The sequence below is a fragment of the Salvia miltiorrhiza genome, chromosome 7, assembly GCF_028751815.1.
Source record: "Salvia miltiorrhiza cultivar Shanhuang (shh) chromosome 7, IMPLAD_Smil_shh, whole genome shotgun sequence".
Classification (NCBI taxonomy): domain Eukaryota; kingdom Viridiplantae; phylum Streptophyta; class Magnoliopsida; order Lamiales; family Lamiaceae; genus Salvia; species Salvia miltiorrhiza.
This window is the reverse complement of record NC_080393.1, coordinates 14,887,269-15,011,029: the sequence shown is the minus strand read 5'-3', so window position 1 is coordinate 15,011,029 and position 123,761 is coordinate 14,887,269. Positions and strand designations below refer to the sequence as shown.

Sequence of the window (123,761 nt, the reverse complement as noted above, 5' to 3'; positions counted from 1 at the left end):
AGCACACCTTATTTAATGCAAATTCAGAATACTTGTGAATTATTGGCCGGCTATTGCCAGGGACCATGGAAGAATTCCACCGCCCACGTATTTGCAAACTAGATGTCAACTACTTAGGGTGCAAGTGTTCCATTTTGCCTTTTGAATTAAGTAATTTAATTTTTCATAACAAAGGATTAGTTACTTTTGGGGGCATAATTATGGTTATTTAACTTATTTTTATATTGTTATGCTTAAGCTGATTGAGTGCACTTCGCTATTTCAATCATGCGAAATTGGTGCTTTATATCATCCTTGTATTTTGAAATTTCCATGGCAGTTTGTGGTTTCGTAATTATTTTACAACATTCTCATTACCATATAACTAATAACTAATTTCATAATAGGAAAAACATCTTTAGATGATATACAAGTAATGTCAAATTTCTAATAAATTGATCAAAATGTTCAAAGTTATCTACATGTATTTAACATTTCATATTCATGTAATCGTCATGCATTACATCTTTTGAGTATTATTTTATAAATATTTGAATATGTAAGTTCTTTTAAATTCTGACATGTGAGACGATTTTTATATAATTTTATATTATTTATATATGTTGTGTGAATTAGTAACTGTAATATTGGGTTAATGACGCCTAAATTACTAAATTATAACCGAATTCTGGTTTAGGTACCAAACTTTAAAGTGTGTCATGGAAATTACTACACTATCAATTTAATCTGATTTAGGTACCCCGCTCATTTTTCGGCGATAAATTTGACGACATGGACAACTGGAAATCCTACGTGGATACGCCGGACTTAATTCAAAGCACAATCGTTTTAGTAAGTAACAAACAACGTCGTTTGTATCTAATTTTGCACTAAACCTTATTCCAATATATATAAAATCACAAGAGTGCGTGCTTGACCGCGAGGCGGCGATGGTACGGTTGTTCGTCCGTAAAAGGGCGAAAGTCGGCGGCTGCAATTGCTGATGTGTGTGGTGGTAGCAATGGTTGTCGGCTTCGAGGAAAGAGAGAGCGCGGTGGTGATTGATTGGGGATATAGGGCTCGGCGGCGGCTCTGTCATCGTTTTATCTAGAGCAGGGTAGAGATGATACAGAGGGAGAGAAAGAGAGAGAGAGGTGGAGGCGGTGGTCGCAGCTCGTTGTGGTCGCCGGAAACCAGAGAAAGGCGGCGGCTTGGGGCGTGGGTCGTGAGTGTGTTGAACTTGGTCGGGTTGAGTGTTGCTGTTAGTTGAGTAGTCGAGTCACATGAGGGTGCTTGGCCGCGAGGCGACGATGGTACGATTGTTCGTCCGTAGAAGGGCGAAGTCGGCGGCCGCAATTGCTGATGTGCGTGGTGGTAGCAGTGCTCATCAGCTTCGAGGAAAGAGAGAGGGCGGTGGTGATTGATTGGGGATCTAGGGCTCGGCGGCGGCTTTGTCGTCGTTTCATCTGGAGCAGGGGAGAGATGATACAGAGGAAGAGAGAAAGAGAGGTGGAGGCGACAGTAGCAGCTCATTGTGGTCGTCGGATTACAGAGGAAGGCGGCGACTTGGGGCGTGTGTCGTGAGTGTGTCTCTGTGTGTGCGTGTTTTGTTGAGTTGAAGATGGGAGGTCAGAGGGAGATCCGGCGACGGCCGGCGTCGTATACTGCCGCCGGATGAGAAGGGAGATAGAGGGGTGTTGTGTGTGAGTGTGTGTAATGTTTAAGAAGAAATGTGATATTTTAAAATAGTTTTATATTTGGGCCTTTGTTTATTGTTTATGTTTTAATTCTTGGACGACATGTGGATGCCAACGCAACATTAATTTGACGTGCATGCAAAATCTCCAAATTACCCTCGCCGGAAATTGGCCGAAATCCCTAAATCAGATTAAATTGATAGTGTAGTAATTTTTATGACACACTTTGAAATTTGGTACCCAAACCAAAATTAGGTTATAATTTGATAATTTAGGTGCCATTAACCCTATACTATTTATCAATTAATGAACAAGGTCCAATTTGTCTCATATAATTTTAGGATGCACCCTTTGCACACAAATCTAACTTTCTCCCATCAAACCTTCTGAAACCATAATAATCGGGCCAATTGACCTGTTTTGTTTACAATTTTACCTATGACGTTAAAAGTTTAAGGCCGAATGATCAATAATTGGATAGCTCGATAATTTGATAGAGTTTATTCAAAATTGAATAAATTGATCCGATCGATTTACATCCCTGGCTTTGGCTTTAATTAAAACAATTTAATTTGAAATTCATGCTATATATATATATATATATATATATCTTGGCTTCGTGGTTCACTCATTTTGTTTATTTCTACAAAACACAATATGCATTATTCAAAATTGTTTTACTCAATTAATTAATGTACGTACCATAAGTCATTTACAATCTTGGACATAACTCTTCGAACTTGTCTTTTATCACCTAGGCAATATCGGAGTCGATGTATGCAATTCTCACGTCCATATCAGTTTCAATTTCGATCGCAAGGTAATTCCAAACAGAAAAATCATTTATCAAGAGTGTTTTTTTTTTTTTTTTTGTGAGGCGATCAAGCCACAAGTTTTAAAAGTTATGTATAAAAAAGGGTGGGGCTAAGTCAACGTAGGTCATGTGTGAATTCCTAAATTTGCCTCAATTCATATAAATTAAAAATATTTAATTATATAACGTATATTTTTTGTCAAATTATTTAATGAATATATGAAAAATAGGTCATACACTTGAAAGGTGTTTATAAAATAGAAGCTAAAAGAGAAATTTTAAATTATAAAAGAGAAGCATTCGGAGGTGCGCCAAATATATAATTGCATAGTTATCTAGCTATTTTTTTCCGATGAGCATTCATTTGTTGAAAACGATTGACAACCTCATCATTAGAAATTTGTAGAAACATAATATTTTTCAATGAATCTGACTAAACAATCATTCAAAAATTGATCTATAATGTACAAATATACAATTAAAACTAAAAATCAAAAATTTGCAATTGCATCCAGCCAATCAAATTCACCAATTTACAAATATTATTTTATTTTGTGTTATGTTAGGCTTGAATTTGTAGGTGTTGGATTATATATTTTATGTTATGTTTGACTTGAATTTATAGGTGCTGGGTTTTATTTTGTTATATTGTGTTACAATAAATTAGATATATTGTTAATATATATATATATATATAGGGTGTGGTTCTAGAGAGAACTACATTATTTGTGAGAACGAGAGAATCATCAAATCTAATGCATTCACTGTAAAAATTAATGCATCCGCTGTTAAAATTAATGCACTCAAAAAAATAAAAAAAAATGCTCCCTTCAGGATTCGAACCCAGGATCTGCATTCATCCAACAAGATGATGCATCCACCGTAGATCTTGATGATCGAATGACTGAAAATGGTTCTCCGGTCTTCTTTTATTTATGGTTCTTTCCTGAACCTCTCCTTATATATATATATATATATATATATATATATATATATATATATATAGGGAAGGGATCAAAAAAGAAAGCTAAATGTAAAGAGAATGAAGAATGAATCTTGAGCATTAAAATAAATCAATCTAACGGATCATGTTTTTTTGGATATTAAGTTATTTTTTAATTGAAAAAGGTTAATATAGTAATCCTCCTTTATTGTAACCGATTATGTCTATATTTAAGTCATACATAATCTATTTATTTTTGGGAAGATATGGTACATATCTATCTTTAAGGTAATACAATAAATATTAATATTTTTGTTCCTGAATTGACGTGTTACTGCAATTTTAGAATGATTAATTTTCTATTTTTTTTTCTTTTTTGGCTGGGTTCATTTGTTCGTAGTATTTATTTTTGTATTTCAAAAATTATTTTTTAAATGCAGTGAACATATCTTGCAATTGTAGACAAATATAATTAAGAAATCAAATATTTTATTTAAATGTTCATTAATTTTATTTCTTTTTTAGATTAAATAATGTGCAATTACGATATTATTTCAACAAATAATTAGATATGTAATGAATTTTTGTATTTATTCATTATATTTGTATTATTTAACTAATGTGCAATCACGACATTTTTTAGTAATTCATGTAGCATTTTATTTTTTTCATTATTTCAAAACATGTACATATTAATTTGGTTCTTTGTGTGATAATAAATAATTATATTGTATTTGAATATTGTTCAAAACGTACCAAATAAGAATTATATTTTTGTGAATAAGGATACTAATTTGATGAATAACGTGACTGTTACTCATAAATTATGAATAAGAAAAATATTAGTTGAATATATCGTTTTTGAATAAAAACCTTATGTATCTGAATAAGGATAATAGCTTGCTGAATAATTTATATGATACTCATAAATTATGAATAAGGAAACTATTTTGTTGAATAAAGTAGCATTTTTCATGAATAATCGTATCTTAATTTTGTTCAAGATTTATCGAATAAAAATCATATTTATGTGAATAAGGAATAAAGTTTGCTGAATAATTTATATGATACTCATAAATTGTGAATAAGGAAACTATATTGTTGAATAAAGTAGCATTTTTCATGAATAATCGTATCTGAATTTTGTCATTTTGGTCAATAATTCGGTGAATATGGTCATTTTGATCACTATATTATTATGTGTATAATTTTAAAATATGATTCGATATCCGAATGAAATAGGCAACATTAATGAATAATATCAATAATTCAATGAATAAAATAAGAATTAGTTTCAATGTGTAAGCTAATATGTGATTCATATTTCATATTTAATGAATATGTCATTATAAAATGTCGAATAATAATACAAATATTCTAAATAAAAACAATTTTTTTATACAAATATACAATAATTTAAAGCAATTCACTATTCATATTAAACAAATATGTCACTATAAGATGTCGAATAACAATACAATTTTTCTGAACAAACATAAATGACATAGAAATCCAACACTTCATCTTAATTCTATTGAGCTGTATTTTTTTCCCTCTCTTAATGCTCTTCATCCAAGAGTAAATCCAATTCTTGCTTGGTGACCTCTGTGATGTCTGCTTCTCCCTGGATTCCTTAATCACCTCCACAATTGTATAGCGGGAGCTTCAAGTCAAATTTAACATTCTGAATACGATACACTTATTGTGAATAAGCTAGTATTATATTTGAATAATTTAATTTTACAACCAAATAACATTTAAATAAAAAATAATTATTTAATCATAGATGGTTTTACAATTTCGTCAATATTTAATTCACAATCATATTAAAATAAGAAATAATTTCTGCACCAAGAGTCTAAAATGGCACAAACAGTAAAATCAATAAGAGTAAAATATATCTACAGTAAGAGCAACTCGCAATCAAATTCTAAAATACAGCAAACATATGAATAATATACCACCACATAATGAATAACCATAATTTTTAAATGAATAAACTTGTTGGGAACATCAATTAATTCGTTTATTTTATCCAAGCATATTGAGAATAAATAATGTAAAATAAAGTAGCGAAAGATGTGTTTTGTTTCTTCATAAAGTTACAGCAAACTCCACATTTATGTTAGCAAAACTTCAGCAGTTCCCAATCAAAATATCAGTAAAACCAAAATTTTACAATTCCCATTTTATATATATAAGATTTAGCAGAAAATTCAAAAGAGAGAAGATATGAATAGCAGAAGACATATATTCATTCAAAAAATAAAATATTCAGTAAAACATTCTTAAGAATCGCAGACTTACTAAAGAGAACGTCTTTGTGGATACACCTCTACTCGCTAATCTTCGACTAACTATAGATTCGTCAGACGGAGAAGATATCGGTGACCAGAGCGACGGTCCGATCTACTGGGTTGCACTGCACCGACGAGAGAGTGGCGGACGCTGCCATTCACCGCTGTTATCGACGGCGAGAGGGGATGCGGCAAGTTGTGGCAGACCCGCCGAACAGGGAGAAGGAATTGGGGAGGCGGCGCGGTGGCGATTGTAAAACTTGCTGATGAATCGGCGTATCACTTTCGCCGGCCAAACCATATAAAATAAACTATAAAACTTACGTTGTATTGTCGCCGGAAAATGGCCAAATTCGACGCTGCAATTAGAGTTGAATCGCCGCCTGGTGTAGGGTTTTCTGAAGAGCCAAGTGGTTGTGCGGAAGACGTGGGTTGAGGGGGAGTAATTTCAATTTTTACTAGCGTTAATTTAGGAATGACAGTTCACCAAATAGAGAAATTGACTACTCTACCCCTACACGATTTTTTTATTGCTGTTTTGGTTATTCAGAAGAAAAAAAAGGGGAGATTAATAATTAATTACCTTCAATCTTGACCATTAATCTGTTCAGATTCAATGGTTAAGATTAATTCCTTATTCTCTATACTAAGGGAATTCCTTGTGGATCCCTACCCTATATATATATATATATATATATATATATATATATATAGGGATGGGTTATAATAGAAACCAACCCTTATGTGTTAACTAGGAACCATTTTAGATCATTGATCTTCATTAATTGAACGGTACAGATTAAATAGTAAATGGCTTGGATTTTTTGTTTTTTAATTGTTAAAAATCGGTCAACAATAAGGATTTGATTTTAGCAAATCAAATCTTTCAAATTTAGCCATGAGATTTTATATAGGATTCACGTAAATTATTTAATATTCAATACAAACTAATCCTTGCATGATTTTAACATGCAATATATACGAATTCAACATGATTTAGTATAATTAAGCATTTCATTTGCTGTTACAAATTAATACTTCCCAAATACAAATACATTCATTTGGTTATTGCTAATTACCTTATTTCTATTTGCTTATTTCCTCACAATTCAATACTAAATAAGTTCTAATTATCTTGATTTTAATTAATAACATTTGTAAATTTATAATATCTTATTTATGTAAATCAAATATGTTCTTCTATGGTTATGCAGGCATTTCTGCACTCTATCTCTCAAGAATGAGCAGATTTTTTTTAATTCATTAAATAGGGAAAATAATAATGATAATGCTAATTAAGGCAACCCCCATTTGTTGTCTACAATATTCACGCACTTGGGACTTTATTAAAATGTTGGTATTGCATGTGTAAATATTTGGATAAAATTAAAGTAGTGAATTTTAAGATCACATTTTTAAGTTAGTGATGATCAACAAAATAATTTTATTTGTTATACGTAATGAATTTTTAAGTTGGTATTTGTCGAAATATTTTAAGTTGGTTATTGCTAGCATCTAATATAAGTGCTAATTGCCTTAATTTTAATTGCTAATTACATCAAAATTAAGTGCTAAATATTTTCGTCTTCTGTTGATTTTAATTATTAACCTTTTTAATTAATTACAAGAGTTTAATTAATTAGCACATGACCACAATCAAAATATACTTAAATAAGCACTTTATTATGTTAAAATAAGCACCTAACTAACCATAAAAAGCATTTTAACCAAATTTATTAAAAGTCAATCTCGTCCAAAATGTTAACTCTCTAATATTTTGAAAATAAAAATAATAAATATAGAGAGAGAGAGAAAAAATTTTAATTGCTAATTACATCAAAATTAAGTGCTAAATATTTTCGTCTTCTGTTGATCTTAATTATTAACCTTTTTTTATTAATTACAAGAGTTTAATTAATTAGCACATGACCACAATCAGAATACACTTAAATAAGCACTTAATTATGTTAAAATAAGCACCTAACTAACCATAAAAAGCATTTTAACCAAATTTATTAAAAGTCAATCTCGTCCAAAATATAATACCGACAACTCTCTAATATTTTGAAAATAAAAATAATAAATATAGAGAGAGAGAGAGAGAAATAGATAAATATTAAAATAATTTTACACAATTAAAACTAAAATGATCCCACTAAATAAGGGACGCGGTTAATTGATTTTAAAGATCCCACAAAAAATGCGTAGGAAACATTTAATTAGATATTAAGTCTTAAACATTAATTATTATCAATTAATCTTCTCCATAGATTTTTTAAAATGAAGGGCTCAGATTGGTTCCTAGTTAACACATAAATGAATGTTTTCATTTGATCTCTCCTCTATATATATATATATATATATATATATATATATATATATATATATATATATATATAAGGTGTGGTTCTAGAGAGAACTACATTATTTGTGAGAACGTGAGAACAATCAAATCTAATGCATTCACTGTAAAAGTTAATGCATTCGCTGTTAAAATTAATGCACTCAAAAAATAAAAAAAAATTGCTCCCTTCAGGATTCGAACCCAGGATCTGCATTCATCTAACAAGATAATACATCCGCCGTAGATCTTGATGATCGAATAGCTGAAAATGGTTCTCTGTTCTTTTTTATTTATGGTTCTTTCTTGAACATCTCCCTATATATATATATATATATATATATTATATATATAATACTATATATTTATTTTTTTTGGGTGCAGCTGCACCCCCTTGTTCCCATATGGATCAGCCAGTGTTTGAGGCGTTTGGTTTGGTGTGATACATAAAAAACTTGTTTTCGATAATAAACGAGCCGAGCTCAAGCCTGATTTAAAGCTCGATAATTTTATAGTATATAGTATCATTTTTAATTAATTTAAGAAATAGACAATATTATATTGAGTATCATTTACTGTGAGTAAAATTGTCATTTGCGTGCATTAAAAATGTCATTTTTAATATATCATTTATTTTTATACAAAATATATCATTTGATTTTATGAAAAAATTATTTACAAAGTATCATTTGCATATATACATTAAAAGTATCATTTGCTAGCATTAAAAATGCCATTTATAATACACAAAAATATATTTATTGTTAATTAAATTAAGAAATAAGTTAATATTAGTGTTAGTAAAAGTGTATTTACATGTAAGACTAATATCTTTTGACATTTGAACAATTGCTCAAATTAGAAATTGCTCAAATTAGAAATATCAATTAGAAATTGTTCCCCAACCTGAAAGAGCTGGCAAATGAATTAATTAAGGTGGGGTACTGGAGCTCATGGCCAAAGGAGCGCACCAAAGTTTTTATAATACTAACAGCAATGTACAGTAATTATTAATTAACGACTCCCTTCTGGAATCATCCAAATTAAATAACTATCACGTAGTTATAGACATTGACAACATCTCCATTTTCGACGACATATGTATTGGAAACTTATGGAATCAAATGTACGTCTACATGCAAGTTGGATGGTTACATATGTCCATGTACTCAGAGACATAAATACCAACCATTTAATTCATGCCAATATATTAAATGTCTTCATCTCCTAAAAGAGAGATGGATGGACTAACAACGTGTACCAGAATCCATCCACCAACAAAAAAAATAGGCAACCATGCGTACCTATTAATTAAAACAAAATTTTGCATACATTAAAACAAAAGCATGCATGTTTCTCATATTTACTCACATCTCTCCCTCTTTTTCTTATTCTCACATATCTCTAGCTCACCCCTTCTTACTCAAAATTCAACTAAATCAATTTCATATGTTGATCCTTTGCTTTCTTTGTTGATATATTATTTTCTTTCGAACCAGGAAGCTGCAAGGAAGCAATCTAAACAAGAGAATAGAATCTGGAACAACCAATTTCATATGCATACTTATGCAGAAATGTATGCAGATTTATGTTACATGCATATTTATGCCAATATGCATGTTTTTTTCGTATCAATAACAAATTGTATTGCAATTATATACTTATTACAGTAAAATAAGTTTAAAACGTACGAAAAAATCTAGACCATAGGATTAGGAGCAATGATATGGATGAATGAGAACACAATACCTAAAACTTAAGTACCATATGATCTCTCCCCTATATATATATATAGTTGCAACTGATGCCCCTCTCACCACTGTCGACCTTCTGACTTAAGCACATTTTTCGCATATGGAAAAATATATCATGTAAAAGATTTTTTGAATTTGATTTTTATTGAAGTTTTGGCATAAATTGAATGGGTGGTAGATTAATTTATTCATTTTATTGAATATATATGTGGTTGATTAGTCTTGTTAGTTATTATAATTAAGTACGTACTTATAATAGTTATGTGTAGAAAAAAAACGTGAGCGGTAGAGAAGGTTGAGCAGAAACTCTAGTCTAGTATTTATGAATCGAATGACCCCATTATTAGAGCTATGTCTCGTAGAAAAAGACATGAGCGGTATTTTTGTTAAGCAATACGAGCAACATTCCTCTAAGTGGGTTCCATTATTCCATAACCCTGCAGAAATGTTGACTCCTCACTGGATACATGACAACTCATTAGGATCCTCCCTGGAAACAGCTAAACAAATTCTGACCCGTTAATTGTCCGTTTGTTTCATCATTCTTTCCTATTGGACACCTTGAGGGATTATTGACAAACACTACATACGGTTCAAAATATGGTGGAGGTGATTGAAGTTTTTTTTTTTTTTTTGATAAATTAAATAAATAAATAAATTTAAAAGCTGCGCGATGGAGGAATACTCAAACCTAACCTTTTACCACTAGGTCAACACATACACATAGTGATTGAAGTTTTTGTTTCCGACTGTGGTGAATTAGGTATAAATGAAGGCAAATTATTTTATATACTTACTTAATTGTTAGAAAAGTCTTATTTAAGGCAATGAGATTGAGAGAAAATACTCTCTCTCTATATATATATATATATGGTCGCATTCTACAGAAATAGAGCTTATACAGAAAAATTAGAAATATTGAACATGGCAGTTAATGTTGTTGAAAGTACAAATAATTTGTTGAATTTTTGGGGGCTAGGGGGTTCGATGACTGTTCATGTTCAACAAAATTTCGCGTTGAACGTTGAACGAACGAACGCTGACCGTTAGATAAGATCAACGGCTGAGATTCCGTCTCCTTTATCTGCCTATATTTGCGTTTTTATAGAACTTTGCATATATCATAGTACTTTGATATTGTATTTATATTCATGCTTGATATATATTTATTTTTATTTTTGATGAATGGACAATTGATTTTAAAGTTCGCGTGAAGATAAATCCAAATATAATATTTTTACGTTTGGTATTAACCATTCTATTATTACATTAACATATGGCTTTTGCTTATGGATTTTCACGCTCCTTTCTTGTTTGGACTTTCGACAAACAGTTGGTGGCCGAACCAGGCTGCCTTTGGTTGCTCTTGGTCGTGCTGCCATTTCTTGTTTTTCTGTCGAACAGTTGGTGGGTGTGCTTGGCGTGGTTGCTCCGTTGCACTACAGGGGCTGAATTAATCATGTTGTTGGGTTGTTTTGTTGGGTTTTAATTAGGAAGTTGGGTTTTATCTTCATCAATCTCCACAGTGGCTTTTCTATATGGCTTGGATTTGGCTGTTCGTTTCTGCGAGTTTTGTTATTTTTTCGGTTTTTTGGAGTTTTTCTTGGCTTTTGCTGTTTTCTGTTAACGAGCCGGGGTTATTTAGGGGCGATGGTTCGGCCGGAGTTTCTAAAATAGCCTCAACTCAGCTCGTTAACATTGTTCTTTAGACGATTACTCTTTTTTCCTAGCTAAGGCTTTTCCCGGGTTTTCCTTAGTGAGGTTTTAATGAGGCTCGGCCCTTAGTCAACTTTTCATGCTTTCAAGGGTTTTTTTAGTTTTCTTTTTTAATAAAATTTTATTTTAATTATTACATTAACATACGCCCACACTTTATATTTATTTTTTACTTAAAAAAGTGACAAATTAAGTACAACAAATTAAAGATGGCTTGTGGAATTGGGTCCACTTACAATTAATCCAAGACCACAACAACCCTATATTTTTATGGTGAAATGAAGTGCCAAATATACTAAAACTCCAGCATCCTCAAAATTAGATTCTCACTCTTATTCGCGCACTTTTATTGTAACATAATGATCGATCACCCTATTAATATATATAACCAAAACCTTGTCTTATTTTCACCACACAACTTGTCTGTTCACCTTAGTTCTCACATTTGATCCAAATTCTCTCTCGTTTTCATATTTTGAAAGCAGAGACGTCTTTGGATTATATACCAACAGACACCTCTTGACTTGTTTCTTCTCCAACATATATTAACGCACACAAATATACATCAGTTGTAACATGCAAGTGAGTTGGCTTTTTGCAATTTCTTATATATCATACTAATTTGAAACATATATGAACTTTATATATATTTGTAGTTCGATTTATGTGTTATACTTTCACACGTTACATCTGCTGGTATACCAATATGCAATATAGTCATGCTTAATGCTATATATATGGTATTTAATACTGTGCATGCATCAATAAAAGTGAAGCATGCAATATATATCTAACCAAAATATATACTCCCACGCTCTCACCATAAAACTAGCTAGAATACTTATAATTAATTAACTACATATATACTTTTTACTATGTGTGACAGATCCTTCAGTGGCTGTTGAAGATAGCAGAACAAGAACCACCAAGAATAATAGCACCAAATTCAACTCCCATCACTAAAAAGCAATGCCATCATGAGGGTGAGATAAACAATCTCGGATCAAATTTCTTGCATTATATATATTTATATATTTGATGATGATGAAACTGAAATTGAATTCCTTGTTTTTGACTATATATATTTTCCAGAAGAAAAAAACATGCGGAAAGATTTGGTGATATTGATGAGCAATGATAGGGGGCGGAGAAAACATGCGCCAAAGAGCAAAGTGAGCTGCGAAAACTTGATGCTTCTCCGTTACTTCTACCAAACACTTAACCTCAAGGGACTAGGATGCTTCGAGGGATGCCGGAATCCGTTGCGGATGAATAAGAAGAAGAAGACATCCGAAAATAAGGTTTTACCTTTATCTCAGTCTTCATCAAGAAACGACAACAATCAGCTCACTGCAGATTCCGACAACAATCCTAAGACGACAAAGAAGAGCAAAAAGAAAGTAAATTCGAGGATGAAGGAGTTGCTCAAATGGACTGCCACTGCAAAGGTAGATTAATTCTGCTAGCTAGCTATAATTAAGTTTTCAAGGCATAAATTAATTAATATTTGTTGCTGTGCAGGTGTTGAAAGGTTCAAAGGCGGCGGTGGATGATCATGCTGATGAATCTCCCAAGATCAGCTTTAGATTAGAGATGGATAATGAGATGTGTGCAGCTGGAATAGGAAACTGGATCACCACAGATTCTGAATGTATGGCCCTTCACTTACACTACTGTTTACATTTATGACCATATATATGTATATATATTACTATGATTTATCTCATGTTTCATTTTGGTTTAATATGGCTAGTTGTTGTGCTCGAATTGTGAAGAATTCAACGTGCGGTCTGGATCACGGACGCCAATGCCAATTTTAGACAACAATCTAAACCGTACACCTTTCTGTTAACATGTACTACCTTTGTCCATCAAGAGTATATAATTTTCGATGGACACAAATTTTAGAAAAATATTTAGTAGATATGTGGTTGTGGTTAATTGAATGTGTGGCTATAGAAAGAATTAGTTGTAGTTAAAAAGAGAAAGTTGAGTCATGTCTAAAAAAAGTGCTAGTATACTTTTTGTGGACATCAATTGTTGTATATTTTGATGTAGCGAGGTAATATTATGTATGTAGAGAAGATTTTCACTGCTTCATATCCTACTTTTGTATTATTAATACGTACGCACATCATATGTCTTTGAGAACCGACGAATGTAACTTTTTTTTTATATTAGGATTGAGGGATGTAACGTTGACTTAAATGTTGAAAATTGAGGGATTATATTAGATAAGATTTTTTTTTGGAGAATGTTATGTTTCAATTCTATGATATTGAATAAGTGAGCCTTAATTAATATTATTTCCGTCAATTAATAATAGTCCTAAAGGTGAACGATACTAGTTTTAATAAAAATTATTAAAATTATTTTGAGTGGAGAAATGGTCCCACATAAAATGTAATAATAATAATAATAATAATAATAATAATAATAATAATAATAATAATAATAATAATAATAATAATAATAATAATAATAATAATAATTAATTGTATTGTGAGTGAAATTTAGGTCCATCATGTGATAGAAATTTTTCAAAAGTAGAAATGGATTAACTTGTGTAGACGTCCTAAAATGATTTAAAAAAAAGGATATTTTTTTGTGAACGGAGGGAGTAATTGTAAAATTAAAGTAAATCACAACATATTGAAATTGAAGAAAATAAAAATCTAGTCCAACTCTTCGTCCCCACAATGGCTCATCATCCATTTCCACTATCAATTTCACTATTCTAATAAAATATATTTTTGACAAAATACAATTTATTATTATATACAAATTTGAAATTTACAACAATATATACTCCAATTTTAGAATAATCAATCCAAATATTTTTTTTAACTAGAAAAATGCAAATTAAATACAAAAGAATAATTACAAATTCCAAATAGATTAATGAATCCTAATAACTGATATATATTTTTTATACTGGAAGAGTAAATTAAGTTGGAATAGAAGAGTGAAAATTCCTTCAAAATTAAATCATTATTACAAGAAAAGGACTGGAGCGATCAAGAATGAACCAAGTATTGTCACGCATGTGTTGCCACAAATGAGTTTTCAATTAAGAGGCAAAAACGATGAAGTCTGGGGCAGGCCAGGATTTTCCTTAAATGATAGTCGATACTTGATACTTATATATAGGGGTGGGACGGTACGGTATACCTTATTAAATCGATCATACCTTATACCTTACCTTTACCTCCGGTATGGAGAAAATTCATACATTTACCTACGGTATACCTTAGTTTGGTATACCTTAATTAAGAATATACAAAACATTTACCGTACCTTTATTTCGGTATACCTTACCGAATTTCGGTATACCGTACTTTCACGGTATACCGCACTTTAACGGTATACCAAAATAATCGGTATTATCGAACTCGAAAAAATTCAATACGGTAAAAAATTGATAACTTATTTATTTAAAACATGTTTAGATAATGAATAATATTTAACAGATATAACAATGACATAATAATTAAAATATATCACAAATAAATAAAAAGTAATACATTTATTATTAATGATATCAATGTAAATTAACACCCATTGGGTGTAATTTTTATTATATTTTATATATAGAAAAAGAAAATCCTAAATTTTAGAGAATATAATATATTTAGTTCATCAAAAAAAATGAAAGACATAATGAATGAAATCAAAGACTCCAAGACAGAACATATACTTAAAACTAAAATCACTATTAATCAATCATCTCGTGCCCAAGTATTCAATACTTTCATATAATTAGTCTCATATTTAAATTATATAACTTACATACTATATTATATTTTATTCATTTTATATCATTTGATGATATTTATATTCGCATACTTGTATGCATTCATGTAATATATAGTAAATTATATAGATGTTATAAGTTACATGTAATTTATATGTTAGACGTAATATTATTTATAATATAATACTAATATTATAACTATGCTATTATATATGTATCTATTATAAGTTAGATGTATAATCTATTGTAAAACAATAATTTTAGTTATATATTATAACTATACTATAATATCAAAATAAACAATTTTATTTTATTGTATGACTTATACTATATACTACTAGTATATCTTATTTGTTTTTGTATCCTTTAATGATATTTATAAATTCATGTACAATTGTATATATTCACATAATATAGATATATACATCATTTTATAAAATTTATAGATATTTTTAAAAATATAAACATAAAAATATATATTATATATTTTAAAACTATAGATTTTGATACGATATATACCGCGATTTTCGGTATACCAATATATATGGACAAGTGCGGTATATCAGAATAAGGTATTGTACCTTATTACCGGTATATACCGAATATTAAGGTATACCAGAATAAGGTATGATACCGCATCACCGGTATATACAGTAATATTCGGTATACCAGTAATATGGTATCATACCGTGTTCCGGTATATACCTTTAATACGGTATTTATTATTTTTTTCGGTATATACCGCGGTATCGGTATACACCAGTATACCCCGGTATACCCCGTTATCTGAAAAATCCATACCTTTACCTTACCGTAAATCTTCGGTACGGTATCATACCTTACCAAAAAATCGATATATCTTAAATTCGGTATTTTACGATACGGTATGGCCGGTATACCAAGTTTTCGGTATATTTTCCCAGCCCTATACTTATACATGCGGCTCCGAAAGCATATAAAGAAAAAATATGAAGTATTCTATTTTTATTTTTTATTTATTTTATTTTATTTTATTTTATTTATAAACATTTTAATAATCCAATGTGTTTCAACAGAGTTTTTTAATCTTACTTTCTTAATTAAAAGACATCATTTTGATGTCATACCACAATTTATTTTTCTTTACTCCTCCACAAATTTGATAAAAAAATTATAATAGCTCATCTATCAAAATAAAATATTTATTTAAAATGAATTCTATATTTTTTTCATGATCAAAATATAAATTTTTACATCCTAGCAAAATAATATGTTTTTCAATTATATATAGTCAGAAATATATACAACAATCCCTAAGTTTAAAATTAACATACTTAATTGATTTCAATCACTTGAACAGAATTAATAATCTATGCACATAAACATAAATTCAACAAACTTTAAATATAAAAATTCCAACATAGCAATAAACTCTTAATTATTAAATTTTTTTAAGTGTGTGTGTGGGGGGGGGGGGGGCACTAGTCCCCTAGATCCACCTCTAGATGAAACATAACTAAGACATTTTCTTTACTATTAATAGATTGAAAGTTTGAATCATTTAGTGTATGTTTGCATAGTAACTCTCAAAAACTTAATAGGCAAAAAATATAATAATAGTTATTCAACTTGGTGAAATATAACAACCAATTGAAAAAAATTACCAGAATGAAAAAAATTACCAGAATGGCCATAGGTCTTTTTTTTTGGAGGGAAGGCCATAAGTCTACCGAAGCCCAAAAGGAATAGCCCAATTTAGGAAGTAAATAAGCCCACGGATAAGCATACCAAGTCGAAGAACAAGCCCGTAAAAACCGGGCTGAGAAGCCCAAGAAACGTCCAAATTGAGAGGTTGACGTCCCAACCCCTTAAATTCTCCCGTTTTGCATTGACTATGGTTATATACTCCGTTCCATTTCCATACATCACATCACGCCCACAACATTTCCCCGCCTCTCTGTCTCACTCTTTCTCTCTCTCTAGGGTTTTTAGGGTTTGAGGGAAAATGGATAGATACCAAAAGGTGGAGAAGCCGAAGCCTGAATCTCCTGTTAACGAGAATGAGATCCGTATCACGTCTCAAGGCCTCGTTCGTAACTACCTCAGCTACGCCACCACCCTTCTTCAGGTTTATCCTCTTACTCTCTCACTGATCTTCTCCTTTTTGTATGTTTTGCGCCTGCTGTTTGGCTGATTTATTTCATTTCCATTGTGAAATCTATGGTTGTCGTTTTGGCACTGTTATGGATCTTCCATTTCCGTTTCCTTTCTGTTGTGTTGTGTGATAGGGAGTGGTGTTTTATCTGATTTCGACTTTGTTTAGAAGGATTTTAAGAGCTTTTGTCTTCTTTTATATGGAGAACCATGACGAGTATAGATATGTGTTTATGCATGTATCCTCTTATACTTTAGTTGCTATTAAGAATGCCATTCTGAATAGATGCTTTCTGAAACTAAATGTGCACGTTTAAAAATATAATTTATGCATTCCACTTTTTGAACAGAACAAGCATGATTTCCCTATGCACTCTTTATTTTGCTGTTATTGCTCTTTTTTTGGATGTTTATTTGTGGGTTATGATGAAGTATTTTACTAGCTATAGACAGTTTATTTCTCATTTCTTATTGGATTACTTATTTAATCTGCATTTATAAGTGTGCCTATGACATTTGCCTGAGGACTGTTACATCATGATCCTCGACATGATAGCTAGGGCTTGGTCTTATTGTATTTTAGTTATTGACTTGCATACTCATAAGAATCTGTTTCTCTTGTCTTGATGAAGGTGGCTAGTTTAGTTGTGTTGATGAAGGTGGTTAGTGTAGTCTTGCTTGACGTGATGCGGAATGATGCACAATGGATTGTTAATTTATGCGAGAAAAAGTAGTTTGCCGAGGGTGTTCTTATCACTCTGTATAGACACAGCAAGGTTTTTTGGCTGGTCAGTTTGTGGCAATGACCTCTATAATAATGCATGTGTTATGGATCTTCAATGCCAGTTGTATTTCTACCTTTATCACATGAAAGGTTGGTTACTTGGGGGACCATTTACTTGATAGGAATGGCCTAAGGGATATGGATTTTCTGGATTTAGCTTGATTGCCTTCTTTGTTCTCAAATGGTGTTTGTATTGGGATTATATATCTTTAGGAGAAATTTCTCATGCATGACTTCATCGGTTTATTTTATGGATTGTTTGTTTTCCTCTATACTGCTGACATTGCCTGCTAATGATTATTCTGTTAATTGCCTTTTTTTCTCAGGAGAGACAAGTGAAAGAGATTGTCTTAAAGGCAATGGGCCAGGCTATAAACAAAACTGTGGCTATTGCAGAAATCATTAAGGTTGCTATTCGATTTCCTCTGATACTCTATCTTTCTCCCTCTTACACAATGTGAAGGACTCAGTGCTTTCCTTTGGATATAGAGAAGAGTTCCTCGACTGCATCAGGACACTGCCATCAGCTCAGTCAGCATAACTGATACATTTGAACCCATTGAAGAGGGCCTTCAGATGTGAGTTTGAAGTTTTTTGCCCTTCGACTGCAGCTTTTTAGTCCTGACGCACATCTCATTGTAGAATCTGTCTCTTTTAATGATAAATTATATGCTTATCTGCATAGATATATTCTGCTACTGGAGTCTCTGATGCAGATATTTATGTCTACAGTGTGGAGCAGACTCGCCATGTGTCCATGATTTCAATTACCTTGTCGACTAAAGAGCTTAACCAGAACTCTCCTGGGTAATTTCTGTTTGATTGTATTTTAGACCCTCTATACCAAGAATACTGTGTATTTGCTGGCTGTGTAGCCTTTCAATCTGATCCTTAGAGTTGCTGCAATGTATTTTCCCAGACATGTTATGTGATAGTGTTGCTATAGTTAGGGACATTTGTGATGCCTTCTTCCATCATTTTGTGTCTCTTTGTGTGTTTAACTAAATCTAATTCTTTTTAAATAAGGTTATTTCATTATAAGTTTATCCTTTGTCTTAGTCTCTAATATATCATCATGGATCAGGTATCAAGGTCCCTCTAATGCGGATCAAACTAAACAGCAGTATAACAACTACCAGCCGCAGCAGCAGCAACAACAACAACCACCTCCTAGACAAGCACGAGCAATTTATAATGCTGGTAATGGAGGTAAGAAAATTAACTGAATTGATTATCATTAATATTTGCATTTCCAACCATTAATTGCATGTTCTTTTGATTTTTAGATACATATGGACGAGGAAGAGGTCGTGGCAGAGGTAGGGGTCGAGGTTGGCACAGAGGTGGATATTCAAACTATCAAGGTACTTACTCTTTAACTGCTGGTCATGTGAAACTATCAACCACATTATAACTTATGCCTACTTTGTTATTGTATATGATTCTTCTTTGTCCCCTGCAGAAAATGGTGGGTATTCGGGTGGCTATTCTGGTGGCTATTCTAATTCAGGTGGCTACTCTGGTGGCTATTCTGGTGGATATTCTAATTCAGGTGGCTATTCTAATTGGGGCCGAGGTGGTGGTCGTGGTGGTTGGGGTGGGGGCTATCGTGGTATGTTCTTTTTACCTTGAAACAGTTTGGTGCCATTTTTCGAATATGTTTTCCATAGCTTGTGATTTAATACAGATAGATAATTGAAATGTGATAATATTTTGACTATTTCTGGTTTGTTTGTATACACATCATGAAGGTTAACGAGCATGTCTATTTATAAATACAGGTGCTGGATATGGAAGGGGTAGGGGTAGAGGTGGAGGTGGCAGAGGTTATGGTGGCCGCGGGCGTGGAGGGATGGGTGGCCGTGGGATTCCGAGGGGTGGCGGCAACCAAGCATAGTTGTTGGTAGCTGGTTCTTGTTTGCTTGGTCTGGAGAAGTGCTTGCCTTGGTTGTAAGTTGGTATGTTTGAAAGTGGGTTTGCAGGTGATGAAATTGTGGCTTTATTTCTCGAGGTTGGTTGGCAGCTGATGGTTATTTTGCTTAATATTTGAGTATCAAGTGGCAAGCTTTGTTTTCAGACGTTTTCTTTATGTACATGTCCAAGAGCAAGCATCCAATTCCTGACTGGCTATATAATTCTTTGGTTTCGTTTGCCATTAAGTCTTCCAACTCTCTCTCTCTCTTCTGTGCCTTCGTGTTCATTGCAATTAATAAAGCAAAGAAAAAAGAATAGCTGTTAGAGTTTTTCTTCGGAACAATGATCCTACTAATAATGATTTCAAAATTATGGCCAGTACGAAGAATGAATTCAGTATTTCTTCCGAAGAAAAAATAAATAACGAAACGAATTTACTCTATATTCAGAGCTGTTTGGCTAATTTATTTTGAACCATCTTATAAGCTTTATTATATTTTAGATATTTCATTAGTTTAAAAATTATTATGTTTTAAGAGTTTTGAGTTCACAAGTTAGATTGAGAAAATTGTAGCGAGGGGATTGTGACTCGTGAAGTAATGAAATATAATAAGGTTTTATTTGTATTGGTTGTTGTTTGTAAGTCCATAAAATATTACTTCCTCCATTCTACTAGAATAGGCTCAATTATTTTGAAGACTAAAATTTAAAAATTTACTTTTGAAGAGAAAGCCGTGGAAAAAGTGATATGGTGCACACCAATTAAATATTTTAAGTACTATATTTTTTTCACTCAAAATAAAAAATGAGCATATTTTAGTGGGACATCCCAAAATTAAAAACGAGTCTATTCTAGCGGGGCGGAGGGAATAAATTGCAATAATGATTATTTTGAGTTTACAAGTTGAAGCTTGTATTTAGGTCTTATAAGTTGTTTAAAAATTTATTTTTACAAAAGAAAAAAAAATTAAGAAATTACAAACTCTTAAATAACTTATAAAAAAAACATAAATTTTTCCAAATATAGTATATGACATGTTCTAAATATTAGAATTTTTTAGAGGGGTTCCATTTGTTTGTTAAACTGAATATATATTATAGATAGTGATTGTTGACTAATTCTTATATCACATTTGATTGGGCTTTAACCCCACATGTAATGTAAGATTTAACGGAGCTGAAATATGATTTTGAAGGCATGATGGCATTGAGAAGAGTAGCTTTCAGAGTGAGTGTTATGTCCCCTCCCTTCTACCAATCCGTTGCCGTTCGCACAAAACGAGGAACCATTAGGTTTCCTCAAGAGGCAAAATGAGATATACCGTTTTAATGGAACATAAAATATACTTGTTTTTTTAAAAATAATAAAATCTTTTCACTTAGAACATTTTTACCCTTATTTGTAATTCGCGCATTGCTCGACACTGAAGCGTCGAGGCTGTCGAGCGTCGAGCATTGAACTGTCGAGCATCGAGCATTGAGTGTCGAGCATTGAACTATTGCTCGACACCTCGAGCATCGAGTGTCGAGCATCGCATGTCGAGCAACTAAGAACTGTCTAGCGAGGCGAATGCGTCAAGCGTCGAGCATTGAACTGTCGAGCAATGGCGAGTAAGGGGATTTGTTTGATGTTTTCTTTTTATCTTAAGGGTATCTTAGTCATTTTAACCCCAAAATAAATACATTGTATACATTTCTTTTATAGTGGATATATTTTTGTTTGTCTTTTAAATAGGGGTAAAGACTACCATTAACCCTTTCTTCTATGTATATCTTCGAAGACGGCATGTAGATCGACCGAGATTTAAGAGACTTTTTGAGATTTAAGAAGGGCCAAACAAGTAGTGTAAAATTTCATGAGTTTCTAACTTTTAAAGGGGATTTTTTAAAACTATTAATACTATTATTAAATGACTTAGTTTTAAGCGAATTTTCAAATTTAAGAAGGGCCTAAAATATCAAGGTAAATTTTTTCGAGATAGTAGGGTGTTGTTCAAATTTCTAAAAAAATTATGAATTTTTAAACCATTAATAAATAACTTAATTTTTAGAACTTGCACATGACCTGTGTTAAAACCGCAGCTAACAATTGAGCTCACTATCCTAACTTATCTATAAAGAACTTCTGAAAATAATCAGCTTGACCGAATATTTTGGAATCTTAACAAAACAAATATCCCCTACATAAATTCTACGATCTAATCAAAATTTCATATCCCCAAATAGACGTTCATATACATAATACTCCATCCGTCCCAATATTCAAGTCTCGTATTCCTTTTTGGGCCGTCCCAATATTTAAGTCCCCTTTCATTTTTTGACAATAATTTGAATACAATTAATAGATTTAATTATCTCTCTCTCCTCTCACAACCCAACCCACCTGCCCCTCTCTCTCTCCTCACTTCTCTCTTCTCTCTTCGTCATCTCCCCCCTCTCTCCTCTTCTTCTTTCACCACCTCCAATCTCCAATCCCTCCACCTTCCACCGCCTTGCGCCTCGCGCCTCTGCCGCCATCCTCTTGCACCGCCTCCAACGCCACCACTGCAAACCCTAGATTTCCCTCTGCCTCTTCCTCTCTCTCTCTCTCTCTCTCTCAATCATCCCCCCTCTCTCCTCTTGTTCCACCGCCTCCGCCGACTTCACCTTCCATCCGCCTTCTTCCACCGCCTCGCACCTCCGGCGCCTCGCGCCTTCGCCACCATCCTCACGCCTCCGCCACCATCCTTCTGCGCCGCCTCCACCTTCCTCTTGCTCTGCCTCCAACGCCTCCGCCGCCTCGCACCTCCGCGGGCTCCAACGCCGCCTCTGCCGCAACAGCCGCTGCCCTCGTGCCTCCGCGGGCTCCAACGCCGCCTCTGCCCTCCGCCTCTCGCCCACCCCCTGCTCTTCCATTTTTTTGATTTCTCTGTGGTGTTTTGATGTTCCGGCTCAGAAATTGAAATTAAGGCCCAATGTTTTGGTGTTTTGGGCAGGGTTCGCCTCCGTTTTTTTAATTTCCGGTGGTGTGGTTCAGAAATTGTGGTGGTGCGGTGGTGCACAGGCGGTGGCGCGGCAGTGGCACAGGCGGTGGTGCAGCAGTGTTAATGAGCCTGAGACCCTTAATTAAAGTAACATTAACTTTTTCAAATATACCATTTAACTCTTAATTTTAGTCTCCTAAATATCCGTGCCCAAAAGAAAGGGGACTTGATTAACGGGACGGAGGGAGTCAAACTTCACATTCGTCTATACTTCGGCATCATTTATGAGTCAAAGTGTTGTAGAGCATCACATGTTCTGATGATAGCTTTGCAAAATTTCTTGAGGCATAGCAGTCCCGTAGTGTCTGCAATCTTCAAATACTCGTCAAAAGTATCCGCAGAAACACGGGTGACTAGTTGCCGGATAGGCACCATGCGTTTCTACAACGACATGAGCGAGTCTCGGCCCATAGCATCTCACCCTATGCGGAAGTAAATATCCATCCCTTGCACACCATCAGCGATGCGCAAAAACAACTCCTTCTGCATCCGAAAACCGTGTATGAAAAATGTTGGACCGTACACTGGGACGCCATTGAAATAATCTTGAAGAAGCCGTTGATGGACAACCTCATGATCACAGTACACAAAGACCATGTTGGAGATAACTCTTTGGGGTGCTTGGTTTGTGAAAAAATCTTCAACAATATCTTGCGCCTTCACAACCATTTGTGCTATTTTTTCCATCTCCTCATCTGACGAAGAAGACGAAGAAGTAGAGAACAATGAAGTCATTTTGAGAGAATGAAGTATAATTGGTGGAAGAATAGAAGAAAATGAAGAAGAATGAGTGAAGAAAGTGTAAAAAAATTGTGAAAAAAATCTGATGATTAAATAGAAGAGAAAAAAAAAATGGCAACTAGCAGTTTAAAGTCTTTGGAAATTTAAATTCTATTTTTTTTTTTAATAGTCGCGTTATAATGCACCCATCTTTTTTAAATAGAAACGAGTCTGACTTATATCATCTAATAAAGACTCAAGTCATGCACATCCGCATCGATCGACACGAGTCAACCGATGCTCTTAGAAAGATAAAAGCCTTGGTCCCCTTGGGATGGCCTAGTGATTGGGGTGGTTGCCTGTTGTCCAAGAGGTCACAGGTTCGAATACTCTCAGCCACAATAACCACTAGGTGGGGTGTGTGTAATTTGTATTATTTATAATGTAATTTCATCAAAAAAAAAAAAAGATAAAAGCCTTGCATTAGCATGAAATGGTGTTTTGAGATTTTTGAGTCGTGTACAGGATGTCGAAGGTTTTTAAGAGCAATGAAACCCATAATGTTAAAACAAACAGGAATAGATATAGCTTTTAAATTTCAGAGACGATATCCTACCCTGTCCATTTTACTTCATAGAAATGGCTTCTAGATTTCAGATAATGGCTACGAAAGTTATTGGTTAGAAAAATATAAATAAAAAACGTGCCATGCGAGATATTCAAATCGTAGAAAATTATGCAATGTATGACTATGAGATATCATGAACATTCTAACCTACTGTTCTATTATACAACGCGTAACTTATTGACTAAGCGAGTGCAGTGACAAGAAATACGGATTACTATCTATAAAGCATGAAATAGAAATAAATACTAATACTAATACTAATTCATCTAAAAATAAAATCCTGCTCTGGTAAACTATTTTCAACGTAAAAAATGCAGAGCTCGTTGCCACAACCGACTCTTCTAATATATTCAGACAATTCAAAATACAAAATATACAACAAATATTATCTCACAAAAAATACAGAATAGAGCAAAGGGCAAAACATGTCACCAAAAAATTTAGGGGAAACAGAGCTCAACGCGAAGAAGCATTATAGTGTGTTCTGTCAAGGAGCACAACCTATATATGCAAACAGGCACTTATTTATTACTGCAATTGAATCCCCCACACACTGATAGAACTATGATTAAGATCAAGGCAATGATGATGGCAAGAACTATCAGCTTTATCTTCATATTTTGCAGCCACATCTTTCTTCTCATCTTAGTTCCTTGTGTCCTAAAATCTTGAGCCTGTTCAGAGAAAGCAATAATACATCACAGATCCAATCACTCCATACCACTAATGGTACAATACCAATGAAAACTCCCAATCACGAAGATATCAAGAATTAAGGATACAAATATTAAGGTCATGCAATTGGCTATCAACCAGTATCAAGCACCCAACCAACATCAAGTACGAAGAACCAAACCAAAACACAATAAACTTAACTATATTATAGTAATAAATGGCTGCACTTTCTATACTAGCGTGGCTAGCCAACAGGGCTAGGAGGACCGTCCATCTGGATCTAGTCTTAGGTGATTACAATTAACCAAAAAATTTCAAATATATAAAAGAGTAAATGCATTACTAATTAATAGGCCATCCAAGAAGTTCATGTTATACAAGCATATATCTATACATAGATAATTAGATATAACACATTCAATAACAGACCTGGGAGCGAAGATTCTCAGTTTTATCAACAAGGAGCTCAATTTTCTCTCCACGATCAAGCACCTGGAAAAGCAAAAGAATCAATACTGAACCACACACCATTTACAAAAGACCTAAACTTAACCACATAATAAGATGAAACACACGATAATCTAAAAGGATATTAATAAAATGAGGCATCCAAATTCACTTACTTTTTCAATGTTTTCCATCATGACCCCTTTAACTTCAGAAACTTGAGCTTTCACCTTCGCAAGTTTACTGATCTCATCTGGATGATCAACACAGTACTGCATTTGCTCTTTCAATTTGGGCCTAAGTCGTCATAAAATAAAGTTACTAGTGTCCTCTATGAGAAATAATAATAAGGGTAATATAGATATGAAAGAGGGGAACTAATGAAGAAAATTACCCAAACTCTTTATTCAGGCTGTTGGCAACAGCTGTTGCAGCCTTTCCTCCACCATATTTCTTGGTAAAATCCTCCTTGATTCGCTCAAGGAATGCAATAGGAATCTGTCTTCCAATAGATTCAACAGCCACAACACAGTATGCTATCATTCACAAAAAAAAAAAAAAAAAAAAAAGTAAACATTAGTCCCAAAATGAATGAAGACCGGAAAAACACCAAAAATTACACTATAGCAAGCAAAGCAAAGATCATATACAATATTAGTAATGCAGTACACACAACAATTCATGCTTAAGTAATAAACAATCATTAATCATTCATTTTACTCAGGAAATGATCATCCAAAATCAAATAATGCAAATACTGTAGAATCAATTAGTAAACAATCTTTGTTAACTATATTCCCTTAGAACACAACTAGGGGAATCATCAAGTAGACAAAGCAAAATACTGCAGCGTCCAAACTATTCATTCAATTGCCAGATGATAAAGATTTAAAAGAAATCAAGTGCGCCAATATACTAATCTTACAGATTCAGCTAATTAGATATAACGTAAAACAAACATTACATCTCACTGAACTTTAAAACCGATCCGTAAAAACATCCGATTACTTCAGCATCTATTCAGCAAAATAAATCATCAGTCAACCGAGATCTGACTTCTTCAAACAAAATAACAATTAAATCATTACAAAAAAAATCCGAAAGTCACAGCAATCCTCTAATACTGATCATCAAACGATAAATACACATCAATCGAAATCGGACACATATATTTGAAAAGGAAAAACTTCAGTATAAGAAATGGATGAAAAAAATGAAGAAATAAACAGATCGGGGGCAGCGGCGCTTACTGAATCCATCCTCAACGAGGTAATTGAAAGTATGGCCGTCGCAGTTGTAGGTAAACTTGTTGTTGGAGGCCGGGAGTTTCTGGAGGCACTGCGCGGCAATTCCGGTGAAGTTGCCGGTGAACTCGGTGTACTCGGCCAGGATCACGGTGCCGCGCGCCACGAAGCTGTAGATCAACGACTGCTGCCCCATCTCTGCTCCTCTCTTCTCTCTCTCCCCGTTAAACCCTAGGCGAAGCTTCTATGCGCGTATGTATAACCGTAGAGATAGAGATGTAGGGGGAGATGGGGGAAAATGAGAGGAAAAACGAAGGGGAAAAAAGAATCGGTGTATTTATGTAGTGGGGGAGTCTAGAGAGAGAGAAACATTTGGGAGAAGAAAGCGGAAAGCGTGGGACGATTACTATTTGATTTTCTAGAGAGAGAAAGAGAAAGGAGCATTTATCAGTTTACACGCTTTTTCATTTTGAATGAGAACGCTTTGGTGTGAGTTGTTAAACCACACCTGCCCTTATGAAGCTTCGGAAATCACGGATATACCATCCACTCGCCTCTTGCCACGTATAGTTTTCTTTTCCTTTTTGTTTTTATCTTTATTTTTGAATTTTGAAGACACCAGCTGCTCATCTGTTGCTACTTGCTGACCTACCCCTCGGTTATTTCCAAATTTTCTTTCCATAATTGTTTTCTCGGGAAGAACATTTACATTCGTTGAATTAATTGTTGGTTAATTCATGCTCCGGTATTATTTTTGAGTTAAAATCTGCTTTAGTCTGATTCATTTTGTTGACTCATATTCATTAATCTTGATTTTTATCTTTTTTATTTAATTTAAATAATATTAATTTAAATAACATAATTATTTCAATTAAAATTGCATTAATTTAAATTCCATAAAATTTAAAAAAACATAATTTAAAAAAAGAGTGAATTTTGAAAATAGCCATTTTTATATAGTAAAAATAAATTTTACCCACTAATATAAAAACTTAAAAAGATATCCACATTTACCATTTTACCCTTACATATAAAATTTTACAAATATCCATTGTTCACTAGTTGTGAATTCAACTCGAATTCACAACTAAATTCAAGTATTGGTTGTGAATAACAAGTGTTGGTTGTGAATTCGCGTGAATTCACAACCAACATTATTTCGAGTTGTGAATTCACAACCGATAAAACTTGAATTCACAACCAACATTATTTCAAATTGTGAATTCACAACCAATGAAACTTGAATTCACAACCAACACTATTTCAATTGTGAATTCACAACCAACACTGATAATTCAGTTGTGAATTCATAAACCTGGTTGTGAATTCAAGAACATTTGTACAAAATTATGCGATTTTATCAATTTCTTCGTTATTTTTATGTTTTATCGATTACATTCAATTGAATTAGGGAGAAATTTATCCAATCTGCAGAAATTCATTCCAATCATTCTCATCGGCATCAAAATTCATCTCTAAATTCATCCCTAAATTCAAAATTCATTCTAGAACAAAGCTTCATCAAAATTCAAACTTGATCCCTAAATTCAAATGAAAAATTATCACAAAATTAAAGCTTCAAATTTGGAGAAGAGTAGAGAGGAAGAGGCGGCACCGCCTTCGCTGCTGCTACTAATAGATCAGATACCAGATGAGATAAAAAGAGAGAGAGAGAGAGAGAAGAGAAAGAGCGAGGCGGCGATGGTGAGGCTCGAGATCTGATCGATGACCTTCTCCGAAGCCTCGACCGCGGCGAGGGGGCGGACAGCGGCGGAGGTGCGTGTAGACAGAGGAAGAAGGAAAGAGAGACCGCGTGGCGGCAACGCCGAGATTGGAGATGAGGAGAGGAACGCGCGGCGGCAACGCCGATGTCGCCATCGCCGTCCTCGACCGCCACCGATGTGCTCCAGTCGATCCGCCGCCTCAATGGCCGCCCTCGGCTGCCACCGCTGTGCTCCATTCGATCCGCCGCCTCAATCGCCAGAGAGAGAGAGAGAAAGATTGAGAGAGATAGAGAGAGAGAGAAATGAGAGAATTAAATGAAATTAGGGTTTGCCCATTTATATAGAAGGGTAATTTAGTCATTTAACACAAAAAGTGGGTATTTTTTATGTTTTTATTTGAGTGGGTAAAATTTATTTTTACTATATAAAAGTGGGTACTATTATATATTAACACTTAAAATAAACACCTAATTAACTATTTCAACCCTAGAGGTCTGAAACGTGTCCAAACGTGCTCGATTAAATCTGCTTGAAGTTTTGCATGCATCTTCTTATCTTTGAGAATTGAATCTCTTTGCACGTACTCTTCGAAGATGGGTGAGGGTGATTGAGAAGCATCGGATGAGTCACTATTAGACGCCCCATGTTCTGCAACACTCCTTCCTCTTCATTCTCCACAATCATGTTGTAGAGAATGATATAAGCTATTATGATGTCTATGAGATGATCAATGTACCAAGATTGAGTCGGACCTCTGATGATTCCTCATTGAGCTTGAAGCACTCCAAAGGCACGTTTGACATCCTTTTGTGCCCGCCTCTTACATTCTGTTGAACCCCGCCTCTTTCGGGTTAGTCGTCATTGGTGGGCTCTTAACAAACGTTGGTCACTCAATATAGATGTCATCGCACAAGTAGTGTCCCATTTGATAATAACGGCGATTGATTTCAAACGTTAACTGTGATGATGTTCCTTCCTAGACGTCAACCAACATAGGCGATTGATTGGGAATGTTGATGTCGTTGTTGGATCCGGCAACACCGAAAAAAGCATGTCAAATTCACAAATCGTAGGATGCAACAGCCTCGAGAAAATTAAATTGTGTTTTTATTTTAGCACATAATATATTATATTTCCTCCGTCTACCAATTCTTGACCCATTCTATTTTTAGAAAAAAATTCACTCACAATAAGGTGGGACCCTCATTCTACTACTCACAACATATTATACCAATTATATATATATATATATATATATATATATATATATATATATATAGGGTGCGGTTATAGTGAGAACCACACTTATCGTGAGAACATAAGAACCATTAAAATCAATGCATCTACTATATAAATTAATGCATTCGCTATTAAATTTAATGCATCCGAAAATAATAAATTTTTTGCTCCCTTCAGGATTCGAACCCAGGATTTGCATTCATCCACCAAGATGATGCATCCACCGTAGATCTTGATGATCGAATGGTTTAAAATGGTTATCTGTTCTAATTTTATTTAATGGTTCTTATTTGAACCTCTCCCTATATATATATATATATATATATATATATAGGGTGTGGTTGTAGAGAGAACTACATTATTTGTGAGAACATGAGAACCATCAAATTTAATGCATCCACTGTAAAAATTAATGCATTCGCTGTTAAAATTAATGCACTCAAAAAAATAAAAAAATTGCTCCCTTCAGGATTCGAACCCATGATCTGCATTCATCCAACAAGATGATACATCTACCGTAGATCTTGATAATCGAATGGCTGAAAATGGTTCTCCGTTCTTTTTTTATTTATGGTTCTTTCTTGAACCTCTCCCTATATATATATATATATATATATATATATATATTGAATTATTAGATTGTTCTAAAAGATTTCTTCAAAAAAAAAAAGATTGAACTAAAAATTAAAAAAAGAGATGTTATTGTGAAATGTTCACAAAAATATGGCTCTTAGTACCCTGAATAATTCGATTTTATTTATATATTTTATTACATATGGTCCACTAGTTTACTCACAAATCACAATATATACACTAGAAGAAGATGTGAATCTCTTTCTTCATTCACACTACACTCAATTACACTTACTAAAATCTATGTCATGAGTTTTAGAATCTTTTTGTGGACGTGAGGTTTTTTTTTTTTTTTGCTGAAATAAGATTTTATTAAAAAGAAAAGAAACAACAACGGAAAACAAAAACCCTTGAAAGCACAAAGCTGCAGACTAAGGGCCGAGCCTCGTTAAAACCTCAAAACAGCTGAGGAAAAAGAGTACTCGTCAAGGACCAAGGTTGACAGAGCTGAGTTAGGAGGTCTCAAGGATTCCGGCCGAACCATTACCCTTAGGCCTCCCGGCTCACAACCGATCCAGAACGAAGAGAAAAAAAACCAAAAAGTCAAGCGAAACGAGTAAAATAGGGAATAGAAACATCCTCCTTGACAAAATCATTTAAACCAGTAATGGCATGAGGCCAAAAACCCTCCTCCCTAGCTTGAGAAGCCAAAAAATCCGCCGATTTGTTGCCCTCACGATAAATGTGAGAAATGCGCCATGTGAAAGTATGGAGTTTGGAGAGAGCAAGCTGCCACCGAGGTTTGAATCTCCAAGGAACCGTTTCAGAGAGCGACTGAAGAAGCTGAACCACGAAGGAAGAATCCGACTCAAACCAAACTCTCTCCCATTTGGCACGATGCACAGATTCAATCGCAATAATAATAGCAAAAAGCTCAGCTTCGAACGCAACCCCCTGGCCGCCTGAGAAATGATAACAACCAAGAACGTCATTGAAGGCATTCCTAAAGACGCCCCCCGCATGAATCCTCCCTTCACGAACCGAACCATCAGTATTAACTTTAATCCAAGACGGCGGTGGAAGGTGCCAAGCAACGTAAATATAGGAGAAAGGCTTCCTGGGTTGTCCAGCGATGGAAATATTGTTAAGAATGAGAAGATCAGAAACCGAGTTGGCCATAGTACCAAGGACAAAATTGTTGGCAGCTTCACAAAGAAAAACCCGGACCTGCTTGAGAATCAAGTGGCGCGAAGGTGCTAAATTTTTGTGAATGACGTTGTTGCGATGAGACCAGAGACTCCAGAGGAGAGAGACCACCCCAGCTTTCCACAAATTGCCAACTTGTTTGCTGTTTTTCTGGTGGATAGAGAAACGAATCATGCTACCCACGTCCAACGGCAAAGGTTGGTCAATCAAAAACCAACGAAAGACATCCGCCCAAATCGAAGCCGAGAAGGGACAGTTCAACAGAACGTGATCCATTGTCTCTTCCGCTGCCGAGCATAAAGGGCAGCGGTTAGGCCCCTGAATACCAATGAGGCGATTCATATCAAAGGTAGGGAGCTTGCCCACAATAGTGCGCCAGACAAAGAGAGATCGCCGAGCGGGGATAAAAGGGGCCCAAATCCAAGAGCCCCAGTCGACCTTAGGGAACTGAGGTCGTATGTGAGCAAAGGCTGAAGCAGCAGTAATGTTCCCGAAACCCGAGCGAATCCAGGATCTGTCGTCCGCCAATCCAGGAATGGGGGTAGATATGATGTCGAGAGAAAGGCGCGGGAAAGACTGCATAAAACTAGAAGTGAGGTGCCACTTATTATCAAAGTAGTAGTCTGAAATCTTCTGAGAGAAATAGGGTGTCATGAACTCCGGAATTTGAAGTTTGTCGATCAGCCGATACCCGAGCCAATTATCTCTCCAAAAATAAATCGTATCTCCCGTGCCAATCGTGCAGAAGGTATCCGAAACAATCTCCCGAATCGTCCTTCTAACACCAGTCCAAATCGACGAACTCGCCCATTGGGAAGCCCAATCCATGGTCTGAGTGAGATATTTCTGACGAAGCAGCCGATAGCCGAAGCTGTTCATGTTCATAATATACCAACCCAGCCGAAACATGAAACTATTATTGATGTCAGAGAAAGATTTGACTCCAATTCCGCCATGTTCCTTCAGAGCACGAGCTCTGTTCCAACTCACAGAAAAAGAAGGTTTCTTCAGAGTACTCCCAGTCCAGATGAACGATCTACAAGCTCTGTCAAGAGCATGCAGAAGTTTCGCCGGCCATTTATAAACAAGCATGCTATGAACCGCAGCACTGTTGATAACGGAAGAAACTAAGCAGAGCCTGCCCGCCATAGATAGTTGACCGCCTTGCCACCTAGGGAAATGGGCAAGAATCCGATCATAGATAGGTCGAAGCTTAGCAGAAGAAGCTCGACCCGAGAAAATAGGCACTCCCAAGTATGTGAAAGGCATGGAGCCAATGTTGAAGTCCAAAACCATTTGAAGCCGAGAACGTCGCCCAGGAGACACCCCTTTCCCGAAGTAAAGAGTAGACTTATGCTTGTTGCAATATTGCCCAGAGACCGTGGCATAGAGCTGAAGAATCGAGTCTATGATAATGCAATTACGCTTGGAGGCCTGACAGAACAGGAGGACATCGTCAGCGTAAAGCAGATGAGAAGGAAAACTCAAAGATCTCGAGAAACGCATGCCGGCGATTAAACCCCGATTAGCAGCATCCAGAAAAATACGGCTAAGAACATCTTCCGCCAAGGCAAAAAGAATTGGAGACAAAGGATCTCCTTGTCTTACCCCCCGACCGCATTCGAAATAGCCATAGAGAGCACCATTGAACCGAATAGAGATGCGAGCCGAGCTGAGAATAGTTTTGATCCAAGAGCAGAAAATATTGGGGAAGCCAAACTCTTGAAGCACGAACAGAAGAAAATCCCATCTAAGCGTATCAAAGGCCTTATGAATGTCGACTTTAAGAGCCATGTTTTTGCCGTGTAAAGACCTCTCCATGCAGTTTGCCCCTTCCGAGGCAAGAGTGATACACTCATGAATAGAACGTCCCAAAATAAAGCCAAATTGATTGTTGGAGACGATGGTGGCAGCAGCAGCATTTAGCCGGATCGCCAGAATCTTGGCAATAACTTTGAAAAAGAAATTGCCAAGAACGATTGGCCGATAATCAGAGATAACCTTGGCATCAACTTTTTTGGGAAGAAGGGTCAGAGTATTGGAATTGAGACCCGAAGGGAGATAATGATGAGTGAAGAATCTTCTGATGGCGGAAGTGAAATCATGCTCAATAATGTCCCAAGCTGAACGATAGAAAGTACCTCCAAAGCCATCCGGGCCAGGAGCGCTATCTTTGTCCATAGCAAAGACCACCGCTTTGATCTCCGTCGCAGTCGGACAAGTAACCAAAGCCGACTTCTGATTCAAATTGAGGCTACTGGTGATATAATTAGTAATCCACGAAAGATCGCCCCCAGGATTGGAATCCGCCTCAAAAAGAGATTTATAAAAGTTTTCCACATGAGACGCCAAAGTGTTATGATCTTCAACCAGGACGTCGTTAATCTCAAGATGCTTGATGGTATGGCTAGCGCGCTTCATTCTCACCATGTTGTGATAAAACTGAGTATTTCGATCTCCATCCTGGAGCCATCGAATTCTACTTTTCTGGCGAAGCAGGTTGTCTTGCCGAGAGAGCATGACCGAGATAGAGGCTTCAAGCTCAACTTCTTGGTCAAAGAGCACCTCAGAATAGCCAACATTATCGATATGTGCCTGGAGAGAAGAGAGCTTATTATAGAGCTCCTCAAGCGAAGTGTTGAAGTTCCCAAAAGTGGATTTATTCCAAATTTTGAGCTCCTTCCTCAAACGTTTCAACTTGTGCATCATACGCACCATGGGGCAGTTCGAATCAACATCAGGAGTCCAAGAACGCTGAACCATTGGAATAAAATCAGAGTGAGAACTCCACATGTTCAGGAAGCGAAAAGGACGAGCACCAGAGGTATTATGAGGAGTGGAACATTTAAGCAAAATCGGAGCATGGTCAGAGCCAAGACGAGGCAAAACCAAGCTCTCAGTAGAGTGCCATTGCGCAGCAAAATTCTCGGAGAAAAGAGTGCGGTCCAGCACAGACTCAATAGTCATAGGAAATTTTCGCCTGTCCGTCCAAGTAAAAAAAGGCCCAGAGGTGGGAGTTTGAATGAGAGTATGACGATCAATGAAAGCTTGAAAATCTCTACTGGAAACATGACTGGGAAACCGGCGTCCCCGCCGCTCATGAGCTCCAAGCACAGCGTTAAAGTCTCCAAGAATCACCATTTGAGGGATCATACAAGAAGAGATATCATCCCAAAGAATCCTGCGAGTGATATAATTACAACTCCCGTGAACAATAGCCACTCTGAAAGAATAGCTAGAAAACAAGATGTCAAAAATAACCATCTGCTCCGTGGACATAATCAACGAGCAGGAAACCCCGGTGGCGATGAGAATCCAGATGTTGGAAGCATGAGGGGTGCGATCATTTTGATGGAAATGAGTCAAATTGATGGAGTTCCAGAAGGATGCCGGAATATGAAGAAAGTTAGTCTTAGGCTCAATAATGCCCAGAATAATAGGATGATGAACATGACAGTACCTGTGAAGCAAATTACGAGCCGTTTCCGTCATACCACGAATATTCCAAGAGAGGATATTCATTGAGAAAATTGGATATTTTCGTCCTCCTCCTGAGGATCATAATCATCATCCACCAAATCACCCCATTTCCGTGAAGAAGCGGTGTCCATACTTTTACCGGCAGCAGAAGAAGTTTGAGAGATAAGGAATTCTGAAATTTGGACGCCTTTATCTACGGCTTCCTTAACCAAAGAGTTAAATTCCGTCGTGGTCCCCTGAAGTTGTTCTACCTGATCCCCAATAGGAGCAGCCTGATTATGTCGAAGACGATCTTTGATAGTCGGAGTAGCCGTGCGCACCAACTGTTCGACAGTTTGCTTAGGCGGCCTACCACGCCCCCGTTTGATTGGCACGTCTTCAATCATCTCATTTGTAGTACGAGTAATGGCACCATCTGTTCGACAGTTTGTCTCTTGTTCTGGGCTTTCACTAGCACTATCTTCCTTTTGATTTAATGTTGTTTCTAAAATCTGCACTTTCATCATGTTTCCCAAGGCCACGTCCTTATCAGCAAAAGTACCCGTCTCAGTTCTCTTGTTATTAATTTCATCTTCGGGTATATGTGGTATGATGTTCGAATCAGGAACGGGTCTGCACGCAGCTGCAAGCAAATCAGGTCCGGACAAACCTTCTTTACACTGGGGCAAATTCTGTGTCCCATTTGTCTGAAGAAATTCCTCAGCGGTAGTGTGATTAATATGTTCCGAAGCCCTGATAATGGAAGTCCTCTCCTTCTGAATAAGAGGCTCCTGGTTGACGTCCTCATCTCTGGAAAGCTCTTGAGATAAAGCATCGAAAGAATTACCGATAGGAATCTCTTTATTTTTCTGCCATTTTTTCTCCATAGTTTTGTTGTGAATTGTTTTGAGAGAAGGTTGATCCGATCTTGGAGGATTCGTGATGTCAGTGTTGTTGTCCTGCTGTTTCTTGCGGCGGCATTGAGCAATGTTGTGACCTGCAAGTTTGCAAAAGCCACAAAAATGCGGCAAATTTTCATATACGAATTCAACCTCGAACGAGCGCGTCCCCTTATCCACCGTGAGAGTTTCGGGAATAGGCTTAGAGACATCCATGTCTACAAGAACACGAGCAAAGTGACCCACTTGTCCAGAAAACGCAAAACCATCAAGTTTAATAGGAAGACCGACATATCTGGCGATGCCAATTATCACTTCCGGATGCCAGTATTCGTGAGGAAGATAATAGATTCTCAGCCAGACTTGGGAGAGAGCAGATGATTCTTTGTATGGGTCAAAATCCGGAACCCATTCCCTGATTCGAATAATACCTTTGCTCAATTTCCAAGTAGCCCTAGATTTTGCCGTAGCAAGCTCAGATTCATTCGCGAAAATTATCGAAAAGAAACCTTTCCCTAGTGGCACCACACGGATCGCATCCGAGGTTTTCCATAAAGCCATGAGTTCTTGTTTAATGTCAGAAGCAAATCTGGGGGCATCTCCCTTATTCAGCAAAAGCCTGGCGTGAACAGCGAACTCAAACTCCTTGAGTTTACTTTGATACAGGGCTTCTGGAATCCGAAGAATAGATTTGTTGCCAATGTTTACCGGGTGAAGAGCATTGAAGTCCTGGGCGAAAACATCTGCTGGTTTGGGAACTGATCGCTGGACCGTTCGCGCAAAAGAGAGTTTGTTCTTTTTCGCCTCAGCGCTAGGGCTAGATATTCCATGCAGCGTCGAGTTGACAAGAGCCTCGGAATGACTCTTGTTGTTCTCAGAAGCGGGTTTGAGAGTGGAACTCGAGGGAACATCCAAGGGCCGAGTTTGGTTCTTACCGGAAGAAGCAGGCATAGGCCTGACAAAGTTGTTGGAGATCGGAGGAAAATCGGAAACCATGGAAGCCGGCGGGTAGATCACGCGGTTATCTACACAGCGGAACCATTCGCTCCTAAACCAGCCCCAATCTGGATTATATGTTGTTTTTTCTTTGGTAAATGATTTTGGTGTTGGCGATATTAGCAATTCACGGAAATTCAAAGATAACAAATTCGAATGAAAAGATGATATACAATCACCGGGCAAAAATCTACATGTCTAGAGTTTTCGTACGCATTTCGAATAAAAGGTGATCTAATTTCACTCTTTCGTGAACGGAGAATCAGATTCACTAACCTCTCAGCAAGAGCATGGCCGAGATAGTCGGTGAAGGCGGCAGTGCTGCGGTTCTGATGAGAAGAGGGGTTGGCCGTCGTTCTCCGTGGCAGATGGATCTCAGCGCGGACGTCGTCTCCGGGTACCGGAAAGACGCGAAGATTTCTTCACCTACACGTCGGCGGTCAGCTGAACGTGACGGTAGAGGTTCACGGATGGTTGCTGGCGCAGCAAGATCTCAGGTCGGTTCCTATTACACTATTACTTTAAAAATAAATATATACTAGGGATATAATAGATCAACCAAATTTCGTAAAATAATTATTTTATCCTTTCTGTCCCGTATATATAGGCTGATTGAAATTTATACAAATATTAAGAAAAATCATTGAAAATCAAAATATATATGTAAACTTCCTAATATGCCCATAATTATTATTTAATGATGAATTAAAGTTAGAATAAATTAAATAATTATATAGTGATATAATAGTGAATGAGTAAAAAAATATTACTTTTATAAGTCAATATAAATGAGACATTCGAAAAATAAAAACAAGCCTATATATACAAAATAAAGTGAATATTATTTTTATATTATATAAAAATTACAAATCGTCGGTAAAGTGCAGCTCGAGAGTTAGGAATAATATGCTTCGCTGCAATCAATAAGTCGGAATTCGAGTTATTAACCACGAATGTACGTGAAAGCATAATTTTGGACAAGAAAAAGTATTTAATTGAACTCTACAATCTATTCTTAATTAAAGTTTGCTAGATAACTCCAAGATGAAAAAGCCTATATTGCTGCATTTTGGAGTCTATACATACCCGCGTATGCATATTTATTTTTAGGGCAAATAGCGTTAAAATACCCAAAGTTTCGCCGAATTCGCGAATTTCCCCTGACATTCAAAACATGGTATTAAAATTCTTGATCGTGGTTCCAATGCTTAATTTTCCCCTAATTACGTTTTCCGGCCACTAATGGTTTCGACGTGGCACATACGTGGAATGACTAATGTTGAGTCATAAAACAAGAGCCCACTGGAGCCATACGTCGTCGTTTAACCAATAAATAAAATAACATGGCTGTAATTAGGATTAAAAGGTAAAAACTTGAGACAAAATTATTCTCCACCATCATGCTCTGTTTCTGCAAATTGAGAACTCCTATGATGCTTCAAGGTATTGAATGCGTGCTTGTAGTATGGAGACAGCTCGGGATCAATCCAATTCCACAACCCACACGACTACATGATGAACAATCTAAGTGAATCATTCCACCATTTCCAGCGCACCAAAAACCACAGTTCAAGCATTAAAACTTACCGGCGTATGAGGGCATGTAACAAATCGCCGCTCGGGATTCTTCTCAGTGTGCGATACATGCATTGTAGCTGGGAGTCCATGGCCACAAATTACTCGACCGTCGTTGCTCGAGTTCAGACGGCTTGTAGATGACGAAGACATTGAATTTGATTGATGGCTATTAACTCATGAACCCTAAAATTGGAATGAAGAAGAAATTAGTACTCGATTTACTTTAAATCCTTCAATTCAATATAAAACTACGTCGTTTTAGGGTGATAGGCTAAACTATGTCGTTTGAGCAGCCGGAATTTTAATCCTACGTGGATTCCCGGCTGCCATGTCATCAAAAGTTTTGACGCCGATAAAAAACTGGGGAAAACTACGTCTCGGCATTAACTTCATGAATTTTAATACCATGTTTTGAATGTCAGGGGAAATTTGCGAATTCGGCGAAACTTTGGGTATTTTAACGCTATTTGCCCTTATTTTTAAAGCACAAGACACCGAAGGATTACGATAAATATACATATATGATATACTATCTCCTTTTGTGGGTAGATAAATATATCAAAATATCCCCCTCAAAAGAAAGTTATCAAAATACTTGATCATATACAAAATTCATCCACATATATACTAGTTATAGCAGTGGCGGAGCTATTCAGAGGCTAGGGTGGGCTGAAGCCCACCTTTTTTTTTTTTTTTTTGAAAATTTCAGTTTGTGGGCTATTATTAAAATTTGCTGTATATAACTTAAGGTTTGGAAGAATTGAATTTCATAAAGGAGTTTTTCGGTCAGTAGCTCTAGTTTTGAAAGAAGATTTTTTTTTTTTTTTTCCAGTTTGTGGGCTATTATTAATGAATATTATTGAATTATTATTTAGTTCGTTTGTTACTTAATGGTATGAAATAGAAACAATTAGTTCATTAAGAACATCAATAACAATAACAGATCTCTCAAAAGTAATCCTAACTCTAAATTTGAGCTAAAGTAATAAAAAGTGAGATAAAATGATTATTCAACAGATCACTTATATTAAGTTGGGCTCACAAAAAAATTTACACCCCCTCAAATTTAATCCTAAATTTACACCCACCCTCTTAAATCTAATCTTAAATTTATAAAATAGATAATGGAAAATAGGAGAGCTGGTGTGTGCAATTGTAAAATAGGGGTTAAAAATAATTTAGGGAAGACTTTAGGAGTATTTTTAGGAGTAAAATTTGGAGAGATCTGCTGTGGATGCTCTAAATAGGGCTGTAAATGAACAGAGCTACTCGCAAGCTATTCGAGATTCGACTCGAAAAAAGCTCGTTCGGAGCTCGATTCGATAATAAACGAGCCGAGCTCGAGCCCAATTTCGAGCTCGAAATTTTTATCGAGCCGAGCTCGAGCTTGACAGTGCTCGGCTCGTTGAGCTAGCGAACATGTTCGAATTCGATTGTTCGCGAACATGTTCGCGAGCCTATTCACGAACCTTCAGTCGAGCCTTCAATCGAGTTAGTACACGAGCCTTAAACGAGTCGAACTCGAACTCGTGTAACATATTAATTAAGAAGATTTTCTTAAATTTATAACAAATTTGAGCTTGAACACCATATATACGAACATCTAACGAACCGAGCTTGAGCTCAAGCTCGAATTCGATATTATCGAGCATCACCCAAGCCGAACTCGAACCGAGCCCGAGCTTAGTAAGTGGATGACAAGCCGAGCTCGATCATCAAGATAAAAGCTCGAATCGAGCTCGAGCCGAGCTCGGACACCCGAATATTTAAACGAGCCGAGCTCGAGCCTGCTAGTATTCGGCTCGGCTCGGCTCGGCTCGTTTACAGCCCTAGCTCTAAATATTTATTCCTAACTTATTTATAATGTATTGAAACTATATAATTTATGAAAATATTATTTATCATTATTGTACTTATTTTTTTATAATAAAAATGCATAAAATATACGAAATACCTGGAGAAAAAAATATACGAACCCCGTTAAAGTTCAACCACCCAATATAAATTCATGGCTCCGCCACTGGTTATAATAATAACAGCTCAACGAGTAGGTGAGGGAGGCAAACCTAAATTAGTTTAAAAGCTTTTAGTGATCTCATTAAAATCTTATAATTAAACTTACAAAAGGAAAATGCTATAGAGAACTCTACAGTCCCCTGGGACCAGAGTATAAAAGCAAAACAAAACAAAAAATAAATATTACAAACCTCACGAAGAAGAAGAAAAAACTAACGTACAATAGAGATTAGTGAGCTCCAAAATCTTTCAGATTACGGTTTACGGAGGCATGTATTTTATGAATACGATACTTTGGTCATTATTTGAATAAATATATTTTTGGAAAGGAATAATGCACATTTCGTGTTTATTATAGCATGCTTTATCATAAATTGGATTCATTGTCCCTTTGTAAACGTCGAGTACTGTCCTTTTCTTTGTATTAAGCATAATCATTGTAAGTGTAGTTTATCTATTATATATAGTAAAACATCTTCTAGCATCATAAAAATGACCTATTATAGGTGGTATTTTGAGAATTTGGAGTTTTTATTTTTCTCAATTCTCCATTTTATGTCTTCTAAATTTTAAAATTTATTTTCAACAATTATAAATCAATTAATACAGACGTTAATTAATTAAAACAAATATATAATGTATGACAATTAATTATAATAAATCTATGTAATACCTCTGATTTTCAGACTGAAATTAGCATTATTTTAGAGATATTGTAATAAGATAGGTCCCTGATCTCGATAATTAAGATATTTTTTCTTTAACAATAAAAATACTTGATGCCTAACGAGAGGAATACTTAAGATGGAGAATAAAATAGTACTCCCTCCATCCACCAAAGATATGTCACAATTTACTTTTTCGTCCATCCACAAAAAATATGCCACATCTATTTTTAGTAGTAGAGTCCACATCATTCCACTCACATTTAAAGTGAGACCCTTACTCCACTACCAACTTCACTCACATTTTATTAAAACCCGTGCCGAAAATAAAGTGACATATTTTTTGTGGACGGAGAGAGTACTAGAATTTATCATCTAAGTTGATGATAGGTCGATTATAAATTCTAGCATTTCATGAGCACAATTGTTAAGACACTTTTTTAGTGTGCTCGTGTATTGGATTGAGTGGGAGCCTAATTTGGGAAGTGAGTGGGCCGATTTTTGGTTAGAAATAGAACCCAATTTTCAGCGAACTTATTTAAATTACGGAGCCCAAATTTGTGGTGAACAATTTAAATTAGAGCCCATTTAAATTGTTAAAGCCCATGCCCAATCCCTAAGTGAAGTCACCATTACCTAAGCGGGCTAGTTGTATTGAGAAAGGAAGTCATCATAGAAGAGTACAAATGAGGCTCTTCATCCATTGGTGGATTTTGAAATCCCTCAACTCTTTTTCTAAAATTATAATTAAAGAGTCCGGATTTTCTTAATTACTTTTCATTCAAACTTTATTAAGAAAATTTGGAATCGCACATTGATTTTTGATGAGATCACATTCATTGAAAACCTAAATAAAAGAATATTTACGTATTTTAGTAATTAATGAAATTAATATATGGGTTTCATAAACGTATTGTAATTCATTTTATAATTATTTTGGAAATAAATACAAGCATATAAATTATGAACGTCTCCGAACATTAATCAATAAGTTCAAGTGAATTTTTCTTTATTTTTTTTTATATTTTAGTACTTATACTATTTATGATTAATATTTACTTAATGGTCATATTTTTATCGAGACGCGTAATTAATTATTTTAACAACTTTTATTGATAAATTTAAATAAATTCAAGTATTTAGCGCATATTACTATACTAATTTGAGATAAGGACAAATAATAAAATTATTTTTAAATTGAATTTGTGACGGGTACGTGTGTATATAGATAAGCTTTTTAAATATATAAAATTTGGAAAAAAATGAAGAAACATGTTTTATAATCTATTTTTCTAGGGTTAATTGCATGTAAATCCACTAACTTTAGCCTAAATTTATTATTGACGTGTACTTAAAAAAATCAATAAAATAAATGAACTTTATTAGTTGTTCATATTTTACTCCGATGAGCCACATAGACGTTATGTAGCCGCCACGTAGACGTCATGTAGATGCCATATCATTTCCTGTGAGCCACGCAGATGCCATGATATTTTTTAATTTGGGTAAAAGGAAATCAAAATTAAAATTGAACAACTAATAAAGTTCGTTTATTTTATTGAAGTTTTTTAAATATGCGTCAAAATTGGTATATTTGCATACAATTATCCCAATTTTTTATTATTATTATTATATTTGTTTTTATCTTCTAACACTTCTCTCATTGAATAAATAAACTATCGAATACTATAACATCAAAATAAAATATTGATTTATACTTTAAATACATACCTATAATTTATAATTTATAATATAATTAATTTTCTATCCAAACGGATTAATTAGGTTACTCACAAACGTGATTCATGCGTGATTCATGATCCGCGAGTCAATTAAATTTGTAGCTAACTTGTTGGATTGTATGCGTATTTTTTTAATGAAGACCATTAAAATACCCGCCTAAAAAGAAGACCACTAAAATACCCGCCTAAAAAGAAGACCACTAAAATACCCTGACAACCTCGTATTGGCAGCTGCACTTTCTTGAAATAAATAAATTTTAATGGGACTTAATGATAAAATGATTAATGATTAAAATAAAAATATTTAAGTTTGAGTTTACTATCTTTGAATTTGTTATCTAATTATTAATTTATCAAAAAATAAATAAAATTGCAATTATATTTGAAAAAATTGCCAACTTGGTCATCGGCTACCTTTCTATTCTATAAGTTTAACACAACTTTTAAAAATTGATAATTATATATATGGGAAAAAGATCCATAAAGAAAACAAATATTTAGGAACATGAGAAGAAATCTTGGTAATTTATATTGATTGATCCTACTATTTATATTTATTCTGAATTTATTCATTTTTATATATATGGTAAATTTACGAAACGTTGAACAAATTAATAATTTTGATGAACAAACATATTTTATTTAATATGGTGAAAATTTCGTCACTACAGATTCGAACCCCTAACCAAAATGTTTGTTCATCAAAATTATTAATCTGTTCAACAATTCTAAATTTCACAAAATATTTAATTTCTCCATGAAACCTAGCCCTATATATATATTAAATGAAATCTATATAATATATAAAAGATGATTCTTCTCCCTCCATTTTTTTCTCTCTCCTCCTATCAATTTTTTTCACTATTTTCTCTCTCTCTCTCTCTCTCTCTCTCTCTCTCTCTCTCTCTCTTATAATTTTAATTCTTTTACAAATATCATCAAATTTGATTTATGTATAAATATTCAATACGCATCTTAAGTTTAAGTTCGTAACAAGATCTTTAATATGTTATAAAAATCATAAAAAAATGAACTTGAAACGAATAGGTTATCGAAATTTTGAAATATTTTATTTTCTTTCTCTTTGTTAAAATTTTACAACTTTTTTTATTTATGTCTGTGTATGAAAATATTTATTTATTTATTTATTATTTGGAATACTCTATAATAATAATGTGTATATTCATATCATTATCAAATAATTTAAAATTATTTAATAACTATAGTTATGATTACACTTTATACGTAGTTGCAAATTACGTTTTTAAATTCAAGATTTTATTGAGTAATTGATATTTTATTTTTAAACTATATTTTACATTTGTTTATATTTTAATTATATTTAATATTTATATTTATTTATTTAAAATATTATTTAATTTTGATTTTATCATGCGTGGCACAGATGAGTTAATATAAAATAAAAGTACAATTAGGATTTGTGAATTCGGACATGCATCCCACATTATGTAGAGTTTGTACTTGTTAAAGAAAACGATTTGGAAATTACTCAACGGACTTATCATATCATTTCCATATCTATAATGATTAAAGGCATTGCGAGTCGTGGGGAATCAGTTTTTGCAATGAAAGGAATCTAATATTTAAAAATTAACAATGCGAGTCGTGGGGAATTGATTATTGCATCCAACCATCTATATGACCATTTCAAAGATTTTGTGTGCGATTTTCTGTACACCTGATTGTAGGTGAGATCGCGAGCCTCATTTTTTCGAATAAATAATTAATTATAAAGGTTAGTTAATTCAAAATAAAGGTATATTCCTTTTTTTTTTCAATATTGAATAATAGATATCATTTTGAGTTTATAATAATAATAATAATAATAATGGTCTTAAGAACCTTGGTTTTAAGAATGAGTGATTGCCCTTCTCCGACCATTACTACCCAACCTGAGAACGGACAGCTAATGCGTTCCACTTATTGAACAGGGTTCTATGGTCGGTCCGTGACCCCTGGATGCGAAGGCACCCTTGGGGTGATCTCGTAGTTCCTACGGGGTGGAGATGATGGGGTCGGTCCATGGATTTTCCTTCCTTTTCTTTTGCCGCATTTCGCTCAAAGGGGTTGAAGGGAGATAGTGCACCAAGCTGTTCGCAAGGGCCAACTTGATCCTCTTCCCCAGGGATCTCAGATAAGGAACCCCGGGAGAGCCGCCGACTCCAACGTTATTTAAAATGTCATTATTTACGAGTTAGATTAATTTGTAACAAATGTACCCTCTTAATCAGAGACCCTTCCTGCTGGTTCTACTGAGGATAGCTCTAATGACCAACTTCTTTTATCGGTGGGTTCCGGCTTCGGAGTCGGCCGGGCCCAATGAATTCGTTAAGCTTGAATTGCAGGGGGCTGGGCCAACCTCTTGCGATTCATACGCTTCTTGAACTCGTGAGAGTACACAGCCAAATTTCATCTTCTTGTGTGAAACTTTATCTCATCGACAACGCATCGAGGAGATTTGTGTTAGACTTAATTTTGAAGGTTGTCTCTCTGTTGATAGTGTGGGCCGCCATAATATCATTCACAAGATCAAAATCCCAGCGGCAGGAGCCCGGGAGCATAAGGTCTTTCACTCGGGTTCCAGTTAACTCCGGGGGACAAACAGTAGACACCCGAAAAGACTCGTCCGATCTCAGCCAAGGGTCCTCGAAAGCCCTCACCAATTTTCCATCACCGATCCTCTACCTGATACCCTGCCGAACCAGATCCCGAGCACCACAGATACTGCGCCAAGTGAAACTAGGGTTGTGCCCAACTGTGGCCGTGAGATCGTCATCATGGGGGACACTGTCAACAGAGAGACAACCTTGCTCTTTTCATGAATTAATCTTTTTCTTATAATTTTTATATCCAATTAAAGATCTTTACTTAATCTTTAGTTTAACATCCATTATATTGAATATCTTTTTATAAATTGAAGTTAATGATTTTTTGAAAAGAATTAAACTAAAAAAAGAAGAAAAAAAGAGCGATAAAATTGGTTGAAAAAATTGAGAGAGGGGAGAAAGTTCGACGGTAAAAAAAACTCATATTTTATACTTCGTCGTTCATGAAATATATTTCTAAGAGGAGGCAATATGAATTTTGATAGAAGTTATTTGTGTATTTGATGAGTGGAAAAATGATCCCCATAAATTAGAAAAAATGATGATAGTAATTAATGTATCAATTAAAATAAAAAGTGGATCCATTTGTGACAATTAGTGTAAATATGTGAGAATTATAAGAGTAATAATTAGTGAAATTGTTTCAACCAATGAATTAGTAAAATATTTTGTTGACATACGAAAATAAAATAAGATGTTTTAAGGACGGAGTAAGTATTATACCCTCTTCGTCCACGAAATGAGTACTCATATTTTCTTTTTAGTCCGTCTATGAAATGAGTACCTATTTTTCTTTTTAACAGGTGTATCTCACACAAGCTTTTACTAATACCCTCAAAAAATGGAACTCTTATTTCACTAACACCACATTCAGGGCCGGTCCTGGCAAAAATGGGGCCATGGGCGAAACTAAAAAAATGGGCCCTCAATATATTTTTGCGCGCAAAATATTGAAAAATAAAAATATTTCATTACTTATAAAAATGACTTCGTCTAGCGTTTTTACTCGCAAAATCATCTACAACATCGTCCAAATCTATGTTATCTAAAATCTCTTTTTCTATACATAATATTGCCAAGCCATTCAATCTCTCTTGGCACATTGACGATCTCAAATATGTTTTCAACAACTTTAACTTTGAGAAGCTCCTCTCAGCTGACGCAACAGTAACCGACATTGTCAACATGATTCTATAAGCAATTGCAGCATTTGGATAACAATCTGCACTTTTCACAAATTCAAGAATTTCAATAGCAGATATTGTCTCATTTGGCAAAGTCACTTGTAATATTTTTAATTCCGTAAATAGATCATCTAACTTAACATCAGATAGATTATCATGGGTAAGAGCAGAGTTCATATTAACACAACAATTTCTCAATTCATCATTATCCAATGACTTTAGAACTTTCGAATCAAATAAAAAACCAAATATATGTTCAAATGATTTCAATTGTTCAAATCTAGATTTTAAAGAACCAATTGCCAAGTCCACAATAACTACAAAATATTCAATTCTAAATGACTCCTCCGGTGATAATGAAACCTCAACATTTTCTCCTTCATCAAATTGTTTTTTTCTAGTAATACGACGTTTTGTTGGAAATATTGGCTCTATGTTCATATTAGATGCAATGCTTTTAGCAATATCCAAATTTGAATTAAAACCATCATTCCTATATTTTTCAAAATATGCAATTAAACCTTCTAACTGATTCATGACAGAGTTAATGCACATAGATTTTGATTGCAATTTTTTACTCACCATGTTTACAACAAATAAGATTTCATACCAAATAACCATACCAAGTAGAAATTCAAAATTTTCAATTGATGTAGCTAAACTTTCAGCTTCACTTTTTGACTTTGCATCATCACAAATATCACATAAATTTAATAAAGCATCCCTCAGTTCAACACATTGAAATCTAATTGCTTTAACACTATTAATACGACTTTCCCAACGTGTATTTGACAAAGATTTTACAGTCAACCCTTCAATATTATCGAGTAAAACTTTCCACCTTTTAGTAGAACTTGAAAACAATGTATATATACGTTGTACTATTCCAAAGAAAGAAACTGCTTTCACACAAGAATGTGCCATATCACTTAAAGTTAGATTAAGACTATGGCAAGCGCATGGCATGTATAACGCTCTTGGATTAATATCAAGCAACCTTTTTTGAACTCCTTGGTGTTTTCCTTTCATATTAGAACCATTATCATAACCTTGTCCCCTAACATCTTCAATATTAAGATCAAGTGATTTTAGCACATTTTGTAATTCATTAAAAAGTCCTAAACCAGATGTATCATCCACCTTAATAAACTCTAAAAAATACTCTTCTATTTTCACTTTTCTATATGACATATCAACACATCGAATTATCAAAATCATTTGCTCTTGGTGACTAAAATCTGGTGTACAATCAAGAATTACTGAAAAATATTTTGCTTCCTGAATGATAGAATAATAACACCTGGAGGCTGGAGAAATTGGAGCTTGAGAGTTTGTAATAGGTAGCCCCAAACTTGATAGTCTGCAAATTATAAAAATACAATTAGAAAAAGGCATCCTTATATCTATCGAATCAATACCAAATTAGCATTAAAAAATTAATTTGCAGACTACATCCTATAATCCTAAATTAGTTTAGGAATACATGGTTATTGCTTATGATAGTCTGCCTATTGCGGCTATATCATAAATTCCTCCTAATGCCAATTGCCAAACTAGCATTAAAATAATAGAATAATTTGGCTTGAATTAGATAATGCCAATTAACTAACTTATTCGTCCTAATGCCTCCTAATGCCAGTCTGCATTTTTTCGTGATGTATCATGTAATTTACCAGAATTTTTCCATGATGACTATATCCTAATATTTGCCGAAGCGGCGAAGTCGAAGATATTAAAAAATGAAAATCAACATTAAAAATTTAAAAGGAACAGAACAATCGAACAAACTTACCAATTACCAGAATCCAGATTCCAGAAGACAAATAGACAATGAGGGTACATCAACAATCTTCGCCGCTACGAACCCAAACGAAGACAATCTGTAAATTACAGTGTGAATTTTTTTGCTCAAGAACAAGAAGGACAATAATCAAAGAGTAAATTGGTGAGAAGAATTAATTTACCTCATTCTATTTATACAACTATATATGTGACTGATTCTGATTCAACGGTAAAAATTGAGAAATTGAAGAGATTAATACCTTCCCCATGAAATAAAATCGGCGTCTGCAACGGCTTGAAGCAGAAGACGAAGCGTTTTTTTTTTTTTTTCCCGAGAATTACGCCTGGAAGTCGAAGATATCTGACGATTGGTATTTACAGATAACAGATTTTGGGCCTAATTAACAAGCTAAATATTTTTGTTTAATTATGGGCCTATAATAACTAATGAAATATAATAAAAAATTTGGGCCCTCAGATTTTTGGGGCCCTGGGCCGTCGCCCAGGCCCGCCCGCCCCCAGGGCCGGCCCTGACCACATTCAATATATTTTTTAAAACCTGTGCCGTCTCCAAATAGGTACTCATTTCCTGGACGAATGGAGTATATAGATTTGGTAATTTTCCCTCACTTCATCCTTATAAATATTCCGAGAAGTTAGTAGTAGAAGATGAAGAAAAACAGAGATATCATCAGCTGCAAAAGCAGAGGAGATAGAGAGAGATGGCATGTTCGCAATCATATACAGCATTTCCAGCTTCAATAAACCGTGGTAGGTCCGTCGTCGTCCCACCTGCAAATCCATTGTTTCCCAATTCCAACAAATTTGGATCGCTTAAATATTCAAGGATCAATTTGCGATGTAACAGCATTGGTGATTCAGGTACAACTTGTTTTCTTTTTCTGTGTGTATTTTGTTTTAAGCCTTTGTGATGGAAATTTCACTCTTATTTGCCATTTCTTTCTGTATTTTTTGAATCAACCAAGCTATTCATCTCGTCACGCTACTGCTGCTGCATCACTTTGTTACGGACCTAAACAGAGCACTTTGTTTATCATCTTGCATCATAACTACTTCGATTGCTATTATGTGTATTTTTTTAAGGGCCTAGCCACTTATTCATTGCGACCCGTTTTATATGGAAATTTCAAAGTAGGATATATGAGAGCAATACAATGTTTAAAGCCAACGCAAAACAAAAATATACAAGATTTATTTATTTATTTTTTAAAAGAAAAAAAACGCAAAATATATTTTGGAATGGAAGATTTCGTTTGTTTACTAGCCAGATCTCCCCCCTTTTACACCGCTTAGAAACGCTAGTCTCCTTGATTTATACTGATTGTAACTGACAATGGAAAATTGTGTTTAAAAGTTGTATAGACGTTGGAATATGTTTCATGAAATAGGCAACTAATTTAGTTATGAGGTTATGGATAATTGATTCACACATTTCGCAGGTGAGAATGGATGCAAAGTTATGTTAGATGCATTTTTCTTGGGTAAGGCTATTGGAGAGATGCTAAGCGAACGTATAGAATCAAGCGTGGGCGAGTTTCTGGGCGTCGTTGGCAGATTGCTATCCGACCCTCTAAAGCATGTATCAGAATTTCAGGTATGTATCTCTTTCCTTTTCATAAACAAACTCTACACATTAAGTTCAAATAGATAAAAATAGATCTAGTATTGTTTTCTAAGATAGATTGGAAACTTGTGATATCCTAAACCTCTGACTATTATCTACAATTAAGATAACTTGTTTGATTCAAAATATTATCCAAAAGAAGGAATTAGTTGGAATCTGAGGCGTTGTGTTGCGTTAATGCTTATGCAGGAGGAGGTGTTGGAAAAGGCAAAGCGAGCAAAAGAAGAAGCAACACAGGTGGGCGTGGGACTAGTATCCGACGCCACTTCGACGGTGAAAGAAGCAACAAAAGAGGCTGAGGAGCTTATATCTGAGGCAGCTGAACAAGCGACGGAGGAAGCGCGGGGGCTCGTATCCGATGCCGCTTCCGTCGCAGCTTCAGTAATTTCGGAAGCCTCATCTGCAGCCAAAGACCCTTTCTTGGGGCTTTTCAACGAGGACTGAAATTTTCTTCACTTTTAATCTATAGGTTGCATTAGTCTTCTTTGGTTAATTTTATGGATTCTTAAAGGAAAGGTTCGTTTTGGTTTTTTCTTCTTTGTTTTACATCACTGCCTCTATTTGTCTTGTAAAAGAGAAGAATATCACTAAAGAAGAAGGAAAGGAGTTTTTTTTAATGTTATTAACCATTAATAAATTTAGATTCTTGAATTTTAAATTAAACAATGATAAAATGGGCCCTTTTTTTGGGAAAATATATTTTAATTGAGGTTTTGTCTTGACAATCCGTTAAATATGTGAAATCATAATTATTAAAGAACACGAGCAGCAAGCAGCAAGCAGCATACGAATCAATGTAACTCAAATCCATTCACTAACAAAAATAGGGGTATAGTAATTTGCCAAAAGTTATAGCACTTTCACAAACTCAAACTCACAGTCATCAATGGCTATCTCTCTTTTTGGTCATTCATTGTCCAACTCTACGCCAGAAGGTAGCTCGAATCTATTCTTCTTAGTTTCATCATCTTCAACCTCATCTCCAGTTTCCATGGCTGAGTCCTTCGTGTAGTCAACCTTGAAGTCGTAATCATCGTTTCCATCATTTTCCATCGCAGATGGCTGATTTTCCTTTTTCCGCCTTTTCTTATCTGCTTTTCTCATCTTTGTATTTAGCATGCCTTCCTCAGCATACAGCTTTTCATTTTGCTTAACAGTAGCAGATTTCTCCTTTGCAGTAACTTTTCCATCTTCTTCTCCAGATGCCATGGGCTGATCGTCATCATTGCCCTGAGGTGGTTCTTTGTCCTGCGTATCATTGATTATGGTGAATAAATAGTAGTAATTGCAGAAATGGAAATCACTAATCGGTTAACATGACCAAGAGCTTTCTTGATCAACCCTTAATCATAATTCATAAGTCAATTAGACGCAGAGATCACGCTGATCTGGAGTCTATTGAGGAGATACACAGGTACACACGAGGCCCTATCATATGAGATGAACTTCAGAGAGAAAACCAACCTCAAGCATCACCATATCAAAATTCAAAGGGGAATTTGAAGGAACTTCAACTGGATTGAAGTCATTCACTGATTTCAAACTGCCTATAATAGTTGATTCGCTGCCATAAACTTCATCTATGTTGAATTCCTTCCCAAGTTCAGTGACGATCCTTGCCTCAGAAGGCTCATCTGCATTCCTCTTGGGAGGCATGGTGTAATACGGAATTTTACCTGCAGTTGTAAAGAAAAATAAAGTTTAGCAGAGCTTTGCATTATAGGCTAATAAAACATACACAATAATTCCAAGAAAAGTTTTTCCACTGAAAGTTTTTGTTTATTTTTTAATAACTGGCTATGCATATCATTGCATCAAAAATTAATAATCATCCATTTGAATATCATAGTGAATACAAAAGATATGTTTGAATCATTCATGGATTGTCATGTTTTATCTAAAAAAACTGACATTTACAACATAGTTCTATTCTCAATCAGAAAGAAAATAATTTCATCCAAGTAAATCTCTTGGTTAATTTGTTGGATAATTCTTTGTTAAAACCTCAAATACACTTTTCCATTCTCTCATCCACCTCTTTACCTGATCAATGACAACTGCAGGATTGGCATCATATTGTATTTATCATACCAAGGGGAGTGGATTCGACGTGTCTATAATAGCAATCTATTATGCCTTTTCAGCTGTCACATATATTTCTCACTCGTTTTTCTCCTTATGTGTATGGGTCTCACAAATTAGAGTCGAGAGCCAACTACATGGCTCTGTTCAGCATTTATTCGCTTTCTTCAACATCTACAGTGGATAAGTTCTCTTTTGAGTCTATCAAGAACTGACTGTCAAAGCATGCAAGGATTTTAAAGTTTTTTAAATCACAAGCCCTTCCCATTTGCTTAACTTCTATATATCTTTCTCTGAACACACAGACATGGATACAAGTGTTCAAATGATTTTTTCAATTTAAGTGGTGGAAGAAAGACTTGTACCTTCATTCCAGTCATGCAAAATGATCCTTGCAGTAGCATCAACATCTACAATACCACCCTTTTTGAGCTTTCCCCTGACTGTAGCTACGTTCTGAAGAAAGTCGTCAACAGAATCAAAACTTGGGACCTTGTAAAGAGTTACCAATACTCTCTCTGGACAAAGCTTGAGGATTTCCTTAACTGTACAGTTAATAAAACAGCTAAATTGTTACCAACCAGCCGTGTCATACAGCATAAAATAAGTAGTTATGCCAGAAAGCAAAGCGGACTTACCAGGACCAATTGGATCATCTAATTTTTCGATTCTTTTGCAATTCCGAAGAGCAATTGAGGCATCATTTGCTGCAGATTTAAGCATCACCACACCAGGACAGTCCAATAATTTGACATTTTTGTCCAGATGAACCTCTTGCATAGATCTTGTCAACCCTGGAGTTGCTCCAACATTGACAACATGAGATCTTTTCAAACTATTAATTATACTACTTTTACCAACATTAGGGAGTCCTATAATCCCCACTGTAATAGATTTCTTGATCTGCACCCAAACAAGTAATAATTGAAAAAGTGGTTAACATCAGATGTACGCAGCAAAAAGAAGTTATAATACATACAAGCAATTGAAGAAAACAATAGGCCGCTAATCACATAATCCAACAATGCCAGATTGAACAGTACCTCATGACTTCTTGAGTAGTTTTTCAGCAATTTAATAAGAGTTTCAGCCCCTAAACAGTCACTCGTTTGCAGAAGATTGCTCGCCTTTCCAGACTTACCAGCCTTTGGCGCTGATTTCCACCCAAGATTTGACTTTTGTTCCTGGGTGCTGCACTTAAAGGCAACTGCAGGTAACTCCTCCCTAAGATACTTGAGCCACTTCTCTGCGGCCTCCCGAGGAACAAGATCTGTACAGCACAGTTGGTAAGGTTGCATATTTAACACGCTTTCTACAAACTTCTATTAATAACGAATCCCAATCGCAATTAAAAGAAGTCTTCACGTAAATCCAAAAACGGCCAACACAAAATCCAGATAATCAACTGAAAAAGGTTTGGAATTGACGTATGTTGGTACAAAGTTCACAATTGACATATTGTAATAAATTTAACTACAAGCAGCTACCATATCACAAACTTCACAAGGAAAATTGAAAGTCACAAAGGACGAAATGAAGCATACCTATTTTATTTAGGAGGAGAACAAGACGCTTATCAGGTCCCGCACTCAACACCATCTTTTCCATGTCAACACAGCGAGTACCAAGGGGATCACGGGCATCAAGAACCTCTAATATGACATCAGAAGCCTCAATGACTTTCACCAACTCCTTGTAGAAAGCCTTCTCGGAATTATCTGCAACAAAGTTCAAAGGGGCAGAAGGTCCTCAAACTGAACATAAAGGCAGAAGGTTTCATAGAGAAAAAAAGTCCCATCAAAACACAATAAAACCAAAAAGGAGTCCTCAACATACCTACTTTCCTAGTAACGGTAGTGGGATCCTCATTCATCCCCTCCTCTCCTCCTTTACTTTCTTCATCCTCCAAAATCCCCAATTTTCTCTTCTGAGCCTACAAAAACACCAAAAATCACAATACAAACAAAATTGAGCAACAAGAAAGCTACCAACAGCATCTCAAAGGCCGGTAACTGCATATATCGAACATAAAATCTAGAATAAGCTTATACAAACACAGAAACTATATTCATATACCTAAGCTAAACACAATAAAAATTGTTTTAAAAAAGCAGCTGGCATCGCCATTGGAGCCAAGTGAAAACAAAGATTAAACAATATAGAAGGAAAATGGAAGAAAAATATCGCATACCCTCTCCTTTCGAGCGAGTTTCTTGGCCTCGAGGTCGTCGATTGCGCGTTGGCGGCGGACCTCGAGGGCCTTGAGCTCCTGCTCCTTGAAAGGCCAATCGTTGGGGATGCCGGGATCCTTTTCGACTTTGGGCTTTCTGTTGATCCCCAATTTCTTGGCCTCTTTGGCTTTCTTCTTCTGGTGCTCCTTCACCTTGCGGATAATCTTGTGTTTCTTCCTCAGCGGCACCCTCTTGCTCTTGCTCTCTGTTCGCCCAATTCATTCATTCAATCAATCAAATATGAAGATAAAGCAGGTTGTGAATTGATTACACACAGAGAAAATACTTACTTTTGCTCTTCTTCACCATGTTGACGTTCCCGACTGGCGACTGGCGGGAGGGAGAGAGAGAGGGGAGAAGTAGGGTTTATGGTTATTTTGGTTACAGCACAAAATGGGGAAAAGAAAAAAAGAAAAGTGAAGTGGGTCGGGTCAAAACGAATTTATGTACAAGTGTGAAGACGGTGGTGGGCCCTTGCTGACTGGATCTACGTTAAAGGCCCGTCCCTAGTTTCGGCAAGCCCAGCCCGATCCACCAGGCTTTTGAAACATAGCCGGTAGGCGGTAAGGTTGGGTCGTTCGGGATGCAATTTTTCAAACTCACTCCAATCCATTCGAGGCTAAACTCATTCTGTGATTTTTTTTCTTTAGATCCTTTTCTTTTTATAAAATGTCAAATAACATTAATTCACAATAATAATTATTAAATAAAATAATATAACACGCTATTAATTATTTCAACTTAATTATTATTACAACTTAAAGACGTAAATTATTTGAGTTGAATCTGTTATTAATTCTTTTTTATTTAAATTTTAACATATATAATTATATAAGTAATTATTACTCCTTCCGCCCACAAAAAAATAATTCTAGTAAGGGACGATGCAGATTTTAATATAAATGATTCTTGTATTGTGAGTGGAGAAAGTGTCCAACTTTAATTTTTGTGGATTACCCAAAATGATAAAGATAAACTATTTTTTGTAGACGGAGGGAATATAAATTAATTATTAAATAAATTGGGCACGACAAAAAGCCCCAAGTTTTTTAGAAAAAGAATCAAAAATAAAAAAATAGAAAAAAGAGGAGGGTGAGAAAAAATGGTTGAAAAATATTATGGTTAGAACTGTGTTTTTATATATTACTATATTAATATGGATGATTGTTGTCAAATTTTTGCTATTAAGAAAAAAAAAATTAAGAAAATAAAGCAAATTAAATAAACTAAACTATACAAGTAAGTATGAAAATTTAAATATAATCAAAAGGTAAAAAATAAATTTGAAAAATAATAGGAGGGTAAAGATTAAGGGGGGTGTATTCGTTTCGGATTTTTATAGATTTTAAAAGTCCGTGGATTTTAAAAGTCTATAGAATTCTGACAGATTCCTCATGATTTTGAATGAATTCTTGATAGGATTTTTAATGAATTCGCGAGAATTTGACATGATATTTTCGGATTTGAATTCCACAAATTCAGCGAGCGCTGGGCACCCACGGGCGATAAAAACGAAGCCAGCGGCCGCTAGCATGCCACGACCGCTGGATACCCAGCGAGCGCGCAATACCAGCGAGCGCTGGCTTCTTCTGACAAAACACCAATAGCTTTTGTAGTATTGTGGAACGAATTGGTTCTGATAGAATGCCAATTGCTTGTATTTCTCTCTCTTGAAACATCCATTATATCTTAATTCTGCAACAGGTACCGCGAGCATGTTGTGTGGACTGATAGGGCTCTAAATTTGAAATTGTCGAGAAAAGGAATCTTAACGCGGATCTATGCTCCCATGGTAAACCTTTCAACATTATCTGTTCCGATGAATTAGCTGTCCCACCATTATCTTCCCCATTAATTGATGAAGATGCCCAGATTGAAACATGATCTCTCCTGCACGATTGCTGCTTTTTTCTTTCTGTAAGATGAGGAGGATGCAGATTGTCCTCGTTGGTGTGAGGCGTACGAGTAGGGAAAGATTTGAGCAAGCATTTCAGTTGCGGAGCCAGCGGCAGACCCAGCGACCGCTGGCTTCGTTAGGCTCCAGCGCTGGGCACCCACGGCCGCTGGCTTTTTTGCCGCGGGCGCTGGAACCCAGCGAGCGCGTGATTTTGGCAGATTTGTGAATTCTTGTGGTGTTTGGTCGGATTTGGTGATGCCTATTTTTTGAACGAAATCAATGAAAGTCATTCCAACTTAAAAGTCGGTAGATTAACGAATACACCCGGATTTTAAAAGACATTTAAAAGTCTTGAACTAATACACCCAGATTTTAAAAGACTTTTAAAAGTCTTGAACTAATACACCCGGATTTTAAAAGACTTTTAAAAGTCTTGAACTAATACACCCGGATTTTAAAAGTCTGCCGAAATCTATAAAAATCCGGAACGAATACACCCCCCTAAGTCTAAGACTTCTGACTTCTATAATATTTTTATTTAACTCCATTTCAAATGTACGTATAGCATTAAATTAAAGTTTTTGTCATAATATTTAATTTAATATGCATGTTGAATATTTTACATTAGTCAAATTATGAAATTTTTAGAAAGAAAAGAAGAAGAATAAAAATAACAAAAAATAAATAAAAAGAAAGTACAGTTTTTTTTTGAATGAAAAACGGTTGATTGTTTTGGAAGAGAGGGACTTTCTTATAGTTAAAAATAATAATCATCAAAATATTCAGGGGTGCATTCAATTCAGATGATATATTTTTTTTTTTTACATTTCAAAAGTCTATAGGTATTCAATTTCAGATTTTAAAAACTCCTTAAAAATCTGTTGGTTTCAATTATGACTCTTGAATATCCATCGAAATATGGTGATATTGAAAATTCGTAAGATTTTAATATGTCATGTACTTTATAGGATTCTAGTGTCCTAATATACATACAAAAGGGGTTATTATCGGTAAATACTCATAGTTTGCCAATTTTATGATTTATAACATAACTTTATAATTTGATCAGAAAATATACCATTTTTCAATTTAATCTCAATTATAACATGACCTTATTACTTGACCAGAAAATACACAAAATTTCAGTTTAATCGCTATTATAACATGACCTTATTACTTGACCAGAAAATGTACAAATTTTCAATTTAATCGCAATTAATAGAAAATATAGTAATATATATAATCATTTATACATAATCTGTCACGAATAAATTCATAAAATATCATGAATAAATTGTGGGTTTAAAAAATTAAGAATAAAATTTACAAGAATTACCACCAAGAATAGAGAAGGATTGTGGTTTGTTAAAATATGTTTGAATATATATAACTAAAAGCACTTTAAGTGAAAATTTTAAATCAAAACAAGATATGTCACCGAATATTAAGGTTTCTTACCAGAATTTTCGAGGGCAAACAAATGCTTTGAAAACTCAATGTCGCAACTAATCAAGTTGGTTGAGTCTTTTGACTGCTAATGACATAATGAGTGGCCACTTTCTGATTATTAGAAAAGCTGCACTGGTCAAGGCAATCCAATTTATAAATAGATACATGAAATTTTATTGTATAATAGTATACAAATATTAGTGAAAATTATACTCCAAAGGCCACTCTATTCCAGTGAAGTACTGAAAAGGCCAAATGCATATGAACATTAATGAATTATAGTTCTCCACACCCAGTTTTCTATAGCTATAATCATATTATTTTTTATTATGATCAACTAGTATATATTGATTTGGTTATCGATTTTAAAAATATAGTAGCACTATATTTTATGAAAATTCACCCTTTAAATGTCTCTTTTAGTTCTTTTCTCTCATTTCGTACAAAAGAGAATTTCTTCATTTCTCATTCATCATTTTTTCCCCTCCAATCCATTTTTAGTGTGACACTATTATCCCTATTTGAAGTGAAAATAATGAATGAGAAAAAGATAAATTCTCCTTTGTAGAAAATAAAGGAAAAGAAAAGATTTAATTAAGGGGTGTTATTTTGTTATCCTTTCTTTTTTCATGATAAATTTATCAATAAAAAAGAACACTTATAACACGTATATAACTACTAGTAAGTGACCCGTCGAAAATTCGACGGGGTCTTTTAAAATATAAATGTCACGACCGGTCCTAATTAAGGATAATTAAGCCGGGAAATCGTGGCTAATGGAGGGAGATTAGAAGCGGGGTAGAAAGGGGAATAATCAAACAAGAAATGATCGTATTTCATCATTGTTAACAACATGGATATCTATAATATAACAGAGTTTTTGTCGTATAGACTCAAATAACTAACAAGTTCGGATAACTCCGACTTATCCAAAATAACATAAAACTTCTGAGTACGCAGCGGAATAAGGTTCTGATTACATGTATGAAGACATGTAACCCTAGAGTTCATTAATACATAATAAGACAAAAGAATCCCGCTCGTCACTTCATCACCATCGGCAGCTGCTCAACCTGCACATTTAGAAATATATGCAGGGCTTGAGTACAAAAGTACTCAGTGGACACGTATGCCTAATTATAAAAATACATGCTTCAAAACTGTAAATTGTCATGCCATCATAAACAGTACAGCAAGGGAGTTTTTCGCTAAAAGGCCCAAGCTTACTAAATTCATTTGTGATTCTTAAAGTTCGTCTGCAGACTAAGTTCTCTTGTAATCTATCATATCTGGAACTTTGTGCCGGAGAGGTGGCCACCTCTCACGGTCACTTGACCGGCCAACCCGCTAGATGACTCACGGTCACTGGTGTACACTAGCCCTGGCAGGATAGCTATCAACTGCTCAAGACCCGAATTCGATTACATGATAAAAGTCACATCAGATAGATATCATACTGAAATTTAAATATTTTATGGCAAGACAATATTTGAAATAACTTCAATTAATTTAATCATGAAATAACTTGCTTGAACGTAATATTTAAACTCATTTGATATATATGAAAGTAATGCCCACCTGATAGAAATTTTCTGTGGTACAGTAGCTCCTTGACTGATTATTAATCTCGTGTTTGACCTTTATTACGAGAATATAAATAAGATACTGCTCGAATAAAATCCTCAATTAATGAGAATGCGTAATTTAACTATGCATGACTCATATTCCGATAATTATTATTCTGAGATAATAATCTGGGAAATTCTATTATAAATCCTAATTGTCGAAATAAAATAATTTAAATAAGGCTCGTCACATGAGGTCGGATAGATTATCATAATCAATCCGTTCTCATCGGGTGTTCTAATCCGTCAATTAAATAAACCCCGTTCCTCGTAGTCAATAGAAAATAAATACTTCAACTTATTCGCTTTATAATCTCATAATTAATCGGGCTTAATAAATAAGAACAAGTAATGTTATAAAATTAAAAAAATAAAATAAAATAAAAAGGCTCAACATAAGGCACATAAGAATCACAATCAAACATCATCAAAACATGCTCTGCTTTTACACTGACTCAACTTCAAAATTTAATCTGTTCTGACTCCGACATCTCCTGGACTCGAGACTCATACCGAAAGAAAGATCTTCGAGTCTAGTTTCATATAAAAAAAATAGAGTCGAAAACTCCAAGTGGTTTGAGGGATATGACGTCTTTACCACGATCTACCATGTTCGGCAGTTTTGAACAATCAAAAACTTGTATTTTTGAAAAATAGTAAACGTTGTCAAACTGGGCTCAACTTTGGTGGATATCTAAATAACACAATAAGGTTAATACCATAAAAATTTGGAAAGCTAGATCACCCAGGAAGCTACTGAAATAAATGACTCTTTTCTCTGTTCTCTGAAATTCTCAGTAGTAATGTGCAGTTTAGGTTTTGCATTTTAAAGAAGTATCATACGAAGTTGGAATGGCTTGAAATTTTACCAGGGTACTCAAGACTCATGTAGGGACTTGCTATAAAATTTTCAAAGCTGTTAGACATCGACAAACCGTCGATCACAGTAGGTCAGTAGGCCTACGAAATTCATATTTATAAGTCCTTAAAAAATAATTTATATAAATCAAGAAATAATAGTTTAATCCCAAAAATATTCATTAAAAGTCCATCCTAATTTAAATAAAGAACGGACCTCATTTAAAATAAATAGTCCCAAACTTGTTACGCACATATACTAAATCTTTCACGAAACATCCTTTAAAATAAACTTTGATACATAGAAAATAATTCAACAACTTGAGCTCTTAAGGGGTTGTTTTACAACAGACACCAAATCTACCTCGGATCTCCAAATGAGGCTCCAAAAGACATTCTGGAAACTAGACATTTCAAGGATCATTCTCCAATTTGAATCGAATGAAAAACAATTCAAACGAGCAAGATATGCCCTCTCAAAGATGGGTATTTAACAAGCAAAAATCTGTAAATTTCATATTTCCAGATTACAACCAAGTCAGTGGGCTTTCTTTAAAAATTCATATCTCCCTTTACAAAACTCCACTGGGAACCCCAAAGGTCAATCTGGAAACTAGGGAGAGATCATAACACTCTCCAGTTGGATTTACTCTAAGAACCTTCATGGTTTAGAAGATATGACTATCTAAAGTTCAGTGCACAAAAAGAGTTCAAGTTTGGCAGATTCAGAACATAAATCGGAAAAACCACTTTAAGCTTCACCAAAAATTCTAAAACTGAACAAGTAAGTTCCCAACATGTCAGTGAATATTCAGTAGAAAGATAGGCTTGAGAATCAAATATTTAAGTCGACCTTTTCCACCTCAAAGTCGTAGGTTTGTAAAATCTACTGGATGGTACATGGAATAAGAACTAGATTTCAAGAATTTATACCGGTTGTTTCCCTTACTCAAAAATGGTGAGGCCGATGTCAAAAGAAAGATACGGGAGTCTAGAGTGACATATTCAAGTTTCAAAGGTTTTCACCGATTGAAACTTTACTTATGATCTCCCAAAGATTGTTTACCAAAAATGTATTCCAGATGGGCAGTGATGTTTACAAATTCATAAATAAATCATGCGAGCTCTAAATATTCTGAAATTTTACCAAAATATAGAAAATGTATGAAAGATGATACACAATTAATTTGAGAATTTTTGGGAACCGTTTGGATGATATGAAACTGAATTCAAAATAAAGAAGCTTAGTATATACCTCTTCAAGTTACAATTTGGAGTTGGAGGAAACTCTCTCTCCCTTTCTCAACTTCTTCTACACGTTTTGGTGAGGGAAGAAAAGACTTGATGGCTGGAACAATATGTGTTGTTGCATAATTGAGTTGGTGGTGAAAGTGGTGGGGAAAATGGTGGTGAAAGTCAAAAAGTAGATTTAGTGGTAAAATGGAGTGGGGAACAAAATTAATGGAAAGAAAAAGAGAAGAAAAAGAAAGGAAAAAAAATGTAGAGGAGAATTATTGATGTATTTTCTCTGTCTCGGTGATTCTGTAACTGTAAGATGGATCGTGTGCTCGTATATGCTTGATACTGATTATTTAAATAAATCTCGTATTTCGACATGTGATTTCTCGCTTAAATCGATAAATTATAAAATGAATCTAAATTAAATCCGTAGATTTAATTCGTTTGTTGTTCTAATATTTAAATTAAATCCGTAGATTTAATTAACTCACGAGTCAGAAATAAATCACGACTTGAATAAAGATAAAATCTAATTTCATCTTGCTTAAATAAATAACGTGACTTTGCTAAGTCAGTTATAACTCTGAAATAATATCATTAACTGCTTTAACAATATAAATTCAGGATCATAAACTGAATTCATATTAGGATAAAAACCGTTTTCATTCACTGATGAACAAAAATAAACACTCATTACTAGATTTAAAATATATAAAAGAGCGGGTCACTACATACTACCCCTCTTAACAAAAATTTCGTCCCGAAATTTGCATATTTCTTCTAAAACAGTTCGGGGTATTTCTCCTTCATTTTGTCTTCAAGCTCCCACGTGGCTTCCTCTTGTCCGTGGTGTCTCCATAAGACTTTCACTGATGTGATTGCCTTATTCCTGAGTTGTTGTACTTTTCGATCTAGAATGGCCTCTGATCTTTCTTCATAGCTCAAGTCTGGACAAAGGATCATCTCTTCTTGGTGGATTATGTGCTTTGGATCGAAAACGTATTTCCTGAGTTGTGATACGTGGAAAACATTGTGAACGTTTCCAAAGCTTGGCGGTAACACCAACCTATAGGCTACTGGGCCTATTCTCTCCAAAATCTCATAAGGTCCTACGAATCGGGGCCTAAGTTTTCCCTTGACACCAAACCTAGTTATCCCCTTGGTAGGAGATACCTTTAGGAAGACCTTGTCTCCTATTTCAAAACATAACTCAGTTCGACGTGCATCAGCGTAAGATTTCTGTCTATCTTGTGCCTCTTTTATTCGCCCTCTGATCTGGCGGACTATCTCAACCATCTCATTGACCATGTCTGGTCCTAAAACTTTTCTCTCACCCACTTCATCCCAATAAAGCGGTGATCTACATTTTCTTCCATATAATGCCTCATATGGTGCCATATCGATAGTTGCCTGGTAACTGTTATTATAGGCAAATTCAATCAACGGCAGCACTGCTTCCCAACTTCCACCTCTGTCTAACACCACTGTTCTCAACATATCTTCAAGGGTCTGAATTGTCCTTTCAGACTGCCCATCTGTCTGCGGGTGGAAGGCGGTGCTGAAATTTAGCCTCGTGCCTAACTCCTTCTGTAAGCTCATCCAAAATCTAGATGTGAACTTCGAGTCTCGATCTGATGTGATTGACACGGGTACACCGTGTAAGCGTACAATCTCTCGAACATACAACTGAGCTAGCTTGTCTGACCCGTGTGTGATCGGTATTGGTATAAAATGAGCACATTTTGTGAGTCGATCCACTATTACCCAAATGGCAGTGTTTCCTCTCTTTGTTTTGGGCAAACTGGTCACAAAATCCATTGCGATGTGCTCCCACTTCCATTCTGGAATTTCCAACGATTGTAGTTTTCCATATGGCCTTTGGTGTAAGGCCTTCACCTGTTGGCATGCCAGGCATTTCTCCACAAATGACGCTATGTCTCTCTTCATGCCTTCCCACTAAAAGTGTTTCTATAGGTCCTGATACATCTTAGTACTCCCTGGGTGGGCAGTATAAGGGTATCGTGAGCCTCACTCATGATTTTATCCTTAAGCTCATCATCGTGGGGGATGCATATCCTTCCCTCAAAGAGGATAGCATTATCTGATGCTTCTTGATAATTCTTGACGCCTCCTTTCCTTACTGTTTCCCGTAGTTTTTCCATCTTCCCGTCTTTTCTTTGTGCTTCTACGATCGTCTTCCTCAAGTTAGGTACCGTTGCCACAACGCTTGCTATCGTCCCTGGTGGTTTAACCACTTCTATGCTCATTTTGCTAAATTTCCTTATGAGCACCGTCTCTCGAGTGATGAGAGCTCCCAATTTAGATTGAGTCTTACGACTCAATGCATCTGCCACTACGTTGGCCTTGCCTGGGTGGTAGTTAATACCACAGTCATAATCTTTCACTAGTTCGAGCCATCTCCTTTGTCTCATATTAAGGTCCTTTTGCTCGAAAAAGTATTTCAGACTTTTGTGGTCTGTGAATATTTCACACCTAACTCCATATAGGTGGTGTCTCCAAATCTTCAGCGCATGCACCACTGCAGCTAACTCCAGATCATGAGTCGGGTAATTCAGTTCATGTGGCCTAAGCTATCGTGACGCATATGTTATCACTCTTCCTTCTTGCATCAGCACGCAACCAAGTCCATTTTTGGACTCGTCTGTGTAGATCACGTATTCCTTATCAGCTGTTGGGACGGCTAACACTGGTGCCGTAGTCAACTTTTCCTTGAGTTCTTGGAAGCTCTTCTCGCACTCCTCTGTCCAAGAAAATTTTATTCCCATCCTGAGTAGTTGCGTCATTGGCCTTGCAATTTTGGAAAATCCTTCCATAAACCTCCGATAGTAACCTGCCAATCCTAAGAAACTTCTTATCTCATTAGGGTTAGTAGGCGATCTCCATTCACGCACCGCTTGCACTTTTTCAGGGTCCACTTTAATCCCTTCTGATGATACAATATGTCCTAAAAACGTGACTTCGCTGAGCCAAAACTCACACTTGCTGAATTTGGCATAAAGGCGCTCCGTCCTCAACGTTTCTAGGACAATTCTCAGATGTTCCTCATGGTCTTTCTCGTTCTTCGAGTAGATCAGGATGTCATCTATAAACACCAAGACAAATTTGTCTAAGTACGGATGAAACACTCGATTCATGAGGTCCATGAACACAGCTGGCGCATTGGTTAGCCCGAATGGCACAACTACAAATTCGTAGTGGCCATACCTAGTTCGAAATGCCGTCTTAGGTACGTCTTCTGGTCGAATCTTCAGCTGGTGATAACCAGATCGCAAATCAATCTTCGAGAACACGCTTGCTCCCTTGAGCTGGTCGAAGAGGTCATCTATCCTTGGTAAAGGATATTTGTTCTTCAGTGTCACTTTGTTCAGTTCTCTATAGTCTATACACATTCGCAATGTGCCATCCTTTTTCTTCACAAAAAGTACGGGTGCACCCCAAGGTGATACACTTGGCCTAATGAATCCAAGTTCTAAAAGTTCTTGCAGTTGTATCTTGAGTTCTTCCAACTCTTTAGGAGCCATTCGGTATGGTGCCTTCGAAATGGGAGCTGCCCCGGGCTCCAAATCAATGGTAAACTCAATTGGTCTGTCCGGTGATGGTCCTGGCAGAATCTCTGGAAATACATCTGAAAAGTCCCGTACAATTTCTACATCTTCTATACTCTTTTCAGTACCCAATTCTCCGTGCAAGTATACGAGGTAAGCTGGGTATCCCTTCTTCATCATTTTCGTTGCTTGCAGGGCGGAGATGATCATTTTTCTTCTTCCCATACTAATTCTGTGGAAATGTGACGGCTCCCTTCCTGGGGGTCGAAACGATATCCGTCTTTCGTTACAAAGGATGGTGGCATAGTTCTCGACTAGCCAGTCCATTCCTAGGATTATGTCCACATCTCCCATCGGTATAACATAGGAGTTGTTCACTACAATCTTGAGTGACCCTATGTTCAGTTCTAGGTTCAAGCACACATGATCTACTGTCGTCATCCCTCCTATAGGTGATGATATACTCAACTTCTGGTCAGCTCTTTCCATTTTAAATTTTAATGTGTCAACACATGTACTTGAAATGAAAGTATGCGATGCGCCCGTATCAAATAGAAGTACAACAGGAGTATTGAGTAGCATGCCCATACCTGCCAGGTTTCCCTGGTTGTTCTCGGGCTGTTTCTGCCTTGGGTATGGTTGGGGCAGAGCTTGGATTGCTCGCAGATGCGGAGCCTGGATAGGTGGGTTTGGCCTTAAACTCGTTCCATGTTGCTTATTCGGGCACCGATTTGCATAGTGCCCCTTCTGGTTGCAGATATAGCAACTATCACTGCCGGCCTTACAAATTCCCATATGACTTTTGTTACATTTGGGACAATGTGGGGCTCTTTGTTGGTTATTTCCCATCTGTTTCGGTGCGCCCTGGCTTCCATAACCTTGTGACTGGAAGACCCGTCCCTGCCATGGCCTCTTCTCGCCTTGGTTCGGGTTACTGTTGTCCCATCTCCTCTTTCCTTTGAAATTCTGATTATGATTTTGATCATGTGGAGGTGCTGGCGCAGGTATAATTGCAAGTCTTTCTCCTGGCATGGCTGCCTCAATGTCTAACGCTCGACTGAGCGACTCGGTGTAAGACAATCCTCCGTGGCTTGCCAAAGCCATCCTAATCTCGTGCCTCAGACCGGCACAAAACTTTTCAGCCATCTTCTCATCTGTGTCAACTTGTTCCGGCGCATATCTAGACATATCGCAGAACATCCTGTCGTATTGAGTTACCGACATCTTTCCTTGTTTCAGATTGTAAAATTCAGCCTCCTTTTTCTTGCGGTAGCTCTTGGGTATATACTTGTCATATATACCGGCTTTGAATTGTTCCCAAGTCAGGTTTTCTAACTGCTCTGCTGTCATCGTTTTCATCCTTGCTTCCCACCAGAAATCAGCTGACCCAGTCAACTGAAAGGACATACAAGTCAGGCGTTCTTGGTCGGTGCAACGCAGGAAATTGAAAATGCGTTCAATAGCGCGAACCCAAGTCTCAGCTTCTGCCGGGTCTCCTGTCCCGTTGAAGGTAGGTGGGTTCTGTCGCAAGAATAATTCCTCAATCCGCCGTTCTGGCTGAACAGGTGGTTGAACTAATTCAGGTTCTGGCCCTGCTTCTGGGCCTCTCTCATCATTACGGGGAATCCTTCCCCCTCCTCTCAGACGCCCTCGTCTTGGTGGCATTCTAATGAGTAAAAACACAAGTTATCAGCGCATTAAAATGCAATAAGGACATACTATCGTTTCTATAGTTACTCCTTAACTCATCGAGTTCTGCTCCTGCTAAAACTTAAGCGAACATATAAATAAAACATAGCGGCTCGACTTGCCGCGAAAGACTGATAGGGTCGCTACATAGACATGGGAAATTAGTATCAATGAGGACTATTTCATCAACATTTGAATCTAAATATGGTGATCTATTCAAGCATTATACATGATGAACTGGCTATCTTGCAAATTCATCATGAAAGATCTCAGTTCCAAAATGCCCTATTAACCAGCGTTTCCGTACTAATACTAGTCAAAATAACTAAGCCAACATAGGGGCATACAAAAGCATCGAAATGATCATCGTTTTTGAAATACACAAATAAGGTCCTACTAAATGCACAAGAGATTGTCTGTATGCATTACGTGCTTGACCCTTGGGTTGAAGCATATGTGTTTGACTGATTTAATCAGATAAGTATCTGTTTGTCCTTGGGTCACAGAAAATCTACCAACAACTAGTAGATCGCAATGATTCAAATAACAAATGGCAATTAGGCAAAGTGTTTCAATAATTTGCCAAACAATTGAAAATGAATAACCATAGGGTAGAAATGAATTGACTGAAAGGTCGAAACGAAATGACCTAATAGTCTGAACCCGTTTGGCTTTTCAGATGAAGGTTTAAAATATATAGGTTTAAAGACCCATATATGACGACTACTGAGATTTTGGCCATGTGGACTGGCCAGGTCCGACACAACTACTTCTCAGTCATTCGGAAATACTTTTCCAAACTTGGCAATTCTTGTTCCTTGGCTGCAAAAGGTATATTTGGTCTAAAATCACCACTTTCTTCTTAATATCCTTGAGAATATTCTAGAGCTTCTCAAACTTGGAGTCTGCCTCCTAGTTTAATGCAATCCTTAAACATTTTCTATAGGCGAAATAAGGTAGGCTCGACCTTACTCAATAATGTTCCTCTATATGATCTTAATGTAGTACTTCTAGTACTTAGTGTTCCTTCACATAGCGCTTGAAATGCAACCATATAATTTGAAGCACTCTTCCGTGTTATTGCAAAAGACCTTCTGAATCATCACGCATTCAATAAGGAAATAGCTTTTGCTCATCTGAGCACCTTATAGGGTATGTGTCTCCATGTGTAATACTAAGTCATGGAATGACCTTAGTCAATGCTCTCATTACGGCTACCAGACTAAATGCATAATCCATGACGTTCTAACTGAGACGATGTCCTCGATAGGTTAAGGTATATATACTTATCTGGAGTATATCCTTAGGGTCTCATTAGAATCTTAATTCATTTGTTCCAGCATTGATCCACTATCGGCGCTTCTAGCTATTATTAAACTCTAAACCATCTTCGAGAACTTCTCTCGTCTTATACACTTGCGTAAACTTTTATGATCAATCATAATGGTTGATAACTGCTAGTACCCATATCACATCTCGTCTTTCCAATTCGTAGTAGGTGATCGTAATCAATAGGGATTCTCAGTCATGTCCTTATCTATTGCGATAGGTACTGTAAGTAGAATGGTTCCGAATATCTGAAACTATAAGCTGATAGCTTTAATCGCAATATTATAACATCATATACAAAGAATTTTGACCCCTCGTAAGTCTAACTCTGAAGTTCATACATGAATCATGAAGGTTATCCTCAAGCCATAGCTAGTGATAATCGAGGCTAGAAGCGAGTCTCAGCTTATTAGGGATTAGCTAACTGATTACATCAGTTGCACTCATCACTTATAAGCAATATTGTACTTAAACTATCATCGAAGGCAATAGTCGATTAGGTGCTCCGTCTTGCGTGAACAACCTGAATGAAGAACTATGCCTGCTTCAGTGATTCGTGCGTGGCACTCTGCTTGCACTGCTGTCATTGGATTCTCTTCCTCTTTCTTAGCTCTTCACCATGGCTATAGTGAAATATGACTGAGTTCCTAGCTTCTATTGTTCTTTTCGTAACAGTGATCATGCATTCTTAACGCATCTAAGTTCATTGAGATATCTAATCAATCAATAATGCATAAACTTGAATGTAAGCATCAGTACATTCATATAAAACGTGAACTTCTCAATGTTTTAAAATCATTACCACATTCTTTCTTGCTGAGCATGACGATGTGATGAAGTGCTGAGCTTTTGTCGACTGACTCTTTCATACTAGTGATCATACTAGAAAAATTGGTTAACTCTAGGGTTCAGAGCAAATAAACTGCTCTGATACCACTCTGTCACGACCGGTCCTAATTAAGGATAATTAAGCCGGGAAATCGTGGCTAATGGAGGGAGATTAGAAGCGGGGTAGAAAGGGGAATAATCAAACAAGAAATGATCGTATTTCATCATTGTTAACAACATGGATATCTATAATATAACAGAGTTTTTGTCGTATAGACTCAAATAACTAACAAGTTCGGATAACTCCGACTTATCCAAAATAACATAAAACTTCTGAGTACGCAGCGGAATAAGGTTCTGATTACATGTATGAAGACATGTAACCCTAGAGTTCATTAATACATAATAAGACAAAAGAATCCCGCTCGTCACTTCATCACCATCGGCAGCTGCTCAACCTGCACATTTAGAAATATATGCAGGGCTTGAGTACAAAAGTACTCAGTGGACACGTATGCCTAATTATAAAAATACATGCTTCAAAACTGTAAATTGTCATGCCATCATAAACAGTACAGCAAGGGAGTTTTTCGCTAAAAGGCCCAAGCTTACTAAATTCATTTGTGATTCTTAAAGTTCGTCTGCAGACTAAGTTCTCTTGTAATCTATCATATCTGGAACTTTGTGCCGGAGAGGTGGCCACCTCTCACGGTCACTTGACCGGCCAACCCGCTAGATGACTCACGGTCACTGGTGTACACTAGCCCTGGCAGGATAGCTATCAACTGCTCAAGACCCGAATTCGATTACATGATAAAAGTCACATCAGATAGATATCATACTGAAATTTAAATATTTTATGGCAAGACAATATTTGAAATAACTTCAATTAATTTAATCATGAAATAACTTGCTTGAACGTAATATTTAAACTCATTTGATATATATGAAAGTAATGCCCACCTGATAGAAATTTTCTGTGGTACAGTAGCTCCTTGACTGATTATTAATCTCGTGTTTGACCTTTATTACGAGAATATAAATAAGATACTGCTCGAATAAAATCCTCAATTAATGAGAATGCGTAATTTAACTATGCATGACTCATATTCCGATAATTATTATTCTGAGATAATAATCTGGGAAATTCTATTATAAATCCTAATTGTCGAAATAAAATAATTTAAATAAGGCTCGTCACATGAGGTCGGATAGATTATCATAATCAATCCGTTCTCATCGGGTGTTCTAATCCGTCAATTAAATAAACCCCGTTCCTCGTAGTCAATAGAAAATAAATACTTCAACTTATTCGCTTTATAATCTCATAATTAATCGGGCTTAATAAATAAGAACAAGTAATGTTATAAAATTAAAAAAATAAAATAAAATAAAAAGGCTCAACATAAGGCACATAAGAATCACAATCAAACATCATCAAAACATGCTCTGCTTTTACACTGACTCAACTTCAAAATTTAATCTGTTCTGACTCCGACATCTCCTGGACTCGAGACTCATACCGAAAGAAAGATCTTCGAGTCTAGTTTCATATAAAAAAAATAGAGTCGAAAACTCCAAGTGGTTTGAGGGATATGACGTCTTTACCACGATCTACCATGTTCGGCAGTTTTGAACAATCAAAAACTTGTATTTTTGAAAAATAGTAAACGTTGTCAAACTGGGCTCAACTTTGGTGGATATCTAAATAACACAATAAGGTTAATACCATAAAAATTTGGAAAGCTAGATCACCCAGGAAGCTACTGAAATAAATGACTCTTTTCTCTGTTCTCTGAAATTCTCAGTAGTAATGTGCAGTTTAGGTTTTGCATTTTAAAGAAGTATCATACGAAGTTGGAATGGCTTGAAATTTTACCAGGGTACTCAAGACTCATGTAGGGACTTGCTATAAAATTTTCAAAGCTGTTAGACATCGACAAACCGTCGATCACAGTAGGTCAGTAGGCCTACGAAATTCATATTTATAAGTCCTTAAAAAATAATTTATATAAATCAAGAAATAATAGTTTAATCCCAAAAATATTCATTAAAAGTCCATCCTAATTTAAATAAAGAACGGACCTCATTTAAAATAAATAGTCCCAAACTTGTTACGCACATATACTAAATCTTTCACGAAACATCCTTTAAAATAAACTTTGATACATAGAAAATAATTCAACAACTTGAGCTCTTAAGGGGTTGTTTTACAACAGACACCAAATCTACCTCGGATCTCCAAATGAGGCTCCAAAAGACATTCTGGAAACTAGACATTTCAAGGATCATTCTCCAATTTGAATCGAATGAAAAACAATTCAAACGAGCAAGATATGCCCTCTCAAAGATGGGTATTTAACAAGCAAAAATCTGTAAATTTCATATTTCCAGATTACAACCAAGTCAGTGGGCTTTCTTTAAAAATTCATATCTCCCTTTACAAAACTCCACTGGGAACCCCAAAGGTCAATCTGGAAACTAGGGAGAGATCATAACACTCTCCAGTTGGATTTACTCTAAGAACCTTCATGGTTTAGAAGATATGACTATCTAAAGTTCAGTGCACAAAAAGAGTTCAAGTTTGGCAGATTCAGAACATAAATCGGAAAAACCACTTTAAGCTTCACCAAAAATTCTAAAACTGAACAAGTAAGTTCCCAACATGTCAGTGAATATTCAGTAGAAAGATAGGCTTGAGAATCAAATATTTAAGTCGACCTTTTCCACCTCAAAGTCGTAGGTTTGTAAAATCTACTGGATGGTACATGGAATAAGAACTAGATTTCAAGAATTTATACCGGTTGTTTCCCTTACTCAAAAATGGTGAGGCCGATGTCAAAAGAAAGATACGGGAGTCTAGAGTGACATATTCAAGTTTCAAAGGTTTTCACCGATTGAAACTTTACTTATGATCTCCCAAAGATTGTTTACCAAAAATGTATTCCAGATGGGCAGTGATGTTTACAAATTCATAAATAAATCATGCGAGCTCTAAATATTCTGAAATTTTACCAAAATATAGAAAATGTATGAAAGATGATACACAATTAATTTGAGAATTTTTGGGAACCGTTTGGATGATATGAAACTGAATTCAAAATAAAGAAGCTTAGTATATACCTCTTCAAGTTACAATTTGGAGTTGGAGGAAACTCTCTCTCCCTTTCTCAACTTCTTCTACACGTTTTGGTGAGGGAAGAAAAGACTTGATGGCTGGAACAATATGTGTTGTTGCATAATTGAGTTGGTGGTGAAAGTGGTGGGGAAAATGGTGGTGAAAGTCAAAAAGTAGATTTAGTGGTAAAATGGAGTGGGGAACAAAATTAATGGAAAGAAAAAGAGAAGAAAAAGAAAGGAAAAAAAATGTAGAGGAGAATTATTGATGTATTTTCTCTGTCTCGGTGATTCTGTAACTGTAAGATGGATCGTGTGCTCGTATATGCTTGATACTGATTATTTAAATAAATCTCGTATTTCGACATGTGATTTCTCGCTTAAATCGATAAATTATAAAATGAATCTAAATTAAATCCGTAGATTTAATTCGTTTGTTGTTCTAATATTTAAATTAAATCCGTAGATTTAATTAACTCACGAGTCAGAAATAAATCACGACTTGAATAAAGATAAAATCTAATTTCATCTTGCTTAAATAAATAACGTGACTTTGCTAAGTCAGTTATAACTCTGAAATAATATCATTAACTGCTTTAACAATATAAATTCAGGATCATAAACTGAATTCATATTAGGATAAAAACCGTTTTCATTCACTGATGAACAAAAATAAACACTCATTACTAGATTTAAAATATATAAAAGAGCGGGTCACTACAATAAATTTATAAAATTATTAATGTATTTTTTGTTTCATAAATTTTTTTCACTAAAATAAAGAATTTAATGAAATTGTTTTAAAATAAAAAATTATAATATTTATTTAAAATTGACCGACCTAATTTAAATATCTTATGAAATTTATATGTAAGCAGAGTTTTGATCCAAAAAATATTAAAAGAGAAATTGAAACAATTATTTGAAATGTAACTATATTATATGTCTGTAGTTGGAACCAGTAATTAAAAAAAAAATAAGAAAAGAATAAAGTATATAATAGCACTAAAGACTTAAACTTTAAAAGTTGAATAAATTATTAAATTTGCAATTACCTCATAATCTATCAAAAATTTCATCATACACCACGTTAGTTGTTGTGTCTTGCGTATGACCTCTTTTTTTAGTGACTTTTGAGATTGCCACGTAGAGTTGCCCATAACTAAAAATAGGTTTCGACATGTATAATCCTGCATTTGAAAGAGATTATCCATGATCTTTATTTATTGTCGACATAGCAAAACAAACACTCATATAGAAAACTTCTTGCGCAATTTTTTCCTGAAATGAGTTTGCCTTCACTTACGTGTTCCCCAAGTTAAGTTACTATCAGCCCGGTGTCATTGCAAAGCTCATTAGATTGATCATATTTTTGAGAAGCGTGATTATGCATTTCTCTTTCAATTTAATCTCATGACTCAACAATCCTAAACACTTGATCGTGTCGATATATTCAACTGAGAATACATGTTCATCGAGGTTAATTTGTCCATCTTCTTTGCAAATACTATCTGAACTTAAGTAAATTCTTTCTTTTGTAGACATTAGAGACATGACGTAATCATTTATCGTATCAACCATCTCATTAGGGGGCTAATATAGCTCTATTCTTAAATATTTCTGTATCAAATACTCCCTCGCTCTGTCTCGACTTTTGGTATCCAATTGAGAACGGCACGGGTTTTAATAAAGTGATTGATGTGTTGTGAGTGGAATAAGAGTCCCACATTTTATGTGAGAGTTAAAATAATTAAAGTGGAGTAAGGGCCCCACCTATTTTTGCTAAAAATAGAAATGGATACTAAAATGTGGGACGACCAAAAAAGAAAAGTTGGATACTAAAAGCTGAGACGGAGGGAGTACATTATTAATTACGTTATGGATACAAATATTTTTTTCTTGATTTGTGAAATATTAATATAATGAATTTTAGATATTTCATAGTTTTTAGATATATATTGATTTTTAGATATTTAATGGTTTTTGTATATGGAAACTAATTAAAATTTAGAAAAAAAGAATGAATGAGAACTGAGGAAAATTAGAATGGAGTGTTATACGACGTCACGTAGGATATAAATTTTTTTTGTTGGGATATTAATATAATGATTTTTAGATATTTAATGATTTTTAGATATGAAAATTGATAAAAATTTAGAAAAAAATAAGAATGAATGAGAATTGAGGAAAATTAGAATGGAGTAGTTGAAGGAATAAATGTTAACAATTGAATTTAATAGTTATTATATATATAGGGGAGTGCTCCAATGAGACCCCTTATTTTTAGTGAAACCTGATACACGATCTCATGCGTTTATTTCATCAATCCTATGACTGATATTGTATCTAGAGGGAGAATTTTTTTTCTCAGGGTTCGAATCCTGTAGGGAGCAAAATATTTTAAATTTTGTTATTCATCAGTATATATTGCATCGTTCATCAGTATATTCTGCTTTGTTCATCAGTTTATATGTCTTATTCATTACCAATTTTTTAAATTTCGTTATTCATCAATATATACTGCCTTGCTGCCTTTGTTCATCAGTATATACGTCTTATTCATTGTACTCAGTGTCTCACGAAAAATAGGGGGTCTCACTGGAGCGCGCTCATATATATATATGGTGTGGTTTAGTGGCAGAGCCACATTGGTGCAAGGGGGTACAACTGTACCCCCAAATTTCTTATATTTTTCTAATATATATATATATATATATATATATATATATATATAACACAAGAAAAAATATAATATATCATTTTAATAATTATAATATTCATGTTAATTATTTAATATTTTATAGTGATTTGTTATATTAATTTGTTAAATTTTTGACTCATTTTCATTTATTAGATAATTTTTAGTATTGAATTTGAGTCAATGATCGAATCAAAGTAAAATTATGAACTATTAATAATGAATTAGTCTATTTTTTTAGAATATGAAATATATATATTTTTTAAAATACGTAACAGTAGGTCTTTATAAGCTTTCAATGTACTTGTCGTTGGATGAATAGAAGTGCGAACAACTATTTATTATATTAAGTGATTGATTCTAATTATAAGTTCATTAAAATTCTACTTGAATATAAAAATGAATTGTACGGAATGTTTAAAATAATTAGCTTGGGAGCTCTCGCCCCCGAACCCACATACAAATATTTTCAGACATCGTATAAATTTAGTACCCCCAAATCACAAATTCTGGATCCGCCACTGGTGTGGTTCTAGAGATAATTACATTATTTGTGAGAACGTGAGAACCATCAAATCTAATGCATCCACTGTAAAAATTAATGCGCTCAAAAAAATAAAAAAACATTGCTCCCTTCAAGATTCGAACCCAGGATCTGCATTCATCCAACAAAATGATGCATCCACCGTAGATCTTGATGATCGAATGACTAAAAATGGTTATCCGTTCTTCTTTTATTTAGTGGTTCTTTCTTAAACATCTCCCTATATATATATATATATATATATATAGGGTGTGGTTCTAGAGAGAACTACATTATTTGTGAGAACGTGAGAACTATCAAATCTAATGCATCCACTATAAAAATTAATGCATTCGCTGTTAAAATTAATGCACTCAAAAAGATAAAAAAAATTGCTCCCTTCAAGATTCGAACCCAGGATCTGCATTCATCCAACAAGATGATGCATCCACAGTAAATCTTGATGATCTGGGTGGCAAATCATGTGTCCGACCGATAAAATCATGTATCCGGCCGGTGAAATCATGTGTCCGCCCGGGCGGACACATAATCTAGCCACCCACCGATCATATGTACTCTTGATTGATAGCTGTCAAATCATTGACTTTTATGATTGGTGGCTGTCAAATCAGTCAAATGTGTAAGTCTTTCACAAAAAACCAAGCAAAATCATCAACATCAAAGGGTAAAATATGTACTCCCTCCGTCCACCAAAAAAACTCCTATTTGGGGTTCGGCACGGAGACTAAGAAAAGCTGAAAAAGGTGGTGTAAAATACTAAAAGGGTAGAGTAAAGTGTGGCCAATAGGTAAAGGTGTACTAGTTTTAAAAGCAAGGGAGGGTATAATTGTCCAAAAAGTAGAGTAGGAGTTTTTTTGGTGGATGGAGGGAGTACTTCACATAATTAGGGCATAGAATGCTTTGTATAATAACTTAGGGCATTTTTACAAAAAAACTTAAGGAAGTGAGCTTTTTTGCCTATTAATACTTTATTTTAACCCAATTAAAGTATTATATACGTTGGAACCTGAATTGGTCTGCCCATGAGGTCGAAGATAATTTTTTAGGGAATATAAATAGAATTAATAACATCAAAGTTATATATATATTAAAGTAATCAAGTACGTTTTTAAATTGAAATTGGAGAGTTGGATATCATAAAGTATAATATTACAATAATTATTACAACCTCAAAATTACAAATATATATATTTTCTATTTTTCGTATATGGATATAAATAAAATTCTATTGATAAGTGGAATACTAATATAAAGATTTTTAGATATTTAATAGTTTTTAGATATATAATGATTTTTAGATATTTATTGGTTTTTGGATATGGAATTTGATTAAAAATGAAAAAATAAAAATGAATGAGAATTGAGGAAAATTAGAATGGAGTGATTATACGACGCCACGTAGGATAGAATTTATTTTGTTGGAATATTTATATAATAATTTTTCAGATATTTAGTTTTTAAATATATCATGATTTTTAGATTTTTAATGGTTTTTAGATATAGAAATTGATTAAAATTTAGAAAAAAATAAGAATGAATGAGAATTGAGGAAAATTACAATGAAGTGATTATAAGATGCCACATAGGATATGATTTATTTTGCTTTAATACCACGTAGGATAGAATTTATTTTGTTGGAATATTTATATAATGATTTTTTAGATATTTAGTTTTTAAATATATCATGATTTTTAGATATAGAAATTGATTAAAATTTAGAAAAAAAATAAGAATGAATGATATTAATTGAGGAAAATTAGAATGAATTAAGTGATTATAAGATGTCGCATAGGATATGATTTATTTTGTTTTAATATATATATATATATATATATATATATATATATTCTATAATATTTTAAAATACAATATTGAGTGAATTCAATAAATGCTATATTTTATTGATTAACGTATATATGACTCAAAGAAGTGGTGATTATGAAATGATAGGGTGATAATGGGTAGCTTTTTGTACATATCAACTTTAGTTTTCTTGGATGCTGTCTTTGAGAAGACTAAAGCAAATTTCAAAGCCATTCAAATGAGTAAAAGGACTATCCAGGCAAAACAACAAAAGTTCTGTCACCCACCACTTTACGCCATTAATTATCCTTAATCTCTCATGCTTATTTAATTAGCACGATAAATATGCTATACTTATACATAGATAGTGATTCAAATGAGTATCGTATAAATAAGAATTATTTTCAGTCCTTAAATTATGAAGATGAAGATGAATAAAATCCATGATTTATTTATAATGTTTCCTAACAAATGATAATGTATCATTGAGACCTCGACTCATTTGAATCACTTTCTTATATATATATATATAGATAGATATAGGCACACTCCGGTGCATTGACATCCACACTAATCTAATTTTAATTAATTATAATTTAATAAAATCTATATAATTGAATTTATTAAATCTGTACCAATTAAACCCTAAATAATGAGAAGCCATGGGACTTCTCATTGCCCCTCGAGTCCTTCCTATCCAATGCTAACAGCCTATAAGAACCCTAAACCAGAAATCTAATTTCCAAAAAAGAAGAAGAAATCCCAAAAATTAACTTAGAAATAAACGCACAAGGCGCACACAAGAACTATTTTCTCATTCAGCCTGTAAATTTAGTAGTTTATACAGTTTGGACCATAATTACCATGTGATGAAATTTAATCAAATTAGAGGCTCGACGATGATGATGATGATGATTATTATCTGGCGTAAAACGCAACGGCGGCTTTCAGCCAAAACGAGAGAGAGAGAGAGTTAATGCACAGTAACACAGAATATTAGAAAAAGAAAAAGATTACACACAAAAAAATCTCAAATTCAACAAATACTGCAGCAATTCAAACACCATCAGACATGAAGAAATAATATATATAAATCTGGGTATATATATCTCTCTAGCTATACAGTTCTAATTAAAAGAAAACTTCAAAACAGAAGTTTACATATAAAAAAAAAAAAAAAGGTGTAACAAACTGCTGAGCGAGCACAAGTAGTAGTATTAGTATTAAAGAGAAGCGATGGCAATTAACAAACGATCATAAAGATGTAACAAACTAGAACAAAAAATCCGTCTTCTTCTTCATCTCATCTCCATAACTTACCTGTTTGAAATAGGGTTGGGCCCACTTGGAACTTCATGATCGCCTGCTTCAAACTCGCTCCGTTTGGATTTGCGATCTTGCCTCCTTTTGGGGCGAAAACCATTTGTTTTTGCGAAAGGGGTAGTTGTATGAGAGGGAAGGCTGGCAGTCGAAGCCATGGTTGATGATGAAGGATGTGCGGCGGAGTTCACAAGCGCAGCCAGGATGAAGACGAACCCCATAAACACCACAAAGAGGTGGTGGGATTTTGTCGAGATTTCAAGAATTGATGATGCTGAGGAAGAAGAAGAAGAAGAAGAAGAAGAATTGTTTTTCAATCTTTTTGCCATGCAAGATTTTGGAAAACCTACACCCCCCAATAGCCGACGAGAAATCAATATCCATTAACCAGAAAAAGAATTGTGGTGTGAGGAAATCAAGGCAAAGAAAGAGCTAGGCTAAAGTGGTGAATGGAGAGAAAAGAGGTTTTGAAATTCCATACACATTTGGAGAGAAGGGAAGGGAGAAGAAAAGAAAAGAAAAGAAATTTAGCTTCGCATGGAAGTTTAGGAGAATAATATATGGGGTGTGAATATTTATGAAATAAAGGCTGCCAAATGCGGACATTGACTTTGCTGCCCCACTTTTTTCGTTGTAGATTTGTATGGCTCAATTTGAAAGCTTGTTTGATTCCAAATTAATAAATTTTCTTTGCCAAATGTTTTTTTTGAGCCGGGTTTTAAGCCATCTCCATTGCTACATTAATTTCGTGTCAAATGACGTACCACTCCAACCACAATATCATACTTCAAATAATATTTACAAGCGTGTGCTTGTATTAATCTAGTGGTAGATGGTTAATATTCAAGTCTCGAGATCATGAATTTGAATTTATCGTGGCGCAGTCTTTAAATTTAATTACTTATTTATTTATGTAATGTATCAAAAAAATATATATATATATATTTATTAATTTACAAGCTTTTGTATATTTGTATGCGAGCAATAATCAACAAATGGATGTAGTAATTAAGTTTTGGTTAGTATGTATGAAAAACTATCATTAATCATTTTTCTAGTAACAAGAAGTTCTTTATGATATATACAATATGATTCATAATTCTAAAAATTAAATTAAGATTTCCTTAAAAATAAATTATTGATAATAATTACATTATCACAAACCTTATAGTTCACCGCCGGTATTTCTCCCTTTGTAAGGATGAGAGACAAAAGTATGTACGAATTTACCCATTTAATAATACTAATAATTATTATTAAATTAAACTTTATTAAAAAAGAAAACCTAAAACCCTTGGAAGCACAAAATAGCAAGCTAAGGGCCGAGCCTCATTAAAACCTCAAAAGAGGAAAAAGAGTACTCGTCTAGAACGAACGTTAATAATACTAATAATAATTAATAATAATAATAATAATAGTTGTTTAGATCTCAAAGAAAAAGTAGTTAATTATATGAAAATTGCATAAGTAGATCGAACCTCAATTTTTCCAAGCATTCTGTTATATATAAAAAAAGGCTAGGTGCATAATGGTCATATCAAACACCAAAAATTATGTTCTTTAAATTCATCAAATGACAAGAGAATCAAAGGTGACTCAAGGCGATCGTTTATGATTTTCTCTTTGTTGGTTGATTGGAAATTAATGCTTTGACTTGGCCTTTATTTATTTGGCGGATTAGCCATTTTGTTCTTAATTTGCTTTTGCCTTGAAAGTTCTCTATTCCAATTTTAATGTCACATTCGAGTCTCATTATCAAAAAAATTAATTATTATATTTTTCTTCAATACTTATAATTTAGTTTAATTTTATAATTTATATTAACAATGGTTCGCCAGTTCAATTAGGATTTTATATTTAATTTGCATTTTTAGTAAAAAAAATACCAGTAGTTATTTGGGTTGATTATAACTAGGGCATATAATTTTTTTAATCCAATTTTTTGTAATAAATATTTATTAGGATTCAAGATATAATAATAATAATAATAATAATTTATTATTTAATAATTTTTAAAATAATAAAATTAATAGTAAGAAATGGATGATATAATAGAGTTAGATCGAAATTAAATCTCACCCAATCAGTAAGATGAAGTTTGTCTTTTATATGTATACCATCCTCCATCCATATGAAAATTCTTTACATTTCCAAATTCAAAAATAGAAAGGGGAAAGTAAAGTATAATGTATGTATAAGTATATATGTATATCTTTTGAGTTAGTAAAATTTAATATTTTGAACATATATATATACTTATATGTATTGGATTAATTTACGGCTCAATATATATAGTATTTTCTTAGTTACGTACAACTCTCACACATTCATCTACACATACAAGGTTATTTAAACTCCTTGCTTATTGATTGGAGGACGTACTGAGATGCATTTGGTCAGTCATATTATTATGCCATGATTGAATTCAACATGTTGCAACAATAGATAAAGTATGCTAAAAATTAGAGTTCAAAATTTTTGTAGACCACTAACTTAAGGTGCTTTGTAAAATTAGGCCACATTTTTTTGGAGCTTATAAATTTGGGGTATTATTATTAATTTCGACGTAAGTGAGCCACATTTGGGCCCGATCGGGCTATTTTGCACGTGAGACGTGAGTGACATCACAGGTGGAGTCTGAACGCTGTTGTGAAATTTTATTTCATTATTTTATTTGGCATATTAATAAACATGTAAAAATAAATCGTAAAATAATACATAATTAAAAAATACAAATAAAAAATGAATTAAAAAATATTTAAAAAATATACAAATAATTTCCTTTGCTTGACGAGACATCGGAGGGTCGAACCAAACCCATAATTAACATGGATTGATTTGCAAAAATAAAATATATTTTATATGATTTCTCTTCACTCACGTATGGCATCGAATTCAGATTGATGGTTATAATTTGGGGAATATGGGGAAACAGGGTTCATGAAGTAGATTCATATGTGTTTTCAATTTATGTATTATTTCTTTTCACTCACGTATATTTTTTTAATTCATTTTTTATTTGTGTTTTTTAATTATGTATTATTTTATGATTTATTTTTATATGTGTATAAATATGTCAAATAAAAGAATGAAGTAAAATTTCACATCAGTGTTCAGGCTCCAGTTGTAAAGTCACGCACGTCTCACATGCAAAATAGTCCGATCGGGCCCAGGCTCAAATGTGGCTCACTTACGCCGAAATTAATAATAAATGACCCAAAATTTGCAAGCCCAAAAAAATATGACCTAATTTTGCAAAGCACCCTAACTCAGTGACCAACAAAAATTTTGAACTCTAAAAATTAAGTTGTGATACAAAATTCTAAGACTTGACACATCTCGATTCTTGAGTCAATTGGTTCAGGGTATTTGACTAAATTTATCTTAGACATTTTATATAATATTTTAAAATTTTATAAAATAAATGTCTCAAAAATATATGAGTTAACTTGCTTGAATTAATAATTGAGTTTATAAATTAAACAGAGAAAGGTGAGTTAGAGAAAGATTTTAGCTAGAGAAAGATAAAAAGTCGTGAATGATGGCGAGTGAAATGAAAACTGTATGTATTTAACATACTCCCTCCGTCCCTGAAATAAGTTCATCTTTTTCCTTTTTGGGACGTCCCTCAAATAAGTTTCTCTTTCTTTCTTTTTATTTTTGGACTACTGCCCTACCATTAATAATACTTTATTTATTCTTACTTTTCACTTTTTCACCACTCTCAATACTAATTATAACATTTTTTCACCTTTTCACCATTCCAATATTAATTATAACATATTTTTCTCCACTATTAATACATTTTACCACTTTTTCTTAAAACTCGTGCCGTCCTCAAAGATAAACTTATTTTGGGGACTGAGGGAGTAACAAACTACGGTGAGGTCATTTGTTAATTGATTGTTTCCTATAAAGATTATAAAAAATGAGATAGGGCTGATGAATTTCTTTTTAATAGTATATCTTATTTTTAGATTTTATAAATTTGTTCTTTTTTATTTTACTAAATATTTTTAAAAATTTCATAAATTCTTAAAAATCTTTAAACTAGCTAGCCACAACTTATTTTATTATCACTAATGAGAATTTACAAACACAACTTTTGCACAATAGTTTTAGAAATAGATTTGTGAACATGGAACATGGTTAAGTACCAGTTTGATTTCATATGAAAGGAAAAGTGTTGGGTGAGCAAATTAAGTTGAAAAAGGGAAGATAGAGTAAATAAATCAAATCGTAAGTGAGAAAAAGAAAAAGGAGAGAGAAAGTAAAATGCATATATGGTACGTATTCTCTCATCACCCATTACCCATAGTTGAAAGCAAATGCCCAAATAAGGGTCTTGTCTTTGCCATGGACCCCTCACCGCACACCTATTCCTCTTTTTCATATTTTTTCTTTTCTTTTTCTTTCTATTCTTTGATTCTTTCTTATAAGGTGCTATTCTATGAAGACTAAAAAGTATTTTCCTAACCTAATAATCACACTTTTTTCATAAATGCAATATTTGTCAAATATAATACGCCACCACTTTTCCTAAACCAAAAAAGCCAACGTAGCAATACACATTTCGGATCATATATATTGTTAAAGTCTTGCTTAATTAGGAGCAAATAATTTCGCCTTTACATTTGCATTCAAGATTGAATTTTAAATTCCACATCACTTTCGGACAGTGGCCCCACCTGCATGCGATTATTTTTTCACCTTAATGTGGTGTATAAGTTTCGATTGCGTGCGAATGATTGATTTGACTATATAATAGATACCTCTTGTAATTAAAAAAAAAAAAATCCATGTCACTTTCCTGCTAGATAGCATACATAAATTTTAAAATAAATTCTCTTATTTTAAGAATTTTTAAAAGTCATGTTGACAAACATTTATTTATCTTTCTTTCTTACAGAATTGTATAACGAAGACCTCGAACAAAATTTCACGCTCATAAAGAGATCTACTTTGTCAAAGAGACAAAGGGATTTTTAGAGTTTGGGGTTTCCAACTCTGCGAATCCGAAGATATATAATTGCCACTTGACAGGCTCATTTAGGCTTGAATTAGCAGTTTTGATTTATATAGAAGTCACGCAGACGATGTCGTTTAAAGAGTGATGTGAATTGTTCGAATCTATCTATACTATATTAAAAGCCAATATTTCAATATGAAATTAATTTTAAATTGATTGAAACAGTCGTTACATAGCCGGACGACGATTGAAACAGCGACCACCACTAACAGTCATTAACACTTTAATTTAACGACCGTTTTTTCGGTCGTTGCGACCGCTTTTTCTTGTAATGTACGTAGAAATCAAATTAAAACTATTGTCATGATCTTTAATTTGATATGTTTATCAAATATATATTTTATAATTAGTCTAGTTTTACAATTTTAGAAAGAAAAAAAAACTAAGAAGATAAAGAAAAAATATATAAAAAATATAATTTACAAATAAACCTTCAATTTTATTTTAATTTGAAATAATAAAAAATTTGAGTTGTTACATAAATTTCACGGCAATCCTTATTAAAGTATGATCCCTTGAACACTAATATCATGATAAACACCTTTTTTACGTATTTATTCTTTAATTATTGAAGGATGATCCCTTGAACACTAATATTAAATAAACACCTTTTTTACGTATTTATTCTTTAATTAGAGTCAAAGGAAAGGTTAATAGAAATATAGAAACATACAATATTAAACCATGTTAAAAACACTTGCTCCCTATCTTTTCCCAACTCAAAATGCAATAACTCACACGCAAGAATTATTTAGTGAACAAGGAGAAATGGTCAAATATTAGAAAATAATAAGGAAATAAAGAGAAACGCAAGATTCAAAATTTGCCTGCAAAAGATCCACCAACTCTCATGTGCCTATTCTTCCAATTTCGACAATTTACGTCTAAAGTCAATGAAGAAGATCTCATTACATTATCATTAAGAACATCATTGTTCTTTAGTCACCCAAAAATTAGGAAATGATTTTCAACTTTTTGAGACAAGACACCATAAGAAATACATAAATAATGCAAAGCCCAATTGATATACTATCTATCTTGATGTTCAAAGAATGATTTAACTTGTATTAGGTGCATTAATTTTCAAACTATTCTGTCCAAATATGTCAACAATTTGAGGTAAGCAATATGCAATTATGTAAAACCCTTAAATAGGGTTACTGTTCATTTCCATGTAGTAGTTGTCAGTTGTCACCAACATTATTGGATCTTCGCTAAAAAAACTGCCCCTCTCACTCACAAACCCTAATTGCAGCAGCCGCCGCCGCCGCCGCGCACAACTCGACTGAGAGGCGGAGCCAGAACTTTTTATGAAGGGCTTGTGTATAGATATTTCAACTTTCTTTTATATATTATTTATAAGCGTTTTAATAAACCAACAGCGTTTCAATGAATTTTTCTAATTTTATTTAGTTACAAGACATCATTTTGATGTCATACCACCCCTTTTTTTTCTCAATTCTCCTTCCCAAATTTGATAAAAAATAATATATTCATCTATCAAAATAAATTACTATATAGGGCAAAGGTGCAGATACCCCCCTGAACTCCACCCCCTAGAGCTTTTAGCCCCCCATTCTCGGTCAAGGTGCGTTGACCTCCCCATAGTCTCGGAAAAAGGGTGCAAAAAACACCCCGCCCCCAAACGGCTGTTTAACGCCGTTTTTCCCATTTTTTTTTGTTTTTTTAGTCCCTGTGGGCCCCACCCCAACCGCAGGAGCACGGCGTGTCGACGCAGGGCCCTGGGAGAGTCTTCTGCAACGGCAGCTCGTTCGCCGCGGCGGTAGGCCATCCGGCGACGTGAATATTGAACATTGAGAAATTCGCAAATTCTGATTGGATTGAAGATGAAGTCACGCTGCCGCCACTGTCGCCTCCCCAACACAAAATCGGGGCCTTCCCTCCCCCTTCTCTCCACTCTCATCGCTCATCTCTCTCTCACTCAATCATCAAAATCGGGGCCTTCCCTCCCCCTTCTCTCCACTCTTATCGCTCATCTCTCTCTCTCTCCGCCATTGCTCACTTCTCCGGCGAGAATTGCCAGCCGCCGTACCCCTCACATCCCTCTGTTCTCGCCACCGCCTCCCATCTGTCCTCCATCTCTCTCTCGCATCTCTGATAGCAGACGGCCAAGGATGGAGCGCCTCCCCCGCCGCTAGCCTCTCCCTCATCCCTCTCACGCGTTGCCGGCAACAGACGGCCAAGAAGGAGCCGCCGCTGCAGATCTGCTCCGGTCCGTTCTGCTGCAGGTTGGGGGTGGGGCCCACTAGAAATAAAAAAAAAAAAAGTTAACAGCGTCTAACCGCCGTTTAACGCAGGGGGCAATCTGCACCCTTTTTTCGAGACTATGGGGAGGTCAACGCGCCTTGACCGAGAATGGGGGGCTAAAAGCTCTAGGGGGGTGGAGTTCAGGGGGGTATCTACACCTTTGCCCTACTATATATGCCCTCTGTCCACGATATCATTTCTACTTTTAACATTTTGGTCCATCCACAACATTACTTTCACTTCCATTTGTAGTAATAGGATCCCACAAACTCCACTCACAATAATAGTGGGACTCAAACTCCACTCACAACAATATTCACTACTATCCACCACTTTCTTAAAACATGTGTCATCCACAAAGTGAAAACGATATTGTGGACGGATGAGTATGTTTTTTAAACAAAAAGATCTAAGCTATTTCCGTTGTCAAAATTTAAATTGTTATGACCTATAGCCGCTTATCTACCACTAATTTATAATAATTTAAATCAAAATAATATATTTTAAATTTTGTAGTTAGAAATATATTTTAAGATAAAATATATACAACATTTAAATCCTAATTTGATTAAGTTCAAAATAAAGACTTCAATTGAACTTAATTACATAAATTAATAGAATTACTAATCTATATAAACATAAATTCAACAAAAATTTAAATATAAAAAAGTCTAACATAACATCAAATTCTTAATATTGTTAAATGGGATCCGATTAAATTTATTGGCACGAACAGGTCCAGTACTAGTAGTAATACATCATGAATTATACGCGAATACGTGAAAAAATAAGTATTTTTTCATTTCCTCTAATTGTTATTGGAATTTAAGACTATTCGTCACATAACTAATCCCCCTCCCTTGTGGTATCATCAATCAATAAATAAAAAAATTTAATTTTGCCTCTAAAAAATCTCAATAAAATCTCAAACCTAAACCACGTCGCCTTTTCTTAATTCAATATGAATAGTAAGTTGTCCCAAAATGAAGTCAGTGCTGCTTTCACTAAAGTAATAAAGCAATCCGAATGGAAAAAATAATTAAAATTGGGCACGACCCCATTTTTCACCAAAACCCTTTTTCCAAAATCTGGTCGGATTAGCTCTGGTCAAGGCTTTTCTTGAATGGAATTCCAATCCTATATAGTAATCAATTATTTAACTCTTTATGCACACCTCTAAGAATTTGCTTCAAACGATTTATCACATCTTTATTTTAGAAAATAATTAGTAATATACTATGCGCGTTCAAGTGAAGGAGTAGAAAGTGAAAACATACATGCATGCAAAAATAATAAAAATCTCATCTCATTTTAAACACATTAATTAATTGTCATGGATCAGAAATACAGATTAGCCTGTTTTAGGTAAAACAGTAATAACGATTATAGTAGTATTATATACATAGAGTGTAAAGACAAATCGTCGTGATAATGACTATTGATCTACCCTATTATTATGCCACTTTTATTTCTCCCTGATTAATCTTTCGACTCAAGATGTCCCATCGCTTTTTAATCAACTGTTTTGCTACTTAATCAGACAAATTAATGCCAGATAATTGATGCTTAGTATAATGCATGATAATCATATTTTGTTTATTATTCATTAATTAGTGGTCCAAATTTATTTTTTGCCTCATTTACCCAAGCGTCTATGGAAGTTAAGATTTCAAAATCCATGGATGGAAAAATCGTATATTAATGGTGCATCACATAAAACATATATATTTAAATTTTCAATGCATTTAATTATTTTCAATTCGCCTCAACCTTTTTTATCTTGTTCAAATGGTGCATCATAAATGTTTTTTCTTTCTATAAAGTGGAGATGAAATCTTTGCATTCTTGCATGTGTTAAAGTTAATTAGTGAAATTTATTACGTAATATTCAGTGAAATTTTAGCGGGAGATGAAATGTTAATGAAATTTTCTATTTAAGGAAATGTTTAGTTTTTATTATTGATAACATATTTTTCTTATTGTCATTAGAATTAATTTCTACAATCTCACATTTAATAGGATATGAATCAAACTCAAATCATATAAATTATCAAAAATCTTGAGATATCCCAGTGTTCTAATTCATCTTAATAAACAACGAATTAGCCTATATATACTAGCTATTTGTATCTCTCGAAGCTAATTCTCAATAGTACACGCCCCGAAAGGTTTTCATATGTCCTTTTCAATTTGTAAGAGTTGGGATTGGTTACTGTTATTTTTCTTCTAAGGAATTGACTTATTGATTGTTAGAGGTTTTCATTATATAATACTACTATAAGCTAGAATCTTGTGGTACCATATATGAATGTGATTGGTATTTGACGCTTTCTAAAATGAGTGGGAAAATGGTGATGAGCAAGCATCTCGATCTTGCAAAATAAATTTCCATCTTTTCAACTTGTTTGACACAGGAAAGAGTGTTTTTTCTGTTAATTTGCTATATAGAATCGTTGTTTAATTTTCTAATATTATCCCTCATTGAAATGAAAATAAAGAAAGAAAAATTGTGAAATTCTCTTTTGTGTCAAATGTTGAAAAAAAAAAGAAACACTTAAAAGCATAAATTTTTGTTATCCCTCCTTTTCCAATGAGAAATTTATCCATCAAAGTAAACGCACTACCCTAACTATACAAGTATTTCAAACAAAAGTGGTCGTTCTTAATTAAAAGTGACAGTTGTATTTTTTAATCTTTTACTACATCTGTTCCAACTAACTTGATCTATAGTATTTTTTTTTGTCGTTCCAACTAAGTTGATCAATTTCCTTATATGGAATAAATATAAGCAAAGAAATGTCTAATTACTTTATTATCAAACACATTCAAAATAGTAGTTTCTTAAATCTCGTGCCGAAAAGAAGTTCATCAACTTAGCCGGGACGGAAGGAGTACCAAGAAGACACGATTCAATAAAAATTATTATTATTGTGAATAAAAATAATTGTTCTAGTGACAAAAGTAAATGGATAAATTTTGGGTCAAAAGGATTTGCGAGCACAATAGTGCGCGCACCTCTGAGAAAAATTATCTTAGAAAAAGAACTACGAAGGTTCCACAAGAGTGTGTATGATTGTTGTTGACACTGAGTTTTCATAAGTATTAGGTGAATGTATTGAGAGAAGAGAAATGAGTTAATTTTATTATGAAGTAGGGTAAGAAATAAGGAATTGATAGTGTCGTAGTATCCAAAAATGATAAATACGCATTCTTGTGAGACATTCCAAATTGAAAAGAAATGCACAATTTTATCCAAAAGGGAACGCTTCTACTTATTTTCTAGTTTTAGGATTTACTTTTTCCTCATTTACCCGAAATGTCTATGGAAGTTGAGATTTCAAAATTTTCAATATATCCATAGATGGAAAAATCATTGCATTAGAGTCTTTTAGGGAACCCAACCCAACTTTTTTCTCAATAGAAAAGACGATCTTGTCTAGCTTCAAATCATACAGCTATATATGCCGAAGCTAAATTATTGAAAAAAATAGAATAAAGGCATCACAATCCTATCGTGCCCGTAGACCATCACGCATCTCCTCCAGTGCTCTCTTACTAATCAACGCCTTCCAAAAAAGAATGTGTCCAATAATTTTGCAGTGTTGTACGCTATAAAGTTTATAAATTAAATTATTTACATGTATGGCTGTAACTGTAAGAGTTAAATTATTAATATAGTATTTTGACAAGTTTTATCAAGTGTATCGTAAATGAAATCTTGAGTGTTTTGCACACATTTCTGTCTAGCCTAATAGCAATTCTTAGTGCCCTCGTAGAAGATTCTCAAGGAGTTGTTAAATCTATAAACATTTCTCATTTCATCGATCATTGATTCACTACTCTCTCCATATATAATTCATAAGTTCGTCATTCAAATACTTAAATAACTTTTAAGACTTTACATCTTATAAATTGTTAAAACATTGTTTAAGATATTAAAACTTATAAGATGTGTAACATAAGTTTAACCAAACACCCCTTCATGTCTTGTAAATTATTGGAGGTATCATATAACAATCATAAACTATAAATCTTTTTAGGATTGAACAACTTCAAAGGGGAAAGAAGGAAGAGCTTCCTATGAGGAATTATACCAAACACTTGATATGTCTGCGTACAATTACGAACAAATAGTCAATATAATTGTTTCATGTAATTTAACAGAAATAAACGCTTTTTATGGTGAGCTGAATTTTAACTAGATGTGGTTTTGCATACAATTGTAAAAGTAGATAACAGTTTTTTGAATTGTGGTATAATGTGCATGATTTCTCTCTCTCTTGTTCTCCCCTTTCTACTAGGTAAATGTGAAAGAGGCGTGAAAGAGTGAGGTCTCACTTTATAGATAAATGGGAAACAAGGAATTGATTAAAATAAGTAAAATTGAAATTGAAGAAGTTTCTTTAGAAAGATATTCATGTCGTGTAAAGATTGGTGGGGCACAAAGAAAAAGGGTTATCTGAAATGTACTTTTGTTTTTGTGGTATTTCAGAAAGAATTATTATTATTAGTAATAGCTATTGCATGTCGTTTTCCCATGTTCCCCACCATTGCTTTCCACAACTAAGAAAATAATTCAAAACCGGCAAAAAAACACAAGAATTTTCCCTTTGGTGTATGCTCATAAAACTCCAAGACACGGGCATAAGACAAACAAAATTCATAAATAAATTTTCAATAATATCACACAACCTACGCAGCATAGTCATAGAGACACCAACCACACTTGGTCCAACAAAATCACGGCTAAGATAATAAAACCGTGAAATGTATATTACAATTTGGCATACGTCCATTTTAATATACTATACATTAATGCATGAGCAATTAGCAAATAGCCTTTAGTAAGCAGTGCCATAATAAAAAAATCTCATTATCCTGCAATATCTTAACCAACTTTACAGTCAAAGGAATGTAGCTTTCACTTGCATGGTAGTGACCTGCCTTATTGGAATCACTTTTCTTTTAGGCCCAATATTCCATTCTCATCGCTCACTCTATCACTAATTCCCACTCTAGCTAGGCTCCAATCGCACATATCTAATTATAACCTATCGAAAGATGAAAAAGAATCATGCTATAATTTTTCGCAGTTGAGATGTATAGTTCAAACTCAGCTAACTGTAACAAGTCCAAAACCTTGCCTAAAAGACAGCCAGCAATCTTTGGAACTCAATGTAACAATCCCTCGAATCTCGATTGCTCATCCCATGTATAAATATGCTAAGGCTCTAACCTAGCATCAGGTTCTTAGTAGAGAACAAGCATTTTTCAATATCATTTTCATACCATAGTTGTCACAGGCACAATGGTTATATCTTATTGAAGCGAAATAGGAATGAAAGGTACAGAACATAAACAGGTTTTCTGTGGAATCTTCTATGTTCTTTGGAAATAAAGGAAGGTTGCATTGTAAATACAATCAAACTGCAGGAATTCAAGCCTTCTGTCTTGAATCATATCTAAGGCAATTATCACTACAAGGAGCCTTCAAAAAATTTCACCAATCCAGGGGCATCGTATGAGGTTTTCATCCTCTCATTAATCAAAATGACAAGGGAAATTTCGAAAAGACAACCTGGCGTATTTATACCTTACTTCAGTCGTAAAGAGTTCCTAATTCCAGAATAGATTAGCCCCAGTGACCTTCCTATCAGGCAGACAAGGAAGAACGAGATAGCATCACTGACTTTTGCAACAAGCTTTTTGACAATTGGCATGGTGATGTCGGCCAGTTCAAGGTAGAGACTGAAGTAGTACCTCCTGCAACAGAAAATACAGTGTATAATTGAGTTGGAAATGTTAGAAGGTGGATTCTTATAGTTGCACCTAAAGCAGGAAGACGCAAAAAATGGATCCATTCAACATGTTATACAAAAATTCTAAGATTACAATCAAGGAAAAGGAACAAGAGCAAAAAATCATCAGCAAAACTATTCTTCCAGTTCCAGCACCATAAAGCACTTTCCCCAAATACTCCACATGTTTTTACTTTTTAGTTTCTTCACTATAAGATAACAGGGAGATACAGAGGATTGTAGACACAGAGCTTCTAAGAGAGGACTAAGAGATGGATATTTCTTTTCCTTCACAGGGGCCAAAACAGTCTATGTTACTAGGAAGCATTTCCATGAAATAAGATTAGTTTACAATCCTGATTGTGAGAGCCATCTAATCATCATAAACAAAAACTTTAAAGAATCTCAGTTTCCACACATAGCCTGGTAGATATTTATAATCCAACCATATTTCAGCTTCTGGACTTGCTGAAAATATATTATCACATTTATTCTGGAATTAGTACGAAAAATGAGTGCATGTACTAAAATCAAACCACCACAGATTTATTAAATCAGACACAGATAAATAACTATTGAATGGTAAACAGAGTAGAACATTACCACCCAACCAAGGCCCTCAATTCCTTGGTCCTTTTAACAGGTACAGATATGCTATTGATGGTAACATAACGTAGTGATGATGATATGGGACCTGATCTCATAAAACTAATCTTCTTCAACCAACCAAAGTTTTCAGTCTCATTGCCTCTGGACTCAATAAGTTGACTTTCAAGTGTGCAAAGGTCAAATCGATCTTCATACATAGAAGCCACTGCAGCCATGTTTTGATGCAACCATTGGTGCAATGCCACCTGTCAACCAGAGGTCATTTTTCTGTCATGGTATGTAAGAGTCTAAGAGAAGATACAAATGGAAGCGCAATCATCTTTTGGTAGTTTTAAAAAATAAAAACCCACCAGTTACTAAAGCATATCCTAGCCATCAGCCCTGTGAAGTAAAAACATCAGTCTCATCCTAAACAAACATTAGTTAACCTAATCTTGCTTGCCCACTTCATGTAACACCCACTATGTGAGAGAGAGAGAGAGCTGCAAAACTATTCAGAATCTGATGGTGATCCTCAAATCCTTGTCTAGCCAAAGAAGGATAAGCAGTTCGGTTAATTAGCTTGCGCTAATCAGTTGATCTGGTTTTGGACTTTTGGGTGGGAAGATTGTCTTCATTTTTATTTTTGTTCATCAGAGGTCATTTTCTATTTGTACTTTATTGTTTACTAGTGTTTGGCCACTTGAGGATTCATCAGTATTTAACAAAGCTAAGGCAGGAATTAGGATCAGGTCCCTCTGGATAGTAATTATAGCAGATTTGCTGGACATGACTTTGTTATGATGGGAATTCATCCTGGTTTCATTTATTAAATTAATTTTTGGAAGTAACATGTCCAACGCTTCTCTGGTTTTCACATTTCATTTTCCAAAGTTGTAACTTGCTCAGGTCCTGAATATCAGAATTGTTGTAATATTATAACATTAACAAAATTAAGGCGCATTTTCTATCCTCCAAAATTAGGTGCAATGTACTACAAAGTTTTCTGTTTGAGTACACATATATGTTATTGCATCAAAAGAAAAAACATAAATATTATGCTTCATAGAACTCGCTTTGCTTGAATCAGAAATAACAGAAATGAATTACACTGGAATAAATCTATAATGATTTAAACATATCCAAGTATATGTACGTTGATGCCATTTTGGTAATACAGACTCATCCTACTTTCAGAGACGATCGAGAGAGAGAAAATGAGTTGATATGCATAGAAACCAAAATAAGGGGAGAAATTACTTTTTTAAAAAAGGGGGTAAAGCAATACCTCATTGCGTAATCTCTGAAGTGCTCTGGTGGAGAGAGTACACAAGCTCAAACCGAGATTGTTCATTTCGTTGGACAAGCTACTATCCACAGATATAAGCTCCAAGTACATGCTTGCAATGCCATCTGCTAAGGTGATCAGCAAATCTTCTAATATAGCTACTCCATGCTGGATGAACAAGGTAGAATTATAGTAGCCACCTTTCCTGTCAATGCATAGGTAGTGGTACATTGAGGGTTTTGCTGGAGCATGGTCATATTAGACATTCTTGTACAGTCTTCAAAAAGTATTTGACATCGCTTCAAATCATCCTTATTGTCCTAGCTACTAGACATGGTTGCATGATCACTATATAAAAGTCCGGCACATTAACTCTAAAGGTGCAACATCAATTGACTAGAACATGAAAAGGAAAAGAAAACTACACTGCGACACCAATTGACTAGAACATGAAGAGGAAATGAAGACGTAAGGAGGTGCTTGGTATGATGGAACAGAATGGAGGTGGGAAAGGAATGGCTGGAAATGGTAGTTCCAAATGGAATGATGATTCCTAAGAATAAAATATACCAAGAAAAGGAATGCAATGGAGGTAGGAATGACCATTACATTCCCTCCTCCATTGCATCATACCAAGGACCTCCTAAGATTACTGAAAAATAGAAGGTACTAAGTACTGAAAGAGATGGAATACAAGAAGGATAGTGAAGAAACCAGATCTATAAGATTCCGAAACTGGTAGACATTGAGCTCATATTTCGGCACACTCATGGAGGATCCTGAAGGTTTCAAAACAATGTAATTCCTTCCAGAAATGCTTTCTCCACTTATACCGTCAATATATCTTTGGATTATTTATTTTGGTGCATCTCCGTACGTATTCCTTAATCCATTCACTGGAATTAAACAAGATGCTAATCAAATAGGAAGAAAGGAAAAAATCGAGAGGAACATATCTATATGGGTTCTTAGTGAAACACAACCAAAGTGAAGAAATGAGTTGGCCAAAAAATATTTTGAAGCGAAGGATCCCTAAAATTGCCACCAAACAAAAATTTATGTTCCTTTTACCTGGAAGAACCAAATTTAAGGGCATAAACCAACTCTGCATATAGATCCTCCTTGCCTGACTTTCTGATATTTTGAACTATGCTGTCATATCCATTCAGCTTACTTTCGGCCAAAGAAAGAAGGTCCTGACATAGGGCATTACAGAAATGACAGTTATGGTGGAATACATTCTTAATTTCTTTCATGTACTTTATATAACTTGCCGGGAAACATCACATAAAGATACCTTGTCAGGTTTTCTGGAGATGAGGCGAATCTCCTCTTCAAGCCATGCCATGCATAGAGGGCGGCTGCAGTTTTGAACAGTTTCACCAAAGACAGCCAAGAAATCATTTGCAGACTTTGCAGAAGAGTTCACGGAAATATTGGTCACCTGAAGGACACAATTTCAATCCTTTACTTGTGGAGGAAAAGCAATATAGAAGTAGTGGCATGGAAAGGAAAGAAAAACAATGTAGCTTTGCTAAACTTTTTCCCTTATTTCCAAGGACAGGCACTTGCTCCATATGTGCCAGGATATTGGGGCACAAGAAAATTTAAAAGGTCCCTTCTCACACTTCCACTACTTACCTTCTACCATGACTTCAGAATAAAAGCTTAAGCTCTAACCCATGAATAGGGTAAAAAATTCCTGTTATAACAATATGATGAAAGTACTAATACAAATTTAAAGCAACAATACACAAAATGCTTGCCTCTTTTTTGAGCCACTGAAATGATCTCCAGAGAAGTCTTATTCTAGGACCTTCAGAAACAGCATATAAGCTTGAAGGCTGTGTTCCAGGGTTTTGTTCAAATTTCCCAATGTTTTCACTAGGATTTACCCCATTACTAATAGCAGATAATGAATCCGTTAACTTGCCTCTCACAACATCCCAGGCAAACTGCAACCAAACCTCATCATCATTTGTCACTGAACTGCAATTAAGTAAAACAGTATCTCAAAAGCAGAACTTTTAATTTCAATGGAGAGGGTGCTTATATCATCTTATACATAAAGATACTTGTCAAACTATGATGAGATTTCATCCACTAACCTTCCTTACCTACCCGAGGAGGAAGAGTTTTCAGGGACCATATCAAAAAGTGGCACACTTGTTTGAGTATTAAATGGGGATTTCTCCAATGGAACTACACCAGCCATATACGTAAGGCTGATACTTGCTAAAAGGAGGACTTGATCAATGAATGGAACCCAGTCTGAAGAAGCTGCAGCTGCAGCTGCAGCATCAACGTTGGCTAGGGCATTCAAGCAATAGCACCTGGTATTCTTCCGCCTTGGACTTCCATTCAGGATTTTTCTTTGAGGTGCAATGATCTTGCAGGCCTTCCAAGAAGACAGCCCACTAACTTTTTTCCTTCCATTATAAAAGCCCCTACAGTGGACAAGAAGAGGCAAAATTGAGCAGTTCATAAGCAGCAGTGCGCCTCATTGCTTAAAGAAGCTTAAGCTAGTAATAGAAAATATAATATTTTAATATATACACTTTTCGAATACAGTAGGAAACTTGCACACATTACGATACTACTATGATTGAAGCAAGAAGCTCAAGTTTATGATTTTTGTAAACCTGTCACCTATTCATTTTGTTGGAAAGCAGATGCACAACTCGCATGCATATGACTTCTAGAAAAGAACACATATACATGAGCAGGAAAAACATAACAAGCCAAGGAAAAACCAAATCAAGTGATAGATTCAATCAACATAACAAGAAACGGTAAATAATAAATAAATAAAATATTTCAGAAAATTAAGAATCTGATATAAGAAGTCAGAGTGTATAAAGTTGCAGTGTAATCAATGGGCAGAATCAGTGATACCATGCGCACGAAGTACCGAGTCTATGTTCGTAAAAAGTAAGTTGTGGTCAATTATTCCTATAGAGTCTGTAGTGTTAGATTACTTTAGTTATTATTGTTATTTGTTGCTTTGGTTAATTAGGGCCCAACGTATGAGCATCGGCTTTTGAACTAGGGTTTTATTCTTTTTCCTTTAAGTAGGGCTTTTTTTTGTGAAAGAACAACTAATTTTAAAAATCATGTGACGGTGACTCGAACGTGAGACCTTTAACCTCAGACATTAACACACTACCACTAGACCAACACACACACACACACACACACACACACACACACACACACGTTTAAGTAGGGTTTTTGTGCTATGGTGGAGTTAATCTTGAACAGCTATCTTTGTGGGCCTCTTTGAGGAGTTTTCTATTCTACGGGACTTTTCTTCTCTGCCAACACCTTTACTCTATCAGTCAGCTAGTTTCACTGAAGGATTGACAAGACTGAAGCAAATATATAAGTATCAAGATCAACATGAACCATACAACATGACAGATAGAATAGTCTTTATGTGCCCCAGCAGCCCAGCTAAATAGTTGTAACAAATTACCAATTTAAAATGATATGAATTCAAGCCCATAAGTCATTTTATGCAGACCGATTATTCTCCTTTCTTTTTATTCTTCTTTTCTTTTGGTTCTCTGGTTCTCATACTTCTCATTATACATTGGATAGAAACTACACAGCATTTGACCAAAAGTAACCCGGCATCTCAGATCTAGTTTACAATGTCAAGCCAATTCAATGAGATATCAACAAGAACAAAGTAGTAATTATCATAGCAAAGATGAGGTTCACCCTTCCAACCCCCTACCAAGATGTTGAATATCATATAAGACAATCAAGCTATGGGTAAGAAGGTCAAACCTTTTGGCTGGTAGATAGGGAGTTTTTGGCAGACAAGGCCACTCTTCAAAGAGAGTACCATGAACTTGAAGCTTGACATGTGGTGGAATGGCTACATACTCTGCCATTTGCAAGCTACCATACAAGTGATCAGCACGTCCTCTTTGGTCTTATAGACACCATGGAAAAGGCTCGTTTGCTACAGGTTTCAGATTAGCACCTAAAAGAAAAACCAATGTTCTGATGTTATTTAAATAGCCATAAAGCATTGCAACACACACGGAACACTGATTCTTCCACAATAAAGACTGCATTAGAAACTCCACCTTATAAAAGAATGACGGGTAGCTGAGTATTAACTTACAACAAGATACCCTATTTTATTAGGTTAACATGGGATAAAAGAAATAGCAGCTAACTGTTCATTTTCATAGCCAGAGTAAAAAAGTGATGTAATTTTACCAGATTGCTGAACAGAAATCCGAATCATACACTTCACAAGAACTGGAAGGAAGGGGTTTCGAGTGTTTCAACATTCTTCTAGCCTCTAGGTCTATGGCACCATTTTCCAAATAATCAGTGTTGACTAATATTCGCCAAAGAAAGTGTATCAATAGTACACAAACATGAACAAATTCAAAGTGTGAAGCTTACAACTAAAGAAAATAAAGCCAAATATAGGCAATGTGCAAATATACGATTTATCCCCCCAACCCAATTTCCGAATCAGTAACTGCAACCAGCCACCCACCACACCACACCTGCCCACCCCGGAGTGGCTAGGCCCTAGCCACTGCAGTTGATCCAACGAAAATGTCCACATGACATAATAGCAGCACAGGGCAGCTGGAAATCTCCACTATTGCTCGGAAAAATATGTAAAATCACATTAAAAGAGCAAATCAGCTCTACATGTATTCATGGATATCTAAAACCCCAAATGGCGCTAGTTCATTCACATAATAAAGAAATTCGAAATGAGATTGGCTTTTTAACTTCCATGAATCTGGATTGGCCAATGATTGTATAGAAAGTAAAATGCATATCAAAAGTATACAAAAGGTTACCCAAAACGAAATTCTGATTCGTCAACCATAATAGAAATGCAATAAGTAAGCGAAGTAGTGAGGAAAATGAAGAGAAATAAGGGTTTTGAGCCCCCCAAAAAAATGTGGCAAACTGGTAGTGGTGCGAAGAGGTGGAGGAGAAGAGGATTGGGAGTGTGCGAACCTGATTTTCCACGTGAAACTTTTCCAATCTAATTCTCTGAAAACGAAAGATAGAATATCTAATGGAAATGAGAGACGAGGGGAAGAATAGAATACCACCAAATTACCATCAACTTACATAAAAACAATACTAGTACTTTGTTTTGTTTTGGGTAAATGTCACTTTCTGTCTCATCGTTTGACCGAATTATCGATTATGTCACAATTTTTTGATAATATCTAATTGGTATTCAGTCTATCAATATTTTTTTAAGAATTAAGTACCAGATTGCCCCCAGTTAATGGCGTCCCTATCACGTTTAGCCCCCTAAAGTCAGGGGACAGCTGCCCACTACCTCAACGTGGCTTTTTGGTATCAATTTCCCCCTTCGCCTTTCGACGGGGGCAGCTCTCCCCCTGACTTTAGGGGGCTAAACGCTAGGGGGCCTATCAATAGGGGGCAATATGGTGCCAAAAAGTCACGTTGAGGTAGTGGGTAGCTCTCCCCCTGACTTTAGGGGGCTAAAAGCCATAGGGACGTCATCGATAGGGGGCAATCTGGTACTTAACCCTTTTTTTAATTGTGCCCATTAAAAATTTTCCTACGCCCGAAAATTAACGTGGAACGCCGGAAATATATTACGTGGAATTATTAATCCACTTGGAATTGTCAGCATTATTATAGTACTTTATTATACTTAACAAAAAGAGTAAAATAATACATCCCCTAAACTAAACGTCGTCGTATCTAATTCATCAAAATCCCAAATCAAAGAACACATCCAGATTTGCCGATAACTTAATAGTAAATGCTCTTGAACAGCTCAAATTCAATTTGAGGTATAAACAAATGGGCGATTCGAAGAAGAAGAAGCGGAGCGGTGGCGGAGGTCGCCGCGCCCAGTCGAAGGGCCATCACTCGACTACCGCCGATAATTCAGAAATTTTAACCGAGGAAGAAACTGCGTTGTGAGTTTTTTCTTATTTTTGAACTTTTAATGAACACATTTTATATTATTGTTGTTTACTTGTTTTTATCATTCTAGTGAGCTACTATGTGTAGATATTTTGTTCAATGAATGTACGTTCAATAGCTTGAGCTCCTGAATCACCTCCTCGAATCAACATCAAGCTCAGGTTCTAGATTTGTGATAATTCATGTACTTTAAACCTTAGGCTTCATTCTCTCTTTTATCGAGTCTTTATTAAATGAAACTGTAGGTCATGCTCAAAGGATACCGGATATGAGGATTCTAATGTTTGTGCTCAGCTTTCTTTGAGGTTTGGGCCCATTCTCATTTTTCTTTAAAGGGGCTTATATCAAACTATTTACTAAGTTCATGTTCTTGGTGCAGATGTTTACCAGGTTATCCATATAAATGCCCGAAGCTGTAGATAATACCAAAGAAAAGGCTTATCAAAAACTGATGCTAATAATCTTTTATCTCTACTTTATGATCAGGTAGGACCTTAGTGATAGCCAGAGGAGGAGGAGGATTACTCGATATGTTCTTTGATTTGGGATTTTGATGAATTGGATACGACGGCGATTAGTTTAGGGGATGTATTATTTTACTCTTTTTTATAAGTATAATAAAGTATAATAATACTGATAATTCCATGTGGATTAATAAGTCCACGTAATCAAACTCCGGCGTTCCACGTCAACTTTCGGGCGCTGAAAATATTTTAAGGGACACAATTTAAAAAATATTGGTAGGTTGGGTACCAATTAGATATTATCGAAAAGTTGAGACAAATCGATAATTCGACCAAACGATGGGACATAAAGTGATATTTACCCATTTGTTTTCTATATAATGTGTTTTTGTTTTCTAGAGAATTAGGAGAGTCACCTATTATATAATCAAATAAGCAATTCACGCAGACAAAACATGTACATTACACAACGGTGAAAAAATTATCTACATATAAATAAAACCACTACTTATATAGAAATGAAAAAACTAAATGCACGCAGGAAAGATTGAATTCAAGACCTCTCATAAAAGAGAGTCTCGAAATTGCTAAACTAGTTGCAACTTGCAAATATAGCATCACCAGCTCAATGGAAATACTAAAAACGAACAAAAAAAATTAGAGGACACACTGCCATATAAGAAATTTTCTTTTTGGTCAAAAACTACCCTATAAGAATTAATTAAATTTACTTTCGTCATATGTTTATTTGATTTATTCAATTCAATGTTAAATTTACTTTTGCAAATATAGCATCACAGTTGATTGTGCAGTGTGTGAATCCTTCGAGTGAGAGGCGTCCTCTCATGAGCTATGTGGTGACGGAACTAGATCGGATTCTTGAGAAAGAAATGAGCTTGACGACAATCATGGGGGAAGGAACTCCGGTCGTGACCTTTGGAAGGCAGCGATTCGCTTATATAGTGGGGAGGTTGTAGATTTCTTAAATTATTTTTAAACGGCCACAGCGATCGCTGGGTGCCAGCGGCCGCTGGCTTCTTCGAGCCACGACCGCTGGAACCCAGCCGACGCTGAAATATGAAATCTTCCGAATTCTCGTGGTCGGAGGTCGGATTTGTTCATGTGTATTTTTTGAATGAAATCAATGAAAATCAGTCCAAGTTTAAAATACATAGATTTTTAAATACCTCTAGATTTTCATAGATTTTTAAAAGTCCTGAACGAATACACCCAGATTTTTATAGACTTTTAAAAGTCTTGAACTAATACACTCAGACTTTAAAAGTCTCGAACTAATACACCTAGACTTTAAAAGTATGCAGAAATCTATTAAAGTCTTGAACTAATACACCCCCCTTGGTCTCCGTGTCGAAAATAAGTGAACCATCTTTAATGGGACGAAAAAAATATGGGTACAAAATTATATCTACAACTACATCATTCATGATTGACATGTTTATGTATAAAATATTGTCGAGCTGGATTATACTTAATGAGTGTGTTTGTTTTGATGTATAATGAATGAATAAATTATACTCATGTTTATCACTTCATACCATTTTTACTTTATTGTAAAAAAATAATCGAACAAGTCGTATAAAATTTCGAGCAACAAATTTTTCTTTGGACAATGTACATTTTTATACTTAATAGAGGATGTTATAATTTTACACTACCTTATAAAGTGTGAGATAAATATAATATCATTCAAAACAAGTAAGATAAAAAAAATGTGATATCCGCTTTAAGTTATAAATTTATGATTATTATGTTATCCTTCTGTTTAGAGGGATCAAAAGCAAACACATCCTGTAAATAGTTATATACATATAGATATAGATATAGATATAGATATAGACTAATTTAATTTTTTTAAAACCAATTTAATATTTGAGTAATCAAACATCCTTTTAATAAATTGAAGAATAGAGAGCTAGTGATAAAACTTGTGGAAGACACCACAAGACACACTAAAAAAGCTTTGCAATTTAAAATTTGTGATGTCTTTTATATTTTTAGGGGCTGATGAGTTTTATTTTTAAACTAAAACCCCAAAATAAAAACTTTACACACTTGATGACCTTTATCCTTTTATTTTGAAGCATGATGATGTATATAATAAATAGATAAGAGTGATTTGTATAGATAAGGTTCTACCTCATTGTCTGTAGTAGATACCTCATAAGCTCAAACACTGCATTATCCCATCATACTCGGAGAGAGAGAGCCACAACAAACTAAAATACATTTAATTTGCGCAGTAAAATATTCGTAACAGAATTAGGTCATCTATAGATGATGTGATCTGTTGCTTTTATTATTTTAGTTGGTGGTTAATGGTTGTACAGATGTGAGTATTCAATTAAAATAACTCTATTTACAGATGAAAATGTATTCTTCAAAATTATTTCCGCTCTGATTTGGATAAACAGATTCATTTCAAATACGATTCTATTGGGTATTGAGTCTATTGACTAATAAGCCTGACTATGACAATTTTACTAATCAATCTCAATCTCAAACGAAATATAGAAATCAACCTTCAAATAACTCAAAATTATCCAATTAAGTGTGCAAATGATATAGTCTAATTTGAAATTGAGTCGAGCTTGATCACTAAATGACTCCAATCGATCTTAAATATACTTTGTAAATGTAGATCATAAGTTAAACTTATTTATTTTTGAAAAAATGAGTTCAACACACTTATTTAATACTTTGTTTTATGTGGAATATATTTAAAAAATACAAAATTCATTAAATATGATTTTAATAAAGTAAATTTGTTACAATGTGCATAGTTACATGAGTATAAAGGTGAATTTGTTTATAAATACACAAACAATGGTCACTTTGAATTTGTAATCAATTACAAACTTTTGATAAAAAGACAAATTGTATACTATGTTTTTAGAATTTGACGCGAGTTTAAAGTTCGTCGGCTAATAATTCGATAATTTGAAAGTATCGTTGCAAAACCTAGACAATAATTTTCTAATGATATACATAGCACCGGAATTTAAGAAAAATGGTGTAGAGTGTCATTGTAGCAATTATCAAGTCATTTTTCTTAACCACTTTCACTGACCACAATCCAATAATATATGTAGTATATTTTTTTAAACAAATCCAACAATATATGTTATTAGAAAGTTGTTGAAAGTTTTCCAACAATACATTCAAAATGTCTACTAGACTTCCGAGAATTGAGTTATAGGCCAACGAAATTTGAACTCGGAGAGTCGGAGTATATTTTTATGCTAATTTTTTTTTAGTTAAAATCAAAATTTGATAATAGTTATGCATTCACATATCAACACTTACTATAAAAATAACATAAGTATTTTCAAAATAAAATAAACTATACTATTACCTCAAAAACAACTAATAACAAGGATTTACGAACTGAAGAATCGAATTTTATTGAATGTTTTCTTTTTCTTTATTTGGTGTAGTAAATTAGCTATAATTTAAAATGAAAAGAATCCAAGCCTGGGATTTACCAAACTTGTACACCCGAGGCAATTGGTTTAGAAAAAGAGAAGAAGAAACGAGGCAAACACAATAGTTGCAATTAAACACTCTTGCTTGCTTGATTCCAGATCAGCAATTATAGTGAGACCCACGTCACAATCAAAGGTGCTTAAACATCGAACAGCTTTGACCAGCAGGCCAGCACGGGGCCCTCGCGTGTAATTGCACTGCCACTTCACTAACATTAAAGCTGTTCGATACATAACGCGCTCACACTTCTACCCCTCCGAACCTCCCATCTTACGGAGTCCCCACTCCGAGCCTCCGCCCCTATATAACCCTAACGTTTGATTCCCCCTCCCAGAGCTCAGGCTCAGATCCCGACGCGACCGCTTTCCAGCTATTTTTCGGATTTCCCGTAGCCGATATTTTTCTCTCACTCTTTTAATCAGATATGCTTCCTTCTTCGCACTGGAATTCATGAGTCATAATCCGGTTGTTAATCCTTTTTCGTTTTGGGTTTCTGATTTTAGAATCATCTATATTTTATTTTTGAACGAGGTGGTAAAATTTGAGTAGTTGTTGAGAAGGATGGTAGCATGAAATTGAGAGGTGTACGTCAGATTGTTTGAGTGAACAAGGAGAATCTTCATCGAATATCACAATTGTTTTTAAATTCGGATTTCTGGTGATTCCACGGACTAATTTTGATGACGCTGGAAGCGTCTGCGATTTTCTGAAGTGAATTCGGAAATAAGTATGCCAACTTGACCATTTTTTGTTTAGTTGAGATCTTATTGGGATTTTGTGAATTTAATTGGATTCCTGTTTACTGTGCTGTGAATTTAGTTTGAAGTCGGGTTTTGATCGGGATCTTGCATGGATCGTAATTGCGGGGTTTGATCTCTCTAAGTTGTGAGTTTGTGCGTAAAAATTAGGGTTTCTAGTTCTTGTAAGTGTTCTCATTCTATTGAGTTAATTGCATTGCAGGCGTGCGGGATTACATTTTAAAAGGTAGGTTTTTGGAGTCAATTCTCGGAGGGGAAAAAAATCATGGCTCAGAGTAATTGGGAAGCGGATAAAATGTAAGGATTTCTCAAATATTTAGTTTCTACCTTCTTTCCTTTATTTTTGCTCCCATTTGAAAAATTGGAAAGAATACCTGCAGAATATTTTCTTATTGTACTGTGTTCATTGTTCTTTCTTTACCCTATTCTGTCAGAAACTGGAAAGTGTATCATTTCTGTCTATGGTTTCCTGATTAGGAATTCTATTTTTTTTTTTCAATAGGTAGCATTGCTGATGACTAAAACTAAAGCCTTGAATTGATAGGCTCCGTTGCTCTTTTTTCTGCTCATTATTTTGCCCGCTGAAATGAACTTACAATTCAAAATGTGTTCTTGTTTTGATTACTAGGAAGTACCGCTGAATAAGACTCACACTTTCGTATAATATTTGACAGGCTTGATGTATACATTCATGATTATTTGTTGAAAAGAAAACTGCATAATTCTGCGAAAGCTTTCATGACAGAAGGAAAAGTTGCTACAGATCCTGTGGGTAAGGGATTTGCTAATTATTTTATGCAATTGGATTACTTTTTGTGCTGTGTATAAGCATCTTTTTGTTAATTCTTTACCTTATGGCTCATGCAACTGCATTATTTATCTGTGCTGCTTGCATTCTGCCTCCTCATTTTACAGATATGCGTGGTAAATAATACTATCTTCATTTCTGACTACTAGTTTTGTTTTTTAGCTATTGATGCCCCAGGAGGATTTCTTTTTGAATGGTGGTCTGTATTCTGGGACATTTTCATTGCAAGGACAAACGAGAAGCATTCTGAACCAGCTGCAGCTTACATAGAGGTTTGTCAAATTTTGAAGTTCATTTGAACTTGCAGCATGTTTCTTGTGTGAAATTCACCACTTGATAGATTCTTGTAATGTTTGCAACTAAACTTAGACGCAACAAATCAAACAAAGGGAACAACAACAGCAGCTTCAAATGCAGCAGTTGCAACTCATGCAGCAACGCAGTGCCCAATTACAGAGAAGGGATCCTAATCATCCACCGCTTGGTGGTCCCATGAATTCTGAAGGGATGATGGGCCAGCCATCTGCCAGTGTATTGGCTATGAAGATGTATGAAGAACGGATGAAGCATCCTCACCCCATGGATTCAGAGACATCTCCAGGCCTCATTGAGGCAAATAGGATGGCACTTCTTAAATCAGCTTCTGGTCAGCAAGGGTAAAACTGATACAGCGAAATTCAACAGCAGTGAATTTGAAGTATTAAATTAATTTTAAGTTAATAATTAGTTTATTTTCCTATGGTTGATGCAGGCAGTTGATACAAGGCAACTCTGGGGGTATGTCTGCAGCCTTGCAGCAAATGCAAGGACGGCCTCAACTGGCTACTGTAAGCACCAAAACCATATTTATTGTTGGATGCTTAGCTTTCGTCTGTTGTCTTTTCCCAGAGCACAATAATGTAGTCTTGTCATGTCTAGGACAATAAAGGGGAAGTTAACTTGGGCGCGACACAAAAATCTTTGCCCATGGACCCATCATCGATTTATGGGCAGGTTCTCCAGTCAAAGTCTGGACTGGGTGGTGCAGGTAATATTACGGACCTCACCCAAACTTTTTTTGTTTGCTCTTAGTGTTTTCATGAAATAGTTTTTCATGTAATGTCTCTTTATCCATACTAATGACAAGTTCTTGTAAAATGTAAGCAGTATGTTCATCTTGTATTTGTTATAACATCTTAAAAGGGAAGGAGCTGCTCCAGCCATTATCCTTTCTACTAAAACTTATTTTTTGTGGTAACTGTCTTCAGCTTGATTAGGAGAGATAGTTTTCAGCATTAAAATGGTTGCTAAAGAGATGAAGGTTCAAATTTATTTTCATGCTTTATTATAGTTTTTTGGTTATTGTAGTGAAGTAACAAGATCAATGTTATCCAGTTTGAGCATATTATGATTGCTTGAAGCTCTATCTGGCATCAAAGTTTATGTTGCGCAAAGTTATATGCAAATGTTCTCTTGCTCTTTCTAAGTCCTTTTTGATTGTGTCAGGATTAAATCAAGGAGTCACTGGTCTTCCGCTGAAGGGCTGGCCTTTGACAGTGAGTTTGTTGTGCTTTATTTGTCCACTGTTTTTTGATGAAGTACCTAAAAGAATCTCTTGAGTTCTGATTCTTACCATATCTCACAGGGAATTGACCAATTACGGCCAAGTTTGGGTTTGCAAGTACAAAAGCCCAACCTGCCTACCCAAAACCAGTTCCTTTTGGCATCACAACAGCAGCAAGCCCTTGCACAGGCTCAGGCACAGGGGAACCTTGGAAATTCGCCTAACTATGGATTTGGAGGAGTGCCGAGGGGTAATTTTAATGCAAAAGATGGTCAACCTCCAAGAAATGATGGATCTATTTGCTCCCCTGTGCAGTCAAATTCACCCAAGGTTGTTACTGTGTCTTAGTTTCTAAACTGCACAATTTGACTGCTGAACTTCACCATGCTAGATTTTCATTTTTTTCTTTTTATCTTTTGAGGCATTTGAAACTGTTGTGGGACTCTGGAAAAATATTTTCGTAGTTGACCTTCAATATGTACCAATGGGTAAACCATCAATGTAGGTAGCAATTGTAGAAAACTCATATAGTACTGGGGTACTAGCTTTTTTGCCTCAGTTTAAATTTGTCATTATTAAGTGATTTATTTTCTATTTTGGTTGAGAGTACCCGGTGGATGGGTGAGTGGGATGGGAATGTTGGTCTAAATTCTTTTGCCTTATATAAATTTTTAGTTAAAAGTGTACCTTTTCACGTTTAACAAGAGTCAACGTTATAAATTAATATATGTACTCATGATGATAGAATATTCCAAGATTTAATGGATATATGTCACGTCTCTGTAATTTCAGCTGAAAGAATATGGTTTTGCTTGTAAGGCACAACACATCTTTGGCAGGGGGGGTTGTATCGTCTTCTCTTTTTTTGACTTCTTGGTTGAAGTTGGTTCCGAGTTCCAACAACCATATACTAGGCTTGCCACTTACATGTCTTGGCCCTTGGGACTAATGGAATTATGTTGGTTTAGACGATTAGGTTTTTCTCTTATTTAATTTCTCTACTTTAGTATTAATAAATAAAGTTTCTTAAGATGTGGCATATAATAAGTGATTTTTTTTTACTTGGAAGTAATATTCCGTATTCTGAGCAGATGAAAATGGGCCAAATGCAGCAGTCCTCACAACAACAGGATCAGTTGCAGCAGCAGCAATTGCAGCAGGTTAGTTATTTCTAGGGCACAAGTTGATCCTATTTTAGCTATCTGAATGGTGCTAAATGCCAATATTTCAGTTATGGGAATTCATATGCGGTAATCTGTCTGTTCTTTGTTCTAACTGCTCCTTTGCATCCAATCCTTCTTCCTGACTATCCCTTGACTTTTGGCATACATAATAGACTGATGATCACTTTGCTGTGAAACAGAACAATAGGAAAAGGAAACAGCACTCTTCATCTGGACCTGCCAATAGCACAGGTACTGGAAATACGGTAGGCCCCTCCCCAGGTTCACCACAATCAACACATACACCTGGTGATGGGATGACCACTGCCAGCAGCCTGCAGCATGTTAATAGTGTCTCCAAGAGTATGATGATGTATGGTGGAGATGGAGCTGGTGGAATTGCATCATCCACAAATCAGCTTGTGAGGCTTAGTTTTGTCATTAATTACTCAATTCATTTTGAATATTATTTTCACCTAACCAGATGATATCTTGTATGTTCACGAGAATTTAGTATTTATTTGTACTTTTTTTTAATTGTTTTTGGGAGCATTGAATGTGGAGTTCACAATCTGTGTAAGATTGAGTCTTCATGTTAATACTTATTATTTTTCACAGGATGATTTGGAGAATTTTGGCGACGTTGGTTCACTTGAAGATAATGTAGAATCCTTCTTGTCTCATGATGGGGGGGATGGTAATATGTATGGCTCTTTGAAACAAAATCTTACTGAGCATAAAACAGAGACTTCTAAAGGTGGGATATGATATCTAGGCATGTTGCCATCCACTGCTTCATACAGCTTCTATTGCTATATAATTTACATTTCATCATTTTGTCCTATTCAAGGTTTTTCATTTGGAGAAGTTGGTTGCATTCGAACAAGAAATAAAGTGACTTGCTGCCACTTTTCTTCGGACGGGAAGTTGTTGGCTAGTGCCGGGCACGACAAGAAGGTAGGGTAACTATGCTCTCAGATATTGTGTTTCAATAAACTGGATGTGTCCATGTCATTTTATATTCATCTTTGCATTTGTTTGGTAAGCAAGTTAGTCTCTTGATTTGATTTCATATTCTGTATTTATACATGAGGTACTGGAGTAAGCTATTTATCATGTGGTTTAGTTACATTGTTCCCCAACTTTTCTACTCACTCCTCTTGGTCCTTGGATTAGGCTGTTCTTTGGAATATGGATACTCTACAAACAGAGACCACCCCAGAAGAACACCAGTACTTAATTACTGATGTTCGCTTCCGGCCGAATTCTACTCAACTTGCTACAGCTTCATTTGACAAGTCCGTCAGATTGTGGGATGCAGCTAATGTAATGACCTCTTCCCTTCAGTTTGATAATTTTAACCTTTTAAATTGTTGATGGCTGGCAGAAACTATTAATTAAAGCATGTGTCTGGTCACCTACACGGTGCATTCTAATCTTACCTTATATATATATATATATTTAATAGAGGGTGGATCATATAGCAACCTTCCCTCCCGTCATATGTAGAATTCAATCAGGACCACTGATCTTTGTATAATCTATGGTTGTCATTGAAATATGCATTAGTAATATATAGAATGCATTATCAAAATAGCATCGTTTATATATAAAGTTGCATTATTTTATATATACTATGTGAGGGATGGTATCTACATGATCCAATCCCTGTATGTATGTATGTATTTGTGCAGTTGAACCTAGAACAAAACCTAGATTCTGGTTCTGACACTTACTCTGTTTTCTTTTTCTGCACAGCCAAGCTATTGTCTGCAAGCTTACACCGGGCATACTTCCCATGTCATGTCCCTCGATTTCCATCCTAAGAAGAATGATCTTTTTTGTTTCTGTGATAGTAAAAATGAGATACGTTATTGGAGTATTAGTCCATTCACCTGCACTCGCATGTCGAAGGTTGGGTATCTAACTTCCATCTTTTGTCTATTAATAACTTCATCCCCATTAGTCAGTTTTCATGAGGCTTAATTTTGAATATAATCTTCTTGAATGCATGCAGCAAGGAGGAAGTGCACAAGTGAGGTTTCAACCTATAACTGGACATCTACTGGCAGCTGCTTCAGACAAGGTGGTTTCCATCTTTGATGTCGAAAATGACAGGCAAACACATTCCTTCCAGGTTTCTTGCTTACTATGGACTTCTTGGTTTGGACCTAGGAGATGAGCAATGCAATTTTATTTTTCATCCTATAACTTTTGGTGATTCATTAGGGACATTCTGGTGTTGTGAACTATCTTTGCTGGGATCTCACCGGTGACCTATTGGCTTCTGTCAGTGAGGACAGCATTAAAGTTTGGTCATTAACCTCTGGAGAGTGCATACATGAGCTCAATTCTAATGGAAACCAATTTCATTCCTGTGTTTTCCATCCAAGTTATTCTGCTCTCTTGGTGATTGGAGGACTGCGGGTAGCCAACTCTCTCTCTCTCTCTCTCACACACACACACACACATGTCCTCCACGCCTCTGCTTGGAGTTGTTATGGCATGCTCTCAGCTGCCAATTAAGCTGGAGACTGAATGACACTGAACTCTGAATATCCTTCATTTGTAGGCACTGGAGTTGTGGAACATGGTAGAGAACAAGAGCATGACGGTTCCTGCACACGAGAATATAATTGCTTCTCTGGCACAGTCAACTCTGACAGGAATGGTTGCCTCAGCTAGCCACGACAGTTCTGTTAAGCTGTGGAAATAATACTGGGAGAAATATGAGTATCAATATTTGAATGACTCTTTTGACTTTGATATATACAGCAAGTTGAGAAGCGCGTCAGCACGACTGTTGAGGAGCGGAACAAGCGGGAGCAGAATATATTCATTAAACATTTTATTCATCTCTGCTCATCTGCTACTTATTTCACTAGTGAACCACTAACGAGTTTGTACCCACAGCTGAAAACGAAAATGTGCAGGATACATAATGCCTTTTTGCTATGGCACTCTTGTTACTACTGCCATTACTTATTAGTTTGTTTCTGTGCTTAATTTGTGGGTCGGATCACAAGATGCACTTGTATTGTCATAAAGCTAGGGAGATTGAAATAAAACTTGTATATAGCATAGCAACACAATCGTTATTTTATTTTTTCCCCTATGCCAATCACCACACCACGTCCCATGCAAATCGAAAATGAAACGTGTTTCAACTCATTACTCACATAATCTTGGACAAGATAATAATAAGGCAGGCGCAAAGTGGCTCATAAAATTTCCCCATTTTACTTCAGTAGTTGTAACGATACTGTAAGTTGGATCTCTTAAATTTCCTGTCTACTTAAGCGTGTCGGCCCAATAAGTACTTTATTTTGTGACAATCTGTAAAACCTAGTCTCTATTTGAAAAATATATATACTACCTCCAAAAAAGATGTTCTAATTTGTCATTTTAATTCGTACATAAAAAAAATATTCTAATAATATAGTAATAATTTGTGGGTCTCTTTCTCTACTCACCAATTTGTGGGCCATTTTTTTTTTTTAAAAAAAAAAATTGTGGACCCCTTTCTCTATTCACTAAATAAAAAATATAATTTTTTTCTTAAAATCTGTGTCATCCTTCCTTAGGACATTTTTTCGTTGACGGAGGGAGTATATTTTAGTATCATTTTGAGCCATCTATCAAAAACATGTGCTTTTCATTTTTTATTATTATTTCACCATAATTCCTTGAATTTTTATTTATATTTTCATACTTATTCACAAAAAAAAAACATTACTTTTTATTAAAGTAGTATAACAATAGTATAAAGTAATATTCATTTTTTTACTCATAATAATATTTTTGAAAAATTTTGTGGCATCTATACATTACTGCCAAATATTTTTCGGAGATGGAAGGGGATTTTTTTATTTTTGAAAATGGAGAAAAAGTAAAAGAAAAAGAAAAAGAAAAAGAAAAAGAAAGAAAGTGAGAAAAGGAAAACATGAATAAACCGTACTGATCGTGCATGCAAACAACATAGCAGATGTGCCTGCTCTTCTTAATAAGTTATGACGGTGATAGTTGATGGACCTTAAAATGGCACAGAATAAGAGGTTAGAATTTAGAAAGAATGTATCTTTATGCATGCTCCCAAATAAATAAATAAATAATGGATAATTTTATTGCGTGAAAAATTTAAAAGAAAAAATTTATTATTAGTAAAAGAATAAAATTAATTTTAGGGATTATAGCCAAAAAATACACGAACTTTGATAAAAGTTGCAATTTTCACCTGAACTCTCAAATTAGCCAAAATATACATGAACTTATATTTTTTGTTGTAAATTTCACCTCGACGGAGTTCAATCATTGCAAGTTCAGGTGGAATTTACAACAAAAAATATAAGTTCAGGTATATTTTGGCTAATTTGAAAGTTCAGGTGAAAATTGCAACTTTTATCAAAGTTCGTGTATTTTTTGGCTATAATCCCTTAATTTTAATAATTGAATTATGAGATGGAATAAAATTCAGTTTTTAATAGGAAACTTTAAGTTCTTTTCTAAAATAATATTTTTTAAAATTTATGTCACTCTTTTCTAATACCAAGTTGTTTCATCTAGGGATGGAGTAGAAGCCAAAGAAGAAGTGAGAAAAGAGAAATGCAGTAGTAAGGGTAAGGGCATCTCCAATGGTACACCAAATCTCATTTTGGTGTATCAAAATCTCTTCAATGGTACTCCAAACTCAAATTCAAAATGTGTTTGGGGTCACCATATCAATAGTATTATACCAAATTTGGTGTTGCACTGTTCACTACACCAAATTACTTTATTGAGTTCTATAAATTGCAAACTAACCCATGTTCTTGGTAATATTGAGTTCTATAAATTGTAATATCTTTTTCTTATTTAATAATAATAATAATAATTTGGTTGAAAATAGAGTTTTAATTTGCAACAATAAACTAGATTAATTTTTAATTACATGACATATTAAGATGTACTCCCTCCGTCCCACGAATCTTGACACGTTTAATTAGATTCGGTACGGGAATTAAGGAGTTGTATATTAGTGTTTTAAGTGTGTAGTTAATAAAAAATAAAAGTGATAAAGTAGAAGAGATAAGAGGCGAAATTTAAAGTGCCCTTTCTCTTATCAATAATTTGAAAAATGCCCTCTCTTACTATACCAAGCACTACATGCCCTAAATAAGTGAAGAACCGAAAATGCCCTTTGAATGTGATGGATGTGCATTGTTTTCCGCAAAAGTTCTTACACATCTATGACAAAAGTTGTTAAAGTGTAAGAAAAACATCAATTCATCAATTTAAACATTGAAATCGGTCAAATATGTGTTGGAACATGTGAAATACTGACAGAGAAGTTAATATTTATTTATTTTTGAATTAAAATCGAAGGTTTTACAAGTAAATCGTAGGCTAATTAATCAATGGAAAATAAATACTAAAAATTAACACAATCGATATTAGCACTCAAAACACACATTGGAAAAAAAAACAAGCGTCCGACCGGGAAAAACAAGTGTCCGACCGGACACAAGGTTTCACCGGGCGGACACATATATGTTCCGGTCGGATAGATGTTTTTTTGGTTCCTATGTGTGTTTTGAGTGCTAATATGGATTGTGTTAATTTTTTGTATTTATATTCCATCGATTAATTAGCCTTCAATTAAGGGACATAATTTTTTTTTTTAAATTGATGATAAACGACAAATATGATGTGAAATAGCTTTGTCAGTAAAGTATTCATGTCAAACACTCTAATTTCATTGAAATTCACGTGAAATGAAGGAATATTTGTTTATATATGAGTGAATTCTCTCATTCTCTCATCCTCTCATCCGAACACTCAAAGTGAAAAAACACTCAAACTCATTAGAAATTCTAATATTTTCCAAGTGCTGAAGCTATTATTTGTGAATTCTCTCATCCGAACGTTTAAAGGTATGTCATTTTACGTTTGAAATGTAATTTAAGTTGGTTATTGTTTATTTTCAATGTTTTGTTTGATCCTATATGCTTATGTGAATTATTAGCATATTATAGCATACTATGATTTAAAGCCACATTTGAAGGAAATACATGTGAATTAGAGCAAATTCTATCATGTTTTAAAGTATTAATTAGTAATTATTAGTTGCATTTTAGTTCTATACATATATATTGCTACATAACTCATGTTATTATGCTCGAAAATTATGTATCCGCCCGGACAAGTGTCCTTGAAAATGTGTCCGGCCGTGTGTAATTATATATCATGTAATACACGGCCGGACACATTTCCTCGGCTACTTCCCCGGGCGGATAGATGTATTAACATGTTATATGTTGTATTTTAACATTGTATTCCATTTACATCATATATTTATTTATTTATTATTTTTTCTGTAGATGAATGAATATGGGAGATACTTTGTGGTTAATTATGGAGGTGCCTTCAATGGTTATGAGTACATCGGCGGCTCTTCTAAGAATTTGCATATTTTCGGAGACACAATGGCCAGTACGGTGTACATGATAAATTACCTGATGATGGAGAATTCATTGAGCACTAATTACAGCTTGTATTATTTGACGAAGAGATTAAATTGCAGGGTATACAGTAAAAATATTCTTGCCGATGACAATGATTTGCTTCAGTTGCTGGCGTCGCAGCCACATTTTCCTGAGATTTATGTTGTTGAAGACGATTACAGTGGAGGAGTGTATGTTCCTTCGTTCGATCTCCCTCAATCTTCCGGGTATGGAGGTGAATCCAGTGCAACATTCGAAGGTGGGGACGGATTGGAAGCAATCCAAAGATATGCTTATTTAGACCTATCAGCCGGAGATTCACCGGCGCAACAAAGTGTTGAACCGTCGGTCACTTGGGGTAATGATCAGTCAACGGGTTGGCCTTCATGGGATGAGCCAAATCCGTACCAGTACGATCGCCTAATAACTGATCGTTGTTGGGGTCCAGCTGATGATCAATATACGTACGAGCCTCAGTTCGTGGAGGATGCTGGTAATGTAGATGAAGATTATGTTCCATCGTCTGAAGCCGAGACTGATACAAGCGCCTCTGAAGACTTGTCGGAGACAGAGAACGTGAGAAGGGCGGGGATTGAATATGCAGGTTGGCAGAATTTGCAGATCGACGAGGATGATGACGAACAGGTTCCTGGAGCAGATGAACTAACTAATTGGTTAGTACCGGTTATCCCGTTGGACGCCGCAGCGACACTTGTGGATATTGAAGATTATCAGCTATTGCCTCGGGAGTTGTCAAAGAATATGTATTTCAATAGCAAAGATGATCTGATCGTTGCAATCGGTCTGTGGAACATGAAGCAGGGCAAGGAATTTTCTGTCAGCAAATCAGACAACAGACGAGTCTACTTCAAATGCAAGCATTCAGATACGTGCCCCTTCAAGCTCCATGCATCGTCACAAGATGGAGTCATTTGGGGAGTGTATAAGTTCACCAATGAGCACTCATGCGACGGTGAGCTAGGGCGCGTAGCGCGAATAAAGGCCCCCGCAAAAGTCGGCGCAGCATATTTAGCACAGAAGATACACGATGATTGCGAGATCTTGAAGCCGAAGGCCATCCAGCTGGAGCTGCGACGTGAGTTTGGCGTACAGATCAAGTACGATGTTGCATTGCGAGCCCGTAATCGAGCCACTGAGATGGTTTATGGTCGACATGATCAGTCCTTCGAGATGCTGCCCAAGTACTTATACATGTTGAGACAATCCAATCCCGGTTCGAGGGTGGAGTGGGAAGTTGACGATGATGGCCGATTCAAACACTTATTTGTTGCTCTTGCAGCTTCGGCTACCCCTTTCATGTTCAGTTTACGGCCAGTGATTGTCGTCGATGGCACACACTTGAAGGGCAAGAATAGGGGTATTTTGTTTGTTGCAGTGACGAAGGACGGCAACGAGAGTTTGTTCCCACTCGCGTATGGTGTTGGCCCGAAAGAAAACGATGAATCGTGGAGTTATTTCATGTCACGCATTCGACGTGTTTATGGCCAAGCCGATCCACTTTTGATTGTCTCTGATCAGCATATCTCCATTGCCAATGCTATCAGGAATGAGTTACCAAATGCAACCCACGGCCTATGCTACTACCATTTGCAAAATAACCTGAAGCATTACGGTAAGGCAGTGGTCGAGGTGTATCGACAAGCTGCATTTGCGTACGAGAAGTCCGACTTCAATAGGGCTATGAACGCCCTGAAGGTTATGAAGAGAGCCGCGTACGATAAACTAATGGGGATTGGGCCGGAGAAGTGGGCTCGTTCGATGTGTCCTATGCCTGTGCGACGCTACAGTTTTATGACATCAAATGCTGCTGAAGCTTTTAATTCCAGATTGTTGTGGGCAAGAAGACTTCCTATATGCTCGATGTTAGAGGCAATCAGAATTGTTATTGAGAAATGGTTCAGCGAGCGACTAAGGGCTGCACAACAAATCGAGCAAGGTTTGACTGTTGAGGCTGGTAAAAGGGTAGCTATTGAACTCCAAAAAAGTCGTCGATACACTGCACAAAGGTTGAGTGGCATGAAGTATAAGGTGCAAACTGCTGACAGAAGCTTCAAGGTAGATCTAGAGAAGAAAAAATGCGAATGTCGAGTATTTCAGCTAGACCAACTGCCCTGTTCTCATTCAATCGCTGCAATAAGGTACGATCATGAAATGATTACTGTCGGGTTCATTGAAATGTAAATATGTTCTAATGTTCGTTATATTGATTACTATCGGAGTTTGTTTGTTTTTATAGTGAAGCCGGTGATACGATCGCGGAGTATGTAGACTCGTACTACACGAATGACTTTCTTATCGATACTTACTCTCGCGAAGTTAATAATCTCCCGCCGAGACGCCAGTGGTTGGTTCCCGAGCACATCGCTGAGCAGGTTGTATTACCTCTGATTGTAAAAGGTCAAGCGGGGCGCCCAAAAGAAGGTAGACATCGAGGTGGTGGTGAAGGCACCATCACACAAGCCGATGAGTCTTCTAGTATCAGGCGTCGTAAACCAAAGAAGTGCAGCATCTGCCATGAAGAAGGACACAGCAAGAGAACGTGCGCTGGCAGGGCGACTGAGCCCAGGGAGTAGTGGGATGTATTTGTGTGCTGTAACAGTTAATGATATTGATTGAATTATCTTATTATTCGATAAGCTGGAATGATTTACAGGAAATAATGCTCGTTGAATAACCAAATAGAAGCACACATTAATGTAACAATATACAAAACTATGCAAAACCAAGTCTAGAGATACGATGTGTCCTAGTTTCACACAACGAAAATATAGATCTAGCAATCTTGGCCCTGTATGCCGCCACGTTGTGGTTACCCCACTCAATGGATGGAGAGCCAGATATCAGTCGTTCTGCATACATGCAGACGAAAGGCCCGCAGCTGACAGAGTCCTGCTGGTGAAACTGAACCTCCGCTGGAGCAAACACCGCCGTCATAAGTGGGTACTTCTCCTTTGCCACTGTCGAATCAATGGATGTGTCGTCTAGCCACCTCGCCAACTGAAGGACAATTGGCAACAATCTCAGTAAAGGCAGTAGTTCACCAACTCGACCATCCTGCTGTCGAGGTGATAGCTTGTGGAATACTGGGTCATAGACCTCGCAAACCAATTCTCCTAACCGGATCCGACATAGGACAAAATGGTGGCCAATTATGACTGGCATGAGAACCTATGACAAACCACAATGAATTGATAAGAAACAACATATAAAGCACAAATGACTAATGACAAATAATTGTTTAACTGATTACCTGTGTGGCATCCATCCATCCTATATGACCAGGAGGAAGTTCATGGCCCTTAACGGCTTTTCCACGTATTTGGCAGAGCCAGTCTATCCGGGGCTGCCAACCATCAGCTACTGCTCCATGCGTCAATATATGATACTCCTCTGGAGTAAACTCACTTCTTGCCCACTTCTCCAATAGAGCGTCCCACTCGCCCTGGAGGTATATCTACAGATCAATAGAAGTAATTAATAATTTATATTCGCACCAATGAAAACATACAAATAATGAAAGTTTACTTACAAACCAATCCGTGTCTAATATGATTGTGTTATTCATATCTACGTCATCCAGTAAATCTGCTGAAGCTCGAAGTCTATTTCTCAAGCTTAAGAAATACAAGTCAATATCCTGCAACAAAGTTAAAATCAATAAGTTAGTAGAAAGTAATTTAACAATGTTAAAATCAATAGATTATTTACCCCAGTTGTGAATTCCTGGCTGACATTATCCACCCGCGCGAAGTCGTCGTACTCCCGCAAACCACCACTTGCCTTGACATAAATCTCACGACCCCTACCCTCTCGACACCTAGCCATCCACTTCTCATAATGGTCACTGCAGACTTGTGTCACTGGACGTGGCATTTGGCTATTAACCCAAGGCGATCGCTGATAGTTAGACGGACGCCTCACCCTCTGACTGCGACGCGGGGGCTCTGCTGGCGGCTGCTCTGCTGGCTGCTGCTCTGCCGGCGGCTGCTCTAGGTGCTGCAGCAGCAGTACCTGTGGCTGCTCTGCCTGTGGCTCAGGCTCCTCCGTCTGAGCCTGTCCTGCCGAACTGGACTGTCCCCACTCATGTGGTGCAATAGAAGTGAGCGGTTCAGCAAAGAATATCGGGGTCTCTGTTCTATACTGCGGCTTCAGGAATGGGGAAGACCAATGAGGGTAGACCTGGGTCGACCAGTCAAAAGTCTGCTCCGCCGGTGTGTAGTCGCCCTGAACAGACTGATTCATGGCCCGCCACTGCTCGTTGTAATCCTGGGTCTCTGGATGGCGTGGTTCCTCACCGCGGGGGTCGTCGTCGCAGGAACGTGAATGACGAGCCGGCTCTGAAGCGTCGGGCCCTGAAGCACTGGGTGGAGGAGACCGTCGCTGTGGAGGAGACCGTGGCTGGTAATCATCAGGGGACCGTCGCTGGTCATCATCATCAGGGGAGTCGGGCACTCAGAAATGTTTGCTCTTCTTGCACCTATCCTTTTTGCCCTTGCTCTTCAATTTCTCCACGAATTTGCCGAAGGCCTTCTTAATCTCCTGACGGATCGTCTTCTTCACCCACTTACGATCCACCTCACCCTCGCTGGGACTGGATACAGTCCGAGATCCGCTCGACGATGAAGAAGTATGCGGCGCTGGGCGCTTGCCCGGATCTACTGAATGACGAGCCGGCTCGTGGGGTCGAGCATCCCTCACAGGGCGCTTGCCCGGATCTACTGAATGACGAGCCGGCTCGTGCTGTCGAGCATCCCTCACAGGGCCCCGGACACTGTGACTGCGAGTCGTACGAGGCTGTCTAGGTACATCCTCCTCGTCCCCGCGCTCCTCCACAACACGGGCTCCGGTGCCCTGTGGAAATTGGACACCCCGAGCTAATGGGTTGTCGGGGGGCCTGAAGCTCACCGAGAGTTCGCCCGGTGTCAGCGCTGATATGAAGTAGTGACTCGACAGATCGTCAGCATCGGGGTCCAGGGGCATGACACCACCCTAGAAAGCAACAAAGATAATATATTAGAACATAAGTAAAACCAGTAACGGTGTGGAGGATAATCTTAAATAACTGATTACCTGTCCCTCGAATAGATCGCGCAGACCGTGAAGCTTCGGCTTACCCCTGAAAGTCCATCTCAAACACCGAGGGTGCGCTGTCGGATCACCGCTAGATGCTGCGACCATGTGTCCGAAGCCCGGGACGCGCTCCAATGCCCAGACATATAAAGCCCACGAAGGACCGTAGAAGTGATACTTCTCGCCCTTTCCTGTCTCTCTCGTATAATGGCATAACATCTTATACGAATACGCGCCCCAGGGGAATCTATCAAATGCAGCCAGATCATCCACCAACACCCAAAGCCACGGCTGTACCCGCGCATCCAACCCAAGAACAAGGGTGTGAGCCACACACACGAGGACAGCACGAAGGTACAGGCTCCCATCCTCATCATCCACTCGACTATCCAAATCGCACACGCGTTTGATGAGCGACTGTATGGTCATGCTTCGCGTACCGCAGAATCGTCGGTATGCCTCCACGCGACTGCAGTCGTGCTGTAATGTCGCATCGAACCTCGATCCCCCGAAATTGAGCCCAGTCACTAATGCGTAGTCCGCAGGGGAAAATCTGACTCGTGCTCCGCACAGAAAGAAGCACATCTCATTTTCTTCTGACACAATCTGCCTCGATACAATCTGGTGTAATGCTTTATTGCTCTTCGCGCCGGGCCTCCAATCAGTGAAATGCCCAAAACATGATGCTCTAAATCTTCCCAATAAATCTGAATTGCACTGTTCGCCGACCACATTTAAAGTTTCAACCAGCTCCGGAAAATGTGAATCCCTATAGTAGGTGCTGATAGCAACCTCCGTCTGGTCTATAGTGTCGCGACGAAGATATGGGACATTCGCCTATTCATTTACAAAATGAATACCATATTAAATTCAGTAAAAAAATTAAAAAATAATACAAATAGGCATAATTAAATAACTACAATTTAATCAATACCAACCAATTTAATTAAACTGCAATTTAATACTAAATTCAGTAAAATTCAGTAATATTAAACTGCAATTAATACCAAGCAATTTAATTAAATTCAGTAAAATATTAAAAAACTGCAATTTAATATTTTACCAAGCAATAACAGTTTCAATAATTAATAATTAAACAATTAAATATATTTATTTAATAACAATTTCAATAATTAAACAATAACAGTTTCAGTAAAATAACAGTTTCAATAATTAACGTAAACATACAGATATATTTAGTAACGTATTTTAGGCCTAAAAAGAAACTATCCGGCCGGTGAAGTGTCCGGTAAAATGAATCCGTCCGGGTACATTTCAGATTGAAACTGTTCCGGCCGGACGCATTATTTCGGGCATAGTGCCGGCCGGATAGTTTCTATATAGGCATAAAATACTTTATTTTATTAAATTACACAAAAACCACACAAACAATGCAATGTAATACCCAGCAAAACTCGCAATAATAATTCAATAATGATTACTTAAACAAATATAATTAAATTAAATTCAGTAAATTTCTAATGATTAATATAAACATACAACTAATTAAAATGGAATAATTTATGCTAAAACACGATCGGTCCGGCTGGTGAAGTGGCCGGATAAATCGATCCGGCCGTATGTTTCATTTAAATAATGTTCTCGGCCGGATCGATTTATCCGGCCACTTCACCGGCCGGACCGATCGTGTTTTAGCATATATTATTCTATTCAATTTCATGAAAATTAAAAATAAATACCTGTGAAGAAGATGCCATGGATGAGTCCGAGTGTGCTTCAATCTTTTGAACTCTCTGTGCTTCAATCTTTTGAACTCTCTCTCTCGGTGGGTAAAAGTGAAGAAGCCGATAGAGGTGTGTGGTGGAGTAAAAAACCCTAGTATTTTAAAGTAAGTGGGTAAAAGTGAAGAAGCCGATTGTATCGGCTTTATGTCTATCAAAAGGGAATCAAATTTTGAAGAAAGATATTTTTACCTTTATGTATCGGTAACATGCATGATTTTTTTGGGTAACAAGCATGCATTTATTTGGGACGGATATTGAGTATATTTTAAATTTAAAGATATCAATTGATTTACACGATATATATAGTGTTATATAGTACTATATATCAACATTCAAGAATAACACAATATATATATATATATATATATATATATATATATATATGTATTGAAATTAAGATATTAAAGGGGAAAAAAAAATTTAAGATAGATACGCATGGATATATATTATTAGCGTCTTGATTTTTTTTTTTTATGAAATTGAATAAAATAGAATATTTTATGCCTAAATATCATCGATCCGGCCGGTAATTGTCAAGGAAAAATGTATCCGACCGGGTCATTTGTAAATTGAAATGTACCCGGTCGGATACATTTCTCTGGACATTTTACCGGCCGGATCGATGATATATCGACATAAAAGTTTGTATTCTATCTATTTGTATCTTTATATTAATTTTTACTATTTTGCTGAATTTAATTTAATATATTGTTTAAGCGTTAATTAGTGTCCGGTCGATATATTTACAATTTAAAGATATGAACACTATATATATATATATACAGTGACTTACAAAATCATTGCATGCACAGATTGAAATCATTTCGGTCATTATTGTAAAGAAATGCATTGAAACTCAAAAATGTGTAAGATTGTGTAAGAGAACCGAAATCATTACATTTGATGTTGACCCACTTAAGGGTTAATTAGTAATTTAGGGCATGGATAGCTTTGCATGATAAGGGTGGGCATTTTTCAAAATATGAATAAGGAATGGGGCACTTTTGCCTATTAACACAAGAGATAAAGTAATAAAAGTGATAAAGTAGGAGAGAGAGAGTAATAAAAGTGATAAAGTAGGAGAGAGAATGTAATAATTATTAGGGTTAATAGCCGCTAAATACACCAGAAATTTTCATTTTCTGATATTTCCCATGACCCCTAATTTTGGCTGCTAAATACACCAATTTTTAATTTGTCTAATTTTTCCCCTGACGAGAAGCTCCGGTGAAATTGAAGCTGACGTGGCTCCTATGTGGCAAAATCGGTTCTGATGTGTATTTATGTTAGTATTATTTTACATTATTTTTTTTGCTGACTACCCCCACCCACGTGGCTTTCCCCTTCCCCTAGACCACCCCCCAGACCACCCATTTTCCCCTTCGACCAGACCACCCCCTTCCTCGTTGAGCGAGAGAGAGAGAGGCGGAGGCTACCTTCCGCCGTTGGACCCTGCCCCTTGCCCCACCTCGGCGCCCCCACTTCCCCCTCCCCAGACCTCTATCAGCCCTTCCCCACCTCCGCACACCCGAAATTTCAAGGCAGGGCGGCGGCGAATTTAGGGCTCGTCTCAAGGCGGCGAATTTAGGGCTCAACAACGAAGGTGGCGGCAGATCTTTGCTTCAACTCTGAAATTTCACGCCTTTTCTGGAAAAATTGATGAATGAATTTGGTGTTGTTGAAAAAATTTCGTGGCAGGTATGAGCGAGAGAGAGATAGAGGCGGAGGTTCTCTGTATGAACGAGAGAGAGAGAGAGGCGGATTAAGTGGTGGAGGGCGGCGAAGGGGGAGGTCGCCGGAGGGGGGAGAGAGGCGGAGGTGGAGGTGCAGAGGAGATGAGCGAGAGAGAGAGGCAGAGGCGGAAGCTCAGGCTCGATCTGTTTGAGGCGGAGGAGATGAGCGAGAGAAAGAAGAGGCAGAGGCTCTGGGCCGGCGAAGCTACCGGCCGGAGCTGTGGCGGCGGTCAAGGGAAGGGCGGCGGAACCGAGAGTTGAGAGATAGTTTTGAATGCGGTCGGAGAAAGTGGTGACGTGGTGAGAGAGAGAGAGAGTGGGGTGTGTGAGAGAGATAGAGTGTGGAGTGTGTGTGACGTGGTGCCGGTTAATACACGCTGGCACTTTCGGCGTCCACGTCAGTTTTAATTTGGGGAAACTTCGAATTTATGGGAAAAATTAGACAAATTATAAATTGGTGTATTTAGCAGCCAAAATTAGGGGTCATGGGAAATATCAGAAAATGAAAATTTTTGGTGTATTTAGCGGCTATTAACCCTAATTATTACCCAAAATGACAACGTGTCAAGATCCGTGGGACGGCCTAAAAAGGAAAACGTGTCAAGATCCGTGGGACGGAGAGAGTATAATATAAGAATATTTAAAATAATATTAATAATATAAATACCACATGACATAAAAACAACATAATTAAAATTACACAACATAATTGAAGATGAACGCGACCTTACTACTCCAATTCAAGTTGCTAGAGATGCACCACCACCGGAGGTTGAAACGGCGACAGATGAAAATGCTCGATTTCAAGAGTTTCTATCTCGGTATAGAGCGATAAGAAATAGAGATGCTCACTTCGACCTTCGGAATGAGTTAATTGAACATTTGTGGGAAGAATATACTCCCTTCGTCTCACCCAATAGGCTCATTTTCATTTTTGGATAAAAAAGTTGTACTTAATTGGTGTGGACCACACCACTTTACTATCACTTTCCTACTAAAAAGTAAGTTTTCTTAATCTCCGTGCCCAAAAGAAGTGAGCCTATTGGAGTGGGATGGAGAGCTAAAGTACTAATT

General features: G+C 35.5%; 11 protein-coding genes and 3 long non-coding RNA genes across 29 annotated transcripts; 5 read left to right on the top strand and 9 right to left on the bottom strand.

The window, feature by feature from the left end:
* Positions 1-11,146: 11,146 nt before the first annotated feature.
* LOC130995458 (uncharacterized) lies at positions 11,147-13,641 on the top strand. Of its 2 annotated transcripts, XM_057920742.1 has the most exons (5): positions 11,147-12,123; positions 12,428-12,524; positions 12,634-12,989; positions 13,063-13,192; positions 13,295-13,641. In XM_057920742.1, the coding sequence occupies exons 1-5, from the start codon at positions 12,118-12,120 to the stop codon at positions 13,312-13,314; spliced, it is 609 nt and encodes a 202-aa protein (XP_057776725.1). In that variant the 5' UTR covers positions 11,147-12,117; the 3' UTR covers positions 13,315-13,641. The 2 variants fall into 2 exon arrangements, with proteins under 2 accessions (XP_057776725.1, XP_057776724.1); XM_057920741.1 differs by having other exon boundaries at positions 11,832-12,123; positions 13,063-13,641.
* Positions 13,642-17,176: 3,535 nt separating this feature from the next.
* On the top strand, positions 17,177-20,367 carry LOC130995457 (uncharacterized). Its single transcript, XM_057920740.1, has 8 exons — positions 17,177-17,402; positions 18,539-18,619; positions 18,702-18,790; positions 18,945-19,019; positions 19,297-19,421; positions 19,499-19,576; positions 19,675-19,824; positions 19,994-20,367. The coding sequence occupies exons 1-8, from the start codon at positions 17,280-17,282 to the stop codon at positions 20,107-20,109; spliced, it is 837 nt and encodes a 278-aa protein (XP_057776723.1). The 5' UTR covers positions 17,177-17,279; the 3' UTR covers positions 20,110-20,367.
* A 2,312-nt stretch (positions 20,368-22,679) lies between these two features.
* Positions 22,680-23,021, bottom strand: LOC130993872 (uncharacterized). Its single transcript, XM_057918907.1, has one exon. The coding sequence runs from the start codon at positions 23,019-23,021 to the stop codon at positions 22,680-22,682; it is 342 nt and encodes a 113-aa protein (XP_057774890.1).
* A 1,799-nt stretch (positions 23,022-24,820) lies between these two features.
* On the bottom strand, positions 24,821-27,354 carry LOC130995456 (vesicle-associated membrane protein 722). The gene is made up of 5 exons (XM_057920739.1): positions 26,870-27,354; positions 26,014-26,155; positions 25,796-25,916; positions 25,602-25,664; positions 24,821-25,171 (listed from the first exon to the last, which is right to left on the bottom strand). The coding sequence occupies exons 1-5, from the start codon at positions 27,057-27,059 to the stop codon at positions 25,019-25,021; spliced, it is 669 nt and encodes a 222-aa protein (XP_057776722.1). The 5' UTR covers positions 27,060-27,354; the 3' UTR covers positions 24,821-25,018.
* Positions 27,355-46,537: 19,183 nt separating this feature from the next.
* Positions 46,538-49,009, bottom strand: LOC130995455 (uncharacterized). Of its 2 annotated transcripts, none has more exons than XR_009092162.1 (3): positions 48,564-49,009; positions 48,072-48,131; positions 46,538-46,809 (listed from the first exon to the last, which is right to left on the bottom strand). It is a non-coding gene; the product is annotated as an uncharacterized LOC130995455 (long non-coding RNA). The 2 variants fall into 2 exon arrangements; XR_009092163.1 differs by lacking the exon at positions 46,538-46,809 and having other exon boundaries at positions 47,306-48,131; positions 48,564-48,651; positions 48,814-49,009.
* A 128-nt stretch (positions 49,010-49,137) lies between these two features.
* Positions 49,138-50,820, top strand: LOC130995454 (uncharacterized protein At4g13200, chloroplastic-like). The gene is made up of 3 exons (XM_057920737.1): positions 49,138-49,435; positions 50,014-50,168; positions 50,388-50,820. Exons 1-3 carry the CDS (start codon positions 49,276-49,278, stop codon positions 50,640-50,642), a joined length of 570 nt encoding a protein of 189 aa, XP_057776720.1. The 5' UTR covers positions 49,138-49,275; the 3' UTR covers positions 50,643-50,820.
* Positions 50,821-50,983: 163 nt separating this feature from the next.
* LOC130995453 (guanine nucleotide-binding protein-like NSN1) lies at positions 50,984-54,930 on the bottom strand. Its single transcript, XM_057920736.1, has 9 exons — positions 54,802-54,930; positions 54,472-54,716; positions 54,117-54,213; positions 53,825-53,998; positions 53,324-53,550; positions 52,919-53,183; positions 52,646-52,825; positions 51,663-51,874; positions 50,984-51,446 (listed from the first exon to the last, which is right to left on the bottom strand). Exons 1-9 carry the CDS (start codon positions 54,818-54,820, stop codon positions 51,105-51,107), a joined length of 1,761 nt encoding a protein of 586 aa, XP_057776719.1. The 5' UTR covers positions 54,821-54,930; the 3' UTR covers positions 50,984-51,104.
* Positions 54,931-58,683: 3,753 nt separating this feature from the next.
* LOC130995451 (uncharacterized) lies at positions 58,684-61,905 on the bottom strand. Of its 2 annotated transcripts, none has more exons than XR_009092160.1 (2): positions 61,596-61,905; positions 58,684-58,930 (listed from the first exon to the last, which is right to left on the bottom strand). It is a non-coding gene; the product is annotated as an uncharacterized LOC130995451 (long non-coding RNA). The 2 variants fall into 2 exon arrangements; XR_009092161.1 differs by lacking the exon at positions 61,596-61,905 and adding an exon at positions 59,436-60,749.
* A 7,297-nt stretch (positions 61,906-69,202) lies between these two features.
* Positions 69,203-72,424, bottom strand: LOC130995450 (uncharacterized). 2 transcript variants are annotated; one of them, XR_009092158.1, is made up of 2 exons: positions 72,115-72,424; positions 69,203-69,449 (listed from the first exon to the last, which is right to left on the bottom strand). It is a non-coding gene; the product is annotated as an uncharacterized LOC130995450 (long non-coding RNA). The 2 variants fall into 2 exon arrangements; XR_009092159.1 differs by lacking the exon at positions 72,115-72,424 and adding an exon at positions 69,955-71,268.
* An 18,709-nt stretch (positions 72,425-91,133) lies between these two features.
* Positions 91,134-98,558, bottom strand: LOC130995449 (uncharacterized). Of its 5 annotated transcripts, none has more exons than XM_057920732.1 (9): positions 98,446-98,558; positions 97,237-97,435; positions 95,562-95,891; positions 95,211-95,433; positions 94,742-94,888; positions 94,516-94,640; positions 93,445-93,649; positions 92,172-92,422; positions 91,134-91,533 (listed from the first exon to the last, which is right to left on the bottom strand). In XM_057920732.1, exons 2-9 carry the CDS (start codon positions 97,341-97,343, stop codon positions 91,365-91,367), a joined length of 1,557 nt encoding a protein of 518 aa, XP_057776715.1. In that variant the 5' UTR covers positions 97,344-97,435; positions 98,446-98,558; the 3' UTR covers positions 91,134-91,364. The 5 variants fall into 5 exon arrangements, with proteins under 5 accessions (XP_057776715.1, XP_057776714.1, XP_057776716.1 ...); XM_057920731.1 differs by having other exon boundaries at positions 98,283-98,465; XM_057920733.1 differs by having other exon boundaries at positions 97,678-98,446.
* Positions 98,559-99,167: 609 nt separating this feature from the next.
* On the top strand, positions 99,168-100,937 carry LOC130995448 (eIF-2-alpha kinase GCN2-like). Of its 6 annotated transcripts, none has more exons than XR_009092156.1 (4): positions 99,168-99,560; positions 99,645-99,704; positions 99,779-99,789; positions 99,886-100,885. XR_009092156.1 is itself a non-coding variant. In XM_057920729.1 (4 exons), exons 1-4 carry the CDS (start codon positions 99,274-99,276, stop codon positions 99,951-99,953), a joined length of 258 nt encoding a protein of 85 aa, XP_057776712.1. In that variant the 5' UTR covers positions 99,168-99,273; the 3' UTR covers positions 99,954-100,884. The 6 variants fall into 6 exon arrangements, 1 of the variants encoding a protein (XP_057776712.1); XR_009092155.1 differs by having other exon boundaries at positions 99,168-99,392; positions 99,487-99,560; positions 99,779-100,883; XR_009092154.1 differs by having other exon boundaries at positions 99,168-99,392; positions 99,470-99,560; positions 99,779-100,882.
* A 2,692-nt stretch (positions 100,938-103,629) lies between these two features.
* LOC130995446 (transcriptional corepressor LEUNIG_HOMOLOG) lies at positions 103,630-110,760 on the top strand. 3 transcript variants are annotated; one of them, XM_057920726.1, is made up of 19 exons: positions 103,630-104,094; positions 104,187-104,252; positions 104,328-104,422; positions 104,800-104,897; positions 105,096-105,205; positions 105,303-105,589; positions 105,685-105,760; positions 105,852-105,960; positions 106,419-106,468; positions 106,558-106,806; positions 107,568-107,636; positions 107,840-108,061; positions 108,258-108,396; positions 108,490-108,596; positions 108,816-108,965; positions 109,398-109,553; positions 109,657-109,776; positions 109,869-110,066; positions 110,212-110,760. In XM_057920726.1, the coding sequence occupies exons 3-19, from the start codon at positions 104,391-104,393 to the stop codon at positions 110,353-110,355; spliced, it is 2,316 nt and encodes a 771-aa protein (XP_057776709.1). In that variant the 5' UTR covers positions 103,630-104,094; positions 104,187-104,252; positions 104,328-104,390; the 3' UTR covers positions 110,356-110,760. The 3 variants fall into 3 exon arrangements, with proteins under 3 accessions (XP_057776709.1, XP_057776711.1, XP_057776710.1); XM_057920728.1 differs by having other exon boundaries at positions 103,687-104,094; positions 104,187-104,256; XM_057920727.1 differs by having other exon boundaries at positions 103,687-104,094; positions 104,187-104,260.
* Positions 110,761-116,742: 5,982 nt separating this feature from the next.
* LOC130995445 (uncharacterized) lies at positions 116,743-118,585 on the bottom strand. The gene is made up of 4 exons (XM_057920725.1): positions 117,848-118,585; positions 117,669-117,776; positions 117,390-117,593; positions 116,743-117,307 (listed from the first exon to the last, which is right to left on the bottom strand). Exons 1-4 carry the CDS (start codon positions 118,379-118,381, stop codon positions 116,852-116,854), a joined length of 1,302 nt encoding a protein of 433 aa, XP_057776708.1. The 5' UTR covers positions 118,382-118,585; the 3' UTR covers positions 116,743-116,851.
* On the bottom strand, positions 118,583-121,236 carry LOC130995444 (uncharacterized). Its single transcript, XM_057920724.1, has 3 exons — positions 120,910-121,236; positions 119,210-120,046; positions 118,583-119,128 (listed from the first exon to the last, which is right to left on the bottom strand). Exons 1-3 carry the CDS (start codon positions 120,925-120,927, stop codon positions 118,592-118,594), a joined length of 1,392 nt encoding a protein of 463 aa, XP_057776707.1. The 5' UTR covers positions 120,928-121,236; the 3' UTR covers positions 118,583-118,591.
* Positions 121,237-123,761: the final 2,525 nt, after the last annotated feature.

Bases quoted from the DNA above. Each gene is read 5' to 3' on its own strand.
- LOC130995456 (XM_057920739.1), bottom strand. From the start codon at position 27,059: ATGGGGCAGCAGTCGTTGATCTACAGCTTCGTGGCGCGCGGCACCGTG. The intron at 25,917-26,013 runs GTAATTTTCTTC...ATGACGACTTAG, and splicing joins AGCCTGAATAAAGAGTTTGG to GCCCAAATTGAAAGAGCAAA. The intron at 25,172-25,601 runs GTCTGTTATTGA...TTCTCTGAACAG, and splicing joins CTGAGAATCTTCGCTCCCAG to GCTCAAGATTTTAGGACACA.
- LOC130993872 (XM_057918907.1), bottom strand. From the start codon at position 23,021: ATGGAAGAGCAGGGGGTGGGCGAGAGGCGGAGGGCAGAGGCGGCGTTG.
- LOC130995444 (XM_057920724.1), bottom strand. The intron at 119,129-119,209 runs GTAATCAGTTAT...GTTGCTTTCTAG, and splicing joins GCGATCTATTCGAGGGACAG to GGTGGTGTCATGCCCCTGGA.
- LOC130995453 (XM_057920736.1), bottom strand. The intron at 53,999-54,116 runs GTATGTTGAGGA...ACTTTGTTGCAG, and splicing joins TACCGTTACTAGGAAAGTAG to ATAATTCCGAGAAGGCTTTC. The intron at 51,875-52,645 runs GTACAAGTCTTT...TTACAACTGCAG, and splicing joins TTTGCATGACTGGAATGAAG to GTAAAATTCCGTATTACACC.
- LOC130995445 (XM_057920725.1), bottom strand. From the start codon at position 118,381: ATGAATCAGTCTGTTCAGGGCGACTACACACCGGCGGAGCAGACTTTT. The intron at 117,777-117,847 runs GTAAATAATCTA...ACTTTGTTGCAG, and splicing joins GCCAGGAATTCACAACTGGG to GATATTGACTTGTATTTCTT. The intron at 117,594-117,668 runs GTAAGTAAACTT...ATTGATCTGTAG, and splicing joins TATTAGACACGGATTGGTTT to ATATACCTCCAGGGCGAGTG.
- LOC130995457 (XM_057920740.1), top strand. From the start codon at position 17,280: ATGGATAGATACCAAAAGGTGGAGAAGCCGAAGCCTGAATCTCCTGTT. The intron at 17,403-18,538 runs GTTTATCCTCTT...TTTTTTTCTCAG, and splicing joins ACGCCACCACCCTTCTTCAG to GAGAGACAAGTGAAAGAGAT. The intron at 19,422-19,498 runs GTAAGAAAATTA...TTTGATTTTTAG, and splicing joins TTATAATGCTGGTAATGGAG to ATACATATGGACGAGGAAGA.
- LOC130995448 (XM_057920729.1), top strand. From the start codon at position 99,274: ATGGGCGATTCGAAGAAGAAGAAGCGGAGCGGTGGCGGAGGTCGCCGC. The intron at 99,393-99,644 runs GTGAGTTTTTTC...ATGAAACTGTAG, and splicing joins ACCGAGGAAGAAACTGCGTT to GTCATGCTCAAAGGATACCG.
- LOC130995454 (XM_057920737.1), top strand. From the start codon at position 49,276: ATGGCATGTTCGCAATCATATACAGCATTTCCAGCTTCAATAAACCGT. The intron at 49,436-50,013 runs GTACAACTTGTT...CACATTTCGCAG, and splicing joins TAACAGCATTGGTGATTCAG to GTGAGAATGGATGCAAAGTT. The intron at 50,169-50,387 runs GTATGTATCTCT...ATGCTTATGCAG, and splicing joins AGCATGTATCAGAATTTCAG to GAGGAGGTGTTGGAAAAGGC.
- LOC130995449 (XM_057920732.1), bottom strand. From the start codon at position 97,343: ATGGCAGAGTATGTAGCCATTCCACCACATGTCAAGCTTCAAGTTCAT. The intron at 94,641-94,741 runs GTATCTTTATGT...GCCCTATGTCAG, and splicing joins TCTCCAGAAAACCTGACAAG to GACCTTCTTTCTTTGGCCGA. The intron at 92,423-93,444 runs GTATTGCTTTAC...TCTGGTTGACAG, and splicing joins TTCAGAGATTACGCAATGAG to GTGGCATTGCACCAATGGTT.
- LOC130995458 (XM_057920741.1), top strand. The intron at 12,525-12,633 runs GTGAGATAAACA...TATATTTTCCAG, and splicing joins AAAGCAATGCCATCATGAGG to AAGAAAAAAACATGCGGAAA. The intron at 12,990-13,062 runs GTAGATTAATTC...GTTGCTGTGCAG, and splicing joins AATGGACTGCCACTGCAAAG to GTGTTGAAAGGTTCAAAGGC.
- LOC130995446 (XM_057920726.1), top strand. From the start codon at position 104,391: ATGGCTCAGAGTAATTGGGAAGCGGATAAAAT. The intron at 104,898-105,095 runs GTAAGGGATTTG...TTTGTTTTTTAG, and splicing joins AGTTGCTACAGATCCTGTGG to CTATTGATGCCCCAGGAGGA. The intron at 108,597-108,815 runs GTAGGGTAACTA...TCCTTGGATTAG, and splicing joins GTGCCGGGCACGACAAGAAG to GCTGTTCTTTGGAATATGGA.